We start from the raw sequence: 128,851 nt of genomic DNA, 5'->3' as shown, positions 1-128,851 counted from the left end.
GGATAAGTTGGGAAATCGCATTGACATCTACGCTAGAATATCACTTACCTAATCAAGTCACGAGGCTGTACAAAGTGTGGATAAGTGGTTGCATCCAAACATCGATTATGAATATTATCCAAGCATACCCAGAACTTGGAAATTTCAATATTTTCCCTTGTTGATCGGCAGTCCGGCAGGGCTGCTCTCTCTCTCATCCGACGGCTATGAACAGAAGAAAGAGGGGGAGAGTTGAAGTTTCGCACCCTGAGAATGATGGGTCAAAAAAAACAAGGAGACCCCAGAAAGGGCCAAGCAGAGGAGTGGTGGGAAGAGGTGAAGACGACAAGAAGGCTCACCAATCCACCACCACCAACAGGCAGAGTTCCGTTGTAATTGTTAGCGACCTCCCCACGGAATGCACCGTTCTGGAGCTGAAATCTCGGTTCGAGATGTTCGGGAGCGTCTCGAGGGTTAGGATCGATCAGAATTTGGGGTTTGGATATATCACTTTCCGTGTGCGGGATTCTGCGGAGTTGGCCATCTCGACCTCCAGAAACCCGCTCTACCCCATCTCCATAAGGAACAAACAAGTGGGTACCCTTTAGTTTGCTTTCTTTCTCTTGTTTTTGTTGCCAAAGATGCCATCTTTATTTTCTCGTTTGTGGGTCGAAGTTGTCTGCTTCTTGTTAATGTTTGCTGCCTCTGCGTTGATTGATAGATCCTTGTGAGTTTGTTTTTTCGGAAGAGATTAGTTCGTTATGATGATTGAGATTCCATGGTTCAAGTTTGTGACTTTTGTGGTAAATTTGTATTTCGTATTTCCTGTGTTGCTTTTAGTTTTTATTTGCTCTCTCTCTCTCTCTCTCTCTCTCTCTCTCTCTCTCTCTCTCTCTCTCACACACACACACACACACACACACACACACACACACACACACACACACACACACACACACGTTTTCTGCATTTTAAAAAGGTATACAACTCTATATTTCTGCAAATTTCTGGAGGCAAGAACATCGGAGAGTAGTAGAGAATGGTATATTCTGCTACCTTTCAAGTTATGTCGAAATCTATTAAGGAGCCCATTGAAGTCGTGTTCTTGGTGCATCAATAGTAGGAGGTGCCCCAGGAACTCCAAAACGGTTCATTGGTTTTTTAGGTCCTGACAGGAGCCGAGACTTGGTGGTAACCAACAGATCCCACTCTTAGGCTCCATCATGTGTGATCCTATAGAATCTGATCTATTTTTCTCATTGAAGGGTACATAATCAATTGGATTGATCTCTCTATCAAAGTACTATGTGAAATCTTTGGTTTGTTTTGTCTCCCTCTATCTCTATCCCATAGATAAATGGTTTTAAGTTGCCTTTTTTGCATGAATCAAAACACACACATGCACACATGTATTTAGTAGGGATATATTTGGCTCTATCAATGCTATCATCCTATCCAGAAAAAACTCATAATTGCAGGTGTTTTTTGCTTAATCTGGCTATATAGATGCATGTATCATTGCTTGTGTACTAGAAAACATGCTTTCCATCCAATTACTTCAACGTGAAATTCTATCATTTTTTCCAAAAGTTTGGTAAATGTTGGCTATTGTTTTTTTATATGAGATTAGCATGACACTCTAACCAACTCATAAAATAGGCTGGTTGTCACTAAAGGATCAGGCGCCCTTGCTTTCACGGTTCATATTCATATTGGAAACCATAATCAAGTAAGCTGTTGATTTTTTATATTTCTTTCAAAACCTATCTAAGCATCAAAATTTCCTAATTTAGTACATGTTCTCCACTAAATAAATTAAGGGATGCTTGTATGATGTTGAAAACTTGGTTACAACCTAGGTTTTTGGTGTTCTCTACAATAACAAGGCAAAACCTGGCTTTTTACATTGTTGTTTGGGTGATAAAACCAAGGTTTAAAACCTGAGTTTTGAACAAACCTAGAGGGCATTCAAAGATTCATGAATTCATTGATCGAAGTTGGCCCATGCTAAAACCAACCTTAGTGTAAAATGGGGTCTCAAATCCCCAATTTTAGATTCCCAAAAGCTCCTCGTATCCTAAATCTGTGGCCCAATTGGGTTCAGGCCAGAGGTTCAAGTTTTGAGATCCTTGAATCTCAAATTTGAGGGATCTCAAGAATCAATAGTTTTGAGATTGAAGGCTCTCAAACACAGCCTTAGGGTTTTGGAAAACCTCAAAGTTCACGAAAGCTGTCAAGTAAAAGTGTAGAGATGCATCCATCTGAGACATCCTAACAGATTGAGGGATTTGAACCTTGTTCTTACATGACCCAATTAATTCGCTAACTATTTTGTGCTTGCTTCAAGTCATGATAATTGATCGGTACTTGTGGTAAACAACTTCCACTGCTTATGCTTGATATAATTTGAAAAGTGAAGTAACAAAGTGTCACTGTTTTCAGCTACCCACAGGCTTAAAAACAGCTGAGTGGCACTGTTTTACATGGATGGTATCTTCCCTGCCATTTTCGGCTGGCGGATGGCACAAAATAACAATAAAATTTTCTTTCTTGGTCATTTCAGGCCACGAAACCAGTTGAGAGGTATCATCCAACATGGATGATACCAGCCTGAATGTGTTTCAGTCAGTGGATGGCTGAAAAACATCCAGAAGCTTCCTTTTTTTGGCCACCCAATGGCCAGAAAATAGCCAGGAGGTACCATCCCATATGGATAGTAGCTTACCCATTTTAAATTGTTGTATAGTTGGAGAACAACTGAAATAAGAAAATCCATAAAACCAAATTTTATATGGGTTTTGAATCACATCCCATGCATCTTCCAGGCCACACATTAGAATCGTTAGTCTGATACTAAATGTTGTTATATGTTCAGTATGACCTAACAGTTTTAGGATTGGGCTCAATTTTTACAGCATTCTTGCTACAATTAGAATCTCCTCTAGTGCCCTAGGTCGTGTCTCATAAGAGGTGTGCTCTGGAAGCATGAGATTATAGGGTGGCACACTTATAAAAAATGAGCAGTCTGTTGCCAAGAATGAAGGGTCCTTGCTCAGTACTTAGAAAATCAAGGGTGGGGAGTCCATGTCAAGTGCAAAGCAAACCAGGAAACAGATTAGGATGCATTGCAGTCCCCAAATATCGGACGCATTTGGGAACGGCATCTCCCAAGCATGCCAAAAAGGTGTGTTTCCTATGTGAATTCTGCATAGGAAGTGGGATGGATGATAAGCCTGCTTCCCATTCTTTTGCAATTGCGATGTGCACATTGTGCTCCCAGGCTAGAATGGCACTTCTGATAACCCTGGATTGACCCTTATAAAACAAATCCTGTATGTTAATCTATCTTCATGCTCATGTCTTCATGTTTCAGCCTTCAGGTAACCTAACATGAACCTATGATGCAAGATCTTCTTTATATTGATTTGAGAATGATTCACAATGTGCCATTATGTCCTGATCATTCATTGCAAATCGATTAGTATATGTTAATGAAATTGATCATTTTTCTGTCATTCGTTCTCATGGTTTAATTGGTTAAGGTCCTTTTCAGCATTAACCTAGTTCCAACAGGGGAATATGACTGTCAAACTAAGAGCGCTTTCTCATGACAAGAGATACATCTGGCAAAATTCTTTTCCTAATACTTAGCTGCATATGGTATCATTAAATGATACTAATGGATTTTCCATCCCCAGTATCAATTGATCCCATGTTACCACTCATAAGTAATAGGTATGGATGAGATAATTTGAACCCATGACATTTTGTGCCCAAAACAAACCTGCTATCAAACTGTGCTATATACCTGTCAATTGTTGAACAATGTTGTTGTAGAAAATCCCTGTCTTCTTTTCTATTATGTTATTTTCTCTATCTATATAGATTTCCTTAGGCGTTTTTTCCAAGGTTGTCCATATCATATGATACAGTATAATACATATCTTTACTTTTGAGGTTTACGATACGATACATACTTGTATCGTGATACGAGTGTGTATCGTACCCGTTTCAGGTGTATTGTGCGATACATGCCTATATTGTGTCATATATTACGATACAGGGCGTATCGTAATATACGGGTCTGCCGCACTTAAAAATGATCCAGAACTCAATTTTTTTTGTTTGGGTTTAAAAGGCCTCTTGAGGGCCGAGTTCTCCATGTGTCTAGAGGCTGTTAGAAGGAAACCCACACACCTTAGGTTCTGTGAGATCGATTTGGAGGCCGATTCGTGCGCAAGAGAGAGGATTAACATGTAAGGAGCACAAGAGGTAGATGATGAAGACCCTATGTATCTTAGAGACAACGTGGATGTCGAAGGAGGAGAAGAAGAAGATTATGATTATGATTATGATTATGATTATGATTATGATTATGATTATGATTATGATTATGATTATGATTATGATTATGATTATGATTATGATTATGATTATGATTATGATTATGATTATGATTATGATTATGATTATGATTATGATTATGATTATGATTATGATTATGATTATGATTATGATTATGATTATGATTATGATTATGATTATGATTATGATTATGATTATGATTATGATTATGATTATGATTATGATTATGATTATGATTATGATTATGATTATGATTATGATTATGATTATGATTATCATGTTTTATTAAAAAACTTGGTTATTTAACATTTAATTGTTCATAAACTTTGTTGTTTTGTTTTTGTTTATGTAATATGAAAGTATGAGTCTTGTGGTATGTTCTTAATTGCAAGATATTTAATATTTTGCATTGTTCTTGTGAGATATGCATGCAATATTATCTATGATTCTATATTAGTTGATGTTTGATGATGTCTTATGTGGCTCATAGAGACATAAATGCTTAATATGTGATTTTATGGTTGTATTTTGTGCAATTCATCATGATTTTATGTGATGATTTTTTTAGAATTTTTACTAAAAATTTCTTATTTTTCTTGATTTTTTGGATTTTATTGAATTTTTTATTAAAAATTTATAACATGTCTATGATATGGTATGGTAAAGTGTTACTATCGACCCGACCGGTATGGGGCAACGATACATTACTTACAACCTTGGTTTTTTCTTTTGGTCTCATCTCATGATAATTCAAATAGAAAACCTATTTCCTTTCTCTCTGAAACCTTGGTGGAGATCTAAGCTACTATCGCATCATAGGGTCTGAGAAAAAACAAAAACTTTTTTATTTCATTTCGATTATAAAAAAAAATCAAATAAGCATTCCATGATAAGAATGGGGTAAGGATAACTATCCACTTTGTGTGTATAGGGAGGAAACCATTTTGTTTTTTATATGAATGTCAGGATACTTGTTGGTGGGTATTTCTGCACCATGTTGGCTTTTAAACGTGTAATGGGCATTCACATTGGTATTCCTCTAATGTGAAACTATCAATTTGTTTAAGTTGGTTATCCACCAATTTAGAATCAAAATTTGGAACCGTTTGCAATCACAAATGACCTTATATGTGTCCCTGTGGCACAAAATAAAAGCAAGATTGATAAACTACTCTTATCATCCAGTATGTACGGGTAGATAATCGCAAAAACAGTTAAAAACTCCCAATGAATGATGAACATGAGCATGACAGGACGGAGTCTTCACGTTCACATGCCACCACTATTTTGTTTGATATACATGGTTGGACAGCCAGTGTTGAGTTGCATTTTATTTTGTGAACCAATTTCAGCATTCAACCCACTGAAGTGGTTGATTTGTTGTACATTGCCTGGAACCAGGCGTTATATGTGAACATTTCTTTATATCATTCAAATATGTGAACATTTCTTTATAAAAGTTTTCATGCATCATCTGTGAAATTTTTAGATTTCCTGCTTTTTATGTTCTCATCTTTAATACAGGTGCAAGTTTCTTGGGCAAATGATCCTCTTCCTCAGTGGAAGGCGGGAGTTGCTTTATCCTTGAATAAAAATGGATCAACATCCAGGTTGTTGCGATCCGAAGTACCTCTCAGCAGACTTGGTAAAACCACAAAGGCTTGGAGATAATAATAACCTCACCTCTCAAAAAGCACCAAATTCCCTTTACAAAGGACGAGAAATTGTTGCATATGATGATCTCTGATCTACTGCGTATTGCTTTCTTCGTGTCTTTTTTCCTCCCAATGACCACATGGCTAAATTCATGGAATTAATTGGTTGTAAGAACTTGTAATGTATGACACCACAGCTGTTTCGTTTGTATTATAGTTTTGTTTTATAAAAGCATCTCTTGCAGGACTTAATGATGTTCACTAGATTGACTGCAACCGTAGCAGTGGAATTTATTGATTTGTTCATGGAATAATAATACCTGAAAAACAAATATTGTGCAACTTGCAGATTTGCACAGTTTTTTCTGTCAGCAATACTGCACAATGATGATTCTTCATCTTTATGCTGAATCCGAACAATTGCAAAAGCCCAATTGCGCTTCTGCAGCATAAAATTTACTCTTGATGACTGAAATTTAATTCTTTATCAGCTTTTATTCTGAACTCTTCATGATGTAAGGGAATCTCAAAAACTACTCTCAAATCCTGATGGTTTGCATGCCTATTTTAGCTTCCTGTCCCCAATATAACTTGGGTTTCAGTTGAGCTGCTGTCATAAGACATAATTTACCCTCATTAGTTGCCACTTGTTAGTCCTGCCCACACTTGAAAGCCGATAGAACTACTCTTTGTGCTTATGCCTGCTGCTGCTGCTGCTGGCGGTTGTTTGCACTTGGATGCCACTGGTCTATTGCTTTCCTGATGCAAAACAACTTGTTAGAATCAGCAAATCATTGGTTATAAAAGGGGCCAAAAAAAAACTAACGAAGAAATCTTACCTTAAATTATATGCTAATAGGCTATCTTAGCCAAGAGCAATGACAAATATCGCACTTTTTCAAAATATTGTGAAGAAATGCACTATTTTATCTGCTGTTTTAAACGGCCAAAATACCCCAATGTTTACATTTTTTTGACAAAAATCTCTGGAAAAAGGTCATTTTATTTTTATAGTTTGTTCCTTTTTTTACATATTTTTTTTCTTAATTTTTAATGTACTTATTTTTTGCAGATAAAAACATAAGAAAACAAAAAAAAAACAATTTCTCGTGAGAATTTGGCTTTCGTTATTTTACTGTTTTAAACTTTGACACTGGTGAAGAAAATAAGGCTAGAATCTACTCGGCAAACAAAGGGAATCAAAGTAAATCAAAGGTAATCCAAGGAAAGCAAAACAAAGAATGGAGAAGCATGAAAGCTAGGCACTCGTCCAAAACTCACCTATTGCTTCCTAAACCCTTTTTTTTTATAGACCAAGGGAAGCCCTCCTCCATCAACTGTAGACTGTCCGACCTCTAGTTGGTAAAAGCCTCTAACTATGGCTGGTAAATTAACAGTCTAACAGAACAATCCGAACGCATGCTGTTCAAGCTGGGCTTATTTACAGCTTAGGTGCTTCCGCTCAGCTCACATGAGGTCAAGCCAAACGAGTTGAAACAAAGAAACATGTTTTTAACATGCTTATAGTGTGATTTGAACTTGCAACCTAATGGGCCTATAAAAAAAACTTGCAACCTAATGGATAGTTTCATACCTAACCAGCCAGTGGAGTATCATGCTGTCTTCAACATGCAAGATGCATATAGCCTATATAAACTTAATACAATTCATATATCTTCTATAAACTTAACACCCTTTCTTTGTTTGCGGAGTTTTGAGCCGTGGTCATCCTATATCCGGTGACAAACTTTGGTTGCCCCTAGCCACTAAGGTAGAATCCTTGTAGGCCTAGTAGAATTGTACTTTCGTTGCCAAACAGAAAATGATCGTACTGTACAACAAATATGACACATTTCTTAAAATGCCCCATAATTTTTTCAATTTTTTTTCATATCCAAAATCACAAATATATATTTTTAAAAAGGCCTTTTTATCCTCTATACATGCAATTTCCTAAATATATATGAATTTTCTCTCAAATATGTGATTATTTTTTACATCACAATCTCTATTCTTATATTTGTATTTCTCTAATTCAACATCAAAAACTTATGTTTTTATAAACGTTGAAAAGTTGAGATATAGATCTATAACTTTCATGTTTTGAGTCAGAATCGAAAACCCTTGTAGGGTTCTCATTTCTACATTCTAAAACTCTAGAGACAAAAACAAACGTGACTGCACCTTTTCTGTTTGTTTTATGGTATTTTTCAACCACATGCACCAAAAATCGAGAAAAATATAAAAAGTATAGAGATAGATTAAGATGTTAGCTTTCTAGCACTATCAATATCACCATGATCTCATGAATGATTTGAGAGAAACATTACTTGAAAGATAGATTGTTCGGTTGTTCCAGTTTGCAGAGCATGCTTCTATTTCAGTTTTGGTGTTTAAAAACAGAAATCCTAAAAGAATTTTTGACTCTAACTCAAAATAAAAAAGTTATAGGCCTATATCTCAACTTTTCAACGACTATAAAAATGCAGGTTTTCAATATCGAAGCAGAGAGGTATAGACCTGAGAACATAGACTATTTTGCAAAAAATATATATGCAATTTTCTATTAAATATATATGATTTTCTCTTAAATATATGTAGAATTTCTCCTATATACATGATTTTCTCCTAAATATATGTGATTTTTTCCTATATATGTGATTTTTCTATTAAACATGTGATTTTCTTCTAAATATATGCACTTTTTTTTTACATGTGATTTTCCTCTCAAAATTTGCAATTTTTTTTATATGTTATTCTCTCTCAAATATGTGATTTTTCTCTTAAATATATATGATTTTTATAAATAAAAAATTACATATATAAGAGGAACACCACATATAATTAAGAGAAAATCACATATATAGGAGACAAATCATATATATTAAAGAAAATCTGCATACATTTAAGAGAAAATCATAAAAAATATATGCAAAAATTGCATGTTTAAGAGAAAAATCTCATATATATGAGGAACTTTGCATATATTTAAGAGAAAATTGTAGAAAATATATGAGAAAATCATAGAAAACATATGCAAAAATCACATATACATTTTTTGAAGAATAATCTCCATTCTCAAGTATGTATTTCTTTGTTTCGATATTGAAAACATGCATTTTATAGTTACTGAAAAGCTAAAATATAGACCCATAATTTTTCTACTTTCAGTCGGATCGAAAAACCCATCTAGGATTCCTATTTTTTATTTCTAAAACCTTAATAGAAGCATGTTATGCAAACTGACACAACCGAACAATATATTTTTCAGATGGTGTTTCTCTTCAACCACTAATAAGATCAAAGTGATCTTGGTGGCATTGAAAACCTAACGTCTTGATCTATTTTTGTCTATTTTTTTATTTTTTTTATTTTTAGATCATGTGACTAAAAAATAAAATAGAACAGATAGAAAAGGCACAATCATGCATGTTTCAGTCTGCAGAGCATGCTTCTATTCTAGTTTTAGAATGCATAAAAGGGAACCCTAGAAGGGTTTTCGATTCTAATTCAAAACAGAAAAGTTATAGGCCTATGTCTCAACTTTCTAACGATTGTAAAAATGCAAGTTTTTTATGTCGGGTCAGAGAGATATGGATCTAAAAATAGAGATTGTTATGTAAAAATAGTCACATATTTAAGAGAATTTTTGTATATATTTAGGTAATGGCATGTGTGATGGGTAAAAAGTTTTTTTTTAAATCAAATATTTGTGTTTTTAAATATGCGGAGAATAGCAAAAATTGTATGAAATTTTAAAAAATGTATCATATTTGTCATACAGTATGATCATTTTTCATTTTTTTCAAATATTATGGGGTTGAGCCAAATCGACACTCAACAAGGTGTGGTCCAAGTCTAACCATTAATACACCATTTGCATGCCTATATTGATTATTTAATGCTTCAATAATAACATGCCAATTTATCCTAGCTAAACACATTGTGCTTTGGTCAAGTACTTGGGCTACTAGACTCATGGGGGTAGCATAGTTGGAATGGGCCTTGGCTGTTAGATAGTCTGTTGGGGTTTGATTCCCATGAGTGTTATTCTCCTTGCGAAAGTCAAGCCGGTTTGCACCCTTTGGGGGTGGTTTTCCTATTTCTATATGAAAAAAAAATTATTGAGCTACCAGCATGGGAATGTGGGTCAGAGTCCTACAAATGGCCACTTCGTGCATAAAGCATAAGGGTATGGCCAAAGGGAGATCAGGTGCAATGTGATTGCACACTTTTAGTGAGCTGCTGCACCTTATCACTCACCATCTTTGAGGTACAGTCTGTCAGCTGTTGGGCCTAACAGCAGATGGTGGATGATCAGGTACAGCAGCACACTTAAAGTGTACACTCACATTGCACCTGATCTCAATATACACCCAATGAACTCAGAAATGGCAGTTTTTGTGTGGATTACTTAGGAGACAGCTTTACATTAGCCCTCCTTTCTAAGGTTAAAGTCAGCCATTGGCGATACATTCAACGAACTAACTCATCGAAACCAACGTAGCTCAAGCTCAGTCATGGTCTAGATCCTATTTGTTTGAGGTCCATTTAAATCTTGGTAACATATTGTTTCCCCATCTTGTCATATTACAACGGTCAGTATTTTTTTTAATAGATATTACAACGGTCAGTCAAACCATAGTCAGCCATACATGGAATGACAAAAATAAGATGAAGAATAAAGACATGATTAAAGAGCCTTCAAAAGACAAAAAAGAAGGGTTATTTACCAAAACATATTTGGTTATTTCTAATATTTCATATTCATACATAAAAAATTATAATTCAAAAGTATGCCTAATTTTATCTTTAGTTATCAAAATGCATACTGTTGGTAATCTTTCTTTAACCATGGTTAATAATTAACAAATCCCAAATTAATCCAATTTTAACCTCATTTAATGTGCTTATCTTTTCACATTTTATATCATGGTATAGCATCGAAATTCATTAACCATTAACCAAGGTTAAAAAAGTGGATAATGATCTTTTCTCTTGTTTCGAGAAAAGGAGGATAATTACCATGTGAATGCATTTGGATGGCTGAAGATAAAATTAGGTATGCTTTTGAATTATAAGATTTTTGAAGTATGAATATGTAGTAAAAAGAAGCTGGTAAGTTTTTTCTAAATTGCCTTAAAAAGGACAAAAATGAATCAGAAAATGAAAATACCTATGAGCTTAATTTGGTAAAATTTTAAAAAAAAAAGTAAAATAAATTATTGGTGGGAAAAGTGGTAGCTGCCCAACACTTTTTTAGCCTACCTCAAGTCTACCACCAGTGAATAAGGGTTTTCGGGCTGTTTTGCACAAATCTGACCCTGCAGATGTGTTTGGCTATTTGCTAGAAAATGACACTTGGATCATGATTTTTTGAAAAAAAAAGGATGATATTTTAAGCATTGAATATTTTTAAAAAATTTAGGCCGTTGATTTTTAACTCTTATAAAAACCTCATAATCTAAGATCCAATAGTTGATTCTTATAAAATCAAGATGTAGATCACATGATTTTAGAAAAAATCCTTCCTTTTAAAAAAAAACTACAAAACGAATCGAATCTTTTGTGAACTGACAACTTTTTACCATCAGATGTCATTAAATATTCAAAAATAATAAACAATTCTTTTAACCCCCTTAAAAAAATAAAAAAAGAATTGAATATCTTGTGAATCAGCCCCTTTTGAATCATCATTGAACCGATTCAACCTATTCAATCTGAATCAGCTGATTCAGGCAGATTCAGACCGATTTTAACATTGGTATGATTCAAGCCAGAAATCCAACAAAATGAGATCCATATTTGAGTTTTTCTCCAAGTAATTTTTTAAATATAATTTTTTTCATGTTCAAAGGTTTCTCTCGAAACAACGAACTTCTTTAACGATTCTTTGAAAAAATGAAACAGTTTTTTTCCAAGTTTATTTGAAAGTGCCAATTTAAACCTAGCTTTACTAACTATGGTTCTGTCTGACAATATTTCAAAAAGTCTGTCCATGATTTAATACGGAAACGATCAGGCTTGGTCTCCAAGTCGGAAGACCCGCCAGACTACTTTTCTTTTGAAATTATGCACAATGGTTCGTACAACGGCTAGTTTATGCAGTAGCCCAGATTCCAAGGACCCTCTCATTTCTTTTTCTCTGGAGTCTGGTCTACAATAAAGAAAAAAAATGGCAATCAGTAAGGACGAACTCACATGGAAATTCGAATGCCTCCCCACTACCACCAAATCACCAAAACCAAACTCTCAATCTTTCACCTTCTTATTCCTTCTCCCTCAAGCCAAAAAAAACAGACCTCCCCGTCAACATTCACAACCCTTACTCTTGTCTTCTTTTCCTGCACAACCCATTTTCTCACCTCTATCTGATTTGGTTTGCCCAAAGATGAAAATGGGGATGTGGGTCTTGTTGAGCTCAGTGGCAGCAGCCTGCCTTATTAATATTGTTGCTTCCCTCACACAAGATGGTTAGCTGAACTCATGTCTTTTATCATTTCCTGCTTATGGTTTTTAACTTCTGTTCGTCCTGACAAGTGTAAAGAATGAGAAATGTGGTTGTCTTTCAGGTGAAGCATTGCTCGAAATGAAGATGCATCTTAATGATACTCATCAACTTCTGAGTAACTGGAGAAGCTCAGATAGCACACCATGTCACTGGACTGGGATTAGTTGTGTCCCCCATGATATCAGGGTCATATCAATGTGGGGAAGCTTATACTATTTTGTTCACTTGCCTGCATTTGTTTCTATAAAGTTTTTTTGACAGTATTTTATATTCTGATTTTGTTTATTGTTTGTTTCAGAAATTTACCATATCTTCATCTCGGTGGGACTATATCTTCAAGCATTGGGAAGCTGAGCGGACTTCGAAGACTGTAAGTGATATGCCTGTAGTTTTTTTTTTGGTAAATTTGTGTTTAGAAAGTGTTAGAAAGTTGCACAGCCGTATAAGCACGACTGAGAGAGAGAGATTCAATAAGAAAACAAGCACACAATGACACACTAGGAGCAGAGATTTTCACCGTCAAAAAGGAGGGATTACAAAGCTAGATGAGGCTCTCGTCTCACAGAAAATCCTAAAACCGCACAGAAAAACAAGTTAGCTTAACAAGAAAACCCTAAAGGAGTATTTATAGGACTTGTTACAACCTGATCGGTCCATCCCACGGCTTCACCCCTGGCCCAACGGCAGGGTCACTCCGCCACCACCACAGACTTCCAAATTTTTCCTCAGTATGGTTTTCTTCAAATGATGTGCCAGGGTTGTAACATGGAATTCAAGGCACATCTCAACAGAAAGAATGCTATTGTTTATACTCTCTGGATGACTTTTGTTTGCTTCTCCTCTGTCTGGTGGTCTTTATGGCAGGGCGCTTCATGGGAACGGTTTGCATGGTGCAATTCCTGCCGAGATTGGAAATTTAACTGAGCTCAGGGCTTTGTAAGTGAAAAATATATTCAAAGTTTTCTTTTTTGCACCTTGATTTCTGTTTCATAATGTTTCATGCATTTCACGTCTTTAATACCTTTTCTAATCTTTGACACCTTGTGCTTTTGGAGTACTTCATTAACTATATCTCACTCTCATTCAGGTATATGAGAGCTAATTACATTGAAGGAGAAATACCAGAGGAGCTGGGAAACTTGTCTCATCTCCGAATCTTGTAGGTTCTTGGACTAGCTAACTAAAATTTTTCTGTTTTACTGGAAACCAACATTTCTGTGAATCTCGAATTTATGATTGAAAAACTAGTATGTCATTTCATCTACACATGTTTGTATTACTCATTCTATAAGAAACAGAAGGGGAAGAAACCAGCTCTTTTACTAGTATCATCATTTGATTTATCTCTGGAACTTTTTCCTTTTTCCTTTTCATAGGGACCTTTCCAGCAATTTGCTCAGGGGGTCTATTCCTTCTTCCTTGGGCCATCTAGCAAGATTGCAGTCCCTGTAAGTTCGTGAAGGCTTCCTGGTGTTCTTGGTATCTGTACAGTCACATTTATTCAACTCCATGCTCATGATATTCTATAACATGCATTTTCCTTTGCAGAAATCTATCAAGTAACTTTTTGTCCGGTGAAATACCGAAAAATGGAGCTTTGGGGACTTTCAGCAACTACTCGTAAGTCACGTTGTCCATCATCATCAGACGATCTCATTTTGTTTGCCTCACCATGAACGGTGAAACCAGAGACTATTATCCATAGAGTTGATGGCAAGGGGTCTGATCTGTCTGATAAAACGATACCAAGATGTGGTAACCTGACCAAATTCATACCAAGATAAAAGTCCCCTATTTCTACTCATAATATATGTATTGGGATAAAAACTAAGCACCAAAATTGTGATTTTAGTGCTAATCTGTTTCTGAGATAAAATGCAATTGTATGTTCGCACCTGAAAAATCGATGGAAGAATGTATATTTTTACCAAATTATGAATTTTACGTTTGCTTCAAAACACAGATTTCTTGGCAATCTAGGCTTGTGTGGGTATCAAGTTGACAAGCTATGCAGAAATGCAATGGGATTCCCTGCTGAGCTTCCAGTTGAAGTCAATGACAGTTCAACAGGCAAGTTGAGTTAGTCACGTAATTTCTACAAGTAAAGCGTTATGATTCAGTAATCCTAAAGGTAAATTGAAATTGTGTTGTTTCTGCAGATGTCACTCCACCAAGGCGGATGTCACGAAATCTGTATGGTCTTCTCATTGGAGCCATGGCGGCAGTTGGCCTTTCCCTGCTGCTGCTCCTTGGCTTCCTTTGGGCCTGTTTGTTGTCCAAGGGTGGAAAATTTGGGAAAATGTATACAAAAGTCCACAGGCAATTTCAACCAGATTCAGGCAAGTTATAATATCTTCACTTGCATTTAGAGATCAGCGTTCATTTCGTTTAAATGTTTCCTAATTCCCCTGTAGGTGCCAAGCTTGTGACTTTCCATGGTGACCTACCATATTCATCACATGACATTATCAAAAGGATTGAGTTGCTTGATGAAACTGATGTTGTTGGAGTTGGAGGATTTGGGACAGTTTACAAGCTTGTGATGGATAACAATGGTGCATTTGCTGTTAAGCGTATTGATCGCAGTCGTGAGGGATGTGACCAGATTTTTGAGAGAGAACTAGAGATTTTGGCCAGCATCAAGCATATGAATCTGGTTAACTTACGGGGCTATTGTAGCTTCCCTTCTGCTAAGCTTCTCATCTATGATTATTTAGTCCGTGGCAGCTTAGAACATTGTCTCCATGGTATGTTTCACCTCTAACTGCAGTTTTCTAGCTTCACTTTATGGCCGTTAGTAGCAATAATGCTATAAAATGCTTATAGTATGCTTGCCCATTGCAATACTGTCACTTAGTCATGCTGATGTATATTTTTAGCAGAATACACAGGAGAAGAGCCAATTTTGAACTGGAATGCACGTCTAAGAATTGCTCTTGGTTCAGCAAGAGGTCTCGCTTACCTTCACCATGACTGTTGTCCGGCAATTGTGCATAGGGACATAAAAGCAAGCAACATTCTACTGAATAAAAACTTGGAACCTCATGTATCCGACTTTGGCCTAGCAAAACTTCTGGTAGATAATGAAACCCAAGTGACCACTGTTGTTGCTGGCACTTTTGGATATTTGGCACCAGGTATTTTTCACTTTTCCTGCAAATGCTTCATTATACAAAAGCTTTAGCTAGAAAGTTGTTTGTTCCACAGCATGGTGTTTGTTTCATCTAAATTTGAATGGTCAGAACACCAGATTAACTTTAAATCTATGTCGCATTCAATTCCAAAAAATGTGGGTATAGGGACACATCGATATATATATATACACAAAAAAAAATAAAAATAAAAATAAAAGTCTATTTTTCCAACAAGACAACATAAATTAATTTAATAACATTTAGCAACCAACTAAACTAAATGTATGAAAATATAAACTTAAAAACACCCTAAAAAAACTGAAAACACCCTATATCAGTCACAGAGAGATGCTCCTACTACCTCTTTGTCGTCCTCCAGAGGTCACTCGAGTATTGCGAGGTGATCTTCTTCAGTCGTCGGAGGTCCTCCGGAGGTTGCTGGAGTGTCGTGAGAGAGAGAGAAATAGAGAGAAAGGGGAAAGACGAGATAGAAAGAGAAAGGAAGAAGACAAGATAGAGGGAGAAAGGGGGAAACGAGATGGGGAATCGAGAGGGAGACAAAGAGAAATCGAGAGAGGGAGAGAGATGAGTGAGAGGAGAATTGAGAGAGAGAGAAGTCGAGAGCAGAGGAAGAGAGAGAGAGAGAGAGGAGAATTGAGAGTGATACCAGAGAGAGACGGAATTGGAGAGCAGAGAGAAGGAAGGGGCGGGGGGGGGGGGGGGGGTGGAGTTTATCGGGTGGGGCAGGACCAAAATGGCCCCTCTCTTTGACCTTGTTTGAAAAGATCAGGTGCAATATGATTGCACAAATATTTGTGCATTAAGCACATGATCATCTTGGGGACAGGGCCTGAAGACCTGATGGAGGGCAATCAGGTACTTAATGCACAAATGCTTGTGCAATCATATTGCACCCGATCCAGACCCTGGTCAAACCAAGGTTTTAATGCAGACCCGACCTGCGGCATACCCGCACTGCACCCGGTACCCACCCCCGTGTCGACATGGGTATGGCGACCTCCCAGGCGTGTCTATGTGACATAGCTTTAATAAATATTTGACCTACAAAGATTCCAAATGAAAATTTTGCTCATTTTTCCTGATCGATGTTTTCTGGAGAACTTCTGGCAACTGAAAGAACGGAAAACATATATTCTGGCAGAGCTTCGTACAACTCTCATGAGATACTTTTAATTATCTGGAAAAATTTTCCAAGTTTTCTTTCCCTTTTTCTTAATTGACAAATCTCTTTTACATGTGTCTGTGGTATATGTTGCCACTAGTTTCATCACTTTTGGAGATATTTGCATTGAGATATTTGTATTAACTATATTCATCTCATTCTTGTTTATTGTAAATTTTAATATTGAACCTTGTTTCTCAGTTGCTTGCTCGCTATCTGCAAATGTCTTTTAACATGCATCTCAGATCTATATAATTCTGTGTTTACAAATGCTTCGCATGATATGGCATTTTTTCTCTGCATGATTGGAACTATGAAGTCTCATTGAAAATAACTGAAATTCTGTGTTACATCACCTGACAGAGTACAACTTCAATATCAATAAACCACAAGATCTAACTAATTATTTTAGTACATATGACCATCAGTGTTTTTGGTTCTTTCCATCTTTTTTTATTTCAAAGTTCATGCCAGTCTATCTGAAAGAACTCCATCATTTTTACGATGCAGAATATCTGCACAGTGGTCGTGCAACCGAGAAGTCAGATGTTTTCAGCTTTGGTGTACTCTTACTGGAACTAGTTAGTGGGAAGAGACCAACAGACCCAGATTTTGTTAAGAGAGGCTTGAATATCGTCGGATGGGTGAGATCATCGAAGATTATGTCACTCATTTTAGTTATATTTTGTCTTCTTCCTTGTGTTCAATCAGATGCATTTCAAACTATTGTAGATGAATACTTTGATGAGAGAAAATCAGCTGGATGAGATAGTGGATAAGGCATGCAATGATATCGACCCAGAAACGATTGAAGCTGTTCTTGACATAGCAGTAAAGTGTACTGATGCAAATCCGAACAATCGCCCTTCGATGAACAGGGTCCTGCAGATGCTTGAAGAAGTGGTCATGTCTCCATGTCCAAGCGAATTCTATGAAACTCACTCAGACTGCTGAACAAGGTGGCCTTGTCTGTCAGCTCAAAATTATATCTAGATATGACCATGCTGTTGTGCATGGTTAGTTTTGGATGTTGCTAGGAAGTTATCTTCCTTGTGTAAATATTTAAGCAGGATAGTTTGAGAATCTCTTGGCAATGGGATGTTGGCCTGTTTGTGCACAAAGTTGTAGAACTAATTAATATAAACTCACACAGTAGTTGTAGGGAAAGCTTACCAAGCTATGTTTGCCAAATTACAATTATGTAGGAAAAGTTGAAAATTCTGGGGAAAACAGGAAACTTTACTATTTAGAAAAAGTTGGAATTAACTGAAAATGAACCCATATTTTAATTCTGAACTGAAGTCTTCCTCTAAAGCCAATATAAAAGTTACCCTTTGGTTCAGATGAGAGATTCATAATAAAGGAATCAAATTTCTTATTTTGATAAACGATAATTATTATGAGAGATAAGGTATACATAAGGAGGTTTATGACAAGTTGGATACCAAAGAGGGCGATAAGGATATTTATAGGCTTGCAAAGATGAGAGATAGGAAATCGAGGGCTGGGTATGGTTAGATGTATCAAAGATGAAATGCAAAGGGTTTTAGTCAAAGATGAGAAGATTAAGGAAAGATGAAAAGATTATTTTGATAAGCTATTTAATGGAAGTCATGCTCAGGATCTTGGAGGCTTCTCCATTCCTTTTCATGAGATGAATCGTGACTTCATGCGCAAGATTCAAAAGAAAGAAATTGCAGAGGCTTTGAAGAAAATGAAATCAAGAAAGGCAGTTGGCCCAGATGGTATACCTATTGAGGCTTAGAAATGCTTGTGTGAGAAAGGTTTAGAATGGTTGACAAATCTTTTTAACAAGATTTGGCAGACAAATAAGATGCCTAATAAGTGGAGGAAGAGTACTTTGGTGCCTCTATATAAGAATAAGGGTGATATACAAGATTGCACAAACTATCGTGGTATAAAACTCATGAGTCATACTATGAAACTTTGGAAGAGGGTGATTGAGTATAGGTTGAGGAAGATTGTCATGATATCGGAGAATCAATTTGGTTTTATGCCCGAAAGATCAACTATGGAAGCTATACATCTTCTTAGACAACTTATTGAGAGATATAGTGAGAGAAACAAAGATTTAGATATGGTTTTTATTGATTTGGAGAAGGCATACGATAGAGTACCTAGGGATGTTCTCTGGTGGACAATGATGAAGAAAGGTGTTTCTCTCAAGTACATTAGTATAATTAAAGATATGTACGAAGGAGTAGTAACCAATGTCCGCACTTGTGGAGGGGTGACAACCAATTTTCCTATAACGGTTGGGTTACATCAAGGATATGCATTAAGCTCTTTCATATTTGCTAAAGTGATGGATGAGCTTACGAGATCAATTCAAGAAAATGTGTTGTGGTGTATGTTGTTTGCTGATGATATTGTTTTGATTGATGAGTCTAGAGCTGGGGTTAATGCTAAGTTAGAATTATGGAGACAGACATTGGAAGCAAGAGGTTTTAAGTTGAGTAAAAGTAAGACAAAATATATGGAATGTCGGTTTAATAAGCAACGAAGTAGTGAAGCTTAGTGAGCAAGAAATACCGGTGGATGACTATTTCAAATATTTGGGATCTATCATTCAAAAGTATGGAGAAATTGATGGAGATGTAAATCATAGGATAAAGGTTGGGTGGATGAAATGAAAAACTGCAACTGGAGTGTCGATCGTAGAATGCCATTGCGGTTGAAGGGAAAGTTTTATAGGACGACAATTAGGCCCGCTTTACTATATGGTACAGAATGTTGAGCTGCCAAGAGACATCATATTCAAAAAATGAGTGTAGCTATGATGTGTATGCTTAGATTGGATGTGTGAAAATACAATAAAAGATAAGATTCGAAATGAAGAGATACGTAAGAAAGTAGGTGTTGCATCCATTGAAAATAAGATGAGAGAGAATCGTTTACAGTGGTTTGGACATATTCGGCGAAGGTCTCTAATGATGCACCAGTTAGAAGGATGAAGAAATGGAAAAATATATTAGTTAAAAGAGGTCGAGGTAGGCCTAAGCATACTTGGATGGAGATGATATTAAAGAATATGAATGCTTTGAACCTCACCGAGGACATGGCATTGGATAGAAATGATTGGAGGAGAAGGATTCATGTGGAAGACCCAAAATGATTTTCTTTTTTGGTTCATATCGCCGACCCCAATTGTTTTGGGATGAAGGCGTAGTTGTTGTTGTTGTTGTTGTTGTAATTATGATAATTTTGTAATTCTACCTAATTTCTTAATTAAATATAAATGGGTAATTTGGATCCAATATTCAAATACATGATATGATCCAAATAAATAAACAAATCCAGAAACACAAAATGGATCAAAATGAACCTTATAGATCCGGTTATGTTGCATTCCACACTTTGGAAAAATGGGAGGTGAGAAAATTATTTTCTAAACATAAGATTTAAAAATCCATTAAAAAACTAAAGAGAATTTCCTGCTTAGAAGAAACCATGGTTGTCACCTAACATGAGATACAATTCAAAACCCACGAGGGTGTCTTTTACGGTTTTACCACAAGATCAAAGCTGGGTGTACTCAATAAACAGGGGGACACTCAAGGGCTTTGGGGTTGGGGTTTTCCTTGGCACAGCCAAAGAAAAAAAAGAATTAAGTTCACTTTCATGGTTTCATTTTGAGTGCACTACCCTTACTACTAAAAATATAACGAAATTCACGATGGGTGATATGTTAACAGAATCCAATAGTCACAGAGCAGATCAAGTGATCAGGCCTGAGTACTTTACAAAATGCTTGATGAATAATTTTAATGTCATTTTTGGAAAAAATTATGAATAGAGTGTCAGGGAGAGTCATGATAGCTGATTTAAAGCAACAATTGATAATCAAAATATGGGTGATGAACGTCATTGCAAGGAGGTTAGGATCAAGTTCTTGTCCAAAGTGATGGGAGGCAATATGGGTGATTCTGCAAGTAAGCTTAATATTGGAGATGCAAGAAGAAAATTACAAGGATATATTCATTCTACCAAGACAATGTATATAAATGAACAAGCCATTTGAATTGATGGTGATTACAGGATTCACTAGGTTTTTCCATCAATAAAGAATGGTGTTTGTCTATGGAAATCTAAGAGAGCTTTATGTTGGACATTGCTAATTTATTTTTTTCTACAAAACGTAATAGACTGTATTTCATCAAGCTCTACAATGAAGTGGATGTGTATAGAGCTATAAAGCATGGGCTTGGAAGAAAGCAAGCCAAACTCTGATAATGGAGGTTTGCACAACCACATAATATATACATGTAAAATTACACACACACACACACACACACACACACACACACACACATATATATATATATATATATATATAGAGAGAGAGAGAGAGAGAGAGAGAGAGAAGCCCGTAACAGGGGCGAGCAAATCGTCCATTGTTATGGGACAAATGTCTGCCACTGATTGCGCATGGATCAGTGGTGGACATTTTCTTAAGTGAATACAAGAATCAGCAGCGGTAGTGACCGCCACTAATTTTCATTTTTCCACCCAAACAAACTGCCGCTAATTGTCACGGATTAACGCTGGATTAGGGATGGCAGTGGACCGAGGGAAAGCGGAGCCCCACCCTGCCTCGCCCCGTTTGGACCGGGGGATGAAGGGCATGAAACGGGGATGAAGGATTAAAATCCATCCCCGTGCGGGGATAGAACTATGCTTTCCCCCGCCCCATCCACGATCCCCGCCTTGCCCCGCCCCATCCCCAATCCTTCTAAGGGATGACACTAGATCGAGGGGAAATGGGGCCCCGCTCGCCCCCGTTTGGACCGGGGATGGAGGACATGAAACGGGGATAGAGGTGGGGGTGGAGGTTAAAATCCATCCCCGTGCACGGATGAAGGGCGGGGGTGGAGACCTTGTCCCCCACCCCTGCCCCACCATCCCTACGCTGGATGTGCGTTCAATGCACGCCCAGCGTCACTCTTGGGTTTTCATATATATATATATATATATATATATATATATATATATATATATATATATATATATATATATATGTGTGTGTGTGTGTGTGTGTGTGTGTATATGTGTGTGTGTGTGAAACAACATATATTCAAATTGTTTATTGGGTGAACCAGGATGGATGCTTACGTTCTTGCAAAAGCATCCTTTAGTGACGGTAGAGCCTAAGATCTTCAGTGGTGGTCATGACCGCCACTAAAAGGTTGTTTTTGCACAAATATTCATGCAAATGGGTCATTCGAGATTGTTGTTTTTTTACTTTCCAAAATTTGATCGTAGAGATGTGATCTACTTGCTTGGTTTTATACGGGCTGGCTCTTGGAGAATTCAATTATGATATGTGGATAGATTTTTATAAGGTTTAAAAAAACGATGGCCCAAAATCTTCATAAATTTTTGAGGCTCTATACATCATTTTTATTATTGAAAAAGCATGATCTGGGTGTCGATCCCTAATAATTCGACCATGCAGAACACATCTATGTGGTCAGAATTGTAAAAAAAATACCGAAAAACCCATTTATCATGTTTTTATTTAGCATGGTTTTATACGGGCTGGCTCTTGGAGAATTCAATTATGATATGTGGATAGATTTTTATAAGGTTTAAAAAAACGATGGCCCAAAATCTTCATTTTTAAATGCAGAGGCTATTCAGTGTTGGTAGTTTCAACTCATTAACAGAAAAAAGAACTACACGCCCTTGTTTTGGAAGATGAATAGTTAATAAGGTGGTTTTATTTGTGTTGCTACTTGTTAGCTTATGATTGTAATAAGTCTGTGACATGATTTCTGCATAGGGAAAAACTAGATTTTTGAAATATGACGGAGTTTGTAGTAGATAATAGTAATTGCTGAATGTTCTAGATTAGGCTTATGCATTGGAGATTAATAAAAATTATATAACATTCAGATCAGTCATAGTGATTTTGATTGTACCTCCTAATTTTTAAATTTTAATAAAGCCTTCTTTTGTACTTAATTAGTAGTTATCAGCCTCAGATGTTTAACAAATTAACTAGTCTGTTTCAATTTATTAGTTAAAATTTATTTGTGTGTGTAGAGTGATGAAGACATGCTAAATAAAAACATGATAAATGGGTTTTTCGGTATTTTTTTTTACAATTCTGACCACATAGATGTGTTCTAAATGGTCGAATTATTAGGGATCGACACCCAGATCATGCTTTTTCAATAATAAAAATGATGTATAGAGTTATCTGCAGAATCACCAATCTCAGGATTAAAATCCTTCACAGCCATGAGGGAAAACTTTTATCTGAGAAGCATTTCAACAGCATACCATATAAGATGAGATTCCTGAATAAGATTTGGCAAAGAAAATACGCTATAAAAAATTGAAATTCAAAGCACAAGGCAACCCTGTAATTAGGGTTACATACCAGATAAAAAAAACCAATATTGGTCATTCAAACTTATATTGGTACAGTTCGAACCGGGATCAAACTTGGCTCGAGCTCAAGTCAAACTTGAACTATTTTGATCAAGCCCAGCATGGACAAGCTTGACTCAACGTAGCTCAAGCCAGTTTATCCCAAAAAATATTTGCTCTTTTATTTTTTGTGGACAAGAGGGACAGCAACTGAACCTGCCACCCCAAACCTAAGCCACACGAAGCTGGTTATTATGCCCAGATCTATTTTATGGCAGATTTGTTTATTTATTAAGCTCAACCTGAGCAGCCCAACCCCTGATCTTGCATGAAACTCAATAAAGAAACACTAAGAAAGAGAAAATCTCAACTAATTAGCAACATATAACAACCATTTGTTCGGTGAATATGAAAATTTAGTTTATGGATTCTCTAGTAATATAAGAAAGAGTCAAATCACATTTAGCAAACATAATTAGCAAGTTGAGATATAGAAAGTAGACCTATGGTCAAGCCAAAGGTGTCATGACAAACATGCAGAAAAACTGGAAGAAGCAATGTTAATAATACTATATTGGATTTTTCTCAGTAGCACAAAAAAGATGGAATGGAAATGAACGATGAACCAATCCTTCATGTGTCCACAGGCAGAACTCAAAGAGCAAAGTCAATCATAAAGGAAGCAAACATCTTATGTTATTTCAACAGCAAACATCACCAAGAGAGTTTTATATTTTTTCATGCAAATTCACAATTTTATATATATATATATATATATATATATATATATATATATATAGAAAAAGTGGTAGCTGCGCAACCCTTAGGCGTGCAACTACCAGCCGAACGACACTGAGCATCCATCGCACGGCGCAATGGACGCTCAGCATCGTTTTTGCACCAAAACACCTTTAGCAGCGACAAAACTCGGTGCTAAAGGTCTGGGACCTTTACCCGCAACTTTTGTCGCTGCTAAAGGCCCCGGTGGGGACTTTTAGCGGCGACAAAAGTTGCTTCTACCTTTAGCAGTGACTTTTGTCCCCACTAAAGGTTTTTGCCCAAAAAAAGCGATGGTCGTCCCGCTTTTTGTTGCACTTCTAATGATTGTGCAGCTACCACCTATATATATAAAGGGGGATGGTCCACCCCTTGTTCTCCCCTTCAAAATCTGTATGTTAGAATCTTTTTTTGGCAAATCTGTCCATATAGATGTGATCTCCATATTTGAAAAGATATTATTACTCTTAGATCAAACTTTTTTTAACTGTAGGTAGGTTTTTATAACATACAAAAATTTTGACATTCAAGAACTATTGATTTTTGGATCCTCCTAAAATCCCATTTACACATCAAAAACATTTGATCCAAGAGTCTATTTATATGTTTTCAACCATGGAATCACATTCATATGGTCAGATTTGCCAAAAAATATATTTTACAGATTTTGAAGAGGGGAGACATGGGGAGGACAAGAGGTGTTACCTACAATTGTGCTAAATGAAACATGTTAAATAGGTTTTTCTGCTTTTCTGTTGTTATTTTCGTAGTTCCGTTGTTTTTTTCATAGTTCTGACCCCATAAATGTGTTGGGTCATGATCAATTTATTAGAGATTCATTATTGAATCACGTGTTTTTGATAAAAAAAATGATATTTATAGCCTTGAAAATTTATAAAGATTTTGGACTATTGATTTTTCAAACCTTATAAAAACCCACCCATGATTTCTGGTGTTTTTTCAAAATTTTAACAGCAAAGATGTGTTCAGCATGATTGATTTATTAGAAATCGACACTTGGATCATGCATTTTGGATGGAAAAAATGGTATTTGGAGCCTCAAAAAATTATGAAAATTGTAGGCAGTTGATTTTTGAACCCTTATAAAAACCCATCCATGCATAGGAATCAAATCCTTCAAGAACTGATTCCTATAAAAATAAGCATATAGATTACATATGTACGGTCAGAATTTCGAAAAAACACACCAATAAAATGTTTCATTTATTACCGTGCCATTTTTTTTAAGGGTAAGCTGGGGTTAGGCAGAACCCTATCAGTTATACAACTATACCATTGATTTTTGAACCTGCAACGTCCCAACACAAGGTGACGTGCACTAGCTGCCATATTTAGCACTGATTATATATATATATATATATATATATATATATATATATATATATATATATATAGAGAGAGAGAGAGAGAGAGAGAGAACCCTTACTCCATTTATATCTGACTCACTTCACAACCTTGCCACTTCTCACTTGCCTCTTTTGTGGTTTATTGGCATTTTTCTTCTCCTCCTTTCAACCTGCATGAAATCCCTAGCTGCACCAGTATTTAGAATAAGAACGTATGAAGTGGTTGATGTTGAACATCAACATTCATCTGTTCGAGTATTTTGTGTTGAGGCTTGCGGATTTCTTCTCTTTGAAAAAAAAAGAATCTTCTTTGTTTTTTTTAATTTGGTTTTGTGGCGACTCCTCATCAGTCACCACTGTTTCCACTTATGTGTCACAATATTAAATGATTCTGTTATTCAAAAGAAGACAAAGATTTTCAGCTGATTGTATCTGTTAAATACTTTCCAGAAAAAAAAGAAAAAACATATTTTAGATCCATGAAACCAAGATACTCAAGACAGTAGATTGAGTATCCATATTATGGTATCAGATTGCTTCTCAACGATCATAAGAAAGCCTTCTTCATAATACCTTAAAATGGTTACTTTTGATTGAAACATGCAGCTTAATTCAGTATGATTATTTAGTTTTAGCATCTTCCCCCTACTGTACAAGCTATGAATTTGTCCTTTGATTGACCAGAAAGTAAGGGGAGCCCAGGCCGTTTCTTGTTGGTCTAGATCGCTATCAAGGCTTGATGAGACAGCAATCCGGCAAATGTGTTATGTTCTATTCCTTACAGTGATTTGTTGAGTGGGCTTTTTTTTTAGGCAAGCTGGGGTTAGGCAGACCCCTACCAGTTATACAACTATACCATTGGGTTTTGAACCTGCAATGTCCCAACACAAGGTGACGTGCACTAGCTGCTCCTACCAGACAAGCAAAGCCGCCCCTCCCCACCCGTTGTAGAGTGGGCTTTTTTGTTGATATATAAAATAAGAAGAGACCACCATTGTTTCGGTGTCTGCAGTGTAAAGCTCCATGAGTGCACTCCCTTTGCCCATTGAGGATAGTTTCCCATTGGCTTTGACCTTAGGCATCAGTACGTGTATTAGAGGAATAATTGGTGTACTCGAGTGCAGGAGCCTATCGGCACCATGTCTGAGCTCTAGAAAAATAATTGGTTGCTGGAATTTAACATCAAAAGTTCTAGTTTATAGATAAGAGTGATCAGAGCTATAGACATGTTAGATTAAACTCTTATGTTCCAACATTGTTCTTTGAAAAACTAACAGACAATAAAGAGAGTATATTAAAACAAAGCATTACTTTGATCAAATTTCGAATTTGAAGTTGATGTCAGAAAGAGAGAGAGAGTTGGCACATAAGCTGGCTTTAAGAATTGCAAATTCGTGTCTCCTGATGGGAAGTATTGGTTTTTCAAGTAGGAAAAAAGAAGTGACATACAGACCCAACACCGGTCATCAACAATTGTGGCTTTCAACATTAAAGGGAAAGAAAAATAAAAAATACAAACAATTGTAGCTTTCAACATCGGTCATCAACAAGGTGATCCTCACAAGGAAAATAATATCTACCTCAAGAGAAAAACGAGGCAATCTTAGTCCACCTCCAAAGCCAATATAAATGTTACCATTCACAGACCAGCCTTCCCATTGTAGAGACGATTATTACAATAAATGTTACAAAGAATCGATGAGATACTTTTAAAGATTTATATAAGGACTACTAGAAACCTCAGGGGCCAAGGGAAGCAAAACTTCACTTTGTACCAACTTTCAAGATTACCTGGAACTCAGTGCCCTACCACATCAGGCCCCAGTTGGGAGAATGTTGAAGGTTCTTCCTTGTGCCACAATTGGTTACTCTGCTCCCGTTGAGAAGAAACCAAGAGTGGGTAGGGCAAGCACTTTCACTCTGTGAATCTCAAGAGGTGGGGCCACCCAAATGAGGATGGACCTAACCCAACTGTTTAGCAGGTTTAAGCCGAAAGTCAATTAGTTTGTGGACTGCAATGCTGTCAGATGGAAAGGGTGTCCCAGACTTGTTCCCGTGGACCTTCTAGCTGAATCTCTAAGGAATCCATCATCACCATCATTGCATGGTTTGAGGTCCCAATGCAATTCATAGTTTGATAAATCATATACTCCAGGAGCAAAAATGCATAGCTTAAGTGGAATGGTAGCTGAAGACATTGGCTCCAACTTGAATCTAGTAGAGCTTGAGCCGGTCCAGACGTAGGGAGAGATGCTTCTAGAGGACTGTCTTCTGGGCGGAGGGCTTTGTGCCAAAAGGTCTGATAGGACTTTTCCATTGTTATCCAACGATATACCATACCAACCTCCCTCTTGTCCAGGACCAGATAACTGGCCAACATCACTTAACTGAACTTCACTTTCTGCCTGGTCGAACATGACTATTTTAACGAATGCGACAGCATCTGAAGAATTCTGGACAGTTACTTGGAACTTTGTTTCACAAAAAGACTTGGCAAAATCATGAATCACAGTCCGGGGACCTTCCATGAGCCATGATATAGGGCACATACTGTCAATACTGTGGAAAAAGAACAGAAGTATCAGTACTAACTACTAAGTCAATGATCTCACTGATCAGGTAGCTGAACCACCAACAGAAGATCCAAAATCTGTCTTGCCTGCAGTGACATATATGATGAGAGGATATAACCAAGGAATCTGAAAGCCTGTCAGGTTTTAAGTCGCTGTTGTTGCTTACTTGCTGTGAGATTAATATAAAATCAACTGTACTTCCAAATTCCTGAATCAAAGGCATCATGTGACATAAAATTGAAGCGTAAGAAAAACAGAAGTATACATATTACAACAATGCCCACTAAAGGGGCCAATACAAAAAAGAGATGTCCTCTAAAGGTTCCCTATTACCTATATTTTACACCTTTGCCACTCATAAGTGGCATGAATATTACTGGGATCTGTTGCAATATTTGCCACTAAATGCACTCTTAGGCTATCACATGTTCTAACTTCTAACAAACCCATCTGAAATCTAGATATCGTGGCACAAATGTTTATTTCCAGTTCACGAAAATGAGAGAGAGAGAGAGAGAACAAAATATACTAGCATGCATCACACAACATCACAATTCTAAAGAAATAAAAGACTCAATTAAGATCTCTATCCTTAACAAACCTCATACACCAGCAATACCAGTATATGCAATCACAAGTTACTCGCACATCATTTGTATCACTACAAAGCACATGCGAGGGAAGCTATGAAGTTGCTTCAATTGCTTTGTTGTGTTATCATTTTTATGGTTCAAATTGATGCAGAAAAATACACCATGAGTCCATGACAAAGTTCAGCACCCTATATAGTGAAACAGCCAATGAGTATCATATAAGAATCATGAGAACACTTTGTCAAAACAAATAATCAAGGATAAAGGTGTCAGAACTTGTATTTCCAGCCACGTCAACCTTCAGCAGAAAAAGAGATAGAGGAAGACAAGAGGTTGCTGCACAGAAAAGGTCATCCACGTGACCTAGAGAAACTGTGTTTATATACAGTGTTTTACAAAATACTATGGATGATAATGTCCCTGATTATAAATACAAAATAGTGCAAATTAGAGATACAAAACATAATATATGGATCTGGACCAAACGTAAATCCAGAACCATATCACGTCTTCTTTAACAGCCTCCCCCAAGTTGTGCATGATCTTGAATCATGGACAACTTGCCTTTTAAGAACCAAAAATTATATTTGGTCAGCTCCTTTGTGAGCATATCAGCCACTTGATCTTCAATGTGAAGATAGTATGACTCAATTTCTTTCTCTTCAACCTTTTGCCTAACAAAATGTTGATCTATCTCGATATGTTTATGTAATGAAATAAGCGAAAATCGATATGTTTATGTAATGAAATAAGCGAAAATAAACACAATGTCCTAGAATGGACATTCACAAGCAAAATGCAAAGAACAAATCCACAATGGACAAACACAAAGCCAACAATGGCTTGCTAAAAGGAAAAATCTTATAAAGCAAGAAAAGGGCTTGTAAAAGCCACACTTTACAAAGGGGTTTACCCCTCTATTTATAAGCAAAAGGGTGAGAGAGAGAGAGTGGGCATTGGGAGGCCCATCAAGGAGTCGTTGGGCCCCCCAATGCATTATGCATTTAATGCATTTACAAAAAAATAAAAAGAGAAAAAAAAGGAAGAAAATAAAAAGAAAAAGACTAAAATGCCCCTATTGGGCAGAATTATAGAAATACCCTTTATCAGGTATGATGAGATATTAATTAGTGTATATATATATATATTTTTTATATTTATTTATTTATTTATTTATATATATATATATGTTGAGATTAAGAGGTTTTATGGTTAAGTTTTCCTAAACTAGAGGTTATTTGAATTTTTATTTTAATGAGGGACTTATATGTAATTTCTCTTTTTGGCCTCTCTCTATTTAACATAGAGATTAGCCCTAATCATAATCAACGAGTTCTCTTATTGTGCAGCCGTCTCTCTCTCTCTCTCTCTCTCTACCTAGGGTTCGGTGCATCTCATCCATCCTTCAACATGGTATCAAAGCAGGTTCCAGATCTGGGCGTGTGATCTGATCAAGTTCCTCCTCAATAGGCAGCAGCTACCTAGTTGCTTAACTCATCTGTAGCAACTAGGTTTACGCGTCAGAGGGATTGCAGATCTGGGCATCATCTTTGTTCTTGGTGTGCCGTAAAGGATAGATGTATTGTCGACATCGGAGTGGAGGCTAGTCGATGAAGGCAAGCATGTGATCTCTGCGTCGTGGTCATCGGGTATGTAAACCAAGATTGCAGTCGCTGCTTGGAGTCGATCTGGTGAGGTATGATACAGCTTTAATTGTGTGTGTTCAGATCTGGGTATCGATCTGAGGGTGAATGACACAGTTTTGTTTAATTCAAGTCTGTGTTCAGTTTTGGGTGATTATAAACTTCCTGTCGTGGTTGTGGGTTTCATGTTGCGTGTCGCAGCCTTTTCCTTTGTGATCTAAATCAGATCTGATCAGCGCCTCTTAATCAGTCCTATTAGTGTTGAAGTTGTCGATCGGTGTGGGGGAATGTTTGTGAAGTGAGACACATCTACAGCCCTATTCCATGGCTGAAACACAGAAAACTGAATTGAAGAATGACTCAGCCACTGATTACTATGACTTTTGCAAATCCATTCTCCTATGGATTATCTGTAAAACTCGATGATATGGAATAAGGTTTGTCGTCAAGTCTGGAAGGAAGCAGATCTTTAGTGTCGTCTATTGTGGTGTCGTGATATGTTGCCTGTCGTAGTTGTGATATGTTGCCTGTCGTAGTTGTGATATGCAGACTTTAACTGTTTCTTGTTAAGGTGGATGTGATAAATTGGATCTGAATAGTCATTGTGTTACAGTGGGTGGTCGTGAAACTTTCGCTCATTGTACCATAAGTTTGAGGAGGAGTGTTAAAATGTAATATAGATATATATATTATATATATTTTTTATTTTTTATTTTTTATTTTTTATTTTCTTTTAATTTATTATACAATAAATATTATCTAGTTCGTATCGAACTAGATAATATCTAGTTTGGTTAAGTTTCACTTGAAACTTAACCAAATACTAGTTGTTGGAACTAGTCCAACAACTAGATTTCTAGCCGTTGGACTAGTCCAACAGCTAGAAGGGAGACATTAGCTCTTGTATAAATAGGGGTGCAGCCCCCTTGTAAACTTAACTTCTTGTAATGCTTTTCAAGCATCCTTTTTTACATAAATAAAATTATTTATTTATGTGTGTGTTGTTCCTATTTTACCCTTTTTAAGGGCTTTGCTTAAAGTGTCTTTTAGACACTTCGTTCGATCATTCCAAGGGCGTTCGTGGAAGACCACCATTTCATTACAGTGATGTTTCCTTTCAGCCACACCATTCTATTGCGGTGTGTGCAAGCAGGAAACTTTGTGGCTTATACCATTGTTTCGAAGAAAAGCAATAAAGTCATTTGAAGTATACTCACCTCTCCCGTCACACTGAAAATTCATAATATTTGACGAAAATCGAGTTTTGACAAAGGCATAAAAAGTTCTGAACAATTGAGGAACTTCATATTTATGTTTCATGAAGTATATCCAGGTATAACGAGAATAACTATCAATGAAAACAATGCAGTGTCGACTCCCCGAAAGAGAACAAGCAGGTGCAAGACCCCATACATCAGAGTAGATAATCTCAAAAGGTCTTGAAGCTCTTTTATTAATTGAATTGAAAGAAAGAACATGACTCTTGCATAATTGACAACTTGTACATTTCTTATTATGAAATGTAGGACTCAGACTAGATAAAGAGACAAGATTATCTCTTACAAGCTTTTCAACAAAAGAGGAACTACAATAACCAAGTCGACTATGCCAAATATTTGACTTATTACATTTAGACAGACTAAGAAGACATTTAGAAGAGGATTCATTGGACTCCAACGAAGGCTTCAAGATGACAGGAACAGAAACACGAACAAAAGGGTCTTCCTTGAAGATATACATATTTTCTCGTCGCTCCCTTTTAACGAACGTCTCCCTTGTTTGAAGGCCCTTAACAAAGACAGAAGAGAGAGTAAATTCGATAGAAGAATATGTATCATCAACAAGTTTGGATATAGAAATAATGTTCTTTTTTATATTAGGAGTAAGTAGAACATTAGACAATTTTATGGATGAATTTAAGAAGGGTATCATGGCATTCCCAGTGTGAGAAATGGAATGATGAGTTCCATCTCCAGTGACAATACTACCTTTATCGAAATAAGATGATAAGTTTGAGAGTTTACCTGCATCTCCCGTGACATGGGTGGCTGCCCCAGAGTCTATATACCATACTCCCTGGTCATTTTGTGCTATTGTCATCTTTGAAAGGGCTGCCAATAAAAATTGTTGCACATCTCCACTAGATTTACTCCCATCAGTCTGCCTTTTTGACTAAATAATAGGATTCTTACCTTTGTTATGAGGGTTGAACCAACAGTCAGCTTTAATGTGCCCCCTTTTATTACAGAGGAAGCATGTGGGAATATTTCTTGAATTTTTTGCATTAGAATTAAGAGGCATGTTTGGGGTAGGAAGCAACCCACGTCCCCCTTGTCCACCATATCGTCCTCGAGCTCTACCTCCACGATGATTATTTCCTCCACCACGACCTTGTCCATAAGTCAGCCCAGTAGCCAAAACATTTTGTGAGTCGAGTTGCCCACCATCGTCATCGGAAAGGTTCTTCAAACTGATCTCATAATGTAAAAGTTTAGCCTGTAAATCTTCAAAACTGGGTAAAACAGGAAAACATGTGAGAGACGTGACAAGAACATGGTAGTACGCTCCCAGTCTACTTAAAACTTGTTGCACCATATCTCTCTCTGAGATCGCACATCCAACAAGAGCCAATTGATATGTGATGCTTTTTACCGTGTTCAGATATTCCATAACAGACATAGTTCCCTTCTTTAATGACTGAAATTCTCACTTGAGATACAAAACCTTTGCTTCCGATATTTAAGAATAGATTTGAGCCAACATATTCCATAGTTCAGCGGCTGAACAATCATCTGGAATTGCAATCAGTATTTCATGTGATAAAGTAGAAGTGATGTACGCGACTAGTGATTGGTCTCTTTTCATCCAAGCCGTGAAATCAGGATTTTGAATAATCTGAGATGAGACAACCCCTTTATCATCCTATATTTCCTACGTGATAAATTGAAGTGGGGCTGGAGTTGATCCCTCTAGATGCCCAGAAAGATCTTGGCTTCGTATGAAGGGAATTATTTGTCTTTTCCAAGTCAAAAAAATTGAAAGGTTGAGTTTTTCAGATACAAGTTGACTCAGAAAGCTAAAGAAAAGACCAGAATGAGTAGAGGACGAATCCATATTTTTCAATTATGGATTGCAAACTTTCCGATATGTTTTAATTATGGATCCCGTGTAATGTATCCCCTTTTTTTTTTTGAAATATTTGTTCTGGTTATGTACCAGAACCAATGTACAGGTCCTTATGAAGCCCAATATTTCAAAACAATGGATTGCGTGATTCCAAAAGAAATGACGTCAAATAAAGAAGAATATATAAAAAAAATCAACCCAACAACAATGAGATGCAGAAAACAGAGGGGAGAATACAGGAGTCTGGATAAGGAAAAATAAAGAAGGAATTAAGGAAGAATAATGAAAACAATTTTAAAAAAAAAAGATATTTAACCGATTGAGGCAATAGAGGAGAGAACAGATCAGTTGTAATGTGATCTGGTTTGAGAATAAGAAAAAAAAAACGATTAGAGGGGAGAACAGATCAGTTTTGACGTGATCTGGTTTTGTGAGAACAGATCAGTTTTAACATGATCTAGTTTTGAGAATAAGAAAAACGATTAGAGGAGAGAACAGATCAGTTTTGACGTGATCTGGTTTTGTGAGAACAGATCAGTTTTAACATGATCTAGTTTTGAGAATAAGAAAAACGATTAGAGGAGAAAACGGATCAGTTTTACCGTGATCTGTTTTTTAGAATAAGAAATCACAGATCTTCAAGTATAGATCTGAAAAAAAAAAACAATACCAGATCTGATATGATCAGATCTGTCTTAGACTGAATGGAGAAAATGACAGAATAGAGAGATTAAATTAAACCCAGATTTGACGTGAAATCGAAGAGGAAAGAAGAAAATAAGAATGATGGACAGAAGAAAGGAGAGAAGAAATATGAAGACAACCTTTAGTGAGCGTAGATCGATTCAACCCGCTTTGATACCATGTCAGAACTTGTATTTTCAGCCACGTCAACCTTCAGCAGAAAAATAGATAGAGGAAGACAAGAGGTTGCTGCACAGGAAAGGTCATCAACGTGACCTAGAGAAACTGCGTTTATATAAAGTGTTTTACAAAATACTATGGACGATAATGTCCCTGATTATAAATACAAAATACAAATATGTGCACATGTGCAAATTAGAGATACAAAACATAATATATGGATCTGGACAAGACGTAAATCCAGAACCATATCACCTCTTCTTTAACAAAAGGTGCATATAAAGCTGTAATAACAAGGAAAAAGGAGCTGACAATGATAGTTTTGAGATCCCATTACAGTACTAAACCACATGCAACCTATTGATAAATTTCAGAATTATGTCAGACTATTGGTGACATGGTTTGGAGCAGTATACTAAGGATATCATCTTCAGAGGATGTGCAGGGCAATAAAGGATGAGCCATAGCTCCAAGGGGTTTGGTGAGTGGAGGGAGCCTTGGCCACTAGACGGGTGATCAGGATTCCATTCCCATAATTGCCAAACCCCTTACATTAATGAGGGCAAGGGATAAGCCCTTGCTCAGCCGAAACCCGGCAACTCCCTGGGAGAAAGGGATGCACCATGGGTTTACACTGTCGGGAAAGCAACCGTAAGTATAGTAGGCTTAGTGAGCACGACTAGGTCTCTGATCCCGAGGGTGGTTTTCCCATCCATGCAAAATAAAGGATGAGCCATTAACATCCTGCCCTGTGATAACGTTGGCCAAATAATGAATGAAAATTATCACCAATTAAATAGAAAAGATACAATTTAACCAAAATTTCTAGTCATACATTTAAATCTCACCTGAACAGATTCTTTTTCCTCGCTGGATCTCTCATGAAGGTGAAACTCAGACAAAGGTGAATTAGAGACATATATCAGTTGTTCACTACTACAGTGACGACCAAGATTTCTGTCATGCTTTATCTCTGACCCAGAAGAGGTTAGCAAGATCCTGCCCGATGAAAATTTTTGAATTTCCTGAACAGCAAGAACTCAACAACTAAGATAATGAGAAAGGTGAGATTATAAGCTTCTTCCTAACGAATCTTCCAGATTTCTGTCATGAGTGAAAATGTTATTTCTCTCCCAAAATAATCAGAAGTATACGATATATCAAGGAGAAAGATTATGGCACATACATCAATCTTAAACAAATGGGATATTTTTTGACCAGCATGTAACATCTGTCCAGGCCAGATAGATGTACAGTGAGCAATATCTGTCTTGTCTTCACTAAAACAATTTGGTGGCCCACTTTGTTTCTGACCATCCAAAGTATATGATGACAATGAAGAAAGATAGAAGCGACCTCCAACAACTGACACTTGGCGAAGCCAGAAGCTATCTGCATGACTATTGTTCATAATATCCATTCGAACAAGGAACTCCTCTAAACTTGATGGGCAATGAGTTATTTGCAATGACACATCTAAAGATGGAAGCACCTGCAAACAGAGATGTGATCAAACTTTAGTACCGGTACTCACATCTTTGTAGATTACTTCTTTTGTAGGCCAACAAATTAAGATACAACCCACTAAAAGAAACAAGGGAACAGACATTTTTTAAAAAGATAAGATTTACAAGTTGCAAGTGCATTTCTTCATGATTAATTTGAAAGATCATGGTATCATTTATTTCAAATACAATTGATCGATCAAATTAGATTGGAGAATTCAACAAATACAGCCACTGCTGAAGTTCCAAATATCTTACAACATTCCTAGTCTACATGCAGTAAAAGCAATGAAATCCAGCAGATGAATATAAAAATGCATATTTCATAACAAATATGACAAGGAAACGAAATGCATATTTCATAACCCATATGATGTGATCACATAAGACCATATGGACCCATATGCTGTCATGCGGACCCAAGACATACTTAAATTACCTGAGTCTTCATCAAAATAGAAAAAAAAAATCTGCAAAATATGCTGAATCACATAATCTCTAAGAAAAACAATAGTACAGAATGCAGTAATACCAATCCAATCATGCATAGGTATGCCTCCTGAGCTGCATACATTGAACAAAGAAAACCAATAACCATATGTCAATATAGAAATGTGGCAAAAAGAGCAGAAGGAAAGTCCTTTGTAAGAAAAATATAAGCTACATCCTATGGCTTTCACAGTATTTGCCAGAACTGTGCAACCATTTATGCCCAAATGAAAATAAACAGCACAAGATATCAAGAAGGAGAAATTCAATTCCTGAAAAAAGTATGCATACATCGCGCAGTCGCTTAATGACTGTTTTTGCCTGCTTTCTCAGGTCAGGTCTAACAAAGAATGCAAAAATATATGCTGAGAAAAATTAGAAAAGTTGTTGAAGATGAATCGGAGGCTACTCGGGGAGCATCACATGATACCAAATAATCAAAAAAAACCTTTCAATATTTACTAGTAATTGTAGGGAAGCCATAACTTCAGGGAATTCTCTATTCAACAGGAGAAACTTCAGGAAAACCCATGAAGTCCTGGATTTTAGTTCTTAGTACAAATAACAGAGATACTAAAAAGTAAAAGCCTAGGAGAACCATGAACTTTCAGTATCAGAGAAAATAACTTTCAGGTTTCCATAATGAACAAAGGATTTCATGTAACAGATACTCTGTGATGTCTATTCTGCACGATATTGCATTTTCAGTCTTGAAGCTACTAACCACATTCCAGATTCACTTTGAATATTTCACTAAATTGAGTATCTAGTCCTCTCAAGAAAGTTAACTTTTTAAGAATAGCAACAAAAGGAACAATCCAAACAATACGGAATTCATGCTTCTGGCGAATCTTGACTCAGATACAATTGCATGAGACTTCTAGTTCCCATCAATGATTTTTGAAAAACTCAATCAGTTACAAGACCCACTATTTTCCTCCAAGAAATTCAATTGAAAAATGGAAGCTAAGCAATCTTAACAAAAACATCTACATTCAAAGACATTGACCATAATATGCTTGTGAACTAAGTCACAGGGACTCGGCAAAGCAGGCGCCGCACCCGCGTCGATGCAACGTGACACGGGTGCGTGTGTGGCACCGGGTACGGTCAACACGACCCTGGGTGCGATCAACGCACCCAGGGTCATTTTCGTCCACGTTTTGGACGTTAAAAAAAACGATGAAAAGGAGGATTAGGGCAAAAAAAAAATTGCCCTAATCTCTCCTCTCCCGCGCAGCTCAGCTCAAGCTCTCTCCTCCTGACGGCTCGACGCCACCTCCTAGGCTCCTCCTCTCCCTCGTCACAGGTACGTACCCTCTGGCTCCCTATTGCTCTCTTCTTGTGTCGGCAATGGAGGGGTCAAGCCCCCCCTCTCGCTCTCTTGTTGGGTCGGCAGGGGAGGGGCTGAGCCCCCCCCTGCTCCCTCTGTTTTCGGCAGGGGAGGGGGTCGAGCCCCCCTTCTCGCTCTCTTGTTGGGTCAGCAGGGGAGGGACTGAGCCCCCCCCCCCTCTCGCTCTCTTGTTGGGTCGGCAGGAGAGGGGCTGAGCCCCCCTTGCTCCCTCTGTTTTCGACAGGGGAGGGGGTCGAGCCCCCGTCCCTGCTCCCTCTTATTTCAGGGGAGGGGTTGAGTCCCTCCCTGTTTTTGGCAGGGGAGGGGTAGATCCTCCCTCCTTGCTCCTGATTTTATTATATATACATAATATATATATTATATACATATATATTTTTTATATCAAGATAATGTTTGTATAATTGATTTGAAATTTTGAATGTATTTTTTTTTGTGCTTTCAGGATAAAAATGACGGATAAAGGGAAAGGGCGTGCGTCATCCTCATCCCAACATATGAGTTCTGCTGCTATTTTTGTTGATAGTTGTAGTGGGATTGATGATGTGGGGCCCCTATGGGTACATGTAAACAAACTTGCAAAAACTGGAGAAGAAAGTGGTGAAAACAAGAGATTTTGATGCAAACTCTGCGAAAGAGATTTTGTTGGGTCTTACACAAGAGTGAAGGCTCATTTGTTGAAGATACCAGGACATGACATTTCAGGATGCATAAAAGTTGATGAGGCAATGCGAAGACAATATAAGAAAATACAAGAAGAATATGAGAAGAGAAAGACAATGACCAATTTTTGTGCAGTTAGTGTGCCATTTGCAAACTACCAAGAAGATGCTGAAAAAAAAAAAGAAAAGTCAATGTAGTAGGTAGATGAACGATACAAGCAGCATTCAATACGTATGAAAGAGAAGAATTGGATAGAAAAGTTGGGAGGTATTTTTATTCTAGTTCACTCCCATTTAATGTGGCTAGAAATCCTTATTGAAAGGATTTAGTAACATCCTTGGCAAATTGTAATTTGAGTGGTTATGTGCCTTCAAGTTCAGAAAAAATACGAACCAAACTTCTTGCAGAAGAGAGGGAAAATGTGGAAAGGTTGCTGGAGATTAAAAAATATTCATGGGAGCAAAATGAAGTTTCTATTGTGTCTGATGGATGGACAGATATTCAAAGGCGTCCACTAATCAATTTCATTATTTGTTCGCTTAGTGGCTCAATATTCTTAAAAGCAGTTGATGCATCTGGAGAATATAAAAATGCAGAGTATTTGAAGGGGTTGTTTATAGAAGTCATAAAACAAGTGGGTGATCAAAAAGTGGTACAAATCATTACAAACAACACTCCAATTTGTAAAAGTGCAGCGTTGAGTTTGGAGAGTGAGTACTCTCATATTTTTTGGACTCCCTGTGTAGCACACAGCTTAAATCTGACTCTAAAGAGCATCTGTAACCCCAAAGAAGAAGAAAATTCACAAGCATATGCTTTATGGATTGAAGATTTAGAAAGAATTGTCAAAAGCATTAGGAATTTTGTTGTTAACCACCATTGCGCTAATGTTATATTTAATACGCATTCTGACCTGAAATTGTTGAAGGTCGCTGAAACACGTTTTGCCTCCATCATTGTGATGGTGAAGAAGATTAAAAGAGTGAAGAATGCTTTGGTTAACATGGTGACTGATGAAAATTGAACATTCTATCGTGTTGATGATGATATCAAGGCTCAAGAAATTAAAAAATTCATTTTTGATGATGAGTTTTGGGATAGAGTGGTATACTTCTTTCAATTTGTGCAACCTATTTGGGAAATGTTAAGAGAAGTTGATAAGGATGAGCCCATGCTTCACAGAGTTAATAAAATGTGGGATAATATGATTGAAAAAATACAAGCTATAGTTTTCAAGCATGAAGAAAAAATTTCTGCATTGGATGATTCAGAATTTTTTAATCATATTCATTCAAAGAGCAACACTCTTTTGCATTGCATGACACATTCTCTTAATCCAAAATATTATGCAAATAAGTGGCGGGCTGGTGGTATTGGTCGTGTCCCTCCAAATTTAGACTCAGAGCTATCAAGACATAGAAATATGTGTATGACAAGACTTTTTCCAGAAGCATATCTTCTACATCAAGTCATACAAGAGTTTGAAAAATTTTCATCTTCAAGATTATATGGACCGGCATTATTCGCGAGAGAAGAGGATAATATAGATCCTATCACATGGATGTCAACATTTGGATCAGAAACACCACTTCTCCAACGTCTTGCATTAAGATTGCTATCGCAACCTGCTAATTCATCTTGTTGTGAAAAAAATTAGAGCACATATTCTCAAATCCACAACATGAAGAAAAACAAACTCACCAGCAAGCGTGCAGAGGATTTAGTATATGTTCATTCAAATCTTCGATTACTTTCGCGAACCAATGATGAATACAGGTACCAATTTGTTGTCTTAGTTATTTAATTATTTCTTAGTTCTTCATTTAAATATACTTGTATTGTATTTAACATTTTCAAATTAGGTTTGTAACGCAGACAAGAAACATCCAAATTTTGGGATGTAAACCCAGAAGAGTGTGACTTCGAGGGAGAGCATGATTTCAACATAACAAACATGAATTTAGCTGAGCCCAGTATTCCTTCTAATGATGCATTTGATGATGAAGAAGAAAATTATTACGATTCATTACTTCATCAGGATATACTTTGGTATGTAATTTAGTTTTTTTCTGCTTTACTTATTTGATTAATATTTAGGTTGATTTATGTAATTGCTTTACTTATTTGATTGATATTTAGGTTGATATATTGCATGCATGATGAATGATATTATGACAATGTTAATTGTTAAATGTTAAAACTTCAAAATTATATATATATATTTTTTACATTTTTGCCCTTTTGCACCCCTGCACCCAAGATTTTTTAAAGTGCCGCACCCCCGCGCCCGCACCCATGTGACATAGCTTGTGAACTAAGCTGGCCTTAGAGGAACTATCTATGAAAGTATGACTGTTACACTCTTTCCAGACTGCCCATAATGCAGTAATAAGTCAACATCTTCAAACATATCATGATCACCTGCTTCCCAAGTTTGAGGCCCCAATAGGAGATCTCTAATACACAAAGTTTTTTAACTACAAAGTTCAGGTCCCAGTCGAACAAAAGAGCCGCTGAAAGGAATTGCAATACCAAAATAAGTGAGGGACTGATCCTCATTGCAGCAGAGGATGCATCTATTCGCACTGATGAAGCCTCGTCAAGTAATTTTGAATGCGGACTTTGTCCAACAAGACTACCCGGGCAAAGGATGGCCCCCAAAAACAGTTTTTCAAGAACAAACTCGTACCAGATTCCAGAATAAACCTGAAAAATGAGGCCACCTAAAATACACCATCCATATCAAAGCGCCGGGTGATTTTATCTGATATCCCCTCCACTGGATGCATCTCCAGTAGGAGCTTCAGAAGGTCCAGCCAGTCCCACAGCTCCACTAAATGTTTTGGTTTTTTGTGTGAGTTCTAGTTAATTTATTCAATCTATTCAAACTTTTCTGGGTTTTTTTTATAACACGAAAGACACAGACCCTTGTGGTACATGTACAACATTAGTCCTTGTCATGTCTAAGCTCACGTAACATACACAACTTCAATGGTTCATCCATCTTCCAGCATACTCACAAAATCAGTAACTTCTAAGACACCAGCACCAGAGTTCTACCAGATGGTCAAGAAACAGTCAGCAATGTTGTGGATCAACAATAAGTGACAAATGCACAACGGCATATGTAATCACAAAAAATCAAGTAATTTGCAAAAAAAAAAGTGACATAAGGTTCAGGAGTATCTTTTATAATTTCATTACATTAATCATGTGGAGTTTTCTTATTATGAAATAAGATGATGCTATTGATCAGGTTCTCTTTAACATCCACTGAAACAAACACATGTTAAAGAAAAAATGAACAGAATAACATTTGGTAAAAACGTTAAAACAGGAAGCAGATAAAGTAGTAAAGTGTTCAACAAGATAGAGTTAGCAATATAGCATATGCTCAAAGAATAGAATAAAGAACATGATGCAAATTAGAGAGAAAAATCACAAGATCAGACCTCCAAATTATAATGCATCCTCAAAGTTCGAAAGCTCATCTCATCTGATAGACTTTCCATTTCATAGTACACCGATAAGTTCAAAGATATGCTTCCAACCATACCAGCATGAAACCAAAGTGGCCAATGAAAATTTTTCAGGCCTTCAATTGTAGCATCCTTCAAATAAAAAGCAACAAAAACAACATTATAAAAATGATAATAGTACAGATGATAAGGATAGTTGGAAAGTTTTAGAACTTGTAAATTGATCTTATTTACCAATTTTTTATTCACCTTTGGAAATATAAAGACTGAACTCTTAGATGAATTCATGAACATCTCTGTAGAATTATTTCCTTCCGAGATGATTAAATCTTGAAGACAGCAAGGGAAATCTAAGTCCAAGTCTTTCTCTTTTCCAGGGATGACAAATCTTGGGTTGCTGATGCTCATTCTTATATTCTTCAGAAGAAATTAAAAAGTTACGTGGAAAAAGAAAATATGCTGATTACATGCTAAAAATATTTCAGCACTGTAAATTGAAAAGGCTGCAACATATAGAAACATTAGAACCTAGTGGGGAAAAAGACTTTCAAAAAAAATTGCTGATATCATACTTTTACAGGTGATTCTGAAATATTTGATAACTCCAATACCAGGCGATGCAGCTCTCCCTTATATGCCCTCTGAGGCATGTTATTGATACAACCAACAAGCTTTGGTAGACTCTGATGCCAAAAGACATACTTCAGTTCTAATCCTCAAAAAGAAAAGTTGAGAAATATTATGCACATCGGTCACCTTGAGAACAACAAACTTTAACTTATGATCCCATGAAATCGAATTCTTTCTTGTTTTGCCTCCTGTCTTCTTTTCCAGTTCAGAATCAAAGACACGGCAACCCACAACCGAACCTGACAGTGTCCATCTCACTCCAACTATTTTTAGAACTCCTGCTGCTGTAGGAGTGACATTTAGTTCTACCTGAAAAGAATACAAATCATAGATACTCCATCATTTTCTTGCTTAATAATATGCTAGAAACATCTAACATACAGTTTATATGATAAATCAAGCATACAGATTTAAAACTATATATGCACATATTAGCAAGAAAGGATAAAAATTTACAGGTCCAATCAATGCATATAATTAATTATATGAAAAGGTGAATGTGCACACACAAGACAAAAAAAAAAGGATAAAATTGAGGTGCCAGAACAAAGCAATAGTTTCAATCTATGTCACATGGGTGCGGGTGCGGGTGCGGGGATTCGGCACTTCCAAAAAACCCGGGTGCGGGGGTGCGGCAGGGGCAAAAATGTAATAAGTAATATATATATATATATATATATATATATATATATATATATATATAAAGGGGGTTGGGGAATAGGCGGGGGTTTTTTTTAAAAAGGGGGTTGGGGAATAGGCGGGGTTTTTTTTTTAAACTTTGCAGCTGTCAGGCAGTTGCTATCAGCAGCTGACAGGCAGCTGCTGCAGCTGTGCTGACAGCTGCTGTCAGCAGCTGTGCTGACAGCACAGCTGACAGCTGCTGTCAGCAGCTGTGCGTGAAAACTGAAAAACTTACTTTATGCTAGGCAGCTGACAGACTAGCATAAAGTTTTTTAAAAAAAAATTTGAAGCCCATTTGGGCAATTTTTTTTTTTAAAAATGGACATTAATGATCCTGGGTGCGGTCAACGCACCCAGGATCGAGTTGACCGCACCCGCGTCGAGTCGCGTCGACGCGGGTGCGGCACCCTCCTAGCCGAATCCCTGTGACATAGGTTTCAATATATCTAATTTGAAAATGCTTATTTTACATACTCCTACAGCTCTTGCAGGTTTTGATACTAGACCTATTTTTACATATTCTTGCAGTTCATGAAACTCCAGAGAAAACCACTCAGAAAAGCTTGTGATTCAACTTATTCACTATAATTAAACTTTTATGGGGCATTTCCCACCAGTTATCAATGGTTCATCTGATTCACGTACAACCACTTTTACTAAAATGCTTCGCACAAATATTCTTTGACTCAGTTTTTCACTCATTGACCTTGTCTGTCTTTTGATCAATATTCCATCTGTCTCTTTAATATCCCTTGTTCATGTTCTCCTAGCTTATCATGCTCATAATCAACTAAGAACTTATTTTTCAGACCACAAGTAGCATGTTTTATATGTATAAATCTCACCAACAAAAAAATTAATCAGAAAATGGATTTGTCTTGGCATTTCACCCCCCTGTCTTATTAGTATCTTACTGTGTTCTGTTTATTGGTCTATTTGGGAAGCTTTTGCATCACTTAGCCTGAGTTGTTTCATATCTTAAGTGAAATCACAGCATAAGAAATTAGAATAAAAGCAGGTTTCCCTGATATACACAAGAGATGATATATACAACCTATTAAATAGGGACAAAAAAGATAAACATGTTAGAAATGGTATCCCACCTTCAACATAAGAGAAAGAGAAGCACAGAGGGAGAGAGATATCGATGGCTGCAGAAAAACCCACTCAATTAGGGTTTGTTGTATTCTCTATTAGATATACACAAGTACACTTTTATTAGGGTACAAAAACACCCTTTACACAAAGTATGGAATTTACAACATGCCATTAATGAGCATGTGTTTAAATACAACTAAAACAGATTGGGTCTGGATCCTGAGATCTAGACCCAGTCATGATAATCTTTTCAAAACATAACCCTAATAAATAACACTGTCATTCGGTGCAGTCCACAAACTGTTCCAGGAAGATTATTCCAGTGAATAGCATGCAGCTCATGACATTGCAACTGGACAGAATGCAATCCCAGATATGATAGGCGGCTCTCATATTCATCAAGGCACTTTTGAGTCCACACAGCCCACCATGTTAAGGTGAAATAGATCAGGACATCCATCAACAAGATAGATCATCCATGATGTCTTTTCGGCATAGTAAAAAAAATTGTTCTCAGGAATTTAACAAAAACGCAATTTCTCAGGAGATTTTAGAAATTCTTGTTTTTATTGGGAAAATCTCCTGAAAATCAGTTTGTTAAAAATAATATGAATGAACATTTAAGAAAAAGAACTGTCAAAATATATAAGAGGAACAATATTAGCCAAGATTTTAATGCATACTAGGTAAGCAATGGTAAGAAGCTAAAATTGTAATATGCATAATAGGTCAATAATGGTCTAATGGTAAGAAACTAAGGTTAATGCATAATAGGCAAGTAATGGATAAGTGATGTGGATAAGTAGTCTGAGTCTCGTATCGCCGAGGAGGAGAAACGAAGTCACCTTCCCTCATTACTTAAGAGGCTTCATGCCCTTTCTCATCCTCCACAAGACGGTGGTAATCACTTAGGGTTACCCAAGTGGGCTTTTTCTGTGTGAACAGTTCTAAAGTTTTTGTAAGTGGGCAACTGTACTATCATGCCATCTAATAAAAATGCTTTTATCATATGTATTGTCATTTTAAGTAGTGATATAATCGTGATAATATTGTGAAATAGTCATGATAATATCGTGAATTATTTTAAAACAGTGAGATTTTGAATATTTCACAATATTATGAGGAATGTCAAGGTTTTTTAATATTTCATGACAATAGAGATTTTTAAAATATCTCAGCGATATTTGTGACTACCTTTCAGTAGAATTTTGCACGTTTGTAACTGCTTTTCAGACCTTTATTCAAAGAAAATGCCAAAGTTTATAATGAAGCCGCACATAATCCACGATGGATTATATGGATAAAGGCTATGAATGAAGAAATTTCAATCCTACATGAATATATGAAAAGTGGTCCCAAGGCCCAATCATAAGGATGTGGTTGGTCGTCACTAGTTATACAGATCAAATACAAGGCCAATGACAGCATAGAAAGGTAAAAAATAAGTTATAATCAGGAGGATGACAGAATTTGATGAGATTTTCACTGTCGTTGCACATACTGGAACTATTTGGATTGTCTTCTCTTGCTACTACCTACAACTAAGATTCAAGTCAAATCAATGTTAAGAATGCCTTCTTACACAGGAATCTGCATGAGGAAGTTTAAATGGAGCATCCGCTTGGACACCTAGAAGATGATGCCCATTTCAATTAATTACAATTAAAAAAAGTAAGCCATCTGCTGAAACAAGCTTCATGGGCCTGGTTTGAAACTTTTAGCACTATAGTACACTCTCTTGGTTTTAATAGGAGACATTGTGATTACCTACCTATTTTATTCATTGTCACGAGTTGTATATTGTTAAAAAGTGTATATACATATATGTATAATTATATATAATACATGTATATTTATATATTATTTATTTTTTTCCTTTTTCTTTATTTATTTTTTGTATTTTTAGGTTGTCTAGTTCATTTTGAACTAGACTCAAACTAGTCAACATTTTATGTTGACTAGTTTGAATAGCCATTGGAGCTAGTCCAATCCACAAATAGAGCCGTTGGACTAGCTCCAACGACTCTTTTGCAGCCTCCTAAAGGCTTTTCTCTCCCTCTCTCTTATGTATATAAACAGGGGTAACTCTCCTCTCATTATAACAATGTTTTTTAAGCATTTTATGCGAATGAAGTAATTTTGTTATTTTCTTATTGAGATCTCTCATTTGTGCCCTTTTGTGGGTTGTGATCAAGGTGTCTTTAATAGACACTTGTTGTAAGCATTTGCGCTTTTGTGGAAGATCTTCATTTCATTACATGGTATATAGATCTTGGAAGCGTTTTTAAGCTTGGAAGCTTCTAGATCTTGGAAAGTTGCTGCCTCCTTTTCCATGTCATTTTAGCAAGTTGATTTGTCTCCTTGTTCGTGATTCAAGTACTCTTGTGCTTACATAGTTGAAGAAAGAAGTGGTTCGAAAGATCGTTGACTACTCCAAGATCATGAAATCGTGATTGTGTTCTTGCTCTTTCTCCTTTCTCTCATCTCCTTTCTCTTTTCTTCACCCTTGTAAGAATGGATAACAATGATAAAGTCACTATCATGTCCGCAAAACTAAATGATACCAACTATATGATGTGGGCTTCAATTATGAAGCACCAAATTTGAAGGAAGGTTGTGGGGGTTAGTAGATGGTCCCAATTTAGAACCGAAACTAATTCTCACAAAATTTGAAAATGAGAAAGATGTATCTCTCACGGAAGGAGAAAACCCTAAGGTATTAGCTACATATGAGAAAAAGTGGAAAGAATAGAGGATGGGGTATGCTAAGATCATGTCATAACTAATTAATAGCGTAGATATCAAGAAATGCTCTAGTCTTGCAAAGTTTGAGCATGACAATAAGTCTTGAAAATACCTTAAAAATATGTATTCTCTTAAAGACATTGCACATGTGTGCAATTTACAGGACAATGTGCGAACTATGACCCAAAGGGACAAAAGTATTAAAGAATACTATAATGAATTGTTCGAACTTTGGAAAGAGATAGTTCTTCTTGAGCCAAAGTAGCATTGTCCCGAAGGTATCGAACTTCGCCAAAAACAACTCGATATGAAACATTTTAACCAATTTGTAAATTATTTGAGGCTGAAATTTGAAACAACCAAATCAGCCCTTCTACATAGAGGAAAAGTTTCTTTCAGTGTTGTTAAAAATGTGCCTCAAGGCGGAAAAAGCATGCCTCGCCTCAAAGCGAGGCTCCTTGAGCCTTGAGGCGCATATAAAAAGCGCAAAGCCCTTGAGGTATACACCTCAAGGCGAGGAGCACGTATTTTTTTAAATGATTTTGGGGGGCAAATAGGGAGACCCCTGACCCTAATTATGGTCGGGGGCCTCCCTTTTTTTTGTCTCTCATCTCTCCCTACTCTTTCGTTCTCTACCCTTTCGTCTCTCCCTGCTCTCTCGCTCTCCCTACTCTCTCATCTCTCACTATCTCTCATCTCTTGCTCTCCCTCTTTCTTTGCCGACAAGAAGAAGAGAGGTACGCAATTTTTTTTTTCCTTTTTTTCTCTTTTATCTCTTCCTCTTCATCTTCTTCTTCTCCTTCTCTTTTTTCCCCTTCCCCTTTCTTTTTTTTTGTTATGTTTTCTCCTCCTTCGACGAGCTCTCGCTCACCACTCTCTTTGTTTTTTTTTTCTTCTTCTTTTTCCTTCCTTTTTTTTCCATTTTCAGCTATGCTGCCAATCATGTTATGCTGTGTAGTTAATCCTGTCAATCTTGTACATAATCCTGTTAATCCTTTTTTCCCTGTTATGATGTATATTTTGTTGTCAATCCTGTTATGCTGTGTAGTTTTTTCACACCTATATAATTTGTTTTTATGTTATATAATTAGTTTCTCAATTATATAATCAGCTTCTTAGTTATATAATCAATTTCTCAATTATATATGTTATATATTTAATTAATTATATAAATATGTGTGTATTTGTGTGGAAAACAGATATGCATACATGTTAGGACATTATAATTTGTTGTTAATCCGGTTATGCTGTCTAGTTTTTTTCAAAACTATATAATTTGTTTCTAAGTCATATAATTGGTTTCTCAATTATATAATCAGTTTCTTATTTATATAATATGCTATGTCACATGGGTGCGGGTGCGGGTGCGGGTGTGGGGGTGCGGCACTTTTAAAAAACTTGGGTGTGGGGGTGCTGCAAAATATATATATATATATATATATATATATATATATATATATATATATATATATATAGAGAGAGAGAGAGAGAGAGAGAGAGAGAGAGATATAAAGTCCAAAAGTTGGTCATAAATGACCCTGGGTGCGGTCAACGCACCCAGGGTCAGGTTGACCGCACCGGGTGCTGCACCCGCATGCGCACCCGCGTCGCATCATGTCGACGTGGGTGCAGGTACCCAGTTGGTCGAGTCCCTGTGACATAGATAATATGTTTCTCAGTTATTTTTACATGTTAATCTCATATTTTAAGTATTTATTTGAGATTTTTTATTTCTTATTGGTTATTGCTTCATAAATAAAGCATTTTATTTATTTATTTGTATTTTTAGATATTTTTTATAGTTTTTTTTAATCAGTTTCTTTAATCATCTTATGCTGTGTAGTTTTTTTCACAACTATATAATTTGTTTCTAAGTTATATAATTAGTTTCTTAATTATATAATCAGTTTCTCAATTATATAATCAATTTCTCAGTTACTTTTACATGTTAATCTTATATTTTTTTAGTATTTATTTGAGATTTTCTATTTTTTATTGGTTGTTGCTTCATCAATAAAGCATTTTTTATTTCTTTATATTTTTAGATATTTTTTATAGTTTTTTTTTTGAGTTTTCAAAAAAAAATTAAGGCTTACGCTTTATGCCTCGAGGCTTAAATCTTGCCTCAGTTTTTGGTAAAGCGCCTCGCTATGCCTTAACGTTTTTTCACAACATTGGTTCCCTCTATTGTTGACACTATTGAGCAATTAACTATGGAGGAAAATAGGCTAAAAAAAATACTCCAAAGAATGAAGAGGATTATGTTCCAGTCGTATCTAGATCAGAGAACTATATGCGTACTTATAGGCCGCCTCATTTTGGTAGACAAAGCAATGATTATGACAAAAAGAAAGTGATTTGTCACCATTGTCATGAACCAGGATATTATAGGTCTCAATGTCCCAAATTAAAGAGAAGAGATGAAAAGAAAGTTGTATCAATTATTTCATCACAAGAATAAAAAAACCAAGGCAATCAAGACGCACCCGTATTTATGGCACAACTAATGGAAATTCTTCAACCTCTTCTCAAAGGAGTATCTTCCTCAATCGAAGCCTCAACCGGAGTAGTTGTTTCATCTTTTTTCAATCCCAGTAACTCACATTGGCTTTTTCATATGACCCCAAATAATAATAGTTTGTCTGAATGTTATAATAACTCAAGTGTGTTAAATGTTTTCATAGCCAATGGTACATTTCTTGAAATAAAAGAAATAGGAAATTTAAAAAAAATTCAAAACTCCAAAAAAAAATTTATCCCAAAAGTTAGATATATTCCCAAATTAAATTTAAACATTTTGTTTGTCTATCAAATATCTGATTATAGGTGTAACATCTCCTTATCTTCTCATGGTTGTTGGGTAAAGGATCGCCAGTCAGGGAAGCTGATTTGGGAAGGTCATAGAGAATGATGACTCTACTATATGGATGTTTTGGAATAATGTTCAGAAATTGGATTTGGATCTATGGCATAAAAAACTTGGTCATCCTCATATATCAAAAAAACCAACACTTTCCAAGTTTAGGAAAATTCTGTAATTCTAAAACTTTTTCTTGTAAAGATTGTATTCTTGGTAAAATAAAAAGATTACAATTTCATGATAGAACTTTTGTTTCATCTAGGCAACTTGAGTTAATACATTCGGGTGTTTGGTTTCCACATCAATCATATCAAAAAGTAGATACACATATTATCAAATTTTTGTTGATGATTTCTCTATGCATACTTGGATCTACTTAAAACATAAATCAGAGGTCTTTTTGCATTTTCAAACATTTCACAAAATGGCTAAAAATAAAGTTCAAAATGATTTCTTCATTTTTTGCACAGACTCAAGAGGAGAATTTTTGTCAAAAGAATTTAAAGATTATCTGAATTTACATGGCATCACACATCAAAGATCTTTTCTCACACACCACAATAAAATGATTTGGCCGAAAGAAAACACAAACACATTATGAAAACTACTAGACCTTATTGATAACAAACCAAATACCAAAAGAGTTTTTGGTTGAAGCAGTTGTAACTGCTACCTATCTCATTAACCGAATGTCATCTTCTTTAGAAAATATAACCCCAATTGAAAAGCTTGTTAAATCATCTTCTGATTACTCTAGATTAAGAGTTTTTTTATGCAAACGTTTTGTCTTCACTAACAAGTATGACAAACTCTCTCCCTGTGTCATTCCTTGTACTTTCTTAGGTTATGCAGATAACCAAAAAGACTATAGGTGTGTTAAATTATGTAATCAAATCTTGTAATCCAATATATATTTTATATATATAAGGTAATACATATACATATACATATACATACATATAATATATGCACATGTATCTACCTATTATATATAAAATATATATTTATTTCTCTTTAGCCGTAAGGGTATATTCATAATTTTACACATTCTTTTTTGAGAATATGTATGTAGTTTTTCTTTTTTGTTTTCTTTTTCTTTCCTTTTTCTTTTATTATTTCATCTTTTAGCTTTTTGCACATGGAGGGGCCCACCCAACATGATCGATGGGCCCTCCAACGGTTATAATTATAACCGTTGGAGGGGTCCCAACGATCATATTGGGAGCCCCTCCATGGCCTCTCATTGTGTATAAATAGGGGTGTTCCCCCTTATGTTCAGGTATGGCTTTGGGACAAAGCCCAAGTGTTCAATAAAGGTTATATTCATTTTTTAATGCATTTGTGAGATTGATTGATTTGTGCTTTTGTGCACAAGTGTTCTTTGTGTTCTTATTGTGCATGTGTGCACTTATCTTTCATCAAGAATATTGGGTCTTGATTATAGTATCTTGTTAAAGATACTTTTACATGGTATCAGAGCTAAGGTTTTGAGGAAGAAAGATCGTGTGTTTTTTCCACATTCTTGGGTGCCTCAAAAAATGTCCCTTCAAGCTATTAGAGATTGAAGTGGATCACTTCCTTCGGCCAATATTTTAGAAGTCTTCTTTGTCAAGAAAGACTTAAAAATTTATTGAGGTACGCGTTCTTTTTTTATTTCTATCCTCTCTAATGGGCGAAAAAGACTCTCACTTGTCCTTCGGGTTTAAACCATGGTTGTCAATTGAGGAAGTGGGAGCGGGAAGCGATACGAGAAGCGGGAGCGGGAAGCGAGGCACTTTCAAAATTTTAGGAAGCGGGAAGCGTGGGACCACTTAGGAGCGATTCGGAAGTCGTCTCGGAAGCGACCTAGGAAGCGAACCGGAAGCGACCTAGGAAGCGAAAAAAATACAAAATACAAAAAAACTAAAAAAAAATGGGGGAAGTGCGGGGGAAGCGCGCTTCCCCGCACGCTTCGGAAGCGTGCTTCCCCCGCACGCTTCGGAAGCGGGACGTTTCGCGCTTCCCCTTTTACTTAGGCGCTTTCGGTAACTCTGGTTTAAACTCAATGGTTCAAACTATCATGTTTGGGCCGGTAATATGGAAGCCCATATTAAAGGGAAGGGGTTTTGGGGGTATGTTCAAGGTTCGATACCGGAGCCCGAACCAAAAATTACCATTATGGAAAAAGAAGATATAAAGATTCTTGAAGGAGAAGAGAGGCAAATAGCTCTTAAACATTATTCAAAGAAACATTACGAATGGGAAATGAAAAACTTCAAGATCTTATCTTGGTTTTTCTCATCCGTTGAAACTAAGATCAATGCCAACATCATCAAATTCAAGAAAGTTTTTGAAGCTTGGCTATATCTTGAAAAAATGTATACTTCAAGAGATTTATCACACAAATATTACCTTCAAAAGAGGGCTTTGACCTTACAACAAAATGAGATGACTATTCGGAAATACTTTGCCGAATTGTCTTTCATTTGGGACGAGTTTGCTATACTTGAACCCAAATGGAGTGGTGAAGCTATAGAGCTGACACAAACAACTTGAGGAATATCGCTTTTTTAACTTCCTAAATGATCTTAGACCCGAATTTGAACAAATTCGGTCTTTCTTCTTTCGCATCTCCTGCCATTGAAGATGTTATTACCAAATTGAGTGGGGAAGAAACCTGTATGGGCAATAGTAAAAGCAATCCTAGCATCCTTGCAACCTCCTCTATTCAAGAAGAATAGTGAAGGGGTGAATGTCGTTTCAAGACCGGGTAACCATGCGAAGACTTACAAACCTCCTCATTTTAAGAATCAAAATCAATGAGAAAATTGGCAAAATGGAAAGAGAGACTATAGCAAATTAACTTGTCATTTTTGTAAAGAACCGGGGCATAACAAACCAATTTGCCCAAAATGGAAGAAATTGCTTGCAATGGCCACCACCACTCAACCGGAAGAACGGCCATCCTCTTCAAATGGGTCTCTCTCTCTACAACAAATTATGGACGCACTTCAACCTCTTCTCAAGAGAGGAATTTCCAGAGCCGCTATGTCAACCTCTTCCCCTCCCGGTAAGACATCTTGGCTCTTAGATTCTGGGGCATCATTTCATATGACCCCAAGTGCTTGTTCTCTTTCCGAATACTCTAAAAATTCTTCTTTATCTTTGTCTCAACGGTGGATGGAACATCCCTTGAAATTAAAGGAATAGCAATTTCGAAAAACGAGATTTTTTTATTCCAAAAATTAGATTCATACCAAAACTAAATTTGAATTTACTTTCGGTTTCTCAACTCTCAGACCATGGTCGTAATATAAAATTCTCTTCTAATAAATGTTGAATACGGGATCGCCGGTCTGGAAGGTTGATTGGGGAAGGCTCTAGGAAAGGAGATCTCTACTATGTCGATTTTCTCCAAGTTTTCAAGAATCAATTTTGTAATGTTGTCCAAAATAAAGATATTCATGTATGGCATAAGAGACTTGGACATCCCAATATTGTTAAAATTTCATATTTAGCTTTCGTTAAACATCTTTGTAAAGGAGTTTTACATGTAATGAATGTATTCTTGGGAAAATGAAAAGTTTACCCTTTTATCAAAGATCTATGTTTACAACAAAACCTTTTGAAATCGTTCATTCCAATGTATGGGGTCCGACTCCTATGATATCTAAAGAAGGATTCTCATATTATGTGATTTTTGTTAATGATTACACTAGGCATTGTTGGATATACTTTCTCAAACATAAGCATAAAGTTTTTTCGACTTTCAAAATTTTTCATATGATGATCTTAAATCAATTCAATGGGAACTTAAAAATCCTTAGATCCGACTCTGGAGGAGAATACCTATCAAATGAATTCAAGAGTTATCTTGAAAATTACGGTATTCTCTATCAAAAATCTTGTTATAAAACTCCTCAACAAAATGGATTAGCCGAACGAAAGTATAGGCATATTATTGAAACAACTTGAACTTTGCTTATTTCGCAAAACATTCCAAAAAAAAATTATGGGCTGAGGCAACCCTCACATCGGTCTATCTCATAAATAGACTTCCATCAAAAATTTTGAACAAAATTTCCCCTTTTGAAAAAGTATACGAGAAGGAACCTGACTACATCAGGTTAAGGGTGTTTGGATGTAAATGTTTTGTCCTTACGGATAAAAATGACAAGCTTTTCCCAAAAGTCATTCCTTGTGCCTTTCTTGGTTATTCGAAAACCCAAAAGGGTTTTCGGTGTTATGATGTTAAAAATGACAAATTGTATGACTCCAGAAATGTGAGTTTTTTGGAAAATCTTAGTGGTTTCGAAAGTCTTGTATCTCATGATGAGAACGTGGATTATTCCTTTCTATTTAAAATGTTAGCTAAAGATGATGATACAAGTGATGATGAGTCTACTCAGAATAACTCAAGCGATAATGAAACCAAGAAAACTATCACCTCTCTGCCCTCTCCTCCTCATCAACATATCGATGAGGGATCATCTAGAGAGCCCATCACCTATGTCCATAGATATAAAAACACATTCAGAAGTGCTCTTGAAAGATATGATGACACCAGTAGGATTGTCTCTCCAAGAGAGGAGAACCTGCGAAGAACCGAAAGACATAGGAAAGCTCCCTCTAGGTTTATCGCATATGACTCTTTTTCACCTAAATATAAGGTCTGTCTTAGTGTCATTCATTCTTACATAGAACCTAAAAATTTTGAGGAAGCACGAAAATGTTCTAAATGGGTAGAAGCTATGGAGAATGAACTTGGTGCTCTAAAAAGAGCCAAGACTTGATAATTTCAAAATTCCTAAGGGTAAGAAAACAATAGGGTGTAGATGGGTATTTAAAGTAAAAACTAAAAGCGATAGATCCTTTGAGAGATATAAAGCAAGATTAGTTAATAAGGGATATAGTCAAGAATATGGGATTGACTATGAAGAAACTTTTGCCCGGGTGGCCCGAATGGTCACTGTCCGTTGTCTCATCACTGTTGCCTCAATCAACAAATTGAACATCTATCAAATAGATGTTAAAAATGTATTCCTAAATGGTGATCTGAATGAAAAGGTATATATGGATGCTCCACTAAGAATGGAGACTCCCAAAGGGAAAGTGTTTTGTCTTCGCAAAGCACTTTATGGTTTAAAACAAGCCCCCAAGGCTTGGTATGATAGGTTTAACTCCGTAATGTTAGAAAATGGTTTTTCATCCTGTTTCACTAACACTGCCTTATCATTCTGCTTTTATATGTGGATGATATGCTTATAATCGGAAGTGATTTTAAAGGGATTAAAAGCATAAAAACAATTTTGAATGATAGATTTGAAATGTCTGATTTGGGATTCCTAACTTATTTTTTGGGTATTGAAGTAGCATACTCTTATAGAGGGTATTTTTTATCTCAAACTAAGCTTGCCTCTGAGATTATTGAGAGGTCAGGTATTACGGATGATAAGGTTTGTGAAACTCCTGCTATAGTGGGAGTCAAAATAAAGATTGATGATGGTATTCATCTCTCTGATCCCACCCCCTACAGACAACTTGTGAGATCATTGATGTATCTAAGTATTACTAGACTAGATATTTCTCATGCAGTTCATACTGCAAGTCAGTTTCAACATGCACCAACATTGGTTCACGAGTGCAATTATGCGGGTCGTAAGATACATAAAGGGTACATTAAATAAAGGAGTATTCTTATCATCTTCTTCTGAATTAAAATTAATTGCTTATACTGACTCTGATTGGGGAGGTGACCCAAATAACCGTCACTCCACCATTGGTTTTTGTGTGTTCATAGGAGATTCGTTGATCTCATGGAGATGCAAGAAGCAGCAAAAACTGTCTTTATCCTCAACCGAAGTTGAATATCGTGTCATGGCAACTACTACCATGGAAATTGTATGAATTCATCAGCTATTAGAAGACATGGGGATCACTATTAGAAGACATGGGGATCACAATAGAAGGGCCCACCAAGCTATGCTGTGATAACAAGAGTGCAATATACATTGCCAAAAATCATACTTTTCATGAGCGGACTAAACACATTGAGATGGATTGTCACTATGTTCGGGAAAGGAGTTATAGATCTTCCATATGTAACTTCAGAATATCAATTGGCAGATTTTTTCACCAAAGCTTTATGTGTTCCGCGGTTCAATTTCCTCCTTGACAAACTTTCGGTCATCCTGCCCTAAGTTTGAGGGGGGTATTAAATTATGTAATCAAATCTTGTAATCCAATATATATTTTATATATATGGTAATACATATACATATATATAATATATGTATATGTATCGACCTATTATATATATAAAATATATATTTATTTCTTTTTAGCCATAAGGATATATTCATCATTTTACACATTTTTTTTTTGAGAATATGTATGCAATTTTTCTTTTTTGTTTTCTTTTTCTTTCCTTTTCTTTTTTTTCTTTTATTATTTCATCTTTTAGCTTTTTGCACATGGAGGGGCCCACCCAACATGATCGTTGGGACCTCCAACGGTAACGATCATATTGGGAGCCCCTCCATGGCCTCTCATTGTGTATAAATAGGGGTGTTCCCCCTTGTGTTCCGGTATGGCTTTGGGTCAAAGCCCAAGTGATCAATAAAGGTTATATTCATTTTTTAGTGCATTTGTGAGATTGATTGATTTATGCTTTTGTGCACAAGTGTTTGTGTTCTTATTGTGCATGAGTGCACTTATCTTTCATCAAGAACATTGGGTCTTGATTATAGTATCTTGTTGAAGATACTTTTATAGTTTTTATATTAAAAATAGAAAATTGCATGTATCAAGAAATGTATCCTTCTTGGAACAAAAAAGTTTTTTGATTTTGAAAAGGCCAAGTAACCGAATATTTTTTTTGATAGATTTGACTTCGAAGTCTGATAGTTATGACTATAAATGTGACCTTGATGATGACCAAGATTATAGATATAGAACATAATGTAATTAATGAAGAGCAAACCCATAGGGACACCAAATGTTTACAATACTCCAGACATAGAGAATCCAATCTTCCATGCGCATTGAAAAAATATTCAGAAGTACAAACTAGAAGGTCATCTAGAGTCTCTAAACCTCTTGGTAAATTTGTGTCCTACGAATTTTTTTCTCCCACATATAAAGCATTCATTACATTAATATATTCGTATATAGAACCTTGATCCTATACTCAAGCCAAAGAACATATTGAATGAGTAGAAGCCATGAGGATAGAATTAGAAGCTTTAGAAAAAGCTAACACTTGGACTATTCAAGATATTCCACAAAGAAAGAAACATATAGGTTATAGGTGGGTTTATAAGATTAAAACCTAGAGTGATGGAACTCTTGAAAAATATAAGACCAGATTTGTGGCCAAGGGGTATTCCCAAGAGTATAGCATAGATTACAAAGAAACTTTTGCTCAAGTTGCTAGGATGACCACAGTTAGGACCTTAATAGAGTTAGCTTCTGTTAGAAAATGGTTTATATTTCAAGTGAATGTCAAAACTGTTTTTCTCAATAGAAACCTAGTTGAAAAAGTATATATGGAAGCACCACCTGGTATAAGTATTCCTAAGGGTAAGGTTCTTCGTTTAGAAAAAACTCTTTATAGTCTTAAACAGGTACCAAAAAGTCTGGTATGACAGGTTTAGTCATGTTATGCTCGATATTAGATTCAGAACTTGCCTGACCGACACTGCTTTGTTTGTTAAGATTTCTGATGCAGGGATTATTATTATTCTTTTTTTATATGGATGACATGATTATCACCGAAGGAGACAAACAGGGAGTTGAAAACATTAAAAAGCTACTTAGAAATCATTTTGAAATGGCTGGTTTAGGTTTATTGAGATATTTTTTAAGAATTGAAGATGCTTATTGCCTTTGAGGTTATTTATTATCTCAATCTAAGTTTGCATTTGATATTATTTTCAAGTCTGGAATCACAGATGATAAAGAAAGTGGATACTCTATTAGTTGTCAACACCAAAATGTGCATTGATGATGGAGAACCTCTTGAAGAACTTACTCCTACAGATGGCTTATTGGAGCACTTTCCTATCTCTCTATTACTAGACCCGATATAGCATATGTTGTACACACAATTAGCTAATTTCAGCATGCTCTCACTTTTGTTCACATGGGAGCAGCTTTGTGTATTATTAGATACATTAAGTTTTTCCTTTCGCGAGACATCTTCTTGGTTGCTTCATCTTCATTAGATTTAATTGATTATACTGATGATGACTGGGGAGGTGATCTCAATAACAAGCACTCAACCACTGGTTTTTGTGTTTTATTAAGTGAATCCTTAATATCATGACAGTGCAAAAAGCAACAAAAGGTCCCTCTTTCATCAACCGAAGTCGAATACAGACACATGGTTATCACAACGATGGAAGCAGTTTGGCTCAGAAGACTGCTATCTGACATGGGAGTTGAAGTGACAAAAGCATCACACATGCTATGACAAGAAGAGTGTAATCTACATTGTCAGCAACCGAACATTTCATGAATGCACTAAACATATTGAAATGGATTGTCACTATGTCAGAGAAGAGTATCTGCATGGAACCATTGATCAGTCTTATGTTATATTATAATACCAATTAGCAGATTTATTCACCAAACCTCTCGTTGCTCCTAGATTTCATTTCCTCTTAAACAAACTTTCGCTCAATGTACTGTAAGTTTGAGGAAGAGTGTTCAAAAGTGTGTATATACATATATATATATATATATATTATATTTATATTTTTTTTCTTATTTATTTTTTGTATTTTTAGGTTGTCTAGTTCATTTTGAACTAGACTCAAACTAGTCAACATTTTATGTTGAGTAGTTTGAATAGCCATTGGAGCTAGTCCAACGGCTACAAATAGAGTCGTTGGAATAGCTCCAACGACTCTTTTGGAGCCTCCTAAAGGCTTTTCTCTCCCTCTCTCTTATGTATATAAACAGGGGTAACTCTAAGCATTTTATGCAAATGAAATAATTTTGTTATTTTCTTATTGAGTTGCCCTTTTGTGGGTTGTGACCAAGGTGTCTTTAATAGACACTTGTTGTAAGCATTTGCGCTTTCGTGGAAGATCTTCATTTCATTATATATATTACTATTGCACTTCTTTATGTTGATGATGGAGACATTATAAGAGTGATCAAGGGAGGATAAGGTTGAAGGGTATTCTGAATTCCAAGTTCATATGATTGTCACTATGTCAGAGAAGAGTATCTACATGTAACCATTGATCAGTCTTATGTTACATCACAATACCAATTAGCAGATTTCTTCACCAAACCTCTCGTTGCTCCTAGATTTCATTTCCTCTTAAACAAACTTTCGCTCAATGTACTGTAAGTTTGACGAAGAGTGTTCAAAAGTATATATATATATATATATATATATATATATATATATATATATATATATATATTTTTTTTTTTTTTGTATTTTTAGGTTGTCTAGTTCATTTTGAACTAGACTCAAACAAGTCAACATTTTATATTGAGTAGTTTGAATAGCCATTGGAGCTAGTCCAACGGCTACAAATAGAGCCGTTGGACTAGCTCCAACGACTCTTTTGGAGCCTTCTAAAGGTTTTTCTCTCCCTCTCTCTTATGTATATAAATAGGGGTAACTCTCCTCTCATTATAACAATGTTTTTTAAGCATTTTATGCAAATGAAATAATTTTGTTATTTTCTTACTGAGTTCTCTCATTTGTGCCCTTTTGTGGGTTGTGATCAAGGTGTCTTTAATAGACACTTGTTGTAAGCATTTGCGCTTTCGTGGAAGATCTTCATTTCATTACATATATTACTATTGCACTTCTCTATGTTGATGATGGAGACATCATAAGCGTGATCAAGGGAGGATAAGGTTGAAGGGTATTCTGAATTCCAAGTTCATATGAAAGACTTGGAAATTTTAAGATATATTTTTTGGAGTGGAAGCTGATTAAACTAAAGATGCCTTGATTATGAAACATAAATATGCTTTAGACTTATTCAGTCACCACGATATGTTGGATTGTAAATCTGTCCAAACTCACATTGCATTGAATAATAAGTTATTGACAGACCAGCGAGGAGATGAGCTATTTGGTGAACCAAAAAAGTTTCTTGGTCTAGTGGCGGCATTGCAATACTTGACATTTATGAGACCAAATCTGGTACATGCAGTAAACTAAGTCTCTTAATTTATGCATGAGCTAAAACAAAGTCACATTGAGGCAGCCAAAAGGATTATCAAGTACATTAAAGGCACTTTTATGGATGGGTAGTCTACAAGAAAGACTCTAGAAAGGATCCTCAAGCATTTCTTTGACTATAGGATCCTATTATGATGCAGATTGGGCAGGAGATCCTTCGACTAAAAGGTCAGTTACAAGTGTGTTTTTGAGGATAGTCTCACAATCCAACAAAAGGCAAAGGATGGTGGCTTGTTCAAGAACTGAAGCAAAATACAAGGCCATGGCAACAGCCACTTCAGATTATGGATTCATCATATTTAGGTGGCATTGCATCAGACCATGGGTAATCATTCCTATTCAGTGATAATAGTAGTGATGTGGTCATGTCAACTAATCTTGTTCAACATGGGAAAAAGAAGCACATGGAATTAGATTAACACTTTGTACCAGAAAGAGTTGAAAGCAAGGAATTGTAGCCTGTGTGAAGGAAGAAGACCAAGTTGTGGATTTGTTCACCAAGCTTATGACAAGCATTCCCCATTGGCATTTAAAAAGCAAATTACCCTTGTTCTCAAAAACCATGTACAATATGAGGGGCAGGTGTATGTGAATTTTATTTGTTTGTATTTATATTAATATATAATGGTAATATGGACTTCTATCAGTCCTAATACTTATTTCGCCCTTTATACATTAGAAGGGTATTTCTGTACAATAAGTTAAAAGTGTTAATATAAAGGGATATCCCCAGGCTGTTAGGGGTCATCCAAGCAGGTTTCCCCTTTTTGCTTCTCTATTTTCTTCTTCTTCCTCTCTCCTTTCATCTTGGCTGCAGGGCATGCTTCTCAAAGCATAAGTGTTATTATTGATGCAGAAATTACATGAATTTGTATTCTCAAGTTCAATATCAACACATGGAAAAGAGCTGAAGAAGGTAACATGGTCAGCTTTAATTTTATAATAGAAAAAACATGAATTAAACACTCATCCTATATAAAGAAAACCACATTTTGTTCACTTGTTAAGGATGAATAATCAGAAAATGATGGATATCAGTGCATAATATCACTAATTTATAAGTCTATGGAAAACTTACAGTAATGGCATCACTTCCCTTGAGTATAAAGTCAACCTCTGTTGTTATAAATGGGGGATTGGCATGTTCCCTGCCATCATTGACTTATGTGAGCAATCATGTCCCAACAATGAATAGAACCAACAGAAGGCATGATATTCTAGAAAGAACTGCATGGCAAGAATTTCCGGGTTCTAAAAGGAACAGGGTGAGACAGGAAGCCAAGAACCAGTCAAGACTTTTCCCAAGCACAAATACTTTCGCCATTATCCTTGTATATGCAATGAAACACAAAAGAACATAATGAAACAGATGCACATGCTTGCACACCGGACAAAAAGAAACTGAGAGCAATCCCTTTTGTATTATGAACACAAACAAACTCATGTCAAGTGATGGGCAATACCCGCCATTGATGGAATTTCTGAATTCACCATCATCATGAGCTGAAGTGTTTGATGTTACCTTATCCTCATCACCAGCAGGTTCAAAAGTCTCTGCCAAACCAAATTCGGTACTGTTAACACACCATGCTTGAACCAAGTATGGAAAATACACGAGGAGCAGCATGAAATCATCATACCTGATTCTTCAGCATAAGATCTTGAAGAGAACTCACAGAGGAGGTAGACTCCCTTGACATCAATGGGGATTTGAAGAGGATTTCTGAATTCAATATCCACCCTGATTGTTTCTGCAGCAGATTTAAGTAGGAAAAAATCCATGAAAAAAGGTAAGACAAGATTTGTTTTAAAGAAATTTACCAGAAAAATGATAAAAGGAATACAATAAAACAGGAAAAGAATAAGATAGATGTATTAGAATCTAATTTCAAAAGTGGAATCTCAGTGAAAGGAATTTCTTAGAAAAATTGATCAGAAAGCGTGTTGCTCCGAAAAAGAGGCCCTACAAAGAAAATATGAAAAGAGATCCTTTTCTACGAGTCTGGCATTGCATAGACAAAATGGTGAGATGCTTCGAAAGAACATGAGCAATAATGCACTGACTGAAAAGCTTGAGCAAATCTGGACAAAGATCTTTGAGATAAAATTCCATCATCATTGAGAAAACATTGGAAAGCATGAGAAGTATTCTCCACTAAACATGATTAAAGTTTGAAAACACTAAATTGAGATTAGTTTTACCAAGTTAAAAAATAAACAAAGATCTAATCTCATAGTCATAAAAAATGTATGACTAACTTCATCATCATCATGAAGCCTTATCCCAACTATAATGGGGTCAGCTTTATGAGTCTTGCTTATCCATTACTTCCAATCCAGGCCTACAACCCCAGTCACTTTAGAATTTTTTATGTGACCCAGTCTTCAATGGTTTTTCTCTTATCCTAATTCCTTCTACTTGTGTTGTGTCCAACTTTTGTATTGGTCTTGTGATAGGTCTCAGCACATGTCAAACCATCAAGCGAAATATAAGCAAATGCACTGTTAAAGTTCAGTTTATTTTCAAAGACTGTTAGAATATACATGGGTTTTGGATCCATATCCAGACCCGATATGCATTATGTAAAAATGTGTGACAAAGAGGAATTATTGTAACTGTAACAGCCACATATATATATATATCAAAAGACATCACCCAGTTAGGGTGAGACATCCTGTTATTCTTCACTGCTTTCTCTTTGTGTTTTTCCCTTCTTCTTGTCTGTGTTGTACAGGGATAGTTCTCCAAGAAATCTCACAAAGACATGGTAATGTTTTTTACATCTTAAAGAGGCACAGTGGTATGAACTGCTTTTGAGATGATCTATGTATAATGCATGCTTAAGATTTATATACATAATTGTGAGAATAAAGTGTCGTAATAAGCAGTCTATCTGAAGTTGGATAAAAAAATGGTTGACAGCCAGTAGGCAACATTTTGGAGAATCAACACTACGACCTTTGTATACATAAGCTGCAGAAATCAATGCAAACTACAGTTTACATAGAAGACATACTCAGAGAGGCTAGCAATCTTGATCCTAGTTAAGTCCAAAGCATTTCTAGATAATTCAGATCATATCACAGTTATAACAACAATAATGTATATCATCTGCATATAATAAGAGAATTATGACAAATAAACCGCAAATCTATCAAGAAGTGATGTCAAAATAACCAGCATAAGCCACTATGGTCTAGAATTTTTAACACACACGCAAGCATGCACATGAAAGCTCTCACATACGCATGCACACACATGCGCACACACAAACAGACGCACGCACGCGCACACACAGGCAAGGACGCACAGATACATGCATGGACGTATGCACATATGCATGCAACGATGCACACATGCATACACACAAACACACATGCACACACGCAGATGGATGCACACACACACATGCACGGACAGACACATGGATGCACGTGCACACACACACAAGCATTCATGAACGTGCACGCACACACAAGCACACAAATGCTTGCTTAGGGCCAGATGAGACCATCCTAAGCCAAGGAACTAAACCATGTCCAAGTTCATATCATGTGCGAGGCCCATATAGAAATCATGCATATTAGCAAAATCTAAGATGCATCCTCAGCACAACCTTCTACCTTGGTTAAACCCCAAAATTGGTCCAGGTCTTTCCTCCATTGAAAAACTATAATCCATATATTCTAAACAATAAAACTTAACCCTTAAAAAGCTGTCTCTACTATTTGAAATCCTAAACCATGCCATTGTTCTAAGTCTGACCTTACCCAAACCTTTTTATTTTGCAAAATCCACCTTACAAATTGCTGTCTTCCTTTCCCTTGATACCATAGAATCTCAAGTTCAACATATTTATTAATGAGAAGGAAATTATGGACAAAACAGGCATGGGGATGGAGTACCTACTACAGGTTTTGGGTAAATCCCTAAAGTAGCTTGCTTTTGCTTTAGAAGAATTTCCTTCACAAGCGAATCATGAAGAACCGTAAGTCAGCCTTGTCTTGAACATGGTACTTGTAGAGTTGCCCATGAGTCAAACTAGATCTGGATCCTTGCGGAACCAACTTTGAGATGCCACTACCAGTTCCAGGTCTGACCAGACATGGCATACATAAGGCCAGAGCCCGGTCCAAGTTTCGATAGCAAAATCAGACCCAGTAAAATATCACAATAAATTTTTTTATAGCTTTCACATGGGATGGATCTTAAACAGAACTCAAGTCAGATCTGGTTCTTGCTTGAAAATTTATAAAACAAACATGGGTCCATATACAACTCAAATCTTGTGGGTCTGACATTATTAGCTAATTAGAGCTCATTGCATTAAGCCCAAACCAGAGCCATATTAGATCCAATCCAAGTCGATACTAGGCTGTACCCAACCTGTTGACAACCTAGTCACTCGTTATTGTCATTAACATTTCCTAATGAATTTCCCTGGCATAGTTCTACTTATTGCTAATAGATCAGTAATAGTGTTGTCCCAAAGGATAATTCTTCTGTAAAGTTAACTGATGGCCAACTACCCTCACCAATTAGGCTAATTGGCTTCAACTTATCAATTAGTAATAGCCACAAAACCATCTGTAACATGGACACTAACATTGAAGTGGACACAGTACAATTACAAGAAATGAATATGTTATTTACTTATTTTTATGAATATTTGGACACAAGGAAACATATTCTTAAGCATTTAATTTATATGATATCTAGTAAATTATAAGATTTAACATGTTCAAAGAAAATATAAACTACTTTTTGAACTCAAAATTATCAAGAAAAAATACAGAATTCATAAAAATAATAAAAACATATAAAAAGGTCCATAAATATGTGTGAGGACATATGTGACATTATGGTGTTCCTCGTCCTCCACTCATGTCCACAACTCCTTGGGGATCAGGAGCAACAGGTAAAAGAATAAAATAACGATAAAATGAACTATATAATGGAAAACTGTGGGAATTGAAAGCACGCATGGTGGACCCACAATCCACTACCTTAATCCACATGGCTATATGCACCTTTACTCTGCTCAATTAAAGAGTCATGCAAAATTGATAAACATCGGCTTTGGATAATAGCAAGAGACCATCTTCTCAAAACATTCTATCCCCAATAAGATGTACTCCTTGATCGCTTTTCTAGAAAGTAGGACAAAATGGAACTTGCATTGCTTTATACAATGCAATTTGTCAAGTCGTACAGCTTTTCTAGACAAGTAGGTTCATCCGATCATCCATAAGAATGAAAAAATAAATAAATACCAGCAATAATATCATATGAATTCCCCACAATAGAATGCACAGAACATGTTATAAAGCAAAGCTTTACCCCCTGTCACACATGAAAGAGGTTCATGGCGCCTCTTTGTGGAGAAAGATTTTGGTAGGGAGTTCAACCAGTTGGTTCTGACTGAAGATACTGATGGGACCATTTCCTCCTCCAAAAACTGCCAGATGATTTCTTTGATACCAGCCTATGAAGAATAACGATAGCTATTATATAAGAATGACACTTTTACATGACAGACATAAGAAATAATAGAAACATTAAACCACAGTGAAGCATTACTAAAATGGATGTTGTATTATATGAAGTTTCTTCCAAACCAAACATCCTAAACATAAAAATTCATCCATGTAAAAAATACATAACCTATGCAGCTCATGGAAATGGCATGCTGGTACCCTCATATAAAGGTTCAAAGACTCGAGCTTGCTCAATCAATTTATCACTAAGACAATGCATCCGTGTGATTCAGAAATTTATAGTTTTAACATAAATCAAAATATAGCATAAGTCATGTAGATAAGGGGCCAACCTAGTAGGACAAACACAAACTATAGGTGACACACGTATAAGCACAATAGTTTGATATTTGCATTGAAAATTATCTTCTACAAATAATATTTTGAAGTAAAAATGGCAGGAAAAAAATTCAAAAAGTACATGGACAAAATTTTATGTAAGGGAAAGGAAAAACAAACTATAAAAGCAAGAAGCTTCCTAGGATAACATTTTCAACAGTAGAGACTTAAGTACAAGAGTGAACAAATATTAAGTCCCAAATCAGTCCCATGAACCAGACCCAGGAAGTTATCATCAATAACACCATCACAAGATCTCATGTTTTTTCAATGAAAAAATGATTTTATGAAATTCTAAGTCATTGATTTTTGAAATCTTATAAAAGTTTTCTCACTTATCATAATTGGATGATCCAAAAGTCTATTCTTACTAAAATGTAGATCACATTTGTAAGATCAGATTCCCAAAAAAAAAAGAAAAAATTAAGACAGTCTGCACCTTCCTACCATTAGGAGGAACCAACCTTCCAAACAGGAGGCGGGAGAGCATTATGAAATGTTTAAATTAGATGTTGTCTAATGAGGATTTAGGGTGCTGGTGTGGACTTAATGCAAGTTACCCATTTTGGGAACGTTCAGTGCCAAAGTCACTGAATGGGTAAGTCGCCAATCCCTAACCTAAAATTATGTAATGTACTTTATCTGCTAGGTTACGGCTATATATAATGGTTTAAATTTGGTACCTTGAGAGTACCATATTCTCTAGTAGCCCCAATGATTTTTTTAATGTTTGCATTGAGTGCTCTGTGGATTGATGAACAAATGTGATCTCCATAGTCATTTTAGTGGAGAACTATGATACACACGTCTGGCAAGGAGCTGTGCCCCATGTCAACATGGGTACGGATAATGGACACGGCACAGGTACATGCTGGTCTGGATTGGGTTAAAATTTTAAAATATAAAAGAAACAAAAACATAGCAAATGTAAGCTTAAAATATAAAACATGAGTTTTTCCCAAAAAATATCGTGATATTTTGAGTTGTGGCGATATTTTGAAAACATTGTGATATATTGCCAATAATACTATTGAGATGTGATGTTCTGGATCTGGATCCAGATCCAGATTGATGTTTTGGATGTTACGCCTTTCTTTTTATGTAACGTTTCATGTATTTTATTGTTCCTATTGTTGCCCCTCTTATGTAACTTTATTGTGTATTCTAATTAGGGGTATTCTTGGAATATATTTTCAATAATGATATAAAGTAACCCATGACTTGTGAGAAAGAGCGTGGAGAATTCTTGACGTAGCCCCTTTCTTCTCTTGTCACTCATCTTCCCTCTCGTGAAGCTCGTGGTGACGTGACCTGGACTTACATATTGATCCAGATCCAAAACATCATGTCTCAATAGCCTCCCTCAAGTTGTGCATGGTGAGAACCATGGACAACTTGCTCTTCAAGTACCAAAAATGTTGCTTACTTAGCCCTTTTGTGAACAGATCAGCTACTTGATCCTGAGTCCCAACAAACTAAATCGTGATTGAAGTTATATATTTGGATCCAGATCCATATTGACGTTTTGGATGTTACGCCTTCCCTTTTATGTGACGTTTCCTGTATTTTATTGTTCCTATTGTTGCCCCTCTTATGTAACTTTGTTGTGTATTCTAATTAGGGGTATTCTTGGAATGTATTTTCAATATTGATATAAAGTAACCCATGACTTGTGAGAAAGAGCATGGAGAATTCTTGACGTAGCCCCTTTCTTCTCTTGTCACTCATCTTCCCTCTCGTGAAGCTCGTGGTGACGTGACATGTACTTACATATTGATCCAGATCCAAAACATCACATCTCAATAGCCTCCTTCAAGTTGTGCATGGTGAGAACCATGGACAACTTGCTCTTCAAGTACCAAAAACGTTGCTTACTTAGCCCTTTTGTGAACAGATCAGCTACTTGATCCTGAGTCCCAACAAACTAAATCGTGATTGAAGTTATGGATTTGGATCCAGATCCATATTGACGTTTTGGATGTTACGCCTTTCCTTTTATGTGACGTTTCCTGTATTTTATTGTTCCTATTGTTGCCCCTCTTATGTAACTTTATTGTGTATTCTAATTAGGGGCTATGTCACATGGGTGCGGGTGCGGGTGCGGGTGCGGGCGCAGGCGCGGGTGCGGGTGCGGGGATTCGGCACTTCCAAAAAACCCGAGTGCGGGGGTGTGACAGGGGCAAAAATGTAATATATATATATAAAGGGGGTCGGGGGAACACGCGGGTTTTTTCAAATTTCGCAGCTGTCAGCAGCTGACAGAACAGCTGTTGTCAGCATCTGACAGTTGTTGTCAGCATAATTTTTTTTTTTAAAATCGCAGCCCATTTGGGCAAATTTTGAAAAAAATATCCAAAAAAAAAAAATGGACCTAAATGATTCTGGGTGCGGTCAACGCACCTAGGATCGGGTTGACCGCACCCGCACCCGCGTCTTGTCGCGTCGACGCGGGTGCGGCACCCTGCTAGCCGAATCCCTGTGACATAGATTAGGGGTATTCTTAGAATGTATTTTCAATATTGATATAAAGCTATGTCACAGAGATTCGGCTAGCAGGGTGTCGCACCCGCGTCGACGCGACTCGACGCGGGTGCGGGTGCGGCACCGGGTGCGGTCAACCCGATCCTGGGTGCGTTCACGGCACCCAGGATCATTTCAGTCAATTTTTGTTTGGATTTTTTAAAAAAAAAAAATTGCCCTACGAAATGTGCTGCAGAATTTAAAAAAAAAAATTTGGACAGTTGTTTGCTCCTGCTGCTCTTGTTTTATAAAGGGGCACTTGTGTCCACAACATCTGACGAGCTTTGTTGGCATCCCATGCTATTCCTACCTCCAAACAATTAATTCACAGTGTTGGAAAACATACTGTTAACTTGGAAATGATGATCCATCTTCCTCAAAAATTAAAACCAAAATTCAAGAGCCTTTTGAAGTCTTTATGCTTCAACCAACCAAATCCTTTTTCGTCAAGGATTTTCTCTCTCCATAATAAATGATAATGATGGTGGTAGAGTAGAGCCTTGATGGCTATTAGTGTTCACTTTTCTCCTGACAAGGTGCTCTAGCCGTAGCCTTGTGTAGACCTCTCTTTTCCACATGTCAAATCCAATAAATTTCTTTTAGATGTCATCTATGTGCAACTGTATATAAAATGAAATTTGAAGAACCCTAGGCAGTGGCGTGGCAGTGGCGTCGTAGGCCTCGTGAAGACTCTCTCTCTCCAACAAACAACGTCAAACCTTTCGCTTATATTTTTTTTTGTGAAGACCAGGGAGTTTCAGACATGATTGAATCATGACAGTCAGCAGAACGCAGCAGGCTGGGTCGATCAGATTGCCAATCCTTTCGGTTCATCAATTTTGTCCCGTTGAGCTAAAGTACACAACAAGCAGAACGTGGGTAACAAGTCTTCACCCCTGACCCCCTTCTATATATATATATATATATATATATATATATATATATATATATATATATATATATATATATATATATATATATATATTTACATTTTTGCCCCTGCCGCACCCCCGCACCCGGGTTTTTTGGAAGTGCCGAATCCCCGCACCCATGTGACATAGATATAAAGTAACCCACGACTCGTGAGAAAGAATGTGGAGAATTCTTGTTGCAAGCCCTTTCTTTTCTCGTCTCTCATCTTCCCTCTCGTGAAGCTCGTGGTGACATGACCTAAACTTAAATGGTATCAAAGCACGGTTGTTTCTTGATCTCCTCCAGGTAAGTCTAAAAGATCTTTGGCTTCTCTCCTCTCCCCACTCTCCTATCTCCTCTTCTTCTTTCCTCTCCTCTACAGATTCTATCTTCTTTCTTTCTCTTTGGGTTTCTTGAAAATCAATTTAGATTTCTAATCAATTTGGGTTTCTGGAAAATCGACTCTAATCAATTTGGGTTTCTGGAAAATCAATTTGGGTTTATTGATCGCCCAAATTTCTTTCTGCCTTAGATTTGTTTCAATTCTGAATTAGATATGATCCTTTCTTTTTATTGAGATTTCTGGATTTGCGTTAATTTCTTTCTTTTATTCCTTTGCATATTGATCTTATTTGCTAGTTTTGATAGCTAATGCTTGCATACATATTTTTTTTGTAATAGTATCTGATCTGCAAAAAAAATGCAAACAAATTTGTGACTGAATTAGTATATATTCCTTTTGGAAACCGCAACTACTCCGGAGAAATTTTTTGTCAATTTCTATTTTGCATCTTATTTGCCATGGACTCCTATTCTTCTTCGGTCCTCTCAGCTAGCTTTTTTAACCTGCTAGTTTCTGAAAATTTGACTACTTCAAACTTCCTTACTTGGAAAAGACAAATAGTTCCTTTCATCCGTAGCCAAGATCTTTCTAGACACCCGAATGGGCCCGGTTAAGAAGCCATCACAATTCATTTTGTGAAAAGAAAAAGATGAAAAAGGGGTTGTCGTCGCTTCAGTATCTGTTCAGAATCCGGATTATGTTTCCTGAATGAAACGTGATCAAACACTGTTGGCTTATATCACCTACAATCTATCACAGGAGGTCTTAGTGAGTATTTTCACTTACTACACAGCTATGGAGCTATGAGCTAGGCTTGTAAAGGTTTCAGAGGCAAGAATCATGTTTTGGAAGAAGGAATTTTTGAATCATAAAAGGGTTCTATGTCAATCATGGAGTACTTAATAAAATGAAGAAAATTACATATCAGCTTGCAATGGTCGGATGTGAGATCCCTGATAAAGATAAGGTGCAACAAGCCCTCAATGGACTAGGGCTTGAATATAGTGTTTTCTATATCACCCTGACATGTTTTGATGAGCTCCCCACGTTTGAAGCTTTGTGTCCCAAACTACTTCAGTTTGAGATGAATTTGGCAAGTATAGCTGAAAGCTCATCAACCGTAGTAGATAGTCATAATGTACTCATGTCAAACACCCAATATAGAAGAGGAAGAGGAGGCATGCGAGGAGGATGGAGAAAGAAGATGAGGAAATCAAGGAGGACGTGGATCGCTTCCACTTCCCAACACTTCTCTTATCAAGGCAGGAGAATTCCCACATGTTATAGCTGCAAAAAGCCTGGCCATGTTAAAGCCAACTATTGGTTTAAAGATGACCCAAGGTATTCTGGAGAGACAAATTCACAAGAAAAAAATGCAACAAATAAATTAGGAGGATCAGGGGCAAAACAGTTATCGGTGAACAAGCAACTTTTATTGGCCACCATTGCAAGGTTGAACCTGAAATAGAATGATCAGGGAGTTTGGTATGTAGACTCGGGAGCAACAAATCATATCACCGGGGATGAAGGTAAATTTAAAAACATAGCTCCTTACTTTGGTAGAGGTAGAGTTGTTACTGAAGATGACTCTTGTCATCCCATCACACACACTGGAAAAGTTTTTATTCCCATGTCCAATTATAATCTTCACTTGTCAAATGTTTTTCTTATTCCTAATATCAAAAAGAACCTTGTTTCTATGTCTAAACTTGTTAATGATACCAATTCATATGTCATTTTTACTCCTGTTTATGTGAAGGATCTTTACATGAAGAGGACGTTCGCTGAAAGAGAAAAGCGGGAGAATATGTACCTCTTCAAAGAAAATCTATTAGTATGTGTTCCGATCAAGTTTGCAAGGAAGCACTGAATTGATAGATGACCAAAATGTCCAAATAGCTAGAAGATCTGGCATGGTTTGACATCCTATTGATCGATGGATGAGTTACGAGAACTTCAGTGTTGAGCATCAAGCATTTTTAATTGTTGTCTCCCAACATCAAGAACCCTGATCTTACAATCAAGCCTCAAAATCCAACAAATGGATTGAAGCTATGAATGAAGAGATGCAAGCATTGACTGAATGCAAAACTTAGGATATTGTCAAGAGGCCTATAGAGAAGAATGTGGATAGATCAAAGTAGGATTTTAAAATCAAATACAGACCAGATGGTAGCATAGAAAGATCCAAGGCAAGGCTGGTTGCAAAGGGATTTACCCAAGAGCATGGACTAGACTATGAAAAGACATCCAGTCCGGTTGTGAAAATGGTGATTATCAGAGTTATAATTTCATTGGCGATATATCACGACTAGTTAGCTAGACGTTAAAAATGTCTTCTTGCAAGGAAACCTCAAATAAGAAGTGTATATGGAACAACCACAAGGATATAGTGAGAAGGATCCAACTAGTTATGTGTGTAAGTTGAAAAGGGTCATGAATTGGCTAAAACAAGCATCCAGGTCATGGTTTGAAAGCTTCTCACTTGAAATTCGGAAACATGGCTTTCGCAAATCTCATATGGATCATACCCTTTTTATTTATAATGGTCAGAACTGGATAACTATATTACTTATCTACGTTGATGATATCATAGTTACAGGAGATTCTGATAAGCATATTAATGAGATCAAGGAGTTGAGTCGGAGGTTTAAAATGAAGGATCTGGGAGATCTCAAGTATTTTCTAGGTGTGGAAGTCGATGGGAGAAACGATACATTGATGTTGACTAAACATAAGTATACAGTTGACTTGCTCACTAAGGCTGGGATGAAATATTGCAGGCCAATATTAAATCCAAGCATGTTGCAGCAGAAACTTAGACGTGATGGAGAGATTTTTGATGATCCTACGAGGTATAGGAGTAGTGTGGGTATGCTCCAATACCTAACTTTTACTCGCCCTAATGTTGTTTATGTGGTAAATCAAGTTTTTCCTAGTTCAGGAACTGTCCACGCACTAGTCATGTTGAAGTTGTTAAAAGGATCATTAGATATCTAAAGGGCACTCTTAGAGATGGACTTTGTTATCGAAAGAGAAACAGTGGTGAAAGTATGTTGATAGTGATGGCCTTTTTAGATGCGGACTGGGCAGGAGACCCCGATGAGAGAAGTTCGGTTTCTGGGTATTGTGTTTTCATTGGAAAAAATCCCATTTCATGGAGTAGAAAAAAGCAAAAGGTAGTGGCTCATTTCAGTACTGAGGCCGAATATCAATCAACAGCTATGTCACATGGGTGCGGGTGCGACACAGGTGCAGCGCAATTTCAAAAATTTTGGACACGGGGACTCGGCTATATATATATATATATATATATATATAAAAGACTCGGTCAAAGTTGTGCCCATTAGGGGGACAGGTGATGAGTTGTGAAACTTGATTAAGGGTTTTTTTTCCTTATAGGAGGGGGGGGGGGAGGGTTCCCCCCGGCGCGAGTGTCGACGCGGGTGCGTCGACCTTGGAGCCGAGTCCGTGTGACATAGGTCAATAGCAGCAGCTTCACCAGAAATAACCTTGATAAGGTATTTGTTGTTTGATCTACGTCAACAAATACCAAGCTCAAAATTGTTTTGTGATAATCAAAGTGCGATTAAGATCTCACTTAATCCAATTCAATATGGAAGAACCAAACATATTGAGATAGATCAACATTTCATTAGAAGCAAAATAGAGAGTGGGGAGATCACGATCCAATTTGTTGGGACTCAGGGTCAAGTAGCTGATTTGTTCACAAAAGGGCTAAGTAAGCAGTACTTGAAGAGCAAGTTGTCCATAGTTCTCACCATGCACAACTTGAGGGAGGCTATTGAGACATGACATTTTGGATCTAGATCCAGATTGACGTTTTGGATGTTACTCCTTGCCTTTTATGTAATGTTTCCTGTATTTTATTGTTTCTATTGTTGCCCGTCTTGTGTAATTTTATTGTGTATTCTAATTACAGATATTCTTGAAATGTATTTTCAATATTGATATAAAGTAACCCACGACTCATGAGAAAGAGCGTGGAGAATTCTTGTTGCAACCCCTTTCTTCTCTTGCCTCTCATCTTCCCTCTCGTGATGCTCGTGGTGACGTGACCCGAATTTACAAATACCGGATGACGTTCAACCACCGATATTATCGCGATATTTTCAAAATATCAGTGACTGCTATTACAATATGATATATGTTGCAGTCCCATTGATTTTCTAATATCTGCATAAATCTGATCATCTGACCATATAGATGTGAACACAAATGGTTTTAAGTGGAGTACATGATGTTTGTACAAGCTTTTAAAGGAACAGGATAGCCCACAATGCACCCAAATTTCATAATTAAAAAAAAAAATCACATCAATCAATTAGATCCAAAATATGCTTCTTAGTCAATAGAGAGAAACATGGACTGATCAAGTAAATAATGCCTATGACTTTTCACTAGAGACTATGGTATAGTAGCAATACAAGCGCGCATGTGCGCACGTGCACACACACACATACAAAGAGTATACCTATGTGTTAGTGTTATCAAAAATGTGCTATGAAGGCACAAAAAGTGTTGTGGGGCTGCATTTACCTTGAGGCATAGGCCTGTGCACCTCATGTGCCTCAAAGTGCATGTCTATGGCGAGGCATGCCTCGGCTCGAGGTGGAGACCTTCTAGATAATGGTCAAATGGGGGCTTTGAACTTTTTTTTCCTTTAATGTTACATACAAAGGGGAGGGCCGATGTAACACTAAAGGAAAAAAAATAGAGGGTTGATGGCCCCAAAGGGGTTTGGTGTAGTGGGATGAGCCCTAGGCCACTAGGCAGGCGGTCTAGGTTCAAATCCCATGAGTGTCATCCCTTGTGCAAGCCGAAGCGTGGTGGTTCCCTGAGGGCAAGGGGTAAGCCCACCAAGTTTTACGTTGCTAGGACGGCAGAGCCAGCGCAGCTAGGTCTCTGATCTTGGGGGCGGTTTCTCCATGTAAAAATTTTAAAAAAATGGGGAGGGCTGATGTGTGAGGATTAGGGCTCCATCATCACCCCACTTGCCTCCCTCTTCCCCCTTCTCCTCCACCCATAAGCAAGCCCCCTTTGGTGAACTTTTTCTTCCCTTCTTTGCATCTAGCATGATATAACTGTAAATATATATTTTTAATTTAGATTGATTTATTTTTCTTAGTCTTTATATGTTGACTTCTTAATATCTTATCAATTAATTTAGTCAAATATTAAATTTCTGTAAAAAAAAAACTAAGCATTTCATCCCCAAACCGACGGTCAATCTGAGTGCACTATACATACTCTTGAAGATATGTTGAAAGCTATGTCACATAGGTGCAGGTGCGGATGCGGCACTTTAAAAAAACTTAGGTGCAGGGGTGCAGGGAGTGTGTATATATATATATATATATATAATTTTTAACAGTTTCAAGTTAACACTACGTGTATTTGTGTGCATTTATGTATATATATATATATATATATATATATAATATAGATAAAAATACACTTGAATAGGGTTAACTAAATCTACTTTTGGATAGAAATCGACCTCAGTGTGGCTGACTTCACCTAACACAAACGAAGTTGTGTCCAAGTGTCGCACCCGCCTGGGTGCGGGTGTAGTGCCCTGTTAGAAGAGTATGTGTGACATAGGTTAAGAGCTTGTGTTTTAGAATGAAAAGGAGACTGGGATGTGCACATAGTTTTTGTTGAGTTTGCCAACAACAATAGTTTTCAAGCTAGTATTGAGATTGTAAAACCCGCATTTTCAAAAAAAAAAAAAATCGGACCTAGGCCGGGTCGGGTCCGGACCCGACCCGAGCTCATCGCCGTTAGGGTTTTTTAAAAAAAACCCGACACAGGAGGTCTTCCTCCTGTGCGCCGCACCCCCCCCCCCCCATCGCGCCTTCGGCCCGATAGGGAAACCCATCGGGGTTTCCCCTTTTGTCGCCCCTCCCCGAGCTCTTTAAGAGCATTGCGGGAGGGGGGGGGGGGGGATCGATGCCCCGCCCCCCCTTCTCGTTCCCTGCAGGCGGCGACCCCGATCGACGCCTCCTCCTTTCCTGCGCACGCCGCCGACCGCCAGCCACCTCACCTCCTCTCCTTCCAGGTACGCCCTCTGCACCTCCCTTTTCACCTCCTTCTCCTCCTCCCTCTTCTCTTCCTCACCCCCCCTCTCCGTCACCTCGCCGGGAGGCCGACAGGCGGCTCACAGCCCCTGCCGCGGCCTCCCACCTTCCCTGTGCCCATGGGGGGCCCGACAGGTGGCCTATGGGGCCCCTGTCGTCCCCTCTTCCCTCTGGGGGTGCGCCGGAGTGCCGGCAGGGGACCAATGGCCCCTGCGACACCCCCTCACCCCTATGGGTGATAGGGAAACCGACGGGAGGTTGGTTGCCCTCCCTGTCACCCCCGCCCCGGTCTCTCTTTTTCCGGCAAGGGTCAGTCCCCCTGCCACCCCTAGATCACCTGTAGGCAGGGGCAATGCCCCTGCCGCTTCATGTTTCCCGGCAGGCAGGGGCTCGCCCTGCTGCCTCTGGGGTTTTGGCGTGCAGGGGTAGTGCCCCTGCCGCCTTCCTATCTCGGCTGGCAGGGGCAATTCCCCTGTCGCCCTTTGTTTTGTTGGGCTGGCAGGGACTCACCCCCCCTGCCGCCTCTTGGCTTCTGGGAGGGCAGGGGATAACCCCCCTGCTGCCCCTTGATTCTCTGCACGCAGGGGCTTGTCCCCCTGTCACCCCCCCCCCCGTCCCGAGCTCTCTCCCTCTCTCTGTCGGCAGGGGCTGGCCCCTGCCTCCTTGTTGCTGTCGGCAGGGGCTAGCCCTGCCGTCTCGTGGCTGTCGACAGGGGTTGCCTCCCCTGCCGCATCGTTGCTGCCGGCAGGGGCTGGTCCCCTGTCGTCTCGTGTTGTCGGCAGGGGCTGGCCCCCCTGCCGTTTCGTGGCTGTCGGCAGGGGCTCAGCCCCTGCTGTTTCGTTGCGGTCGGCAGGGGCTCAGGCCCTGCCGCCTCACTGCTGTCGGCAGGGGCTCAGCCCCTGCCGCTTCGCTGCTATCGGCAGGGGTAGGCCCCCTGCCGCCTCGTTGCTGTCGGCAGGGGCTGACCCCCTGCCGCCTCGCTGTTTTTTACAGTGGCTCTTTCCCTGTCGCCCCGTTGTCGTCGGTGCCGCCTTCGCCTAATTCTACCATTGCCCCGTTGCACCATTAATTATATTAACATAATTGAATATTTAACACTCTTGCATATTTACGCAACAGGTCCCGATCGTGCTCCGCTGCTCAACCCTCGTATTATCCTCACGCGTAGGCGTACGCAGCTGCACGACATCCCAAGGTAGGGTAAAGTCGCACAAAGGGCAATTGATGAACCTAATTAAGTTAAAATAATTAAGATGTCCATGCTGGATATACTTAGATTTATATTGCTTCTGCATTGCATATTTTCTTGTCTGCATAATTATGAGTTCGGGTACGGTTGTACTCTTCGAGTATTAATTTGCGTATTTGCTTATGTGGTTGAAGGTGGTTTCGTACTTTTTGCAATACTCATGCCTTAATTGTTTGCATATATACTTGCTTGTACGTTCCTATGGGTCGATGTACAATTTCATTCTTCGATTATTATTTTGCATAGTAGCTTATGAGTTGAGTTGTGGTTTCGTATTTCTTGAAATACATATGACCTTAATTGCTTGCATACATTTTTACCTGCACGTTTCCTTTGAGTGAGGTACGACTTCGTGTCTCATGTATTACTTATGACCTTATGTGTTTGCCTATCTAACTGGTCAAGGTATGGTTTTGGTACCTCGTGTGTTACTTATGTGCGTTTCGCTCGATGTGCGGCATTGCAAGTCGAGAGTTGTTTGTTGTCAGGTCATAACCTGCATATGCTCATATTTATGGTAAATATGTACTTACATAAACGTAGTCTTGTGCCTATCCTGATATCACTTGTTTTCAAAACACTAGAAGTTGTGTTTGTGCGTTGTAGTTCTTTAAAAGCGAGTTTCCTTCTGTCAACCCAGTGCTCTTCAAATTGCACAGCTTTTGCAAAGTTAAGTTTTAGGTCTTGCAGGATTGCGAAGTCACATTTGGCCCCTCCCAAGTCCACACACTTGGGAGAAATGTTTTATAACCTTGATTCAAGTTGCGGCTCAATTCGAATAACCCCGATCAGGGGCATGAGCATATGAATGAGTAGGGTTCTGTTGAAGGATCCATTCTTTATTTATCAATCTAGTGTCACATGTCGATACTAAGATAAATTTTGGATGCAAGATTGATAGTGTTGTGCCTTGCGTGAATGACTTAATGTGGCATTATGGCTTTTAAGGATGAATCGTGCCAAATGATCACTTCTATTTCTTTGAATTGTTATGAAGTTGTGTGTTGGGTATTCCTTTTGAGAAGCCCACAAACCTCCCCGGTTCAGTATAGTGTACTTTTAGACATGCCCAAGTCCACACACTTGGGAGAAATGTTTTATAACCTTGATTCAAGTTGCGGCTCAATTCGAATAACCCCGATCAGGGGCATGAGCATATGAATGAGTAGGGTTCTGTTGAAGGATCCATTCTTTATTTATCAATCTAGTGTCACATGTCGATACTAAGATAAATTTTGGATGCAAGATTGATAGTGTTGTGCCTTGCGTGAATGACTTAATGTGGCATTATGGCTTTTAAGGATGAATCGTGCCAAATGAGCACTTCTATTTCTTTGAATTGTTATGAAGTTGTGTGTTGGGTATTCCTTTTGAGAAGCCCACAAACCTCCCCGGTTCAGTATAGTGTACTTTTAGACATGCACAACATGTTAAGTACTTTGTTGATCAGACGAGAGATCCGAGATGACCTTGCATCATATGAAAAATGTCGTTGAAGTGAATTCAAGACTTATCTTGCTAGGTTGTGTTGTATTCATTCTTTTGCAGATAAGATCTGTTGGGGTTTCTTTTGTGAAACCATATCCCTTTCATCGTAGTCGTACTTATGACATGTACGACCGTACTTTTTGACAAGTACGTCTTCTTACGTTGCGATGATTGGATGAGTAGGTTGTGGCAACCTCGATGAGCGCAAATAACAAAATGTTGTGATCACCTAAATAAGTGATGTTTTCGCCTTCACCGGCAAGATACTCGAGTGGGTCGAAAGACCAGAGTATGTAGAATGGGTCTTCAGTTAACTACCCCTGATGTACTCATTCGAATCGCTGACTCCTGTCAGGAGAGAGGACAGGAAGGTACAAAACTTCGATGGACAGGCCATTAATGGCAGTTACGAGCAAAAGACTCGGCTTCCCCAGTCATCTGAGTTAGGGGAATGAGACTACCATAATTATCCTAGGTGGTAGCTCTCCATGTTTGGGATGCATCCATTGTTTATGCTGCTTCGGGGATTTCTCTCTTGGTCACCGACCGTCCCCTTAGGTGCGGACTCAGTCAGCTATCCGGGTTATCATAAAATACATAGCATAATAAACCCCCGGATCAGTCTAGGCTGTTTCTAGAGTTGTGCCTTGTGCGTACCCGCTTGGCCAGTTAATATCGAAACATAATCCGATCACACAATGTGTTCAGTTATGCACGTATGAAAGTTATAGGGTACAAAGGTTCAATACTTATGGAATTGTGTGTGTGGTTGATGAAACATTTCATTTTGCTAGTTAACTTTCTTGTGCAGTGCTTTGCTTGTAATAGTTAGCCTACTTGTGCTCGTAAAATGCTTGTAATAATTTTAGCATTGTGCTCATGATAGTTGCTTTGTGAATCTGTTGAAAATTAAATTGCTATAGAATTGTCTGTCTGCTTGACATATTAAATTATTCTGCTTAATTATGTTCAATATTGTCATGTCTGTGCACCTACCAGTTTTTAGCGAAACTGACCCATTTTATGGGCACCTAATGGATAGGTAATACAGTCTGCGATGGCACGATGGCGTGATGAGGTCAAGATAGAGCTTTTTCCCTGACGTTTCGCTCCTGAGGACATGTTGGTAAATTTGGTATAAAGTGTGTTTCAAAATTTCTCTTTTATTATACCGTGAGTTAATAAAACTGTTTTGGTAAGCTTCTTCTTGGTTTCAACAAACGTATTCTCAATTATTGAAACTCCATTTCTAAACCATTTGATTTCAATGGTTGTGCGGGATTTGACAAAGGAAAGTTTACTCTGCAATGCGCTCAAGGTCCATTGACTTGTGGTTTTAAAAATATCATTTTCCGCTGAAGTATTATTTAAACTCTGATTATTGTATGATTTCAAAGCTTTCTAAACTATTTTAAAAAGTTACAAGTCCTGGATTTTTGGGGCGTTACAGAGATGGGTCCGTACGAAGTTTTGTACGGAAGACTCTATCGATCGCCAATCCACTAGGACGAAGTTGGAGTGTGCACTATGGATTCACTGGTTATTATGCAGCACTATGTTTAACAAGTGAAAATGATCCAAGAAAGACTCTAAACTGCCTAGAGTCGACAAAAGTGTTATGCGGATCAATGACATAGGGAGCGCATTTTCGATGTAAGAGATATGGTTTTCATTAAAGTATCTCTAACCAAGAGCATGTTCTATTTTGGAAAGAAAGAAAAGCTTAGTCCCAGGTTTGTTGGCCCGTTTGAGATCCTAGAGCGAGTTGGCGAAACATCCTATCATATGGCGTTACGTCCCCAGCACGCACATATTTATAATGTTTTTCATGTCTTGATGTTAAGAAAGTACGTGTATAATCCATCACACATCATCCAATACGAAAACATAGAAGTCCGAGAAGATATGACCATGGAAGAGAAACCAGTGGTGATCATTGATCGAAAGGATCAAGTTTTGAGGTCAATGACCATTCCTCTCATAAAAGTAAAATGACAATATCACGGAATAGAGAAATGCACATGGGAGCCTGAATCTAGTATATGAGAAAAATACCCTGAATTGTTCGTTTAGATATTGTATAGTAAATTTCGAGGACAAAAATTTTCTTTTAATACCTGACAATTTTTCGGGATTTATGGTTGATTATAATATCAATAGAAAGAATGATTTTTGAAAGTCTATTTAGTGAAATATAAATGCAAGGTTGCGTCTGCATCAAAATTTTGAAAAGAACGAAAGTGATTTCATCGAAACCGAAGCTCGTACAATTTTGTCGCCAAAGTTCGCTGAAGATAACCCCAAAATCGAGATATGAATCTTGAGTTGCAATCAGAAATTATCAAGATTGGAACTCCATGAAGTCTAACAATCTCTTGGACATAAAGATCTGTCAGACTTTCCAATGACTGTTTGATACGGATAGGTAGAAAATGAGCAGACTTGGTCAAACGGTTAACGATCACCTAGATAACATCGTGCTGCTTTCGAGCCTTGGGTAATCCAACCACAAAATCCATTGTGATATCTTTCTATTTCCACTATGGGATCTCTATTTTATGCATCATTCCATCGAGTCGTTGATGCTCTATCTTTATTTGTTGACATGTCAAACACCTTGAGACATAACTTGCTACGTCCCTCTTCATATAGTTCCACCAATAATTCCTTTGCAAATCTTTGAACATTTTTGTGCCTCCAAGGTGGATGACATACTTGCTTTTGTGAGGCTCCTCTAAAATTTCATTCCTCAATTCAGGGTTAGATGAGACCAGATACCACTATCGTCTTTGAGACGAAAAGAGGCATCAGCTTTTTGTTAAATCCTCGCTTTCAACTTTACATATTGATGGTTTTGCTTTGCTCGATGACAATTCTAATGAGAATCTCTAGTTTCACTATCAAATTGGACAATTGAATCTTTTTTTTGCTCTATTATGAATGGTTTTCAGTTGACGAAGTCTTCCAAGAGTTTCCAACCTTTCCCTACGAGGTTGGCAAGAGTACCTCCAACCTCACAATTGAGAGCATTTGCAATAATATTCGCCTTTCTCGGGTGGTAGGAAAGGGTGAACTCATAATCCTTGATAAATTCTAACCAGTGTTGTTACCTCATTTTCAATTCTTTCTACGAAAATAAGTATCTGAGGCTTTTATGATCACTGAAGACCTTGAATTTTTCTCCATATAAATAATGTCGCAATACGTTTAAGGCAAAAACTACCTCTGCTAGTTCTAGATTGTGGGTCGGATCATTTTTCTCATGAATTTTCAATTGCCGCAATGCGTAAGCAATAACTTTTTTGTATTGCATCAGCACACAACCTAGACTTGTTCCTGATGCGTCAGTATAAACAACAAATCCACCGTGACCCGATCACATTTATTATCCCATTCGAACTTTACCCTTTTTCTTAACAACTTGGTCATTGGTGATGCAATATAAGAGAAATCCTTAATAAAATTTTCATAATATCCAGCAAGACCAAAACAACTACGAATGTCCGAAACATTTTTTGGTTGCTTCCATTCCAAGACTGCTTTCACGTACGATGATATCTGAAATCTACTTATAAAGATCTAATTCAATAATTTTAAGCCAAGAATTTAACTATTTATAAATGAGATTATTACTTTGGCGGGATCCACGGATACTCCATCCTTTGAGATCATGTATCAAAAAAACATGATTTTCGTAAGCCATAATTAGTAATTCGAGAATTTAGCACAAAGTTGATCATCTCTTAAAATTCCTAGAACAATCCTCAAGTGCTCGCGGTGTTGCTCCATATTTTCAGAATATATTAAAATATCATCTATGAAAATGATCATGAAAGAGTCTATGAAAGATCTGAATATTTTATTCATTAGATCCATGAAAGTCGCTGGCACATTTGTGAGTCCCAAAGGCATGATTATGAACTCATAATGCTCGTATCTCATCTGAAAAGCCGTTTTTGGAATATCATCCTCCTTGATTCTAAGTTGATGATATTCGATCCTTAGATCAATCTTCGAAAATACTTTGGCTTTCTGCAGTTGATCAAATAAATATTTAATACGCAGTAGCGCATACTAATTCTTAATCGCGGCTTAGTTGAACAGCCTATAATCGATGCATAAATGTAATGATCCATCTTTCTTCTTTACAAATTGTTAAAATGTAAAACTGTACATATATGTATATATAATAATATTATATTATTATATATATATATAAATACATTTTTAATTTCTTTCTTTTCTGTATTTTTTTTCCTTTATTTTTATTTTTTGTCTTTATGTCATCTAGTTCAGTTTGAACTAGAATGACTGTTGCTAGTCAAGTCCTGTCCAGACTTGACTAGCAATAGAGCTGTTGGACTGACTTGGACTGACACATTCCAACAGCTCTAAATAGAGCTGTTGGACTGTGCCCAATAGCTCTATTGAGTCCTCTTTCAGCTGTGTATATAAAGGGGTGCAGCCCCTCTTGTATTTCACTCCAATGCTTCTTAAGCAATTGGTTTTTCATATCAATAAAGAATACATTTTTATTTTTATTTTGTTTCCAGTTATACCCTTTTTAAGGGTTATGCTTTAGTGTCATTCTTGACACTTGCTCTTGTTAATCAAAGCTCGTGTTTCAAAGATCCCCATTTCATTTCATGGTATCAGAGCCGCGGAAGTACTAAATCTTGAGGAAAAGCTGCCTCGGTTTCCGTGCCCGTTTGCAAAAGTGTTCGCCACTTGAAGAGAAGTGTTTTATCACTTCATTGGAAAAGATTTCACATCTTGTTGTATTGTTTTTTTTTCTTTCTTTCTCATTTTCCTTCTTGTTTCTCTTCTATCCCTATTCTTTCTCTCCTTGTAATCGATGGATGACAATGATAAAGTCACCATCATGCCTATGAAACTAAGCGATACGAACTATGTAACATGGGCTTCAATCATGAAGCACCATATATGGGGAAAAGGCTTATGGGGGATTGTGGATGGTTCCGATTCGGAACCTAAGCTATCTCTTACTAAAAAGGAGGGAGATAAAGACGTCCCTCTATCGGAAGAAGAGAAAATCAAGGCTATTGCCTCATACGAGAAGAAATGGAAAGAATGGAGAATATCTCATGCGAAGATAATGTCATGGCTTATCAATAGCGTTGACATTAAAAAATGCTCAAGTCTTGCCAAATTTGATCATGCCGATAAGGCATGGGAATACCTTAAGAATATGTATTCCCTTAAAGATATTGCACACGTGTGCAACCTCCAAGAAAAAGTTCGAATGATGACACAAGGAGACAAAACTATTCGTGAATATTACAATGGGTTGTCCGAACTTTGGGAAGAACTTTCCCTTTTAGAACCAAAGTGGCATTGTGCCGAAGACATCGAGCTTCGTCAGAAACAACTCGATGTTGAACATTTTTACCAGTTTATCACTGGATTAAGGCCGGAATTTGAAACCACTAAATCGGCCCTACTTCACCGGGGAAAAATTCCTTCTATTGTTGAAACTATTGAAGAGTTAACAATGGAAGAAAATCGTCTCCGAAAAGGTTCTTTAAAAATTGAAGATGATTCTGTTTTAGCCGTGTCTAGATCAGGGAATCATGTTCGATCATATAGGCCTCCTCACTTTAACCGACAAAATGGTGACTATGATAAGAAGAAAGTTATTTGTCATCACTGTCATGAACCGGGACACTACAGGCCACAATGTCCCAAACTTAAGGAGCTGAGAGAAAAAAGAGCTGCAATTGCTGGATCGGAGCCTAAAGATCAGGATGCACCAGTTTCCCTGGCCCAACTAATGGAGATCCTTCAGCCTCTCATCAAAGGTGCCTCTTCCTCATCTGAAGCTTCAACCGGCGCAGCAGCCTCATCTTTTTCTGATTTAGGTAAAATTTCTTGGCTTCTTGACTCTGGTGCATCTTTTCATATGACCCCAAATAATCAAAGTCTATCCAAATGTGTTAAAAATAAAACAAGTGTGTCAAAGGTCTTTACTGCTGATGGGACTTCTCTTGAAATAGAAGGAATAGGAGATTTTGAAAAAATTTATAAAACAAAAAATTTTTTTATTCCAGAAATTAGACATGTTCCCAAATTAAATTTAAATCTTTTATCTGTATCTCAAATTTCTGATTATGGGTGTAATATTTCTTTTTCTTCTCATGGTTGTTGGGTACAGGATCGCCAGTCAGGCAAGCTGATTGGGGAAGGCCATAGAGAAGGAGGACTCTATTACATGGATTTTTTGGAAATGCCGAAGAAAGCTTTTTGTTATAATATTCAAAAAATAGAGTTGGAACTGTGGCATAAGAGACTTGGTCACCCACATATAGCCAAAATCCAACATTTTCCAAATCTAGGGAAATTTTGTAACTCTGAATCATTTGATTGTAAAGATTGTATTCTCGGCAAAATGAAAAGATTACCATTTCAGAACAGAACCTTTTTCTCTTCAAGACCACTTGAATAATACACTCGGATGTTTGGGGTCCTGCACCAGTAATTTCTAAAGGAGGATTTGTTTACTATGTTATTTTTGTCGATGATTTCTCCCGACATACGTGGATGTACTTTCTCAAACATAAGTCTGAAGTATTTTCATACTTTCAAACTTTTCATAATATGGTTAAAAACAAATTTCAAAATGATATTACTATTTTTCGCACAGATTCAGGGGGAGAGTTTTTATCCACAGATTTTCAAAATTATCTTAAATTGCATGGCATCACACATCAAAGATCTTGTCCTTATACACCTCAACAAAATGGACTGGCAGAACGAAAACATCGCCATATTATGGAAACCACTAAAACTTTATTAATAGCAAATCAAGTCCCTAAAGACTTTTGGGCAGAAGCTGCCTTAACTGCCACCTATCTCATTAATAGGATGCCATCTTCTTCGTTACAAAATATCACTCTCATTGAAAAACTTATGAACATTTCTCCAGACTACTCTAGATTAAGAATATTTGGGTGCAAATGTTTCATATTTACTGACAAAAATGATAAACTTTCCCCTCGTGCGATTCCCTGTGCCTTTTTAGGATATGCTGAAAACCAGAAAGGTTATAGATGTTTTGACTTCAAAAATAATAAACTATATGTGTCTAGAAATGTTTCCTTTCTTGAAAAGGAGAGCTTCTTTGATTTTAGAAAATTAAAAGACGTCACTGAGTACTCCTTTTTGCTAGATCTAACATCAACATCTGATGAATATGATTGATTGTAACTTTGATGATGATCCAAGAATTATTGATCTTAATGTTGAAAATGAAGAAGTTCATAGAGATACTAGTATTCAATATTCCAGGCGACAAGAGTCTAATACTCCATGTGCACTTGAGAAATATTCTAACATTCCAACTAGACAATCATCCCGAATCTCGAGGCCTCCAGAAAAGTTTGTATCATACGAGTCTTTCTCACCCACATATAGGGCAGTTATTGCATTAATTCACTCATATGAAGAACCATCCACATATTTTCAAGCTAAAAATGATATCAAATGGATAGAAGCCATGAAAGTTGAATTAGATGCACTTGAAAAGGCTTCTACATGGAATATTCAAGATCTTCCTCCAGGGAAGAAAACTATAGGATGTCGATGGGTTTATAAAATTAAAACCAAGAGTGATGGTACTCTTGAAAGATATAAAGCCCGTTTAGTAGCCAAAGGTTATGCCCAAGAATATGGGATTGATTATGAAGAAACCTTTGCTCTGGTGGCTCGTATGACTACTGTCTGAACCTTAATTGCCTTAGCTTCTATCAAAAAATGGTCTATTTTTCAAATGGATGTCAAAAATGCTTTTTTAAATGGAAAGCTAGTTGAAGAAGTATATATGAAACCCCCTCCTGGTCTAAGTATTCCTAAGGGTAAAGTCCTTCGCTTAGAAAAAGCTCTTTATGGACTTAAACAAGCACCAAAAGCTTGGTATGATAGGTTTAGTCGTGTTATGATTGATATTGGTTTTCAATTCTGTTTAACTGACACTGCTTTGTTTATTAAGAATTCTGATGCAGGGATCATTGTGCTTCTTCTCTATGTGGATGATATGATCATCACCGGAAGCGATAAACAGGGAGTTGAAACAATCAAAACACGTCTTAAATCTCATTTTGAAATGACTGATTTGGGCTTGTTGAGATATTTTTTAGGCATTGAAGTTGCTTATTCTCCTAGAGGATATTTATTATCTCAGACTAAATTAGCTTTTGATATTGTTTTCAGGTCTGGTATTACTGATGATAAGAAAGTTGACACTCCAGAAGTTGTTAATGTTAAAATGAAGATTGATGATGGAGAACTTCTTGCAGACCCTACTTCTTACAGACAGCTTGTCGGGGCACTTTCCTATCTATCCATTACCAGACCAGATATAGCACATGTTGTTCATACAGCAAGTCAATTTCAACATGCTCCTACTTCTGTTCATATGGGAGCAGTCATGCGTATTATCAGATACATCAAGTCCTCTCTTTCACGAGGACTTTTCTTATCTTCCTCCTCTTCTCTTGATTTAATTGCATATACTGATGCTGATTGGGGAGGTGATCCCAATAACAGACACTCAACAACTGGCTTTTGTGTCTTTTTAGGGGAATCATTAATCTCGTGGAGGTGTAAAAAGCAGCAGAAGGTATCTCTCTCATCCACCGAAGCTGAATACAGAGCCATGGCAACCACGACCATGGAAGTAGTTTGGCTCCGACGACTGCTTGCTGACATGGGAGTTGAAGCAACAAAGGCTTCACAAATGTGTTGTGACAACAAAAGTGCGATCCACATTGCCAGTAACAGAACATTCCACGAACGCACCAAACACATCGAAATGGATTGTCACTACGTCAGAGAGGAATATCTACACGGGATAATTGATCTGCCATATGTCACTTCAGAATATCAGTTAGCAGACCTCTTTACAAAGCCTCTCGCTGCTCCCCGATTTCACTTTCTCTTAGACAAACTTTCGCTCATTGTACCGTAAGTTTGAGGGGGAGTGTTAAAATGTAAAACTGTACATATATGTATATATAATAATATTATATTATTATATATATATATAAATACATTTTTAATTTCTTTCTTTTCTGTATTTTTTTTCCTTTATTTTTATTTTTTGTCTTTATGTCATCTAGTTCAGTTTGAACTAGAATGACTGTTGCTAGTCAAGTCCTGTCCAGACTTGACTAGCAATAGAGCTGTTGGACTGACACATTCCAACAGCTCTAAATAGAGCTGTTGGACTGTGCCCAACAGCTCTATTGAGTCCTCTTTCAGCTGTGTATATAAAGGGGTGCAGCCCCTCTTGTATTTTACTCCAATGCTTCTTAAGCAATTGGTTTTTCATATCAATAAAGAATACATTTTTATTTTTATTTTGTTTCCAGTTATACCCTTTTTAAGTGTTATGCTTTAGTGTCATTCTTGACACTTGCTCTTGTTAATCAAAGCTCGTGTTTCGAAGATCCCCATTTCATTTCACAAATAACATAGGCGCTCACCAAGGCGATACACTTGGCCTGATGAAACCTTGCTCCATTAGCTCTAGCAATTGTTTTTTCAATTCTTCAAGCTTCGTTGGCACCATCCTAGAGGGTGCTTTGGATATTGAAACAGTATCAGGAAATAAATCGATACTAAAATAAACCTCGTGGTGAGGAAGGGGTTCTGGCAACTTCTCAGGAAAAACATCCGGAAACTCTTGAACCACATCTAAACTTTCAATTGATATTGTCGCTGGATCTATTAGTGCAACATTAATGATGAATGTTGTGCAGCCTTTCTTCAAGTATCTTTGAGCCTTCATCGAGGATACTATTCGCTTCTTCAAAATAGGTCTAGATAATCAAAATTCTACCCTAGAAAATTCAGGTTGAGACACCACATCTAAACTTTCAATTGATATTGTCGCTGGATCTATTAGTGCAACATTAATGATGAATGTTGTGCAGCCTTTCTTCAAGTATCTTTGAGCCTTCATCGAGGATACTATTCGCTTCTTCAAAATAGGTCTAGATAATCAAAATTCTACCCTAGAAAATTCAGGTTGAGACACCACATCTAAACTTTCAATTGATATTGTCGCTGGATCTATTAGTGCAACATTAATGATGAATGTTGTGCAGCCTTTCTTCAAGTATCTTTGAGCCTTCATCGAGGATACTATTCGCTTCTTCAAAATAGGTCTAGATAATCAAAATTCTACCCTAGAAAATTCAGGTTGAGACAACACTATTTTCCCTTCCTGGCATGATACTTATATAATCAATTCATACCCAAGATGATGTTGTACTCTGTCATACCGAGTAGGATTACATTGGCAGGCAGACTCTACCCATCTAATATTATGTCTATGTTGGGTACATGGTTTACGCATATTTCTTTATCCCCAATGGGGTATATACCTCTAGATCATGACTCAGAAATTCAGTGGGTACACATAACAGTTTAAAGAATTCTATAGAAATAAATGAATGTATGGCACCGCAATCAAATAAAACCAGTGTTGCTTGGTTAGCGACTAGTACGGTACCTTGCACCAAGTCGCCCTTGGTGAGTTGTTCAACCGTGGTAGCTTATACGCGACCAGTTGTTGCTTGTCTTTGTTGTTGCTTCTGCAGTTGGGGTTGTGGCTGGGGCCTGGATCTATCAGCACCCTTTCTTTGCTCATTTGCCATCCTATTGCGGCAATCTTTGATGAAGCGGCCCTTCTTGCCACAATATAAGCAGCCACCAATCTCTTGATAACACGGTCGTCCAGGATGGTTGCGATTGCATGTTGGGCATGTCTCAATCGGCTGTTGTTGTCATTGTTACAACCTATTTCTGGTTTGTTGCCTCAGCCTCTTGGCAGGAGAAGCAGACTTCTTTCCATTATCCTTCTTTTGAGGCCAGATCTTATAGCCTTGAGATTGTTGTGATGGTTTGTTTGATGGGAACTTCCCGGAAGATTCCTAGTCCTCATGCAATAGTGTGGTCATTTCGATAACCGGGTTGAGGTTCAGGGGCCTACTTTCCAGAATTCTAGACCTCAGTCTGTTATGAAGTCTGAGCACATATTTTCAGGCACGAGACTCATCGATGATGTAGGTACGAGGACAATATTTTTCTAAATGTCTAAATCGGGTCGTGTACTCCACCACACTCGATCTTCCTTGTTTGAGTTCCAAGAACTCTTGTTTCTTTCTGTCCTTTGCATGTAGGGGGAAGTCTGTATCAAGGACGGCATATGAGAACTAGGCCCATGTCAGGGCCTGCAACTGATCAGGTGTGAAGCGGATTTCACAAATTGTTTCCCACTAGCTCTTGGCATCTTCTTTTAATTGGTAAGCACCAAAGGTTACTTTCCTTTCTTCACTCTAAGTACCTGAAATATTTTCCTGGCTGCTTGGATCCATTCTTTTGCAGTATCTGGATCCTCCTTTCAGGTAAAGGATGGAGGATGAAGATCCGTGAAATAATTATACGAGATCTCATGGCACGGGTTTTGTCGATTCTGGTTAACCTGTTGCAAGCTACCGTTCATGGTTTGCATGGCTTCTACCTGCTGACCTACGACACCTGCCAGGTTATTGAGGGTCTCCATGATGAACCCTCGTTGTTTGGTCCAATCATCAGGTAGATCCCTCCTAGTTCGGTGATTTATCTTTGAACCAACAATATATGCATAAGAACGATATGCCAAAGATCAAATACACAATAACATTCATATATAACCATAAATACAAATACACCAGTTGGGTTGGTTGATAATATCCAAAAAGCCAACTATCTATTTGGAGTTCAATAAGCTGACTCCAAAACAACCACTCCTATAATCCTCCTTGTATCCATAGAATTATTTTAGATATGTTCTTGTGTTTCTCGTGCGTCTTGGGATCGGAGGAGTGTATAAGGGAATTTCCAATGTGTATTTTATGTATATAAACTTAAGCAAAAACTTACAGTGTAATGTCGGTAGCAGGACGGATCTTGAACCAGACTTTCCATACTAGGTCTCTGATACCAATCTGTGTGACGCCCCGAAATTTATAACCCAAAAATTTTGAAGACTTATTTTTTCAATATTGATAGCGAAAAATGATTTAATGTCGTATCTGGGTTTCAAAAATTTTGGGCAAGCCACAAGGGTGAATCAACACTAAGCATTATCAGAGTAAAACCAAAATACTATTTACATCATCATTATCAAAATGTACAAAATGTTCAAAATGCAAAACTTAGAAAACAAAATTTTATAAACAAAATCTCATGCTAGGCCCTGGATCCTCCGGAGAGTGATGGTCCTCGATGTTGCTCCTGCCTTGTTGCATTCACTACGTCTTATGACCTATACCTAAACAAAATCCCATTAAAGGGTCAAACTTTCGATAGTCTGATAAGTCTACTAATTTCAAGTAATTCAGAATATTAAAGTGTCACAGTTCATTTATAATGAGCTATTCCACAGAAAGTATGACCAAAATACGTAAAAGGAACATACTTAATTGTTTGTATTATAAGGGCATATTTTTATCTCAAACTGTGTAATTTAAAGGTCTTTGTTTCGATATTTACTATCCACCCTGGTATGTGGGGGAGCACAACATTGCATACAGCCGAAGCATCCGGGGGTATATTATTTTTAGGTATTTTAACCTGAGTGTCTGACTGAGCAGACCCAAAGCCGGCAATCAGTGACCGAAAGAAATCCCTGCCAAGGCAAAACGATATAAGATGCATCGTGAACTAGCTGCAGTAGTTGGGGGATCTATCACCTAGGACATGTTTGATAGTCCCAACCTCCTCAAAACCTACATGTGAGTGGAGACCCTGGAAAACTTTTGTTCCCAAATACAATCGAAATCACTCGAGGTTGTACCATCTACCTTCTCCAGAGTAAAGATCGATCCGGAATGGGTTTGGAGGTTTATCATTATTGCAGTGGTCATTATTTCATGTGTCTCACTCTCGTAGGCCAAACTGGGGTTTAGTAACCCAAATACCTGGACTGCGAGTATTTTTAAATACTCAAGACTCTGATCATTTAATTTAAATTTTTAAATAGACTATTATTATTAAATTTGGAGATGTAATGGACTTTTATTTGATTTATAAATGTTTAACTTTCTGAATTAAATGCATGCATGAATGTGAATGTAATCGGGAAGTAACTCGTTCAGTTTTTATCCCATTTAGTTTTCCGCTGCAATTTTATAAAAGTATTTCAAAGAAAAAAAATCACGATTTTCAGGATACAAAATTTGGGGTGTTACATTGCCAGGTCAACTCTCTCATCTTTGCTTCTTTTCTTGTTGACTAGCCTACTTGGATCAAACCCACTTAACCTAAATTGAGCCAACTTGGGTGAGCTCGAACCTAGATGACTTGGACCGAGTCAACTTGGGTCAACACCACTTGACCTTGACAAAATAGCTCTCTTTGTAACACCCCAAATTTTCTATCCTGAAAGGGAAGGGTCTACGTGATACAGCTATGGAGTCCCAAACATAAGTATTAAAGTCTTATAACAGAAGCTTCATATTCTTCCTTTTCTTCTGTCATGTGAAATAGATCTGATGACAGCCTTCATCAGATTGAACAAGACTATTTATATACTTGGCTATTCAAATGTAGATAAACATCACTTAAAATATGGATTAAACTTCTATGCTTATGGCAACGGTAAATAATCAAATAGAAGCAGTTCTCACATCATCAAACAGAAGGCTAATTACTTTTCATTGCCAGCAGTATATGTAACAAAGTATAAATAAAGAGACTAGAAACAGGCTAAGAACCAAGTAGAGAGAAGGGGAACATGAGGAAGCATTTCCCCACCAAAAATCTTAAAAAAATTTCCAGAACAGCAATGCAATAACTGAACAAACAAGAGAAAGGCACAAATCAACGTCTGAATAGTTTTCCTTTTAACTCAAGTCAGTCTCCAAATGCACTGGTAATAATTGCTTCTCTCAGAAAATCTTCCTTCACAGAGCACTACAAGCAAGGACGGAAAAAGAGATCAACTTACAGCAGAAGGTGATGCATAAGTCCGATGATCCTCATGTGAGATTTTTAACGAGCTTAGGTTGATGGAAGGCAGTTCTAGCCTATTTACGTCAAATTTCTTTCCAAGTTTTTGAAGTTCCTGCAGTAAAAAACAGAGGCATAAGAACATTTGGTAACTACTAGATAAGTAAATGAGTAAAGCTAAGAGAGCACACGATATCACCTGGACAATATGGAGAAAGTCACCAAGAAACAATTTCTGGGTTGCCAGAGACTGATGAGTACATGCAAGAACCTCCAACATATGTTGCACAGCCGCATCATAGATCCCAACAACGGCATACCACCTGCAATAGGATTAGGTGAAAAAGATGCATATGGATATGCAAGTTGTGCATGTGAAAAGCACTTACCTCCCAAGGTTATAATGAACATGATCATGGATATAACTCCACGCATATTTCCTGTACACAGAAAGAGCACTACAGTATGCCCGAATTGCAAGTTGCCTCTGGAATGGAAAATGACTAAAAAACATGAGTCTTCGACATCACACAATAATCAACACTGCTAGGTACATGGATATCATCTAGAAATACCTGATCACAAATATTATATTGGTTACCAGCAAGAATGCAATGAAATCCATACTTGCGCAACATAGGTGGATTTGCGCAGAGGTAGCAGTAAGAAGCTTGCTCAAGGATAACTGCTGCATGTAAACTAGGTTCCTAGGAAACATGACATGTAAATTATTAATCTCGTCAAATCTATAGCCCAGTTCCATTGTCTATTATTACCTCATTGGAAATGCGAGAATACACATTTGCAGCATCCTTAAATTGTCCCCTGGTTTTTAGCAATTCTGCCCACCAGATACCACACCGTGTAGCATTTCTTTGTCCAGAGGACCCAGTTTTCTGCAGCAAACCACAAATTTTCTTTTAAACAATTGAACTTTAAGTTTGAAAAAGTATATATTTATAACAATCTGATCTAGATACAAAAATGATTATAACCATGAAAGACAGCAAGAAATTCAGTATGTTCTTTCACAACCACAAAGGGGATCCAGTTTTCTGCAACAAAAAAAACTACTTTTAAATAATTGAACCTCAAGTTTGAAAAAAAAAATTACAAGAATCTCATCTAGACACAAAAACATTAATAACCATGGAAGACAGCAAGAAATTGTCAGTATGTTCTTAGGAAGCCACAACATGACAAAAGAGGTTGGCCATAAGAAAAGAAAAACATGATTCCTAGATTGTTGGATGCATAAACACAAGACAGTTAGAGCAGCTATATCGTATGGTATCCTGCATTGTTGGATGCACCAAGCCAAAAACAGTTAGACCAACAATAATCTATATCACAAGGGTGAAAGCACATGATGAAACACAGTAAGCTGGTATGACACAGATATTTTCCAAAAGAGAGTTGCAGAGTTACAGCCATGGGTGCTTGTGTATGATGCTGCCAATATCCACAATCTCTTCCCTATGATAAGAAACATAGTATGAACTATGAAATATAAATGCTTGCAGGATAAGACACAGGTATAAATGTAAACAGAAGTTCCACATTTGACACAAGGAGTGCAGTTTGAAGTGATAATCATGCATAGGCTATAACACTTACAGTGAACCTTGCCATTGTCCAATGACAGTGTCCCACCCAAACCAATAGCCGCAAGATGCACCATATCAATGGTTAAAACATGTCCAAAAGAGCAATTTGCAAAGGGCATCTGGATATAAACCTTCTTAACATCCTTAATTTTTCACGGATGTCAAACAAATTCACCACATAACTTAGTCCCTAACAAATTTGAAATACAATCATGGTCCCGTTAATTAGGGTAACTGAGTCATTTGACAAAAATAAAGGGTGCACTTATTCATTGCACTTTGAGCATTTAAGACATCTTTTAAAGTGTGCTCAATAAATTTACTAAGATGTGCTTGATGGTGATAATTAAAGAGCTAATGTGGTTTTATAAAAGTTGATGGAGAAAAAAATTGCATTAAGCTTGTTAAAGTTCACTAAAGGCCACGCATATTAGCAGCATCCACAACCCTCCACCCCCCCAAACAACACACACACACACACACACACACACACACACACACACACACACACACACACACACACACACACAAGTGCTATATGCTCATACATTTTCAACTTTCGAGTAGATCAGATCAAAGATAGACAGGCTTGTCATGGTTCACTGAGCATGGAGTGTCTTACATAGATGCATGCTATGTCCGTCTCCAAACAAAGATTTAAATGCAAAGGACAAAAATGAATCACCCAGATTCCACCATCATGAGGTGGTCAGAAAATGGATACTTGACATCTGAGTCATTTGAAGTACTAAATAAACAACAACAAATCCATCTATAACATCCAAATCCATTTTACGGTAGCATGTTAAACAGGGTCATGTATTTATTTGACATGACACTACAATATGTATTAGACATCGAGTGCATATTCTCTCAAAAAACTTATGCTTCAGCCTTTTCAAAGTTTGTTTTTGTGTTTTTTATTAATAATTGAGTTCATCCTTAGTATGTATTTATATTGACAAAGAATATTATCTAATAATTAATATATTTTATGTATAAAAAAATATAGAATCACATATATTTAATAAACATTTAAAACATGTGTTCCCATGTCCAAACCTCATACTTAATGTCCAGTGTCATCATATCCATGTCCAGACGAACGTCCATGTGACATAGGTTGAGATTGGTCCACTCAATTGTACCAAATTGATATGTAGTCAAAGCATTGACCGGTGCCTAGTCAGTAGATCCCTAAAAAAACTAGTCGAGGACTAGGCGGACTATGTAATGAAATGGTAGTCTTCCACGAATGCACTTGAATCTCTCATAAGTATCTAAAAGATACTTTAGACAAGACCCATAAAAGGGTATAAATGGAAAAACATAAAATAAATAACACACTTTATTTATGAGAACAAATGCTTAATAAGCACTGAAGAGAAGTAGTTTACATTAGGGGATGCACCCCTATTTATACAAAGAGATTGAGGAGAGCTCATAAGGAGCTCTCCCTCTCTAGTCATTGGACTAGTTCCAACGGCTAGAGAGTGGTCAAGTTCCAAAAAAAATGATAAAATATCTAGGAAAAAGACAACAAGAAACACATTTTGAGTAATCAGAAATCAAACAAGATTTCTCAAATATTCAGAGTGCATTTAAGTGATAAAACCATAAAGAAGAATCAAGATGGGCCAGAAAGGCTAAAATATTGTACAGCAAGCATGAATGTGCACAGAAATTTGAAATTTCCAAAGAAAAACTCAACCAAGCCCCAAATTACGCAAACAAATATATAAAAAAGGTTCAAGAAAAGAGAAAAAGGTGAATTTGATTAAACTGAAGGAGGAGGTTGTTTCATGACCATGAGAAAGCAGATGAAATGATGGACTACGCCAAAATTGATGATGATTAATCTTTCCTAGATTTTAGAATTAGTAGTATTATATCATGAACATTATCACTGGCACACTTTTACCTGATAAGTTGATCATGTGTGCTTTCTTTCAAGAACATCAGAAGAAAACTTCACCAAAAGTGCAAGATAGAAATGATTGGCAACCAGCCACTAACCAAAAAATATAAAAATTTGAAAAACACGCAAATGCTACAATATCACACAAGAAGAAGAACAAACCCCTTCAAGATAGAAGTGGTTGCCAACCAGCCACCAACCAAAAAATATAAAAAAATGAAAAACACGCAAATGCTACAATAGCACATAAGAAGCAGAACAAACCAGAGTTACCGGAAGCTTCTTAGATAGGTGGGAAGCTCGCTTCCCGGAAACTCGCTTCGGAAGCACAATACTCCTCGCTTCCGAAACTTGATGAGAACCTCGATTCCCCCACACTTCTCCTATGCTCTCCACACACTTCATTTATTCTTATTATATGTTCTCTTACTCAACTTTTCATGCTTTTTATGTGTTTTCTCTGACTCTTCTCACTCACGTCCATGTGCTTTCGCTAAATTGGTAGTCATCATTTTTAGATTTTGTTAAAAAATTAAGTCTTACACTAAAAACTCATGAAATTTAATATTAGTCACTTTTATTTTAGTTTTTATTTGTTTTATTTTGATTCTCATTCAATTCTTATATTTCTTTGTTTTTTATTCCTTGCTTCTCGCTTCCTATATATTTTAAAATGCATTGCTTCTCGCTTCCGCTTCCCGTATCGTTTCCCGATTTCGCTTCCTAGTGTGGCAACCTTGGAACAAACCCCTTCCTTGGAGTGTTCAGCTAGCAAGTATCCTCATACTATGAAGACAAAAAGGTGCACTCTATAATCTTATTCTTTTTTGAGGAAAACAAACATATGATGAATATTCAAAATAATTGTCTATACAACAACAACAACAACAACTACGCCTTCATCCCAAAACAATTGGGGTCAGCGATATGAACCAAAAAAGAAATTCATTTTGGGTCTTCCACATGAATCCTTTTCCTCCAATCATTTCTATCCAACGCCATGTCCTCGGTGAGGTTCAAAGCATTCATATCCTTTCCTATCATCTCCATCCAAGTCTTCCTAGGCCTACCCCGACCTCTTTTAACTAATATATTTTCCCATTTCTCCAACCTTCTAACTGGAGCATCATTAGGCCTTCGCCGAATATGTCCAAACCACCGTAAACGATTCTCTCGCATCTTATTTTCAATGGGTGCAACACCTACCTTCTTACGTATCTCTTCGTTCCGAATCTTATCTTTTATTGTATTTCCACACATCCATCTAAGCATCCGCATCTCAGCTACACTCATTTTTTGAATATGATGTCTCTTGGCAGCCCAACATTCCGTACTATATAGTAAAGCGGGTCTAATAGTCGTCCTATAAAACTTTCCCTTCAACCGCAATGGCATTCTACGATCGCACAGCACTCCAGTAGCACTTTTCCATTTCATCCACCCAACCTTTATCCTATGATTTACATCTCCATCAATTTCTCCATACTTTTGAATGATGGATCCCAAATAATTGAAATAATCATTCACCGGTATATCTTGCTCACCAAGCTTCACTACACTCCCATCACTACTTCGTTGCTTACTAAACCGACATTCCATATATTCAGTCTTACTCTCACTCAACTTAAAACCTCTAGCTTCCAATGTCTGTCTCCATAATTCTAACTTAGCATTAACCCCAGCTCTAGACTCATCAATCAAAACAATATCATCAGCAAACAACATACACCACGGTACATTTTCTTGAATTGATCTCGTAAGCTCATCCATCACTATTGCAAATAAGAAAGGGCTTAAAGCAGATCATCCTTGATGTAACCCAACCGTTATCGGAAAATTGGTTGTCACCCCTCCACAAGTGCGGACATTGGTTACTACTCCTTCATACATATCTTTAATTATACTAATGTACTTGAGAGAAACACCTTTCTTCATCATTGTCCACCAGAGAACGTCCCTAGGTACTCTATCGTATGCCTTCTCTAAATCAATAAAAACCATATGTAAATCTTTGTTCCTCTCTCTATATCTTTCAATAAGTTGTCTAAGAAGATGTATAGCTTCCATGGTTGATCTTCCAGGCATAAAACCAAATTGATTCTCCGATATCATGACAACCTTCCTCAACCTAGACTCAATCACCCTCTCCCAAAGTTTCATAGTATGACTCATGAGTTTTATACCACGATAGTTTGTGCAATCTTATATATCACCCTTATTCTTATATAAAGGCACCAAAGTACTCTTCCTCCACTCATTAGGCATCTTATTTGTTCGCCAAATCAAGTTAAAAAGATTTGTCAACCATTCTAAACCTTTCTCTCCCAAGCATTTCCAAGCCTCGATAGGTATACCATCTGGGCCAACTGCCCTTCTTGATTTCATTTTCTTCAAAGCCTCTGCAATTTCTTTCTTTTGAATCTTGCGCATGAAATCACGATTTATCTCATGAAAAGGAATGGAGAAGTCTCCAAGATCTTGAGCATGACTATCATTAAATAGCTTATCAAAATAATCTTTCCATCTCTCCTTAATCTCCTCATCTTTGACTAAAACCCTTTGCGTTTCATCTTTGATACATCTAACCATACCCAAATCCTTCGATTTCCTATCTCTCATCTTTGCAAGCCTATAAATATCCTTCTCGCCTTCTTTGGTATCCAACTTGTCATAAACCTCCTTATATACCTTAGCCCTCGCGTTTCGAACAACTTTTTTAGCTTCCTTCTTTGCTATCATATACTTCTCCAAATTCTCATTATCACGACTCTTACTTAGATTTCTATAACACTCTCTTTTAACCTTAATAGCTAATTTGACATCCTCGTTCCACCATGATGTATCCTTACCTAGTGGTGCACCGCCTTTAGACTCACCCAATACCTCCTTAGCTACTTTTCTCATACCACCCGCTATCTTATTCCACATTGATTCTGAATCCTCCTCGAGACACCAATCAACTTCCTTAACTACCTGCTCTACAAACATTCCTTGTTTAGCTCCTTTCAGTGCCCACCACTTAATTCTAGGATCTATCCTATGTCTATCCCTTTTGCGGCATTGTCTAATTCTAAGATCTAAAATTAAGACTCTATGTTGTGTAGCTACACTCTCCTTGTATAACCTTACAATCGATGCAACAACCCCTATCTCTCTTTCTAAGTAGGAAAAAATCTATCTGACTCGTATTAACCCCACTTTTAAATGTTACTAGGTGAGACTCCCTCTTCCTAAACCAAGTGTTTGCTAAGATCATATCATAGGACAAACAAAAATCTAAAATCCTTTCTCCACTTTCATTTCTTTCTCCTATACCATAGCCTCCATGGATATTCTCAAATCCATCCCTACTAATGCCTACATGTCCATTAAGGTCACCGCCGATGAAAAGCTTTTCTCCATAAGATGTCTCTTGTACTACTCTATCTAAATCTTCCCAAAATTGATGCTTAATGGAATCATCTAAACCTACTTGAGGTGCATAAACACTAATAATATTAATAATATCCGTACCTAATACTAATTTAATAAGTAAAATTCTATCACCCTTCCTACGGACCTCAACTACATTATCTATAAACTGACGACTCATAACAATCCCTACTCCATTCCTATTCCTATTTATTCCTGTATACCAAATCTTATATCCCCAAGGTTCTATCACTTTAGCTTTCTCACCTACCCATTTGGTCTCTTGAAGACATAAAATATCAATCTTTCTCCTACACATAACATCTACTAACTCTACCAACTTACCAGTTAAAGACCCTATGTTCCAAGTGGCTAACCTAATTTTATGGTCTTGGACTAACTTCTTTACCCCCACCCGTCCAACAAAGTGAGGGAACCCTTGCCTATGCACAACAAAATTGAGTCCGACCACAAAAAACATTTTTCACCCTTCTTAATCCACAACTTCATATAGAGGTCATTGCAGTTCAACCTGCCCCCTAGTCATCATTACTCTGTGGCTGTTTGCTCGCCATTAAAATTTTTAAAACCATTCACGTGCACAAAGGGATGAGTGGATTTTCCGATGGCATTGTAACATAGTAGACATCTATTTGCTAGTGCATGGCTCTTTTCAAGAATACCCCTTGTTAATGGTTTCATCATATCACCGTGTAAAGGACACGGCTTTTAAATTTTGATCTCAAACCTACATTGATTTTCATGGAGTGTTCTCACCCACAGGTTCCATTTATGGCTTTTGCTACTTACTTGTCAATGGTATTCCATACCAAAGTTGCCAAAAAGTAGATTCAGCAAGCAATGCAAGAATCAAAAAACAAAAAAGTGAGCTTTTTAAGACCATATGAAGCAGGACGCCAAAAGTGATTAGGAAGTACTAAATAAATGAAACAAATTTATTTTTAGAATTAAAACTAAAAAAGATCAAACTTGTCATATAATATTATATTATTACATCTAAAATTTACTAAACTTTGTCTCTGAAAATCAGTATATGTTAGTATAATAAACATGTGATCTAAGTTAACATTCTTTCTCAACTATAAAATTATAGAAGGTTTTCTCCATATCGGTCCCTATAGGCAAAAGGCAAATTAGTCCCTGCCTTATAGCTACTCCCAAAAATGTCCCTACCATTTAGTATAAATGCATCCTAACTGTTGAGAGCCATTAAGTGAACTATGGTTAAAGACTAACCAGAGCAAATTACTGTGATGGCAATAAATAATTACTCTGATCCATATGAAAGTCTCTTTCATAAATATAAAACCCTCAAATATGAGGTCGTCTCTCACTTTCTCCACCATGTTCCCCAACAAATCATGTGCTCACTGGCATCATTTCAAACATCATAATGGCATCAATTACAGCACCTGTCATGTCAGCATGTTCTCCATATGAAACTTATAAATTTGCTAATCTAGATCCATCAAGCACATGTATCAAACTCCAATAATCATAAACTGGTAACCATTTTCCCATGATGAACCAACAAAAGTCCTTCACATAACTCAAAACCATCCTCAACTGCCACATTTGAGCGCAGTATATATGAGATATCGTGAGGGGTCCGTTCAGCCTGGACAGGAAACAGAGAAAAGGGAGAGAGGGAGATGCAGAATGGCTGGGGCGGCAGACGTAAAACTCAGCCTCCAAGCCCTAATCTCTTTACATTTAAAAGGCTTTTACAATGGAGACTAAAATATCACACCATAACATTCATATTACATAAATACCATTAATGAGAAAGACGTCAGCTGCATAGTTAAAAGGATTGACGTGGGATCCATATCCATACGCATGCTCTATTTTAACACCCTCCCTCAAGTTGTACATGATTTTGGAGCATGTACAACTTGCTCTTCAATAGCCAAAATTGACGTGTTGTTAATCCTTTGGTAAACAAGTCTGTCACTTGATCTTTTGTTCAAACATGACGTAGTTCTATCTCTTTCATCTCGACTTTCTGCCGTATAAAATGTTGATCAATCTCAATATGCTTCGTTCAGCTATGCTGAATAGGATTACACGCAATGTTTATTGAGCTTTGACTGTCGCATAAAAGAAATGATCGAATAATTGTCTCCCCAAGATCACTCAATAAATGTCTAATCCATGTAACTTCTGTCGTGCATGCAGCCATCGACCTGTATTCAGCCTCTGTACTCGATCGTGCCACTGGTTTTGTTTTTTACTGCTCCAAGACATTAAATTGTGTCCAATATATACACAATATCCAGAGACAGATCATCTATCATATGGATCCCCTGCCCAATTTGCATCTGTATAAGTGATGAGTTCATGTCCTTTATGTAGGTTATCGTTCTTGCGATAAACAAGTTTGTCTCCTATAGTTCCTTTTAAATAGAGTAGAATGCGCTTCACAACTTCCATATGACCTTCCGTTTGAGCAAGCATAAACTGGGATACCTAATTGACAGCATAAACGATATCAGGTCTGGTAAAGGTCAAATACTACAGCATCCCTACAAGGCTTCTATACGTTGTATGGTTGAAACAAAGGTGGCCATCTTCAGAACTCAGCCTTTGATGTAATACACTCGAAGTGTTGACTGGTTTGCAATTCATCATCTGAGCTCTTTCCAGAAGATCAAGAGTGTATTTTTGTTGCATGAGTGTTAACGTGTCTTTTTGTCTGTCAACCTCCACACCAAGGAAGTACCTCAACTTCCCTAAATCTTTCATCTTGAAAGTTTTCATCAAAAACCGCTTCACGTCTTGCACATGATTATCTGAACTCCCAGTCATCACAATGTCATCAACATATATAAGAAGAAGTGTAACGATGCCTGTCTTCTGGTAAATAAAGAACGAGTGGTCCAGAGAGCATCTTCTGAAACCAATGCCTTGAATTTGCATGGAGAAACTTTCAAACCAAGAACGAGACGCACGTTTCAACCCATACAGAGATTTCCTTAGCTTGCACACTCAGGCAGTAGGATCCTTCTCGGCATACCCAGAAGGTTGCTCCATATATACTTCCTCCTTTAAATTTCCATGCAAGAATGCATTTTTAACATCCATCTGGCTAAGTTTCCATCCTCGGTCGACTGCTAAGGATATGATGACACGAATTGTGCTCATTTTGACTACTAGACTAAAGGTTTCATCGTAATCTTTACCAGATTGTTGTGTGAATCCCCGAGCAACAAGACGTGCCTTATATCTGTCAAGACTTCATTCGGGCTTATATTTTGTTTTATAAACCCATTTTGAGCCAACTGCATTCTTTCCTTCTTGTCGAGGTACTATTTCCCAAGTATGGCACTCATGAAGAGCTTTCATTTCCTCAATCCAATGATGGGATTGAAGAGCTTGATAAAAGCAAGTAGGTTCATTCTACTTTGTGAGCTGAGACAAAAACAACTGAAAATCAATAGAGAAGGTCTCATAACTCACCTATCGCTGAATATGATGCCTGATGCGTGACGGCCTTTGAGCCAGAGCATTAGAGATGATTTCCATATCCTTCGGTCCTGTATTTTTGTCCCTTCTAGTGTATATCTGTCGAGAGAAGTGTGCAACTGGAGGTGGCTCAACTGAAGATGGCTCGACATGCATCTGTGAGTCACCCAACTCCCTACTCAAGTCGAAGGAAGGACAAGTCGCCTGACATGTCTCTCCTGTATTGGCAAAAAGATTTGCGCTTATCCATGGATCATATACCTCTACTTCTCGAGATGGCAACTTTTTGGAGTCATTGATCTGAAAATTTTGCTCATAAAAAACGTTCATGGAGGTCGTAATACGTTTTGTAGTAGGGTCATAGCATCGATAGCCTTTGTACTCATCCGCATACCCAACAAATCTGCACTTAGCGGCCTTGTCCTGAAATTTATTTCGCAAAGATGAATCAATATGCACATAACATGCACAACCAAAAGCACGCAGCTCATCATAAGATGGATGTTGCCCAAATAAAATATAATGAGATTTACGATCCAGAAGTACCATAGGAAGGCGATTTATGACATGAACAAATGTGTGAAAAACTTCTGTCCAGAGACTAATGAGCACATTGCTGTCATGTAACATGCTCATCGCACTTTCGACAATATGCATGTGTTTCCTCTCTGCAACCCCATTTTGTTGAGAGGTATGGGGGCAAGAAACCTGTCGACTTATTCCTTTATCCCGAAGAAAGGCAATAAACTCGTTCGATGAATACTCACCTCCACCATCACATTGTAAATCCACAATATCACAGGAAAATTTTGTTTTGACCATTGAATGAAATTCCCGAAATATCTGGAAAACTTCATGCTTGTGTTTCAAGAAATATATCCAAGTATAGCGGGAATAAAAATCAGTAAAGATAACATAGTAACGACTGCCAGAAAGAGAAGGAATAGGTCAAATGGCTTTGAAGCTCTTTTATTAATAATAAGAAAAGGAAGACCATGACTTTTGCAGAGTTCACAAGATGAACATTTTTTATTCTCTAAAAAGGAACATAAACTAGACTCTAGAAGAAGACCATCAGATACAAGACTTTCAATGAAACCCCAACTACAATGTCCCAAGTGATTGTGCCATATATGTGGCTTATTACAATGAGCTGAATTAAAAACTTACAATGGAGTGAAAGACAAAGACTCTGAAGACGAAGACACTGAAGAATGTTTGGATAGCTTCAACTGGAGAACTGGAACTGAGTGAATCTCCTTGAAGACGTACATGTTTTCTCGTCGCTCCCCCTTCGCAAACGTCTCCTTCATTCGTAGATCCTTAACATAAACAGAAGAGGGAGTAAATTCGACTGGAGAATTCATATCGTCAACACGTTTAGCTACAGAAACAATGTTCTTTTTAATATTAGGAGTAAGAAGGACATTGGACAAGTGAAGTGAGAACTTTGACATAGGAATATGTGCATTGCCGGTATGACTAATGGAGTGAGAAGTTCCATCTCCCGTAACTATACTACCTTTTTCAAGATAAGGTAATAAGTGAGATAACTTACCCGCATTACCTGTGACATGTGTGGCAGCACCGGAATCAACATACCATTCTCCTTGTTCATTTTGCTTGATCGTCATCTGTGTTGCACATTTGTAGATGGCGCTTTCGTGTCCACAGTAGTAGCTGATTTATTCTCAATTTTGTTTATTTTTCCCTTATTCTGTAGATTAAACCAACAATCAGCTTTCATATGTCCTCTTTTGTTACATAAGAAACAAGTGGGCACTCTCCTCTGATTCCCTGCAATAAAAACACCCAAAATATTAGGTGTAGGCAAGATACCACGTCCTCCTTGCCCAAAACGTCCTCGGTCTCTGCCTCCTTGATGCCCTCCATTCCCTCGTCCAAAACCTACAGAAGTGTCCATGGCCAAAACTGAATGAGAACGAGCTGATTCATTTCCTTCTGCCCTTTGTTTCATAATCATCTCATGCTGGAGAAGTTTCGCTTGAAGGTCGTCAAAGTTGGGCAAGTGGGGAAGACATGACAAAGTTGTGGTAAACATGTCAAAATCAGGGTTCAATCTATTAAGGAGTTGTACTTTATCTTTATCTTAAAATAGCACTTCCAAAAACAGCCAATTGGTCAGTAATACTCTTTAAGCGGCCTATGTATTCCATAACTGTCATGGAGCCTTTTTTCAAACTTTGAAACTCATTTTTTAAGTACATAACTCGGGCTTCTGATATCTGAGAGTATGTCTGAGACAGCTTACTCCATAGATTTGTCGCAGTGCAATCATCTGAAAGAGTAGTCAACACTTCTTGAGAGAGTGTTGACATAATATAAGCAACCAAAGATTGATCCCGCTTCCTCCAAGCTGTATACTCTGGATTCTTAACAGATTTAGTAATTGTGTCACCCTTCTCATCCTTGGTTTCCTGCAAAATAAGCTGTGGTGGTACAGGAACAAAACCATCCAGATGTTCATCGAGATCCTGACTCCGTATAAACGGAAGTATTTGTCTCTTCCATGTCAAGAAGTTAGAATGAGTAAGTTTTTCTGTAACGAGCTGATTCAAGAAATTTGCAGAGGGACCGGATGACGAGGAGTAATCCATATCAATGGAACAACGAATGAGCAAACAAGACGAATGAAATAATGGTGAATGAAATAATGTGCAACCAATACCTTGAAAGGAAATCCCTTTTTTTTTTAGTTTCAGAATTGAGATTGTAAGTTGTTACACTCTGCCTATAGACGTTGCACAGAAAGCCCTAATTTTATTGTTGATTGAAAAAGAGGAAGGACAACAAGACAAGTTTGTGAAAATCTGATATAATGGTGAATGCTAGATTACGACAACAACAAAAAAACTGATATGAACGTCCAGCAATAAAAAAAACTTCAGCAATATGGGAAGCAAAACATTCACAACTTAGATTGAGATGGAGATTTCAGCCAGAATTTATTTGACTTAGAAAAAAAAAAGAATCGGATAGCACGAAGCTAACAAATTCAGAATTAAAATTTATTGCAGAAAGAGAAACCCACAGAAAGAAAAAGAATAAAGAGGAGGAAGAAGCTGCAATCACAGAGGTTGCAGTCGTTGATGGATGACATTGATGACGTCGTTGATGTAGTCGTTGATGGTGAAGAAGAAGCTGCAGTCGTTAATGGTGAAGAAGGAGAGGCTGATGATGTTGATAATGAAGAATACTATGAAGAAGAAGAGTGAACGAGTATTCACGGCAGAAGTTTAAGAAAAAGAAATCAAAGAGGAAACAAAAAAGAGGGAAGAAGAAGAATAAACAAAGATGAATTAAAACTTGCTTCTTCAGATCTCGTTGAATATGCTTCTGGTAGGGTTCCGCAACCGAGGCTCTGATACCATATGAGATATCGTGAGGTGTCCATTTAGCCTGCACAGGAAACAGAGAAAAGGGAGAGAGGGAGATGCACGATGGCTGGGGCGGCAGACGTAAAACTCAGCCTCCAAGCCCTAATCTCTTTACATTTAAAAGGCTTTTACAATGGGGACTAAAATATCACACCATAACATTCATATTACATAAATGTCATTAATAAGAAAGACGTCAGCTGCATAGTTAAAAGGATTGACGTGCGTATGGATCTGGATCAAGATCCATACACATACTCTATTTTAACAGTATAACCATGGATGCAGAAGGATGCTCAAATCTAAGTGCTTCCGCAGATCCACCCAATCAAGAAATCCAAATCCATTAAGCTTTTGGAGACCCACCAGAAAAATCTAGAACACTTTTGGAGACCACTGGAAAATCAGCCATTGTATTCAAATTCTTTGCTATTTGATTATTCATATCAAAAGTTTTGACTTTCCTGGTCTAATGGACCATTGATTCATAAAGCTTTGTATACACACCATAGTCACAAATATCAGTCTCAGCCATATCTCGCCAAGGTAATTTCTTGCAATAATATAGGTTTAGTTGATAAATATTTGGAAAAACTCGGTGCTTAAAAAAATATAAATATAACAAAAAAAAAGAAATAAGTAAGAAAAATAGCATGTATGGGTAACAAAATGCACATATAACAAAAGAAATAAGTAGAAAATATAAAAGAAAGAAGAAAAATGTAGTTAACATATAGAAAAGAAGTAAAAAAGCAAAAGGTAACTCATAATATTGTGATATTATCGCAACATATACAAATTTTTAAGATTTTCAAAATATCAGGATATTTTGCTTTTAATATTGTTTTATGAATTTACAGCTATATTATTGCTATATTTTCAAAATATTGCCTATATTTGTGACTATGATATCCACAAGCTGCCTTCTTTTTATTGTGGCATTGTCATCGTGTATGAATCATGTTCAAATATTTGATCAACGGAAGTTTTGAAAAGGAAAGAAAGTGAAAAGAAAAAAGAAAAAAGAAAAAATTTCAAATATTCATGCTTGGCCATGATGTTGGTTTTCTTTTCTACTACTTTTTTTCAATTCAGAAAGTGTGAGGCTAAAGCCAAGTTTTTCAGTTGCAGCTCTGCCATCCAGCCATCATGTTCAAATCCATGATCAAATTTGGTTGTTGTATCCTATTTTGGTTTCTAAGGGTGTCACTCCTTGTTCCACACTCTCTACTGCTTTATAAATCAGCCAATCATTAAGCTTTTGGTATATATATCCCAATGTTCTAAAACCGGGTGACTCGACTCAATGACTTGTTTGACTCTGCTCATTCCTTTACTGGGGTGAATGAACCCGAGAACCAGCAAAACTAGGTAAGACTAGGCCCAGAAATACTGCGACTTGGGCAAGTCATAGTTTTTACCAGCTTAGTCAAACTGGGCATAACTATATAGAGAGAGAGAGACACACACACATTACATTTGATATTTATCTTGCAAGTGTTTTTCTTTTATCAATTGATATTCTTAATATGTGAAGAGTATTGTTTTTTTTGTTGGTTTTTTAGTTTTGATCCTTGATCTTGAACAATATACAATTATGCACTAGATTAGTTCACTTTATTATTGATGAATAAATGTAGCTTAGTTGTAGCTTAAAATGATGTTATTTGACTTATTTCTTGATTTTATAAGTAATCATGTCATTTTGTAGCTTTGCTATTTATATAACCAGTAATAAACAATTCTTATATAAAATTAAAAGTTAACAAAACCCAGCTAAGTCACCGAACTGATCCGCCTGATTCAACCCCATACAAGTTAACTCCCAACTCACTGAGTTTTCAAACACTAATATATCCAGAATCCTTTTGGAACCACAGGAAAGAATTGAAAAAAAATTAATAAAAAAATTGCATTCGATTTTTAAGGGTAGATTGGCAATTTGGGAAAAGGTTAATGGTTTGTGTAACCTACATTTATGGGATCTATCCTCAGGGATCGTTTTGGGAGGATTGGTTAAATGATAGGGCCATTTCTAGAAATATATATAACGCAGGGACTAATATGAAAAAATTCAATCATAAAGTTAAACTATTATTATTCATGAGTTGTTGCCCTCTCCCCATTATTTAGCTCCTCCTCCAAAGGGAATTGTGAATTATATGCAGAAGAGAACAAGACAATTTACACGCTCTTATAATGAGAAAATTTTTTAAACACTTCTCCTCTTAGCCTAGTCTTTTAAATGAGTTACTCAAAAGACCTCGAGTTCAATAAAAGTGAACACATTCCTTGTGTTCTAAAGAAATTATAGAAAATGTTTGTAGTTTACAATTCATCCACAACCCAATTAAAATAGATCAACTATGGTTCCATGGTTGTAGGAGTCACAATTCAATAATCGTATAAATGTCAAATTTCTAATCTACTTGAAAGTGTTCTTCCCATGTAATGGGAATGGAATTTCAGAAGCTCCTAAAGTGGCTTTCGATTAAGCAAGCTTTCAAAAATACATAGAAGCTTCTGTTAACTACAGTCCATACTTTGTACTTCATTCATAAATGGCAAGAAACAATGCAACTTATGAAGTTATAAACATGGTTGTCCTTTTATGATTCTCAAATTTTCAAAATTCCCAAGAATTTCTCAAGGATAACCCCCCAAAAGAACATTTATTTTTAAATTATCCCAATGAAAAGCCTCAACAAGAGAATTGGCAATATTAATGAATGCTTCAATGCTAAAACCAAGATAGAATTTGCACAAAAGTTAGCATAGCAAACTGATCACTTTTCAAGAGACAAGAAGATGAAGATAAACATACCAAGTAAGTACTGAAAGCATTTTCCATGTAGTACTCTGCCTCCTTTCTTGATTGATCTAACATAAAGAGGCAAAGACCAGCCATCTCCTACGTCAACAACAAAAATGCTATAAAACAAGTCCCAAATAGTTGGAGAACATGGTAAACTAAATTGCAGAAAATTTTGCAAATGAAATAGCAATAAAATGAAGGGACGCTTTACTAAATCCTTAGATCTACTTTGCATTAAAGATATTGATCATGTTTCATTTGTTATTTTGCATATTTAGCACTGTACTTATGTATAAGGGCATTTCAAGGTGTTAACACACCATATGCATTTGCATAGATCTTTTAGTTTAACTCATCAACAACCACGATTCCCAATTTAGTTTTCTGTACTCAAAATCCTACTACCAAGATAACATGGAAACAAAGTGAAGGATTCTAAATTTTTCCACCTTATATCATCAAAACAATAATTTTTCCTTTATCCATGCATTGCTGATGCCAGGGGCCCATATATACCATATGACTTCAAGGTCACAATCAGCAAATAAATGACATACCAAAAGAAGCTCAAACACTCAAGTTTTAAAGTAAAATCATGGTTCTAAAACAAGGTTTGTTTTAATATCCACCTTGTCTACATCAAGCATTTTCACATCAAAGTTGGCCTAATTATGGTGGCATCTGGATATGATACTCGTGATATATCTTTTATCAGTACTCTGCTAATGTGGCATTAATTTTATTATTATAGTTTCATTACTTACAAATTTTTATTGTTAATCTTTAATTATCACAAAAACTGTACTTCATAATTTCACATTTTTGAGTGTTGATCAGCTTGCTTCAAGCATGCAAATGAGTTTCTTACAACCCTAAATTTGGTCAATTTTGGCTATTTTCGCTCAGCAAATGAGGCTAATATCTTTTTGTTGATGTTACATAAGCATATTATTTTTATCTTTATTAACTACTTGAAATGCCATAAAGAATTATGAAGTGTGCAAGCAGCATGAGTTCCATTGCCAAAGCTCATGGGGGTGTATCTGTATTAGGCAGAGTAGAAGAAGGCACTCATGAAGGAAACGATCTTTACATGAAAATGAAAGAATCTGGGGTGATTAATGAAGAAAATATTGCAGGATGCAATGTAGTTCTAGTACATGGACAGATGAATGAACCACCAGGAGCTTGTATGAGAGTCAGTTTGACTGCCCTAGCCATGGCAGAATATTTCCTTGATGTTAATGAACACGACGTACTTCTATTTATCAACAATATATTTCACTTCGTCCAAGCGGGGTCAAAGTATCTGAATTATTAGGTAGAATGCCTTAACCATGGGTTATCAGCCAACCCTTAGTACAGAAATGGGTGACAAAGAAGTTCTTTGCCATCAAAATCTATCTGCAGACTAATAAATTTCAAAACAGACTCAAGAACATTATTAAAATCAAGAACCTTAAAAACAAAACTTATCTGAACTCCAGTATAACAATGTGCATACCCAGTGAAATTGGCCATATCTCTATAAGTCTGTGATGCAATTTGTGCATGTGGGCATGAAATGCACACATTCAACGATTTGGAAAACATGCAAAACATGTCACAAAAGAATGCACAGATGAAATACCTGTACACCTGCATAATGTTTCCATGCTTTATCAATTTTGTAGTCAGTTGATAGCAATCGGTAACTTGACAAGGCAAGCTCATAGTCTCTCAACATGAATGCATAGTCCCCCAAGATCCTTATTTGCGACTCTAAAGTACTAAATGAATACCTGGGACAAGTAATATCAAAACAAATTTAGTGAGACAGAAAAAGAAAGGAAAAACAAAAACAGTGTACTAAGGTATATATTATTTAGATAGATATTCATAGACAGACTTGGGGCCATTTGGAAGATCTGATGCATCTTCTTTTCCCTTCCTCCACCATAAGTTTTTTATTTGGTTCCGAAAACCCTTCCTTGTTGTTGAAACCTAACAAAAGAACAACATTTGAGAATGGAAAGAAAAGCATATAAAAATAGTGACATTCAAGAACCAGAACACAAACTAGCAATGTAAAGAACTGTGAAAAAACTCTATAGAGAAAAAATATGTGCAAAAGAGCACAATATGCTTGATGTAGAAAGTGTGCACAAAGACACAAGGAGAACACTCACAAGGGCACAAAGGCACGGATACACATGCACAAAGGCATAAAAAATATCTCTTATTATTGAATCAACACAAAAGAGCTTTTAAAAAAAGCTTAAATGATACAAGAGGGGGGAACCCCTATATATAACAAAGAGAGGCCATGGAGGGGCTCCCAATATGATCGTTGGAGCCCCTCCAACGGTCATAATTAGGACCGTTGGAGGGCCCAACGATCATATCGTGTGGGCCCCTCCATGTGCTAAAAGCAAAGAAAAAAAATAAGTAAAAATAAAAAAAACGAAAATTGCATACATATTCTTTAAATAAGAATATGCGTAAAATGAAGTGAAAAGACTGGTTTACCCTTATTAGGTATATATATATATATATATATATATGTAAAAGATATATATGTATATGTATCTATCTATTTATCTATATATATATATATATATATATATGTAAATATATATAAATGATACAATACAATTTAACACCCACCCCCCTCAAACTTAGGGTGACATAATCGAAAGTTTGCCAAGAAGAAAGTTAAATCTTGGAGAACACAACGCCTTGGTGAAGAAGTTTGCCAGTTGATATTCTGATGTTACATAAGAGAGATCTATAATTATTCTTAAGTATTCTCACGAACATACTGGCAGTCCATCTCAATATGCTTCGTACGCTCATGAAATGTATGATTTTTTGGCAATGTAGATTGCACTTTTATTATCACAACATAGTTTTATGGGCCCTTGAATGTGTATACTCATGTCTTCCAGCAATCTCCGAATCTAGACAATTTTCATGGTAGTGGTTGTCATGGATCGATACTCAGCTTCGGTAAATAAGAGAGACACTTTCTGTTGTTTCTTGCATCTCTAAAAAACCAAAGATTTTCCTAACGGTTATTTGGGTCACCTCCCCAATCAGAGTCAGTATAAGCAATTAAGTTTAATTCAGAAAAGAAAGATAGAAATACCCCCTTTGTTATGGTTCCCTTTATGTATTTGATAATTCGGAGAATGGCGTTCATATGTACTGTAGTAGGGGTATGTTGAAACTGACTAGCAACATGCATTGCATCAGAGATATCAAGTCTGGTAATGCTGAGATATGTTAATGATTTAACCAGTTGCCTGTAGGGGGTGGGATCTTTTAGAAGAATCCCATCATCAATCTTCATCTTCGATCCCACTATTTCAGGAGTTTCACAGACATTGTCATCAGTAATTCCTGATCTGTCAATAACCTTACAAGCAAGTTTAGTTTAAGACAAAAAAGACAAAAATAACCTTTGTGAGAAAAGGCAACCTCAATTCTCAAAAAATATGTCAAAAATCCCAAGTCTGACATTTCAAATTTTATTGTTAATGTGGATTTAATGCTCTTGATTCCTTTGGTATCATCACCTGTTATTAACATGTCATCAACATATAATAATAATATCACAATTTCTGCAACAGATTTCTTAACAAACAACGCAGTGTCAGTATAAGATGAGGAAAAACCATTTTCTAACATTACATTGTTAAATCTATCGTACCTAGCCTTGGGAGCTTGCTTTAAACCATAAAGAGCTTTTCGTAAATGAAGAATTTTTCCTTGAGGAATTTTCATACTTGGTGGAGCATCCATATAGACTTCTTCATTAAAATCCTCATTTAAAAAGGCATGTTTGACGTTCATTTGAAAAATATTCTATTTTTTAATTGAGGTGATGGTGATGAGAGATCTAACAGTGATCATATGTACTACTGGGGCAAATATCTCATCATAGTCAATTCCATATTCTTGACTATACCATTTTACTACTAAGCGAGCTTTATATCTCTCAAAAGATCCATCACTCTTGGTTTTGACTTTAAATACCTATCTGCATCCTATAGTTTTCTTTCCATTAGGGAGGTTTTGAAATTCTCATGTGTTAGTTTTCCTAAGAGCTTTAAGTTCATTGTCCATAGCTTCTTTCCATTCGACACATTTTTTGGCTTCCTCAAAGTTTTTGGGTTCGAAATATGAGTGAATGGCACAAAGGCAAGCTCTATATTTCGGTGAGAATGAATCAAAGGATACGAATCTAGAGGGAATTTTCCCTCTAGTTCTTTCAGTTCTCCTAGGATTTGTATCACATGAAGAGGTAGATTCACCAGGTTCACTATATTGTTCAATTGCACTTCTAAAAGTGCTTTTATCTCTATGTGTATAAGATAGGATCACTAGATGTCATTCCTTCTTGATGATAGCTGGAAGTTGTATTGGAATCATTGTTGTTTTCATCGAGTTCATTATCACTAATATCATTATATGTTAATTCTTCATCACTATCATCATTTCTAGATAATAAGTCAAATAGGAAGGAATAGTCTATATTTTCTTCACGAGGTTCATTTTTTTCAAAACCACTGTCATTTTTCAAAAAGGTCACATTCCTTGAGACATATAGTTTGTCATTTTTAATGTCATAACATTGAAACCCTTTTTTGTGTTTCGGAATATCCAAGAAAAACGCAAAGAATGGCTTTTGGAGAGAGTTTATCATTTTTGTCCGCAAGTACAAAACATTTACATCGAAAGATTCTTAACCTATTATAGTCAGGTTCTTTTTGATATAATATTTCAAAAAGAGAAATTTTGTTTAGATTTTTGGATGGAAGACGATTAATAAGATAATCAGATGTAAGAGTCGCCTTGGCCCATAATCTTTTTGGAATATTTTGAGATATGAGTAAGATTCTAATGGTTTCAATGATATGCCTATGCTTTCTTTCGGCCAAACCATTTTGTTGAGGGGTTTTAGGACACGATTTTTGGTGAACAATACCGTAGACTTCAAGATAACTCTTAAATTCATTAGAAAGATACTCACCTCCGGAGCCGGTCCTGAATATTTTTAGGTTGTCAAATCATCACATGACATAATTAAAACACGAAAATACTTCATGTTTGTGTTTAAAAAAATATATCAAACAATATCTAGAGTAGTCATCCACAAAGATTACATAATATGCAAAACCTCCTTTTGATATCACGGGTGTCGGACCCCAAACATACGAATGAACAATTTTAAAAGATTTAGTGGTAAACATGGATCTTTGTTCAAAAGGCACACTTCTCATTTTTCCAAGAATACAATCATTACAAGATAAAGTACTTTTACAAAGATTTTGACAAAATTTAGATAGGATAACTTGGTGATGTTTGGATGTCTAAGTCTTTTGTGCCAAATATTTATATCTTTATGTTGGACAACATTACAAAAAGGGTTTTTTGGTATTTGAAGAGAGTCCACATAGTATAAATATCCATTCCTAGAGCCTTCCCAAATCAACTTCCCGAACCGGCAATCGGGTATCAAGCATTTATAAGATGACAATTTTATATCACATCCATCGTCCGAGAGTTGAGAGCCAGAAAGTAAATTTAAATTCAATTTTGGTATAAATCTAATTTTAGGGATAAAGAAATTTGTCTTTCAAAGTTTTCAATACCTTTAATTTCAAGAGAAGTGTCATCCGCGGTTAAGACAAAAGATGGTGATGCATTTTTTGAGTATTCAAAAAGAGAAAAAATATTTAGAGACATGTGAAATGAGGCACCCGAGTCTAAGAGCCAAGAGGTCTCACTGGGAGGAGAAAAAGTAGACACGGCGGCTCTGAAAATGGCTCTCTTGAGAAGAGGTTGAAGTGCCTCCATAATTTGATTTAGAGAGAAAACTCCATTTGAAGATGAACTCTCTTCTTTTTGAGGTTGGGATGTAGTAGTCATGGCCAATAACTTCTTCCATTTGGAACATACCGGTTTGATGTGTCCCGGTTCTTTGCAAAAATGACATACAATTTTGTTATAATCCCTTCTTCCGCCTTGTCCACAATTAGCTCCTTGATTTTGATTTTTAAAATGAGGAGGTTGGTAGGTTCTCATGTTATTTCCCGGCCTAGAAACGGCATTTACTCCATTTTCTTCTTGATTGGAAGGCATTGCAAGAACACTTGGATTGTGCTTGTTTATGCCCATATGAGTTTCTTCCCCATTCAATTTGGTAATGACATCTTCAACAGAAGGAGAAGTGAATGAAGATAGGAAAGAAGATCTAATTTGCTCAAATTCGGGTCTTAGCCCATTCAAAAAAGTTAAAAAATTGATCTTCCTCTAATTGCTTGTGTCGAAAATCTATGGCTTCTCCACTGCATTTTGGTTCAAGCATGGCAAGCTTATCCCAAATAGAGAAGAGTTCGGCGAAATACTCTCTAATAATCATTTTACTTTGTAGAAGGGTCAAATCCCTTTTTTGAAGGTAGTATTTATGAGACAAGTCCCTTGAGGTATACATTTTTTCAAGGTATTCTCATGCTTGAGATACCTTCTTAAATTTTATAATGTTTGCGTTGATTCTAGTTTCAACGGATGAAAAAATCCATGATAGGATCTTGAAATTTTTCATTTCTCATTCCTCATGTCTTTTGCTATATTCTTCAAGAGCTTTGGTTCTCTCTTCTTCCTCAAGTATTGATTTCTCCTCTTTCCACCAAGGTGATTTTTGGCTCTGGTTCCGATATTGAGCCTTGGACATAACCCCAAAGCCCTTTTCCTTTGATACGGGCTTCCATGTTGCCGGCCCGAACATGATAGTTTGAACCATTAAGTTTAAAACCAAGAGAAAAATGGAAATCTTTTTCTCTCATTTGAGAAGAGAAGAGAGAGATAAAGATACGTACCACAATAAGTTTTTAGAGCTTACTTGTTGTGGTATACTTCTCACGAATTGTATTGTAAAGAGGTTTCCCCGCCAACCACCAAGAATGAGTTGAAGACACGACTTTCGAGGCACAAGATAATGTGAAGAACCACATAATATTCTTTCTTTAAGAACCTTGCTCTGATACCATGTGAAAAACTCTAGAGAGAAAAAATAGGGGCAAAAGAGCACAATATGCTTGATGTAGATAGCGTGCACAAAGACACAAGGAGAACACTCACAAGTGCACAAAGGCACGGATACACATGCACAAAGGCATAAAAAATATCTCTTATTATTGAATCAACACAAAAGAGCTTTTAGAAAAAGCTTAAATGATACAAGAGGGGAGAACCCCTATGTATAACAAAGGGAGGCCATGGAGGGGCTCCCAATATGATCGTTGGAGCCCCTCTAACTGTCATAATTAGGACCATTGGAGGGCCCAACGATCATATCGTGTGGGCCCCTCCATGTGCTAAAAGCAAAGGAAAAAAAAGGAAATAAGTAAAAATAAAAAAAAGGAAAATTACATACATATTCTTTAAATAAGAATATGCGTAAAATGAAGTGAAAATACTGATTTACCCTTATCGGGTATATATATATATATATATATGTATCTCTCTATATATTTATGTAAATATATATAAATGATACAATACAATTTAACAAGAACATCATGAATAATCGAAAAAAGATGTACCTGTTGGTTGAGTAACCGTATTTTCTGCTCCATGTATGGAATTAGATGCTTCGAGGACAAGTCTTGCAGGAGGTCCCTTATCTGATTGTCAGAAAATCATGTCACATACTACTTATGGAGGACATTTTATTACTTCCAATGCTAAAATCTAAATATAGTACGGTGATCACAGATAGTATGCAAGAAAAGTATCTTTTTTTATGCATGCATGTGTGCGCGATTTTTTTTTTTTGGTTGGGGGGAACCTTTCGATAGAAATTTGTTTGTTATATGTCTTGCATGTATGGATAAGAGAGGAAGCCTACCTTGTATGTTCTATTATTGGATTTATTATCTGCAAAATTTCCACATAGATTTATAAGAACTTATAAAGTCTATAAATAAAAGAATAAACAGTTAGGACCAGACAAACTACAGATTTATGGTATCATTCAATGAAGAACAAATGAAATATGCACTTGACTTTCAAATATTGGGTAAGTACTAAGTTGAATTAGAAGCTTTCAGCATTATTACAGTTGTTTTGTCCAAAATTTTCCTTTAAAACAAGTGTTTCTGAAGACCACATTAATTACTACTATCATGAATTTTGTTTTCTTCATGATTAGGTATGACATGATCAGACCAGTTGCAATCTCAAGAACACTATCTAATCAAACCTAAGTCCGTCCAGTATCCTGCTCGCCACTGGTTCCCTTGGGCGAGTGTGGGTAACTTAGGACCTGCTTATCTGCTCTAAACTATTGGATGTCACACCCAACTGGAGGAGCTCAACCCAATAGCATACACAGTGGAGAGAGAGGGGGTCGGGGACACCCTAGTTCCCCTTCTATTTGAGGACAAGGGTCTCCAATTCTGAAACTTTTCAGCCAAAATAACAATTCTCCTTCCTTAAATTATGAATCTCATTACAGTAGATATTTATGAACTTAACCCTAAGCCTAACTTGGACAGAAAGCAATCTAACCTTAAATTGAACATCAACTAACCCTAATGGATCTAAATGGATTTAGATTCAACTCAATGAAAAGTGAAAACCTAACTAGACACAACCAAACAAACAATGAACCCAAACTAAAATCACAATACCCATAAGACTCCAAACCCGAACCAAGACCGACAAACTTGGCCTAACTCCAACCCTATGCTAGATGAGCCATGGCAAGATACCTTTTCAATTATGCAAGATAAGACTTTTACTGGATGCGGCACTAAATTGAATGCAATAGAGAAAAAATGCACTACCTCATGAAAATATGTTTCCATGGCACAATTACACACATTTGCCTCATGATAGCACTAGCACATTCATTTGGTTGCACTGCAAATGATCAAGTTCTTAAGATACCAATGTCGTATGTATCGTACTGAATCGTACGATACGTATTGTTACTACAAGGAATATCGATACGATAGTTGTATCATATGTATCCTACGATACAGGCTCGTAACGTATTGTATTGTATGACACAGGGTCAACACACTTAAAAAAATGGCCGAATCATGATTTTTCAGTTATGGGTTTTAAAGACCTCTTGAGGGCCATGAGAGCAATTTGGGGGTCAATCCGTGCGCAAGGGAGAGGGCTTTTGCGGTTTGCTAAAGTAAAAGTGTATTTCCACCATTTTTTCACTCAAGAAAGTGGGTTAAGGTAAAAAATCACAAAGCTACCCTTCAAAAAAATTTTGTCTCGAGTGGCGCTGCCCCTGCAACCCCCCCAACTTACCGCAATCCGCAGAAATTAGAGATTTATATCAAGGTAGAAATGAGGTTGCACACTCCAACAAAAATGGCATCAGATGATCCGGCATGGCAATGGGGCACTCAAATAATAAGTGAAAACCGAATGAAAATTGAATACAACTATTGCCATAATATTTTTGTTTATATCGTATGAAAGTACGAGTCTTGTGGCATGTTCTTAATTGCAAGATATTTAATATTTTGCATTGTTCTTTTGATATAGTTGATGTTTGATGATGTCTTATGCAACTCATAGAGACATCAATGTTTCATATGTGATTGTATGGTTATATTTTGTGCAATTCATCATTGTTTCATGTGTTATGGATTTTTTAGAATTTTTGCTAGTTTTTTTATTTTTCATGATTTTTTTGAAATTTTTTACATTTTTTATTAAAAATTATGATTTTTTACAATACGATACATATCTTTTTTGGGGCCTGATCGATACGGGTAACGATACGATTTACAACCTTGTAAGATTACCATATTACTGGAATCATCATCTATTATTTATTTTGGCATTTCATGCACGTCACTTTAGTGGTGCATATGTTACTAGGGATTAGTGATTGAACAATAATAATGTAATAGTCCAATCAAGTGCATAGCCATATGTTAGGATATAATGAGCTCTTAGGTGCTTCAAATGTGCATAATACCAAACATTCTATATGAAATAATTTAAAAGCTAATAAAGACAGATATAATGTGCATGACTGTAACAACTCAAAAACCATAAAAACAATTATAACCTCATTGAGATCAGTGGCATTAAGGAAGCGACCAATATCATGACCACTTTGAGCATCATCTTCCTGTCACAATCACGCTAGCAATCATAATAAATAACAAAACTACCACATGAGCATGGAAATCCAAAAGCAGATGAACATAAAATTCCAAGTTTTACTTTAGAAGTCCAAGGTTTATTTTGGCACTCATCTCCTTCACCAAGGACCGAGTTAATGCACAGCAATTGACAGTTGTTTGGCCCAAAAGTGGCACTCATTTCTGCCAAAATCTCAGTTGCCCTTCAAGCCAAAAACAAGGGGAAAAAAATGTCAACCATTTTAATATTTAAATCTAATTTTTTTTCTTGCACAGATGCAGAATGAAATCTTTATCATGTTTGAAAGACAAATTTGACAAATACCTGATCAAATAAAGCACTTCTCACTAAAAGAACATTTGAAAAAGGCCATCCTACAGCTACATTTATTATAAACTACTTAATAAGAGACTGACAGTAAGGCCATATTGTTCCACATGCATAATATACTGTTATCAAACGACTTAAAGCATAATTACAGGTACAGCTGGGAAACAAAATAAGCAGCTCGCTGTTCAGCTTGGCGAGATGACCTACGAGCCAGCTGTTTAGGTATTTAAGCTAAGCATGAACAAGGGGAGCTCGACTCAGCTTGCGTAGGCTAGTTTTATTATATAGGGTTATTTGCAAATTAGCCTCCTCCTTTTCATCGATTTGCAAATTAGTCTCCCACCTTTTGTGCATTTGCAAATCAGTCACCGCCTTTCCTGCTGTTAGTGCATAATGATCCTCCCGTCAGCATACCGTCAATCTAACCATGGTTAGGTTATAACCATAGTTAAAAGCCACATGAAATAATGATCCTATTCCCACCCTAACCTTATTCTCCCATCTTCACCAAACCCTCTAACCCTCGCTCAGCCCCCTTCTCCCAACACCCTCACCCTCCTTCCGCACACCCAACACTCTGAATAGCATTCCGGCATAAATCTGGTGGCTTTCCAGTAGAAATCCTGTGGTAATCTGGTGGCTCTCAGGTGCCATTCTAGGCAGCACTCCAATGCATCTCAGGTGCACTTCTTCCCAACCCTCTTTTGATCCCATAACCCTCTTTTCACCCCTCTTTTGATGCCCTAACCCTTTTTTCACATAACCACCCTCAACTTGAGGGTCTCAAGCTTCCACTCGACCACCACTCTTATGTGTTAATGAACAGTGGCAATCTCTTGATGGTTCACAGAAACTTGTCCATTTACCTATCCTTGATGGTTTCCGTCAGAAATTACAACAGAGGTTAACCTCAGGCACTAATTTGCAAGAGTTAATAAAAAGGTGGGGACTAATTTGCAAATCGATGAAAAGGCGGGGACTAATTTGCAAAAGATCATTTTATATAATATATGTTTATATATTATATATTTTATAGATATAATTCTATTTTATATATACAATACACATTATATAAGTTTTATACATGTATTAAATTTTATATATTGTACATATACTACAAATATTTTATACATTATCAAATTCTAGAAAACACTTAAAAAGACAAAAAAAAATCCTTTAATAAAATGACCCAACTTGTGATCGGCTCATGGAGCTCAGATCAGCTTGTGACAAGCCGAGCCCAGGAATAGGTTTCCCTTTAATAAGCAGAGCTCCACTCATTTGGCTTGTTTACCAGCCCTAATTACAAGAAAGTATCTAATACAGTCCATGATCTTTGATCGAAGCATTTGTTTAATAAAAAGAAATATCTTTTAGGTGCCCATTGAAAATAAGATGAGAGAGAATCGTTTACGGTGGTTTGGACATATTCGGCGAAGGCCTAATGATGCTCCAGTTAGAAGGATGGAGAAATGGGGAAATATATTAGTTAAAAGAGGTCGGGGTAGGCCTAGGAAGACATGGATGGAGGTGATAGGAAATGATATGAATGCTTTGAACCTCACCGAGGACATGGCATTGGATAGAAATGATTGGAGGAGAAGGATTCATGTGGAAGACCCAAAATGATTTTCTTTTTTGGTTCATATCGCCGACCCCAATTGTTTTGGGATGAAGGCGTAGTTGTTGTTTGTTTTGTTTATCTTTTAGGTGCCACTAGAAGAGTTGACGGGATAAGAATGCCAGAAATACCTCCATCATGACAAGCAAAGAAATGAGTAAAATGAGAACAGAGAAAAAACACACAACAGAGGTGATAGAAAGGTCAAAAGCATAGTCACCAGTATCGTTCTCAGCAAGGTCTTTCTTGGGAGTTTTTCCAAAAAGTTGTTTTTCTCGAAAAAAAACTCAGGAAAATATTGAAAGTTTCAAATTTTGAAACAAATATAATGAATAATAAAATAGATAACAAATAATAAGTTTTATAGCATTTTCTTGCAAAAATATAAAGAAACAATTAGAAAAGTTTTTAAAATATAAAAGAAAAAAGTTACTTAAAACATATAAAAAAGATGTTTTTGAATATCTTGAGAAAATATCACGATATTTTCGGTTCAGAACTTCAGACGATATTTTGAAAATCTCGAGAAAATATCGGCTGACCTTGAAATACCAATAATATCGTGATATTTCCAAAATATCAGCGATATCGATGACTATGGTTAGAAGATAACAAAAAATATGAGAATGAGAGCGATAAAAATGACAGTTGAACAGAAAAAAGAGAAACAAAACATAAAAAAATAAAAATAAAACAGGAATGTTACAAGACAATAAGCAGCACCCCACAACTAATATTTCATGCAACACAACAATAAGACAGGAATTCTGGGGAAAATAGGGAAATAGTAATAATTCTCTTTCCAGTGCTAACATACACAAAAACCAAAAGCTTCATAAGCATTTAAAGAAACCCTAGAATTAGCCAACCAACAGAGATTTTGCAACAAGGTGATTTTGTACAAGAGAATGATGCAGAGGGAGCAAAAGAATAAATTATGAATTTTATCAATTTTATGGAAAAAATACCAATTTGTTAGATTGTATGTGACGGCTAATGTATGAGGTGATATAGCAAGTACATAGAGAGAAAGAAGAAAGAAAGATATGTTGAGCCTCAAAATTAATAACTGAAGAAACCCCATCAAACTTGGCAAACTCTGTTATTGCAAGACCACAGAAAGTTAGATTTGAGCTAACTTTTATGGAAGGTACCAATTTTTACATTCACTGCATAGATATCCTCAATCGAAACTCCAATGTGGAATTTGATCAATTTTGCAACTTTGCCATCTTTTCATTTCATAAGTTGCATAAAGAAAGAACCACTCTGAAAAGCGAAAAAGTGGCTAAGGAAATGCTCTGAAATTCAACTACAGCACTTAAGGATTATAAAAGACTCATTCTCCCAATGTTCATCTTCACCTATACATTGACCAAATGCAAGAAACAACACAAAACAAAAGCAGGCCCATTCTTCCTATTTGATTTAACAACCCCAAGTCCTAAGCTACAACTCAACGTACTTATCAAGCTGGAACTATTTCCTTTGTATTTTGAGTAAAGTCACCAGCATCGTTCTCGGCAATTTCTCGGGAGGTTTTTTTCAAAAAAAAATCTTGAAAAAACTTTGAGAAAATATCATAAGTTTTAAATTTTGAAAAAATATAACGAATAATAAAATATAAGAAATAATAGGTTTTATAGTATTTTCATGCAAAAATATAAATAAACAATTAGAAATGTTTTAAAAATATAAAAGAAACAAAAAAGGATCTTTTTGAAAATCTCAGGAAAATATCGTGATAATTTTGATGATGGTGATATTTTGAAAATCTTGGGAAAATATCAGCTGACCATACCGATAATAGCGTGCGATATTTTCAAAATATCAGCAATATCAATGACTATGATTTTGACCCAAGGTCTATATGTATGCTTTGTTGACCACATAACACAACGAATAAATATGAACTTTCAAGGATTCCTTAAAATTCTGCACCAGATCAATTTTTTTGAGAATTCTTGTTACCACCTATCTAGGTGGTAATGGGTATCCACACTGGAATGACCATAACTGCCTGCTTATTGAGAAAGTGTCAAGACTTTTTTATTTAGATAGGTGAAAGTGTCAAAACTTAGGGAATGGCAATTACTTTTCCCAACTTCACACAAAAAATTGAATTGTTGCATGGCAAAAGTTTTGGTTAGCGAGAATGTGTGTTGGATGTGTCCACACACCCCTTTAGAGCACATCATGTTGGAAACATCAATCTCTTCACATGGCCAACCTCAGTTATTAATAAGCAAGCTGGGAGAAAATGATTAAGAACCTTTATTTGCTAAATGACCTAAAAAAAACTCTACTCCAAAATTTTCTATGTTCCAACCCATAGGTCCAAAAATCAATTTCCATACCTAATGCTACTTAAACACGATCTTATCCTGTCTGTAAAGTAAGACAAATGACAACAAATAGAACAAAAAGGCAGTGGCACGCCCATATGTGTGTTTATATACCAAAGAAATAGAAAGAAACCTATATCTAGACCAATAGCAAGCCTGCCTAATGCCTGAGTACTGCCATAAAATGACCAAACACAAAATTCCATAGGAAAGCTATTCTGAACCAGGCCCAGACTATAAGCACTCACCAAAACAGATCATAATCCTAACACCAAGCCACATGTACTAGCAAAACAATCAAAAAGCCCAACAACAAAGTAACTAGCCTGAGGGAGTGCTTTGTCCAAAAGAGGTGCCTTTTCCTCAAAAAAGGATCCACCGATTTTATGGATCCCACATTGCTACCATGGGACAGTTTAGAACATGGGATTGACTTTCCTTGAGGAAAGTTGCCTTTGTTTCAACAGAACCCTTGATTTGTTTCTCACAAAACATGCTTCATGCACATGACGAAGAAAAAGAAAGACCCAACAACAACTTATCCCATCTCAGATGGTTCCTATATGATTAACCTGCAAATAATCAAGGTTTGTCAAACAACATGTAATCTGTCTTAGATTGCCCACATCAAAATCACAATTTAGATGGCATGGCCCACTATAAAATTTCAATTAGTAACCCATCCTCTTTTCCCCAACGATTCATCCTAACCATGAAAGAATTGCACGTAATTCACTTTATGGAATAAATACAGAAGATGATATTCACAATGAAGACATTCATCATTCAGTAACACTTGCTTTTCCACCAAGTTCCATAAGGTGCACCAACTACAATACACATTCACAACTAGAAGCGCACACGAACCAACTTGAGCCCAAGACTAGGCTTTTCAAGCTGATCAACATGGTGCTTCAAACACCAAGCTCAAACTCAGCTTCGTAATCTAGAGTCAGACTCAACTCAAAAAAGCAAAAAAAAATAAAAAATAAAAATAAAAAACTTTGACCTTCATAAGGAGAAGCATCAGACAGTTTGAAGTTTGAACCCATCACCTCTCCCTTGCAAAAAAAAAAAAACTTCACTACTCCACCAAGCACCTATTCTGTGTTATAATCAAAGTTTTTTAATATTTTAACAAGCTCAAATGAGCTTAAGTCTTCTAATGAGCTCGACTAATTTAATTAAATGAGCCTTTTGACCTAGCACAAGTTGGATCATTTATTAAATGAATATCTGCAAGTGAAGCTCAAGCTTTTAATCAAGTACACGCTTTCTGCTCACATGTATCTGCAACATAATTCAGAATAACCTTAGTTTCCTTGGACAACATTTTGCACTAAACACTCTTTATCCCATGCAAGTTAAAGCTAAAAAAAAATTCTCAACTATAAGAGGACTGGCTAATTATCCTTATGCATATCTATTGAGGTCAAACCATATATGTCCAAATACTTGTAATGGCCTAACTTATCTATAGTTCGTTAGTAAAAACTCAAAACTACCGTGAGTGAAGTGCTTAAAGTCAGACACAATGAATCTAAGCACTATATAGACTTGAAAAAAATATATCTAATGCAACACCCAGATCTATCAAAGTATCAAAGTTACAATAGTTGTGATTTAATAAACCATGATCATACAACCACAGCATGATAAAACTAATTGGATCCTTCAATTGATTTTGAAGCTTATAAGTTATAATCCAAATGTGGCATCTTCAGCACATGTGCCTTTTCTACCCTATGACTGAGTCAAAGTTAAATACTTATTCACACTATAAGAAGCACTCATACAACAAGATTCCCAATAGCAACTATACGTAAGTTCAATTAAATGGCAGATAAATATATCGGAAATGCTGATAATAGCAATCCATCCAGAGAACATTAAAAGCAATGGATTTTTTCACAAAAGGGAAAAAGAACAAAACAATACTTCTCAGTTGCCCCTTCTTGATTGTCATGTATCAACAAATAATACTTCAGAATCTTTGGATCCATTGCACCTTCATTAAGAAGAGAAGGCAACTGATCTGTGTTAAAAATGTCCACAAATCTATTGATGGGTTGATGATCTTTTGATGACACAACCAACAGGCCTGCACATTTAGTAGAACAAGTATGTTATAAGTGTAATCAACCTGCAAATGCATATTAATAGTAGGATAACATTATCTGGTAAAAACGCAACTTACAAGCGACTGGATGGTCAAAGGCTTCATGGTCTGAGAAGGATAGAGTATGCAATATCTCTTTGTTAAAGTCTTGAAACCATGATAAAATAGGTTCATAATTATCTACTGCAAACAAAGCACAAATAATTTATTAATTAGTGCAGCAGTGAAATAAAATGTGTTCCCAATTACTAAATCTCACTAAACCCTCATTTTTGCAGGTGTACGGGAAGAAGATGATAGAAAAGGAACTAGTTAAAAATCCATCCACAATTTCCAATTTATTTTCTCTCAATAACCATCAGAAGAAATCATTCATCATGAACATGAAGAAACAAGATATATAAAAATTAATTGTCACAAACCACCATTTCTTTTAAAACTTCAGATATATAACTGATAAAAGTGCATGCACTGTATGCTTTATACAGGAGATGTAAATAATCTTTCAGTAGATTAGAGCATACAGCAAAGACATGTACCAAACACAAGTCCACATTACTCAGGTCTTAATACAAGTTGCACATTATTTGAACACATGGCATCCATGTCCATATTTCCTTGTGCCAAGAGGTTCAAGACATGATCAGCCCCAACCATACAGGCAGTTAAGACATTGCAAAACACGGTATCTGTCCCAACTAGAGAGTCCCTATAAATTCTCCGAGTGATTCTAGATTCCTAAACTTTAGCCACACAGAAATGCAGAAATTTCGAAGCTAACAAGTATCTTACTGGTTGAATCAATTTCGTAATGTTTATACTCTCCTTGAAAATCACAGAGACCTTTCTCACTTGCATTCCTAGCTGCTTTTTTCATATGTTCTGCTGCAGACTGTTCAGTCAAAACAAAAGTGATTTAGTAAAAGATACTCAAGGTAACTTGTCCTTTTGCATCATAAAAGAAAAGTTGCTAGAAATTTTCATAACAAATTTACAGAAGACCAACAAAAGCAAGAGAGAGAGAGAGAGCACCTCAGCATTAGCTTGAAAAATATTTGAAGCATAAAATAACCGCAACTTGAACATTTGCAGCCGGTAAGGCTGATCGCTCGAAGTACGAACAGGCACTACATGGACAGCATCCGCAAAAATGAGCTCATGCGCCATTCAACAAAGTAAAAATCTTCCAGAAACGAAAAAAAAAAAACAAATCAAGAGAAGGTTTTCACCATCAATATTGTCGAAAGAACAATAGGGTTTAAGCATCTCAACAAGACTCAACTTGTTCTTCTGACACATTTCTTCCACGAGCGGAGTGCGAAGAACCATCACCACGGGGGTTATCTCTTCTAGCAGCATCTTGCCCAGAGGAGAATTGCTCACATCCATCCTATCTTCGTTGGGAGCGAACATCGTGCCTCCACGTAGACCACACTTGCACACTACTCAACGCCCAAACCAATTATCATCCGATCTAAGTGAGACCCTCCGAAGATATGACTCAAACCTTTGCATGAACAGAAGCATCAGAAACCCATCCTAACATGACCATAAACACCGAAAGAATATCACTATCTTTAGCCAAAGAATTATCTAATGCAGACCGGTGTATTTGCACGCAATACTGTGAAGCACAGACGACTACTCAAAAACTGGAATTTCATTTTCATAATGGATCCATTTTTCCAATCTAGCTTACATCATTCAATTCTTGAGAGTCTACAATCACCTCACGCATGCCTGACCACTCCATGGTTCTATGTGCGAGTGCGGGAGAATGCACGCATGTAGAAAAAAGCATAAACAATCGTAACTATCTCCGCATAAATTGTGCCGAGTATAAACAACCGTAACAAGTATGAAAAAGTTGTGCAAGTACAACCAAACGCATTGAACAACGCCCAATGTGAAGGATTCCAATTCCCCCAATACCCAAAGAAAGCAATCACATAGAGAACAAAGTAATTGGGGAACAGACTCACCTTCCAAGTAATTAAACCAAAACCCCCACAAAAATTTTGCAATGGAACTCCAAATCTCAGCAAGAAAATCGAGGGGAAGCAACCCGAAACCATAAAAAACAAGGAACCAGCCAACAGATGGGTGTACGCCCCAACGGACAAAAAAAGGATTTCGGAAGAAGCCAGAGAGGAAAACCCCTCCGCTTCCCCACTTTTTCTTTGAATTATTCGCGAAATCAAGCGAGTGAATCCCCGACGATTCCAGCCGGGAAATCGTCTTTGCGACGGGAATTGGCGCGAAGAAAAGTGCAGGAAAGCCCCGATCCCCGCCGGAATCGTTCGGGTGTTCAGGATTGCATCGAAGAATTGGGAAACATACCGGCAATATGGCCGGATAGCTCCTTGGCGCCGGAAAAACGATATTTTCGCCGGATCGCGTGAACCTGCCGCTCCCAAACGCGTATCTTCCGCGTCCGGAGGAGTTTGGGCACAGCGCTCTGAACTCTGAAAAGTCTTGCAGTCGACGCAAAGAAAATCTCACGATAAATTAACAAAAAAAAAAACGTTTTCGGGCAAATATCTGCATATGGTGATAATATCGAGATAAAAATCGATATCTTCAAAACAGGTTTTTTTTTTAATATTGCATTTTCGGGGATTATATCAACTTTTGAAAATCTGGCGATATAAGCCTGAAATTTTCCAAAGAAAGGGTGATATTTGTGAATGTGATGCATATGGATCGTATTCAATGCAAACTGTCTGTTTGAATCCGACGCATTGTTTTAGGATGGGTATACATACAGAGTAATGGGTCCATGCTAAACTCATTTGGTGCTAAACTGCATGTTAAAGGGCTTTTTCAGCTTTTCCTGTGGTTTTTATCCTTATAAATGTGTTGAACATTGTCTATTTACTGAGAATTCACATCTGGATCATGTATTTTCGATGAAAAAAAATGATGCTTGGAGCTTCAAAATTCTGTAAAGATTTTACACCATTGATTTTTTGAACTTTATAAAAATCCACCCATTGTGTTGGAATAAAACTCTTCAAGGACTGATCCCTATAAAATTAAGTACATAGATCACACATGTACCATTAGAATTTAAAAATAAAATAACAAAAAGCCTAAAAAACCTATTTAGCACGCGGTTTAGCACCGACTCATTACTCCCTCTCTCTCTCTCTTTCTTATATATATATATATATATATATATATATATATATATAACTGAACATACTAAGCCCCATTTCTAGTTTTGCCCTATAGGTTTTAAGTATTTTATAATAGATCTGAACCGTTAGATGTGT

General features: G+C 36.9%; 2 protein-coding genes across 4 annotated transcripts; one reads left to right on the top strand and one right to left on the bottom strand.

Moving 5' to 3' along the window:
• Positions 1-12,462: 12,462 nt before the first annotated feature.
• LOC149830486 (LRR receptor-like serine/threonine-protein kinase FEI 1) lies at positions 12,463-17,781 on the top strand. Its single transcript, XM_090015831.1, has 13 exons — positions 12,463-12,472; positions 12,572-12,707; positions 12,809-12,880; positions 13,375-13,446; positions 13,598-13,669; positions 13,887-13,958; positions 14,059-14,130; positions 14,474-14,571; positions 14,670-14,849; positions 14,925-15,257; positions 15,393-15,647; positions 17,338-17,471; positions 17,560-17,781. The coding sequence occupies exons 2-13, from the start codon at positions 12,589-12,591 to the stop codon at positions 17,779-17,781; spliced, it is 1,701 nt and encodes a 566-aa protein (XP_089871957.1). The 5' UTR covers positions 12,463-12,472; positions 12,572-12,588.
• An 8,967-nt stretch (positions 17,782-26,748) lies between these two features.
• On the bottom strand, positions 26,749-128,053 carry LOC149830485 (Tetratricopeptide repeat (TPR)-like superfamily protein). Of its 3 annotated transcripts, none has more exons than XM_090016550.1 (29): positions 127,917-128,053; positions 126,806-127,083; positions 126,609-126,703; positions 126,369-126,468; positions 125,655-125,759; positions 125,396-125,558; positions 119,243-119,363; positions 119,085-119,147; positions 116,587-116,667; positions 110,886-110,980; positions 110,628-110,778; positions 109,007-109,093; positions 93,139-93,258; positions 92,938-93,069; positions 92,752-92,849; positions 92,562-92,685; positions 92,361-92,477; positions 65,201-65,345; positions 61,500-61,610; positions 61,323-61,413; positions 60,938-61,007; positions 42,410-42,592; positions 42,226-42,336; positions 41,903-42,070; positions 41,627-41,785; positions 35,353-35,658; positions 35,015-35,191; positions 28,027-28,148; positions 26,749-27,926 (listed from the first exon to the last, which is right to left on the bottom strand). In XM_090016550.1, the coding sequence occupies exons 2-29, from the start codon at positions 126,987-126,989 to the stop codon at positions 27,368-27,370; spliced, it is 4,038 nt and encodes a 1,345-aa protein (XP_089872676.1). In that variant the 5' UTR covers positions 126,990-127,083; positions 127,917-128,053; the 3' UTR covers positions 26,749-27,367. The 3 variants fall into 3 exon arrangements, with proteins under 3 accessions (XP_089872676.1, XP_089872678.1, XP_089872677.1); XM_090016552.1 differs by having other exon boundaries at positions 125,655-125,756; positions 127,917-128,047; XM_090016551.1 differs by lacking the exon at positions 127,917-128,053 and having other exon boundaries at positions 126,806-127,090.
• Between the last annotated feature and the right edge of the window lie 798 nt (positions 128,054-128,851).

The sequence above is a fragment of the Nuphar pumila genome, chromosome 8, assembly GCF_984573655.1.
Source record: "Nuphar pumila chromosome 8, dmNupPumi1.hap1.1, whole genome shotgun sequence".
Lineage (NCBI taxonomy): Eukaryota > Viridiplantae > Streptophyta > Magnoliopsida > Nymphaeales > Nymphaeaceae > Nuphar > Nuphar pumila.
The sequence above is the reverse complement of the archived record's forward strand: the minus strand, read 5'-3'. Positions and strand labels throughout refer to the sequence as shown.

What these genes read in the sequence shown, in the direction of transcription:
- LOC149830486 (XM_090015831.1), top strand. Translation starts at nt 12,589, where the DNA reads ATGAAGATGCATCTTAATGATACTCATCAACTTCTGAGTAACTGGAGA. An exon ending in GCAATTTCAACCAGATTCAG is followed by an intron (nt 14,850 to 14,924) that starts GCAAGTTATAAT and finishes ATTCCCCTGTAG; the next exon opens with GTGCCAAGCTTGTGACTTTC. An exon ending in GCTTGAATATCGTCGGATGG is followed by an intron (nt 17,472 to 17,559) that starts GTGAGATCATCG and finishes AAACTATTGTAG; the next exon opens with ATGAATACTTTGATGAGAGA.
- LOC149830485 (XM_090016550.1), bottom strand. Translation starts at nt 126,989, where the DNA reads ATGTTCGCTCCCAACGAAGATAGGATGGATGTGAGCAATTCTCCTCTG. An exon ending in TTCTTTCGACAATATTGATG is followed by an intron (nt 126,704 to 126,805) that starts GTGAAAACCTTC and finishes CTGTCCATGTAG; the next exon opens with TGCCTGTTCGTACTTCGAGC. An exon ending in AGGAAAAAGAATCTGTTCAG is followed by an intron (nt 28,149 to 35,014) that starts GTGAGATTTAAA and finishes CCTTTGATTCAG; the next exon opens with GAATTTGGAAGTACAGTTGA.